Source organism: Canis lupus, chromosome 13 (genome assembly GCF_003254725.2).
Source record: "Canis lupus dingo isolate Sandy chromosome 13, ASM325472v2, whole genome shotgun sequence".
Lineage (NCBI taxonomy): Eukaryota > Metazoa > Chordata > Mammalia > Carnivora > Canidae > Canis > Canis lupus.
In genome coordinates, this window is record NC_064255.1 from 59,452,404 (window position 1) to 59,573,328 (window position 120,925).

A 120,925-nucleotide genomic window follows, 5' to 3' on the forward strand; every position below is an offset into this window, starting at 1 on the left:
AGCCAGCTGCTGAAAAGTGGTAGGGTAGCAGAGCACAAAATCAGAACTTTTTGAAGTCTGCTCTGGTGAGGGATCTCCTGGCCTGAGAGCTGCTCAGGTGGTGAAGCAGGGGCGGAATCCTAGGTGGGGTCATAGGCTCCTTGGGGGTCACAGGAAGACTGGGGGTGCCCTAGTGTGAAGGAGTTCCGGGGCATAGGTGTGGGGGAAACTGGGCACAATCAGCAAGTCCAGGAGCGGGCCGGCAGCTCAGGGTGGCCATAAACCACGAACCCTGCACAGAATGCATGCCCAATCTCCAAGCAGGGGCCCAACAAGTAGCAGAACCAGTGAGATGCCCTTCCCTCCCCCAGGAGGAGTAGCATGTATGGGAGCGCCATGGGAGTCTGCGTGGTTTGGAGACTCAAAACAGGGGTCATGTGCCTGAGATAGAAACAGTCACAGTCTGGGTGAACACGGAGTGTGGACGGGGACCAGGGAGACAGGAGTGAGTGTATGCTTTTCCCTGAGGGCGCACTGAACAGTGGGCTCATGAGCTCTTGGCTCCAGGGCTGGAGACTGGGAGGCCACCATTTGCAAGTCCATCCCCTGAAGCTGTGCAGAGAGCCTTCAGGGAACAAAAGCCACCTAGAGCAATCCTGAGCACATGACTTAGCCTGGCCCCCTGGCAAGGGTTCTGGGCCAAAGACACCTGAGAATCAGTGCAACGAGCCCCTCCCCCCAGAAGTTCAGCAGGAACATCCAGCCGAGATCAAGTCTACCAAACACTGAGACCTGCAAAACGCAGGCACTAGGGGAATACAGCATATAGAATGCATGGTTGTATTTTTATCTCCCCCCTACTATTATTTAGTCTTTCAATTTTATTTTTCCTCTATTTTTCTCAACCAATTTGTTATTTTATCAACTTTTTAAAAATCTTTTTTTAATTTTCATTTTTACGGTTAGTTCCATTCTACCCTTTCATTGTATTTAATTTTATCCTGTATATATATATATATATATATATGTATATATATATACACACACATATATACGTATACATATATATCCTTTGTGTGTTTGTGTGTGTGTGTATATATATATATATATATATATATATATATATACAGGATTTTTTTTCCTTTCTTTAAAATTTTGGGATGCACTTTCTTCTAATAGACAGAAATACACCCAGACTCTAGTGTATGGCTGTATTCTCTTCACCTGTCTGATCATATTCACTCTTCTTGTTTTGTTTCGTTATTCTTTTATTTTATTTTTCCTGTTTTGTTAAAGTCTTCCTTAAGTTTCATTTTTACACTTACATGTTCAAGGGATTAACTTTATTTTTCATTCCCTTGCAATTTTGAGATACAAAACCCAACCAAAATATAGTTAGGATACCCTGCATTGCTCCTTTCTGTTCACCTTTCTGTTTATTCCTTCCCTTTCTTTGTCTTTTAATTTTTATTGTTACATTCTATCCTTTCATTGTATTTAATTCTTTTCGTGATATGTTTTCCTTTCCTTAGAAGTCTGGGATCTAGTTTTCTAACAAATGGACCAATATACACAGAGGATCTAGTGCTTTTTTCTATTCTGTTCACCTCTGTGATTATTTTCTCTCTCTCTCTCTCTCTCTCTCTCTCTCTCTCGGTTCAGGGTCTCTTCTGATTTGTTTTGTGTCTATTTCTCTGAGGTTGTTCTTGCCATTTTAGTATTTTAACCCTCATGTATCTATTCTTCTCTGGGTAGAACAAGAACATGGAAAAACTCACCTCAAAAAAGAGGACAAGAGGGGCACCTGGGTGGCTCAGTTGGTTTAGCATCTGCTTTTGGCCCAGGTCATGATCCCAGAGTCCAAGGATCGAGACCTGTGTCAGGCTCCCTGCTCAGTAGAGAGCCTGCTTCAACTTCTCCCCACTGCTCATGCTCTCTGTCACTATCTCTGTCTCTCTCTCTTTCTCTCTCTCTCTCTCAAGTAAATACATAAAATCTCTTTAAAAAAAAAAAGGAAGAGGAAGAAAAAAGAGAATAAGAAGCAGCACTGACTGTCAGGCCCTAATCAATATGAACATAAGTAAGATATTGGACCTAAAGTTCAGAATGATGTTTATAAAGATACTAGTGGGGCTTGCAAAAGCATGCAAGACACTACAGAACCCCTTTCTGGAGAAATAAAAGAACTGAGATCCAATCAAGTCGAAATTAAAAAGGCTATTAATGAGATGCAATAAAAAATGGAGTCTTCAACTGCTAGGATAAATGAGGCAGAAGAGAGAAATACTGATCTAGGAGATAAAATGATGGAGAATAGAGTCCCTGAGGAAAAGAGAGATAAACAAGTACTGGATCAGCAGGGGAGAGTTCGAGAGATAAGTGATGCCACAAAGCAAAACAGTATTAGAAACACTGGAATCCCAGAAGAGCCGGAAAGAGAGAGGGGCAAAAGGTATATTGGAGAAAATTATAGCAGAGAACCTCCCTAATGTGGAGAAAGAATGAGGTATCTAAGTTCAAGAGTCATAGAGAATCCCCTCAAAATCAATAAAAATAGGTCAACAGCCTGACCTATAATAGAGAAACTTACAAATCTCAGAGACCAAGAGAAAACCCTGAAAGCAGCTCAGGACAAGAGGTCTGTAACCTGCAAGGGTAGAAACATTAGACTGGCAACAGACCTATGCACAGAGACCTGTGAGGCCAGAAAGAACTGGCATGATATATTCAAGGTGTGAGATGAGAAAAATATGCAGCAGTTAAGATCTCGATCAAAATAAAAGGAGAGAGAAAAAGTTTCCAGAAACTAAAAGCTTTTGTGATCACCAAACTTGCCCTACAAGAAGTATTTTAAAAGATCCTTTAAGCAAAGAACAAGCCCCAAAGTCACGTAGGCCAAAAGGGAACAGAAACCATATACAGAAACAGTAACGTTACAAGTAACACTATGGCACTAATTTCATATCTTTCAACAGTTGCCCTGAATGTGAAGGGACTAAATGCCCCAATCAAAAGAAACAGGTATCAGACTGGACAAAAGAGCAAGCCTCATTGATATGCTGTCAACAAGAGCCTCATTTTAGACCTAAAAGTACCTCCGGATTGAAAATGAGGGGGTGGAGAACTATTTATCATGCTAATGGACATCAAAAGAAAAACGAGGTAGCAATCTTTATAGCTGACAAATTAGATTTTAAACCAAAGATGTTAATAGGAGATGAGAAAGGACAGTAATATCCTAATTTTTTATACCACATCACGATTAAAAAGTCTATGCAATAAGATCTAACAACTGTAATATTGATATCCCTAACACGGCAGCAGCCAGTTGCACAAGCCAATTAATAGCAAAGTTAAGGAAACACAACACCTATAATCACAATAATAGTAGAGGACTTTAACACCCCCCTCACTGCAACAGACAGATGGATCATCTAAGCAGAAGACCAACAAGGAAACAAGGGCTTTAAATGACACGTTGGACCAGATAGACTTAACAGATCTATTTAGAACATTTCATCCTAAAGGAACAGAATACATTCTTCTCAAGTGCACATGAAACATTCTCCAAAATAGATCACATAAAGGGTCACAAATGAGGTCTCAACCAGTACCAAAAGATTGGGATCATTCCCTGGATATTTTCACAAAACAATGCTTTGAAACTGGACCTCAGTCACAAGAGGAAACTTGAACTCAAATACGTGAAGGCTAAAGAGCATCCTACTAAAATAACGATTGGGCCAATCAGGAAATTAGAGATTAAAAAAAACTCCGTGGAAATAAACGCAAAAGAAAACACAACTGTTCAAAGCCTGTGAGATGTGGCAAAGGGCGGCTCTTAGAGGGAAGTATAGAGCAATACAAGCCTTTCTCAAGAAACTAGAAGTTTCAAATACACAACCGAATCTTACCCTGAAAAGGGAAATAACACAAATCAAACCTAAACCCAGCAGAAGAAGAATAACAAAGATTAGAGCAGAAATCAATGTACTAGAAACCTAAGAACAGTAGAACAGATCAACAAAACCAAGCTGGTACTTCGAATGAACTAATCAGATCAATAAACCCCTGGCCAGACTTATCCAAAAGAAAAGAGAATGGACCCATATGAAAAAAAAAAAAAAATCAAGAATGAAAGCGGAGGGATCACAACCAACACCAAAGAAACACACACAATTATAACAGCATATTATGAGGAACTATATGCCAACAAATTGGGCAATCTGAAAGAAATGGATGCATCCCTCGAGAAGTATAAACGACCAAAACTGAAAAAGGAAGAAATAGAAAAACTGAAGAGCCATAACCACAAAGGAAATAAAAAACCCCCCAACAATCAAGAGTCCAGGGCCAGATGGCTTCCCAGAGGAATTCTACCAAACATTTAAAGAAAAATTAATATCTATTCTTCTGAAGCTATTTCCAAAAATAGAAATGGAAGGAAAACTTCTAAACTCTTTCTATGAGGGATCCCAAAACCAGACAAAGACCACACTAAAAAGGAGAATTCTAGAACAATATCCTGATGGAACATGGATGCCAAAAATCTCACCAAGATACTAGGATCCAATAGTACATTAAAAGGATTATTCCCCACGACCAAGTGCGATTTATTCCTCGCCTACAGGGATGGCTCAACATCTGCAAATCAATCAAAGTGATACACCACATTAATAAAAGAAAGAACAAGAATCATATGATCCTCTCAATAGATGCAGAAAAAGCATTTGACAAAGTACAGTCTTCCTTCTGATTACACTGTTCACAGTGTAGGGATAGAGGGAACAGACCTCAGTATTATAAAAGCCATGCATAAAACCCAAAGGCAACCATCATTCTCCATGGGGAAGAACCGAGAGCTTTTTCCCTAAGGTCAGGAACACGGCAGGGATGCCCGCTATCACCACTGCTGTTCAACATAGTACTAGAAGTCCTAGCCTCAGCAATCAGACAACAAAAAGAAATATAAGGCATCTAAATCAGCAAGGAAAATGTCAAAGTTTCAGTCTTTGCAGACAACATGATACTGTATGTGGAAAGCCCAAAAGACCTCACCCCAACATTGCTAGAACTCATACAGGAATTGGGCAAAGTGGCAGGATATAATACCAATGCACAGAAATCAGTTGCATTTTTAGACACTAACAATGAGACAGCAAAAAAGAGGAAAAGAGGATTTAAGGAGTCAATCCCATTTGTAATTGCGCTAGAAATCATGAGATGCCTCGGAATAAACCTAGCCAAAGAGGCAAAAGACCTGTACTCAGAGGACTAGAGAACTCCCATGAAAGAAACTGAGGAAGACAGAGAAATGGAAAAAGGTTCCACGCTCATAGGCTGGAAGAACAAATATTGTTAAAATGTCTATGCTACCTAGAGTAATCTATACATTCCATGCAGTCCCTATCAAAATACCATCCACTTTTTTCACAGAGCTGGGACCAATAATCCTAAAATTTGGACGGAACCAGCAAAGACCCCAAATAGCCAAACGACTATTGAAAAGGAAAACCAAAGCTGGGGCCATCACAATTTCAGACTTTAAGCTCTGTTACAGAGCTGTAATCATCAAGACAATATGGTGATCAGACACAGAGATCAAAAGAACAGAATAGAGAACCCAGAAATGGACCCTTGACTCTATGGTTAACTAATCTTTGACAGAGCAGGAAAGGATATCCAATGGTAACAATCTCTTCAACAAGTGGTTTTGAGAATATTGGACAGCCACATGCAAAAGAATGAAACTGGGCCATTTTCTTACACCACACACACAAATAGAAAGACCTAAATGCGAGACAGGAAACCATCAAAATCCTGGAGGAAAAATGCATGCAGAAATCTCTTTGACCATGGCTGCAGCTCTGGCCAGAGCCCGCTCTCCAAGGGCAAGGGAAACAAAGGCAAAAATGAACTATTGGGACTTCATCAAGATAGAAACAAACAAACAAAACTTTTGCACAGCAAAGGACTCCGTGGACAAAACCCAAAAGACAGCCTACAGGATGGGACAAGATATTTGCAAATGTCTTATCAGATAAAGGGCTAGTATCCAAAATCTATAAAGAATGTATCAAACTCAAGGCCCAAAGAATAAAGAATCCAATCAAGAAATGGGCAGAAGACAGGAACAGACATTTCTCCAAAGAAGACATACAAATGGCCAACGGACACATGACAAATGCTCCACATCACCAGCCATCAGGGAGATTCACGTCAAAATCACAATGAGATACCACTTCACACGGGTCAGAAGTCCTAATTAAAAGTCAAGAAACAACACATGTTGGCGAGGATGCAGAAGAAGGAGAACCCTCCTCTTGTGGTGGGAATGCAAGCCAGTGCAGCCACTCTCGAAAACGGTTGGAGGTTCCTCAAAAAGGTGAAAATAGAGCCACTCTATGACCCAGCAATTGCAATACTGGGTATTTACCCAAAAGTTACAAATGTAGTGAATAAAGGGACACTTGTACTCGGATATTTATAGCAGTGATGGCCACAATAGCCAAACTATAGAAAGAGCTGAGACGTTCACCAAGATGGATGGAATAAGATGTGGTGTATATATACAATGGACTATACCACTCAGCCATCAGAAAAATGCAATCTTGTCATTTGCAATGATGTGGATAGAACTAGAGGATATTATACTAAGTGAAATATGTCCATTAGAGAAAGGTAATTATCTTATGACCTCACTCATATGTGTTATTTAAGAAACAAAACAGAGGAACATAGGAGAAGAGCGGAAAAAAAATTATTAAACAAGACAAAATCAGAGAGGGAGAAAAGCCATGAGACTTTTCATCATAGGAAACAAACTGCAGGTCACTGGAGGGGAAGTGGGTGGGGGAATGGGGTGCCTGGGTGATGGACATTGAGGAGGGCATGTGGTATAATGAGCACTGGGTATTGTGTGAGACTGATGAATCACAGACTTCTTCCTCTGAAACCAATAATACATTAGATGTTAATTAATTGGACTTAGATAAAATTAACATCAAAAACAAAAGTTCTTGGGCAGCCCGGGTGTTGAGCGGTTTAGTGCCGCCTAGCCCAGGGCGTGATCCTGGAGACCTGGGATCAAGTCCCACATCTGGTTCCCTTCATGGAGCCTGTTTCTCCCTCTGCCTGTGTCTCTGCCTCTCTCTGTCCCCTCTCTGTGTCTCTCATGAATAAATAAAATCTTAAAAAAAAAAAACAAAAGTCCTCAACAAAATGCAAGGAAGCCAAGCCAAATGCAAGGTGTATGCAAAAGAAATCATACACCAAGGAAAACTGGGATTTATCCCAGGAATGCAAAAGGTGCTTTAACAGTTCAAAACCAATTATTACTACACCCTATACCAAGAGATTGAAAAACAAAGACCGCATGATTATCTCAATAAACGCAGAAAATCATTACAAAGTCCAATACCCTTGTGATAAAAATACTCAGTAAACTACTAATAGAAATGAACCTCCTCAAATGGATAAAAGGCATCTGCAAAAACCCCACTGCTGACAGCATACTTTATGGTTAAGACTAAATGCTTTCTTTGTAAGACAACAAAGGAGAATAGGACATCGATTAGGACATGCACCCTCAACGCGTCTCTTCAACAGTTGTACTGAAGGTTCAAACCAAATGACTAGCCAAGAAAATAAGATAAAGAAGTCCACGTTGGAAAGGAAGACATCGCACTATTTCAATGGAGAGGTGACAGGATCCTATGTAGAGAAAAACCCTGGGAATTCACTAGAAAATATACAATACACAAGTGCAATAAACAATCCAGAATGAAATAAAGAAAACAATCCCCACTATAGCACCATCAAAAGAACAAAATGCCTCATCAATTTCACAAGGAAAGGGTAAAGTCTGTACTGGGGAAACTACAAAACATTGCAGGAAGATACTTTAAAATTTCTAAAAGGAAGACACCTCATATTCATGGATCTAAACAACATTGTTGTAATAGTAATTCTCCACAAATTGATACACAGTCCAACACCATCTCCTTCGCTATCACAATCCCAGCGGACCCTTTTACAATGGATTGACAAGCCAGTCTCAAATTTGTATAGATATTTCAAGGGACCTAAAAGTAGTCCAACAACCTTTATATAACTTTGAATAAAAATGGAGGAATTACACTGATTGATTTTAAAAATAACTACACTGCACCGGGTGTTGTCTGTAAGTGATGAGTCACTACGTCCTACACGTGAAACTAATATTACACTGTATGTTGACTAACTGGAATTTAAATAAAAAGCCGGAAGAGGAAAACTAATGATAAATTACAGTAACACAGGCACAGAGATAAGCATATGGAGCCACAGAATAGATTTCAGAACCCAGGAATATTCTCACACACTGATGGCTGATTCATTTTTTTTAAATTTTTTATTTATTTATGATAGTCACAGAGAGAGAGAGAGAGAGAGAGAGAGAGAGAGAGGCAGAGACACAGGCAGAGGGAGAAGCAGGCTCCATGCACCGGGAGCCCGATGTGGGATGCGATCCCGGGTCTCCAGGATCGCGCCCTGGGCCAAAGGCAGGCGCCAAACCACTGTGCCACCCAGGGATCCCTGATGCATTTTTGACAAGGAAATGAACACTCTTTTTAATCTCTCAAGCCATATGCAAAAACTACTCAAAATGGACCAAACATCTAAATGAAGAAGGAAGGCACAAGTAATGACAACAGGGAACAGCAATTTGAAAAGAAGCAAAACGTCTGTGAAACGGGTTTCAGTTTTGCTGCTGCTCCAGCTGAGCTGTTCCTTCAGCTCCGGGAGTCGTCCCGGAAAGGTGCTGCTGTGGCCACGGAATACAGCCACGGGATCAGTATAAAGGCCTTCCTGGATGAACTTGTCCAGAGGGGTCGTGAAGTGACTGTGCTGACATCTCAGCTTCCATTCTTCTTGGTCCCGACAAACAACCTGCTAGTAAGTTGGAGACATACCCTACATCTTTGGCGACAAAGGATACTGAGGTTACTATGACGCAACTGGCCAATAGATGGACACGTGATCTCCCCAAACATACATTTTGGCCCCCTTTTGCACTAATGCCAGAAACCCTTTGGAAATGTGCTGGTTGTCTTGATAAACTGTACAGATGCGTCTTTAAACGAGAACCTCATGACAAAACGACAAGGATCAGAGTTCAAGGTCATTCCTGCCGACGCTGTCGGACCCTGCGTGAGCTGTGGCTGAGCTCCTGAGAATACCTCTAGTGTACAGGCTCCGGTTCTCTGCAGGCCACGCGTTTGAGAAACACCGTGGAGGACTTCCTCTCCCTCCCTCCTAGTAGCTCTTATTCGGTCAGAATTAACTGATCAAATGACATTCATGGAGAGAGTGAAAATACGTGCTCTACGTGCTTTATTTTGACTTTTGTTTCCAAACATTTAATGAGAGGAGTTGGGATCAACCTAAGACAGTGAAGTCTTAGGGAAGTCATGGTTTTTATTCTTTTTCTATTTAAATATTTTACTTATTTATTTGAGAGAGAGAGAGAGAGAGAGAGAGCACGCCCAAGCATGGGGAGCAGCAGGCCAAGGGAGAGGGAGAAGCAGGCTCCCTGCTGAGCAAGGAGCCCGATGCTGGACTCAATCCCAGGAGCCTGGGATTATGACCTGAGCCAAAGGCAGACGCTTAACCCATTGAGCCACCCAGGCTCTCCTCAGTCATGTCTTTAATTGGTAGCATGAAATCTTAATTCTCCTAGTGCCTAGGAAGGTGACTTTGTACAACCTCAACGGAAATTGTCTTTTATAAGTCAAATGATGGAATGAAAATATGAAGTGATCTCTCAAGCTCACAAATACTATGGAATGCTTAAATTATAAGGTCAGGTAGAATCCTGTGGTCCGTTGCTAATACAAAACGCTCCCAAGAAGTATAACCTACAAATGGAAACTAATGTGAATCTAATATCATTAGGGTGGAATTATACTTTTTAAAACGATTGTATGTATGTATGTGTGTATTTAAGCAGGGGGTGGGCAGAGACACAATGAGGAAGAGAGAATCCCAATCAGACTTCCTGCTGAGGGTAGGATCCTACTGGGGGGAATGACCTCACAACACTGAGATCATGACCTGTGCTGAAATTGGGACTGGAACACTTAAATGACTGAACCACCCAGGCACCCCTGGGTAGAATTTTACTTTTGAAGAAGTCTCTGGACACCATACAGTCCACAAGGTCAACATTTGAAAACTTTTTCTTTATTCTATTTTTTTAAAAAGCTTTTAGAGAAGCTATAGAACAATGAGAAAGAATGAGAAAGCATACTCTTTGTATTGGAAGGATTAACCATTATTTTCCAGAGAGAAAATAAGAAATAATGAATTTAAAACAGAGAGACCAAAAGGAAACGAAACGAAACCAAAAAGGTAAGTGTAGTTTTGATAAGATATCCAGGAAATTTTGGCTCCTTTCTATTTCTTTCTCTTCTTTCTTTGTTTCTTCTTTCCCTCTTTTGGTAGGAGAGTGCGTTGAGCAATGAGGAATTATTCTAGCATACAAAGTAGTAAATATTCTTAAATTGGCAAGGATCCGGGACTACAAGCCAGAATAATTACAAAACAATTCCAGTAGAACACGGCTTTGCCAAGAGCTTTATATAGTCTGAATTGAGCTACTCAGGAGGGTGACCACATCTCTGCTAAGCCCTGCTGTACCTCTGCCACTGTGGTGCAAGTGCTACCCTGGGCACTCACTGTGGGGATGACCAGGGCCCCTCCCCTCACTGCCACTAATGCATAGCACATTCTAATGAGACACCAATTACATAATATGATTTCAGGGCAAAAGATGTCATACTTAAGGAAGACAAAAATATGGTCATTGAAGTAAGTTACTATATATTTCTGGAGTATCAGTAGGAATCCAGAGCTACTTTATGCAAATTCCAAAAGTAGAACCAGATTCATGTACGACAGCACATCTTAACCTCTAATCCTTAAAGAGCGTTTTAAGAGGAGAGCTTGGGAAATGCTGACAAAGTTTAAGGTTAGGTATAGATGATGAAGCTAAGAGAAAAAGGATATAACGTCATCTCAATCACAATATGATTTTTTTTGGTGCTCACAGTCAAAGAGATAAAATACCAATGACTAAAGAAAAGCAACTTTTCAGAAAACCTGCCTAGACTAAACACAAGTAGTTTAATAGGACTATAATAATAAAGAAGTAAAGGTGAGTTCATATCCTGCTGTGTGGCCTCCTTTCAGGAATCTATGTTAGTCATGATAACATTATAAAGAATCCAGGTATAATCCAACACATCTAAGAGCATTTCCTCCTTGACACTGCATACTGGCTCTCCTTTGTTTCTTGCTTGTACATACAAACACACACATCCACATAGAAACGCACACTCATTTGTACAAATATACTGATAAAGGAAATCAATCTCATATCAATTGTATACTCCAAAGGAAAGAGGGATTAGATCTATTATAAATAACACTGATGAAAAGGGGATGGAGGCTCCTGAAAAGGTATAAATAGAATTACCATTTGGTCCAGCAATAAGACTTATAGGTCCATATCAAAAAAGAATTGAAATTAGGACACCCATCTTCCTGACATCGCTATTCACAAGAGCCACAAGGTAGAAACAACCCAAGTGTCCGTTGATGAAGAGATCAGTCGATGAAATGCCGTATATGCACACAATGGAATAATACTCAGAAGAAAATTTTAACATGTGCCATCATGAATGAACCTTAAGACATTATGCTGAGTGAAATGGGCCATTTACAAAAAGACAAATACTGTATGATACCAGTTCTAGAGGAATCTAGACTGGTCAGATTCATAGAAATATTATTTTTGGCGGTGTAATACTTCCTTTTTAAAATTTTTTTGTATATTTTTTATTGTAGTTCAGTTTGCCAACATATTCTATAACACCCAGTACTCATCCTGTCAAGTGTCTCCCTCACCTACTTTCACCCAGTCACCCCCCACCCACCACCCCTTCCACTTCCCCTTGATCATTTCCCAGAATTTGGAGTCTCTCATGTTCTGTCACCATCTCTGATTTTTCCCACTCATTTTATCTCTTTTCTCCTTTAATCCCTTTCACTATTTTTATATTCCCCAAATGAATGAAACCATATAATGATTGTCCTTCTCTGATTGACTTACTTTACTCAGCATAATAACCTCCATTTCCATCCTTGTTGAAATAAATCATGGGTATTTATCATTTCTAATGGCTGAGGAATATTCCATTGTATATATAGACTATGTCTTCTTTATCCATTCATCTTTTGGAGGACAGCAAGGCTCCATGGTTTGGCTATTGTGGCCATTGCTGCTATAAACATCGGGGTGCAGGTGTCCGGGCATTTCACTGCATCTTTATCTTTGGGGTAAATCCCCAGCAGGGCAATTGCTGGGTCGTAGGGCAGGTCTATTTTTAACTCTTTGAGGAACCTCCACACAGTTTTCCAGAGTGGCTGCACCAGTTCACATTCCTACCAACAGTGCAAGAGGGTTCCCCTTCTCCACATCTTCTCCAACATTTGTTGTTTCCTGTCTTGTTAATTTTCCCCATTCTCACTGGTGTGAGGTAGTATCTCATTGTGGTTTTGATTTGTGTTTCCCTGATGGCAAGTGATGCAGAGCATTTTCTAATGTGCTTGTTGGCCATGTCTATGGCTTCTTTGGTGAAATTTCTGTTCATGTCTTCTGGCCATTTCATTATTGGGTTGTACATTTCTTGGATGTTGAGTTTGATAAGTTCTTTGTAGATCTTGGATACTAGCCCTTTGTCTGGTATGTCATTTGCAAATGTCTTTTCACATTTTGTAGGTTGTCTTTTAGTTTTGTTGATTGTTTCTGTTGCTGTGCAGAAGCTTTTTATCCTTATTAAGTCCCTATAGTTCATTTTGTTTGTTGCTTTTGTTTCCCTTGCCTTCGTAGAGGTATCTTGCAAGAAGTTGCTGTGGCCAAGTTCAAAGAGTGTATTGCCTGTGTTCTCCTCCAGGATTTTGATGGATTCTTGTCTCACATTTAGATATTTCATCCATTTTGAGTTTATCTTTGTGTGTGGTGTAAGAGAATTGTCTAGTTTCATTCTTCTGCACGTGGCTGTCCAATTTTCCCAGCACCATGTATTGAAGAGACTGTCCTTTTTCCAGTGGATAGTCTTTCCTGCTTTGTCGAATAGTAGTTGACAATAGAGTTGAGGGCCCATTTCTGGATTCTCTATTCTGTTCCATTGATATATGTCTGTTTTTGTGCCAGTACCACACTGTCTTGAGGATCACAGCTTGAAAACCGGCATTGTGATACCCCTGGCTCCGGTTTTCTTTCTCAATATTCCCCTGGCTATTCAGGGTCTTTTCTGATTCCACACAAATTTAAGATTTTTTTGTTCCAACTCTGAAAAAAGTCCATGGTATTTTGATAGGGATTGCATTAAATGTGTAAATTTCCCTGGGTAGCATAGACATTTTCACAATATTAATTCTTCAAATCTATAAGCATTGAATATTTTTCCATTTCTTTGTGTCTTCCTCAATTTCTTTCATAAGTGTTCTGTAGTTTTTCAGGTACAGATCCTTTATCTTTTTGGATAGGCTTATTTCTATGTATCCTAAGCTTTTGGATGCAATTGTAAATGGGATTGATTCCTTAATTTCTCTTTCTTCAATCAGTGTATAGAAATGCCACTAATTTCTGGGCATTTATTTTGTATCTTGCCACACTACCAAATTGCTATATGAGTTCTCGCAATCTTGGGGTGGAGTCTTTTGGGTTTTTTATGTGCAGTATCATGTCATCTGCGAAGAGGGAGAGTATGGCTTCTTCTTGCCAATTTGAATGCCTTTGATGTCTTTTTGTTGTCTGATTGCTGAGGCTAGGATTTCAGTACTATGTTGAATAGCAGTGGTGAGAGTGGACATCCCCGTCTTGTTCCTGATATTAGGGGAAAGGCTTCCAGTGTTTCCCTATTCAGAATGATATTTGCTGTGGGCTTTTTGTAGATGGCTTTTAAGATGCTGAGGAATGTTCCCTCTATCCCTACATTCTGAAGACTTTTGATCAGGAATGGATGCTGTATTTTGTCAAATGCTTTCTCTGCATCTATTGAGAGGATCATATGGTTCTTGTTTTTTTTTTTTTTCCTCATTGATATGGTCTATCATGTTGATTGTTTTATGAATGTTCAACCAGCCTTGCATCCTGGGGATAAATCCTACTTGGTCATGGTGAATAATCTTCTTAATGTATTGTTGGATCCTATTGGCTAGTATCTTGGTGAGAATTTTTGCATCTATGTTCATCAGGAATATTGGTCTATAATTCTCCTTTTTGGTGGGGTCTTTGGTTTTGGAATTAAGGTAATGCTGTCCTCATAAAACAAGTTTGGAAGTATTCCATCCCTTTCCATCTTTCCAGAACTTTAGTAGAATAGGTATTGTTTCTTATTTAAACGTTTGATAGTATTCCTCTGAGAAGCCATCTGGCCCTGGACTTTTGTGTCTTGGGAGGTTTTTGATGACTGCTTCAATTTCCTTCTTGGTTATCAGCCTCTTCAGGTTTTTATTTCTTCCTATTACAGTTTAAGTAGTTTGTGGTTTTTCAGAAATGTGTCTATTTCTTCTAGATCACTTAATTTATTGGCGTATAGCTACTCATCATATGTTTTGTATTTCCTTGGTATTTGTTGTGATTTCTCCTAATTCATTCATGATTTTATTAATTTGAGTCTTTTCTCTTTTGTTTTTAATAAGGTTGGCTAAGGGTTTATCTATCTTATTAATTTTTTTTATAATAAATTTATTTTTTCTTGGTGTTCATTGGTGTTCAATTTGCCAACATACAGAATAATACCCAGTGCTCATCCCGTCAAGTGCCCTCCTCAGTGCCCATCACCCATTCACCCCCACCCCCCGCCCTCCTCCTCTTCCACCACCCCTAGTTCGTTTCCCAGAGTTAGGAGTCTTTATGTTCTGTCTCCCTTTCTCATATTAATTCTTACAAAACCAACTCCTGGTTTTGTTGATCTGTTCTACAGTTCTTCTGGTCTCTATTTTATTGAGTTCTTCTTGAATCTTTATTAACTCTCTTCTGCTGGGTGTAGGTTTTATTTGCTGTTCTTTCTCCAGTTCCTTTAGGTGTGATGGTAGTTTGTGTGTTTGAGTTTTTTTCCCAACTTTTTAAGGAATGCTTGTATTGCATGTATTTACCTATTAGGACTGCTTTTGCTCTATCCCGGAGATTTTGAATGGTTGTATCTTCATTTTCATTAGTTTCCATGAATCTTTTTAATTCTTCTTTAATTTCCTGGTTGACCCATTCATCTTTTAGCAGGATATTCTTTAACCTGCACGTGTGTGAGTTTCTTCCAAATTTCTTTTTGTGATTGAGTTCAAGTTTCAAAGCATTGTGGTCTGAAAATATGCAGGGGCGATCCCAATCTTTTGGTATCGGTTGAGACTTGATTTGTGACCCAACATGTGGTCTATTCTGGAGAAAATTCCATGTGCACTTGAGAAGAATGTGTATTCAGTTGCGTTCAGATGCAAAGCTTTGTAAATATCTGTAAAATTCATCTGGCCCAGTATATCATTTAAAGCCCTTGTTTCTTTGGAGATGTTGTGTTAGAATATCTGTCATTTGCAGAAAGCAATGTGTTGAAGTCTCCCAATATTAGTGTATTATTATCTAAGTATGTCTTTACTTTGGTTATTAATTGATTGATATACTTTGCAGCTCCTACATTAGCGGCATAAATATTCATGATTGTTAGATCCTCTTGTTGGATAGATCCTTTACATGTGATATAGTATCCCTCTTTCTCTCTTACTACAGTCTTTGGAATAAACTTTCACTTATCTGATATGAGGATTGCTACCCCAGCTTTCTTTTGAGGACCATTTGAATGGTAAATGGTAAATGGTTCTCCAACCTTTCATTTTTAGGCTGCAGGTGTCCTTAGGTCTAAAATGAGTCTCTTATAGACAGCAAGATGGGTCTTGCTTTTTTATCCAGTCTGACACCCTGTGTCTTCTGATGGAATCATTTAGCCATTCACGTTCACAGTTACTATTGAAAGATATGAATTTAGTGTCATCATAATACCTATTCAGTGCCTGTTTTTGTGGGTTATTTCTTTGGGCTTCCTCTTTCTTTTACTGAGTCCCCATTAATATTTCTTGCAGAGCCAGTTTGGTGTCATATTCTTTCAGTTTCTGCCTATCTTGGAAGCTCTTTATCTCTCCTTCTATTCTGAATGAGAGCCTTGCTGGATAAAGTATTCTTGGCTGCAGGTTCTTCTCATTTAGGACCCTAACTATATCCTGCCAGCCCTTTCTGGCCTGCCAGGTCTCTGTGGAGAGGTCTGCTGTTAATCTAATAGTTCTCCCCATATAAGTTAGGGATCTCTTGTCTCTTGCTGCTTTAAGGATTTTATCTTTATCTTTGGAATTTGCAAGTTTCACTATTAAATGTCGAGGTGTTGAACGGTTTTTATTGATATTAGGGGGGGACCTCTCTATCTCTGGGATCTGATTGCCTGTTTCCCTACCGAATTAGGGAAGTTCTCAGCTATGATTTGTTCAAATATGCTTTATGTCCCTCTGTCCCTCTCGGCACTTTCTGGAATCCCAATTATATGTAGATTTTTCCTTCTGAGGTTATCATTTATTTCCCTTAACTTTTTTCATGGTCTTTTAATTGTCAGCTTCTCCCTTGCCATCAATTTGTCTTCTATGTCATTCACTCATTCTTCTACCTCATTAACCCTTGTCGTTAGGACCTCCAGTTTGGATTGCATCTCATTTAATTTGTTGTTAATTTTGGCCTTATTAGATCTAAATTCTGCAGTCATGAATCTCTTGATTCCTTTATGTTTTTTTTTTTTTCCAGAGCTACCAGTAGTTTTATAATTGTGCTTCTGAATTGCTTTCTGACATCGAATTATAATCCAAATTCTGTAACTCTGTGGCAGATAGTACTGTTTCTGATTCTTCCTTTTGTGGTGGGTTTTTCTTTTTAGTCATTTTGCTTATTGCAGAGTGGTGGTATGAGCGGGGTGCGTTAAGAATATCAACCACGATGTAAGTAAATTTCATCCTAGATGATTCTGCCGAGGTCAGAGACCAGAAATTGAAAACAAAGATCAGAACAAAATAAGAACAGGAGCACTAAAGTGAAAAACAAATTTTAAAACAAAGTAGTAAAAAATAAAAGACCAAGTAATCCCAAAGAAGAAGAGAAAAAAAAAAAAGAAAGAAGAAAAAAAATTAGAAGAAAAAAAGGAGGGTCTGGGAGATGGTGGTGGTGACAAAGTTATATTGGAAGGAGAATGTAGTCTACATGAGGGGTTCTAGAAGGTAATCCTCTTTTTTCTGAGTGTATTAAGTCTGTATATTTGAAGATGGTCAGTCCCAAATTTATATAAACCAGAAATACTTGTAGAAGACCCCAACATTGACTGCCAAAACATAAATGAGATAAAAGAGGGGGGCAGAATGGGAATGAGGAATGTCACAGAATGAACCAGCACGGTTTACCCCCTGGTTCTGGGTGCATGCTGGTCATGTTTTAGAAGGTATTAACTTCTGTCATTATAGAACAAAATGAGGCAGAGAAAACAAAAATCACAAAACAAAACAAAAAAAATATCTTGCATATCTCCCAAAATTAAGTTGAGTGTGTTAAAGGGAATCTAGAAATGGAAAATATGTCCAGGGCCTGTAATTGTAGAAATATGAATATCAAAAAGGCAGAATCTTTAAAATGAAGAAGTGGTAAACTATTGTAGTTAAGGTGGGAAAAAAGAAAAAAAAAACATTGGAAATTTACAGTCTGATTTAAAAACGAGTTGTACGGAAAAAGGAAGAAAAAATATAAAAGAGGGGGTACTCTCTGGTTCTATATACTGTAAATCCCTCGACTTCCCCTGGCGCTTCCCAGTGCTGCTCAGTGCAGAACTTGCTCTTGCCCTGTCCTCCAGCTGGTCTTCTGGGGCAGGTGCTGCTGTGCTGGTTCTCAGGTGTGTGCACCTGGGGGGGCTGCCCCCCCACCCCCCGCCAAGTGCACGGCCCAGTGGGAGCTGTTCACCCCGTGAGGCCCCTGTTCCCTGGCGCCCACCACCCCCCCAGGCTCAGGGTGACCCCAGGAGGGACATCACCACTGGCGGTGGCCAGGTCCCCAGCCCTGGAGTCAGCTCCCCAGGAACCACCGCAGTCTCCCGGTCCGCAGGGGCCTGGGTGCTCCCGGGGCGGGGGGCGCTGCCCTGCACAGCTGGGGGCCCCGGGGCAGGAGCCTCCTCGCTGTCCTGGGCCCTCCCCGCCTCTGCCTGTCCCAGGGGGAGCAGGAGCCCGGCCGTGTCCCCGGCGCCCTGGGTCGGGGCCTGCGCTGCTGGTATCATGCTCCCCGGGCCGCGGCTCCCGAAGGCAGCAGGTGCAGCCCCCCCCCCCAGCCCCGCCCGACCCCGGCTTCTCCCCGAGGCCCCTCCATCCCCCCCGAGCCCCGGCTTCTCCCCGAGGCCCCCCCAGCCCCCGCCCTCTCCCACTCGGCCGCGGGGTGCAGCCTCTCCCCGGGCCCCCTCCTCCGTGAGTGACCCTGGGAGCCTGGAGGCCCCGCGGCCCCTCCCGGTCCTGCCCGAGGTCCCTGCGAGCGCTTCTCCGCGGAGGAATCGGGGGGTCGGTGAGGTTCCCGCTGCTCCGGGCGGGGCTCTCCGTCCTGGGGGCTCTCCCTGGGCCTCAGCCCGGCTCCCCGCGGGGCCTCCCCCACTGGTTCTTTTTTGCTTTATTTTTTTCTGCCTTCCTACCTTGTTAGAAGTGAAAACCCTTCTCTCTGTAGTGTTCCAGCTGTTCTCTCTGTAAATCTCAGGTCGAATTTGTATGTTTTCAGGGTAGTTTGAAAGTTATCTAGGTGAGTTCTTGGGGCCAGGTGAGGTGAGGACCCCTACTCCTCCACTATCTTGCCCTGCCCCCCCAGAATTTTTCTCTTTGAGATAAAAAGATATATTCTGTAACTAATGCTATAAGAATAAAATATCTAAGTTTTCTTTCTTTTTTAAAAGAAATTGAGTACATTTTGGGCGCCTAAGTGGCTCAGTCAGTTAAGGGCCTGATTTCAGCTTAGGTAGTCATGATCTCAGGTCCTGGGATGGACCCCCAAGTTGGGTTCCTTTCTCAGCAGGGAGTATGCTTGTCCCTCTGCTCCTCCCTCTGCTCTTGCTTCACTCTCTCAAATAAATAAATACAACCTTAAAAAAATTAAAATAAAAGAATGGAGTCATACCAAAAGGATATAGGAACCAATATATAAAAAAGTTTCCAAAATCTGGGACGCTTTGAACAATAAATTAAATAATGATAATAATTGAGTAAAATATATAAAATAAAATAAATGTATATCTTATACTGATAAAGTAAATAAATAATAAACAATCAGTTTCTTGAATTCCAATAAAAAACAGAAAGAAAAAAAACAAAAAGAATGAAAAAATTTTAATTCACTAGGTTTTCAATATTAACATTTTTACATAAATAATAAAATGTTCAAAAGTAGGAATCCTTATTCAGATGTTGTCAATTATCCTGCTAGTGTTCTTTTTTCTTTCTGATACACGATCTAGGTTCCCTTCTTGAATTATCTTGCCTAGTGTCCTCACTCTTTTCAAGTTGTGACAGTTGCCACAGTCTTTCCTTAACTCTTATTTAAGAAGAGTATTGTCTGGTTGCTATTTTTAGACACTCCTTTAATTTGGGTTTTTCTGATATTTTCTCATACTAAAGTGAGGTTATACATCTTTGGTAAGAATGCTATAGAAGCAATCTTGTGCCCTTCACTGTGTGGCACATCAGGAGGCACATAATATGGATAGATTAATCTTAGTGACAATAATTCTGATCACTTAGTTAAGATGGTGTCTGCCAGGAGCCTCCTTATGTAATTAATAAATATTTTCTAAGAAGATGCCATGAGACTATGCAAATCACAGTAACCATATGTTTATGCATATTTTTGCGACCTTTTACCGTAAAATTCCAATTAACAACTGCAGAAGAATAACAAAAGTGGTAAATCACTATTAGGCAAACACCACACTAATAATCCCTGCAGGGTATACAGAAGTCTTTATAATTCATTTGTAATTTTCATAAATCTAAAATGATTATTAAAAACTTAAAAGAAACTGGGGGATTTGGTTGAAAGAACTTTAATATAGGAATTAGTCATGCAGGCCAGTTGTAGGAAAAGGGGCCAGCTTTAAACAGCAGAAAGGGAGTTGAGAGAGGAGACACCAAGTTGGTCAAACCCAACAACTAGATTTGGTTATCTGAGTTTATTCTCCATGTTTCTTGACCAGTCTATCATATTTTCTATTCCACGTTTTTTATTCAGAACTTAATTATATATCATGTCTTTGATTTCTCTTCTGGGTTACTGTTTATTTCAATAGCTGTGTCTACTCCTTTGATTTCATTCGTTGAATTTATAATTTCTAGAAATTCTCTTTGGCTCTTTAGCAAATTATCACAATTATTCTTTTTCATCTCTTGTTCCTTGCTAATGTTTTCAGTTTCTGCGTTCATACTCAAACATATTGAACAACATAATTTTATATATTTCATTTAAATAATAATGTTTAAAATTACTGTGTTAATATTTGGGGTTTCTGTTGGTTTTGCTGGTTTGCAGTCATGAGATGTTGTTTCCTTATACACAAATTCTAATTGTGCAGGGTTGATTGGCGATTTGACCCTAGATTTATCTTTGCATCTTTTAAACAATTCTGCTTTGGATCTTCTCTTTAACACAACAGAAAAACTCTCAAGGGATTTGAAATTTCAATATGTCCCTGTCAAATATTTTGATATAATTTTGTAATTGAATATAACATTGATAAAACCATGTCATACTTCTTGGAACAGAGATACATTAGTATTCTCTGTTACTTCCAAGTGATACTCTTCAACCTGTAAATACCACTCTTAAAGACTTAGCTAAAGCATTATATCATCATTCTCTTCTTCCACTAAGCAACCTCCTTTATGGGCTTGCCCTCCCTAATTCCTTCTAACCATCTAAGATCCATCTCCCTCCTGTGTGTAGAATAAGTATTGGTTGAACTGACATTTTTGCAGCAACCTGTGAAGTCATTTTGAACTGGAAATGATTTTTCTTGTTTATGCCCTGTGCATAGTACAGAATCTGGTATACACGGTGTGCTAAAAATTGCTTTGGGAGAGTATGAAGTATTAAAGGATTTGTAAAGGAATTCAAATTGGGTTAAATATAGATGGACAATCATCATATAGTTTCATCATATGGTTTCATCATATGGGGAACTGAGTGGGAAAAATTAGAGAGGGAGACAAACCATGAGAGACCCCTAACTCTGGGAAACAAAGGGTTAAGGAAGGGGAGGTGGGTGGGGGGATGGAGCACTGAGGAGGGTACTTGATGGGATGAGCACTGGGTATTATACTATATGTTGGCAAACTGAATTTAAATTTAAAAAATGTACAAAAAAAGAAAATATAGATGGACAACTGAACATAACATGTATATTTCTAAATATTACCCCTCCGTTGAGATTTTGGTGTTTACGTCAAGTCAATATTTCCACAGACATGTCCAGTTATTAACTCACACACACTACAGGTCACAAATCTTTCCACAGACACTATTCATTTAGTGCCTCATGGTTTTGCCTGTCATTATCATACTCTGGTTGCTCAAACTATAAACTGAGAACTTCTTTGTTTTTTAATTACCAACCATTTCTCACTTCTCCTGAACTATAAGGCATCATTCTATGCTTTCCTTTCATGAACCAAAATTATATTCTCCCTGGTATTCACATCAGATTTTGTTTTCCTAATATTTACTTTTAGCCCCTTACACATGTATTTTTTCTATAACATTCAAATCCTATTTATTTATTTATTTATTTATTTAATTTTAATAATTTTACTTTATTGATTCATGACAGATATATAAAGAGAGGCAGAGACACAGGCAGAGGGAGAAGTAAGCTTTCCATGGGGACCCAATGTGAGACCCGATCCTGGAACCCTGGGATTATGACCTGAGTTAAAGGCAGACACTCAACCACTGAGCCACCCAGGCATCCCTCAAATCCTATTTATAAGCTAGAATAGTTTCATTATAGGACACCTATGATCATGTTCTGAATCTCAGTTGCAAATCTGAGTAGACTTCTTTAATGGAAATTAAAATGGAACCCAAAGTACAAGATCCAAGGCTCTCCAAAGTGTCCTGTCTTAAATAGTATTTTCCTTGTGTGCACTGTCCTATGTTGGCTTTCACTCTAAACATACTGAACTGATAACTCTACACATAAATGGTCATGATTCCCATATCAGCATTCTTTTTTTCCTTTTCTTCAATTCACCTTCAGAACCCTCCTTCTGTCACGTTTGCTTCTGGGCTCAGGTGAAATGCACCCTCCATCTTGCAGCTTTGTGTGATTTTTTTTCACATTAGAGTGACAGCATCTTCTGAGGCCCTGAAATGCTGTACTTTAATCTACTATTTAGCACATTCCTCTTGTGACTATGTGATGTATGCATCTTACTCATATACTAGCATGTAACCAATTTTATGTCAAGGCTTACATTTTTGTTTCCCAAATTATCAATCATCATGTTCCATAAGATGTACTATATTATCTACTAGACTTGCTTAAATGGATTATTCTTTTATATTTAAAAATTGTCAATTAAAATATATCATTTTTTGTTTTAATATATTTAAAATGAACTCCTAAAATACTGCAGCCATTTCCTCTAACATATTTAAATATTTCATATCTCCTTTTAGACAAATACTCTATAAGACTGTGCCTCGTCAACAACGACAAAGTGCTGTCACATAGTGTCATTTCTTAACTCTAGAAATTAATTTTTAACTTGATCTGTATCTAAATTGCCTCTTCACTCTGTGCCCAGCAAACATTTAACTTCTGTAGAGCAGTGTGTAAGGAACCTACTGTCATGATGTCTACAAAATGGATTTCAGCAATTGTGCTGCTGCAGCTCTGCTACACTGGCTGTGGATTCTGTGGGAAGGTCCTGGTGTGGCCCTGTGACATGAGCCCTTGGCTCAATATAAAGATTATTCTGGAGAAACTCACAGAAAGGGGCCATGAGGTGACTGTGTTGGTGTCTCCACAGAGTTTCATCATTGACTACAACAAGCCTTCCACACTGAAATTTGAGGTGATCCCCATGCCACACGACAGAGAGGCTGCTGAAAAGTCGCTAGATCATTTTTTAGACATAGCTACTAATGTTATGCCAACATTGTCACACTGGCAGTCAGCATTAAAACTGGACGAATTCTTATTTCAAGATGATGGAAATTTCAAACTGTGTGAGACTGTAGTTTACAACCAGTCAATCATGAAGAAACTCCGGGAAGCTAACTACAATGTAATGGTCATAGACCCTGCATTACCCTGTGGAGAGCTGATTGCTGAACTACTGGGGGTCCCTTTTGTGTATACGGTAAGGTTCTCTATTGGTGACACTGTGGAAAAATACTGTGGGAAGCTTCCAGCTCCACTTTCCTATGTTCCTGTTACCATGGCGGCACTAACAGACAGAATGACTTTTCTGCAAAGGGTAAAAAATTTAATGTACTCCATTTTCTTTAAGTTCTGGATCCACCAACATGACAATCCATTTTGGGACCAGTTTTACAGTGAAGTATTAGGTAAGTGATTGCTTTTCATTCTAAAGTAGTTGTGTAAAGAAACTTAGGTGGTTTAAAAAAAGTCTAGGAAAATGAAGAGTATATTTTTAAAAGTTTCAATTCCACATAAACCTTTATAAATGATAGCAATGAACTGTTATCCACAATCAATTGGGAGGACGAGGCAAGAAATATCTTGGAATGGTTACCCTGTCTTTACAGTCATCTAACCAGTTTGTAAGGTACCGTGATACTTAATAGATTGTTATCCAAACAAAATATAAAACACTAATAAATGTCAGTCTAACGGAAGGTATAATTTTTTTATCAGATATAGGATATCGCAAATGAGTCTTGTATACTGAGTTTTCATAATGGAAGAGATTTGACATTTTATTGGTTAAAGAAGTGTAATATTTGTTGTAAAAGTAAGATAATCCTTTTGCCTGACTGTGGCAACAAACTGAAGCCTGAACTGTATTAACAACGGATTAACTTTGGCATATATAATTTCCTTTGTCTGAATTTTGACCCACAAATTTTGAGACTCATTAATTATTACATTTAAAATGTATATTATTCTCTCCTGTTGGGCCAGAGTCTTTGCCATTCATATCTCTCTCTTTTTTTTTTTTTTTTTTTTAAACACGGAATGAAACTTCATTAGTCTTACGTGAACTGTTTCATCATAGCTGGTCATACTGAAAAGTTTTCTAGAAGCTTTATACTCCTTAAGGGAGTACTACACAGAAACTAGAAAAATTAAATGGAAAACTAAAAAAGTTAATAGCTTGAGTTGTTGAAAGATAGCCCTTTTTAAGTTACTAATGACACATATTCTATTTTATCTGATTGCTTTTTCTAATAAGGAATGGTTTTGCTTTGCAATTTTCATATGTTTGGCTCTCATTTGATTCCATCAACTGAGGTTGGCTTCCACTCCCAACTATTTTTGAGAATCTTGGTGTTGCCAAGTCTGGTTTCTCTGGGATATTGGATTAAGGCCCACTCTTAGGACCTCATTCTAATATAATTACTTCTTTAAGGTATCTAATTCAAAAATATGATCAGATTTCAACATGAATGTTAGAGGAACACAAGTCAGTCTGGAACACTGACTTTCCAATAGATACCTTGTTTCACAAACAATATATTCAAAGGAATAAATTTTAAAACTCCTTAGCTTTATACATGATTTAAGTTTATACTGTGCTGATTTCACTGCAAATAATTTGAGAACCAGGAAGCACAACGTGGGTGTAGGTAGTGTGTTGGGTTCTATGGATTTAAAGTAAAGAAGACAGGATTTTGGTCTCAATTCTATTCTCATAAATAAATGCAAGATATAGAAAAATAAATATGTTCTGTTAATAAGAGAAACTTTTCCAGGGCTATCGATGAATTTTTAGTCCATTTGTCATATTATGCATAAAGAGGGGAAAGTTATAGGATTCTCTGTATAAATATTATGGAATAGATGTAATCCTTAGGAACTATGGCAAATGTTTAACTCTGTCATCTTTAGTAGGCTTGTTTGTTTGTTGTATGTACTTTTGTTGATTTTCAATCCTGCATTCTCTCATATTCTTTATCAGGAAATCCTGAATATACCATGACCAAAGCTTCCTTGTCAATCTCATAATAAAAATAACTAATAAAATGGCTGAAAAATTTAAACAGAACAAAAATATATATAATGAATAATAATTGGCTTCATATTTCTCTACATAAGCACTCTTAACTATTCTGGTCTTTACATCAAGATATTATCTGTGCTTCATTAAACATAAATATTTATTAAATACATCTTTTCTTTCTTCTTTGTCATTAGGAGGGATGACTAAATATTCATTTTTGCCTTTCTTTTCACCGAATCTAGATTTGATATCTTTCTGCAGAATATTTTAAAATTTACATTATTCTTTACATTCACTTATAGTATTAGTTTTAATGGATGTAAAAATCATTGAACTAGTCTAGTCATGATAGCTACTTGGGTTGTTCCAACTCTGGAAAAAAAAAGTTGTTACAAAAAAAGTTGTCCTAAATTTATTGCACTTATATCCTTGCCACGATGTTCTCTAAAATTGCTGAATCATTTAGCCCTTATCCTGAGATCTTTTTTGAGGTTGATAAAAATTATTCCATTTTCCTCAAGCCTGTTTATCTTAGTACCTGGAAGAACATTTTAGGGAATTTAAGCCTTTTTTCTATAATATGTGTACAAATATATTTTAAGCCCAATCAATTGATGTGGAAATTTTCAACTAATTTATGCAGATATAAAAATATTTTATATCTATTTCAAAATATTATGCATCTACTTTCAGATTTTAGAAAATATCATACCAACAAAAAATATGTAAAATGTAAGTGTACCATTGAAAGAAATAATAAACTTTAGTTTACTCTATAAGTAAGTTAGGAAATAGATTGTTGTCAGTATCTTAGAAACATGTTTTTTATAGTGGAAACTATAAACCTGACTCTGGTGAACATTTTGAAAATTTAACATCTGCTATCTATATGTGATTCTTTCAAAACTTTATTGTTTAGTTTTTTGAATAGTGTACAAATACAGTTTGCCATTTATGCTCAATATTCTTTGGTGATGGAATCATGTATTTTCTCTCTTTTTTAAAAAGCTCTCTATATAGTGTTTTATTGTGTAACTACACCATGCCAATCTATGAATGGACATCTGGCTGTGTAAAGTGTTTTATATAATGCTGCTGTTATGAACATTCTTGTATTTGTCACCTGTTGTATAAAAGCAATAGTATAAATAAGGTATAAGCTATATACATTTTCCCCTACCAGATAATCTCAGAGCTTCCTAAAAAATTTATACTTCAACAAAGATTATACTTTAACTGTTAACAGGGCATTTTAGTCACCACTGCTCCATGTCTATTTTCTTTGAGTTTATTTATCTGACTGACCTACAACTAATATTTTAGGGAATTTAAGCCTTTTTTTCTATAGTGTGTCTTGCAAATATGTTTTAAGCCCATTAGTTGACTTGGGGATTTTCAACTAATCTACCCAGACATAAAAATATATCTCTCTCCACACCTCTTCAACACAATACTGAAGGTTCTATCTAAGGAAATAAGACCAGAAAAGGAAATAATACAGTGGCCAGAGATAGACCCAACCAAGGTAGTCCAGTGATATTTGACAAGGAAACAAATGTGGTACAATGGATAGTCTTTTAAGAAATGATGCTGGAGGCAATTGGACATCCACATGCAAAAAAAAGAACATAAGTACAGGACTTACTCCCTTCACAAAATTTAACTAAAAATAAATCATAGATCTAAATGTAAAATGCAAAACTATAAAACTCCTGGAAGATAACCTAGAAAAAAACCTAGATGATCTTGGACATGGCAATGAGCATTTGTACACAACACCAAAGGCACAAAATAGAAATAATGAATATGTCAGACTTCATTAAAATTAAAAACTTCTGCTCTGTAAAAGACAATTTCAAGAGAATGAAACAATAAGACACTGATCGGGAGAACATACCTGATAAAGAATGTTATCTAAAATATTTTATAGGAGCCCCTGCGTGGCTCAGTTGGTTAAGCATCCAACTCTTGATTACAACTCAGGTCATGATCTCAGGGTTGTGAGCTTGAGCCCTGAGTCTGGCTCCACACTGGGCATGGAGATTGAGCTTCCTTAAGATTCCCTTTCTCCCTCTCTCTCTGATCCCTCTCAAAATATTTATGTATATATTAAACTCTTAGAAAGCCATAAGGAGACATACAACACAATTAAAAATGAAGCGAAGCAGAAACCTCAACAAAGAAGATACACAGTTGGCAAACAAATATGTAAAAAGATGCTCCATATCATGTGTCATGAGGTGAATGCAAATTAAAATAATGATACAGCACTACACATCTGTTAGAGTGGCCAAAATGCAGAATAGTGACAAATACCAAAATCTGGCCAGTTGTGGAACAGGAATTCTCATTTATTGCTAGTGGGAATGCAAAATGCTATAGCCACTTTGGAAGACATTTTGATGGTTTCTTACAAAACTGAGCATACTCTTACCATACTATCATACTCCTTGGCATGTACCCAAATAAGCTGAAAACTTTTGTCTGTACAAAAACGAGGCATGGATATTTATAGCAGCTTTATTCATATTTGCCCAAACATGGAAGCAACCAAGCTGTTCTCCAGTAGGTGAATGGAGAAACAGGTAGATCTAGATAATTAAATGTTATTCAATACTAAAAAGAAATGAGCTATCACACCAGAAAAAGACACTGAGAATCCTAAAATGCATATTACTAGGTCAAAGAATGCCACCTTAAAGGATAAATATTGTAGAAGTCCAACTATATGACATCGTGGGAAAGGCAAAACTAAGGAGACAATAAACCATCAGTGTTTTCTAGGAGTGAGAGGGGGTGGGGGAAGAGGGATGAAAAGGGAGAACACAAGGACTTTTAGGGCAAGTGAAAATACTCTGTTACCAGAATGATGGATAGTCAGATAGATATCATCCTACCTGTGTCCAGTCTCATAGAACGAACAATACCAGGAGTGTACTATAATGTAAACTACTGACTTTAGATAATTAGAATGTGCCAGTGTAAGTTCATTAAGTAATGAACTTATACCCGATGTACCACGATGTTTGCGGATATTAATAATGGAGAGTCTATGCATGTGTGAAGGCGAGAGCATGCGAAATATATCCGCCTTGGGGCACCTGGGTGGCCCAATGGTTGAGCCTCTGCCTTTGGCTCAGGTCATGATTGCAGGGTCCTGGGACTGAGGCCCACATCAGACTCCCTGCAGGGAGCTTGCTTCTCCCTCTGCCTGTGTCTCTGCCTTTCTCTCTGGGTTTCTCATGATATATATATATCTCCACCTTTCTCTCAATTCTACTGTGATCCAGAAACTGGTCTAAATAAGTAAAGTATTACTTTTTTAAACAGTGATCCAGAAATAATGTTTTTTTCCTCACTTGTTTTCAAAGAGAAATTAATAATCTTAGCCTAGAAAAGCTGTCTCTAGGTATCAACCCAGCTAATATGACTTCTCTCTGAGAGACTGGTAACTGTCCACTGAAATTCTCTTCTATTTATCTTGCTTATAGTAAGACATTTTGCTATGAATTCAGACTCTTTGAAATTAAAAGCCACCTTAGTAGACTCATCATGTAGGTTTATAACACTCTATTCAAACATTAGCAGTATTTACATAGTAACTCCAATTTAACAGCTCATTTATGTAATTCTGCACTCTGTTCCTAACTCAGTGTGTGTGAATCATTTAATTATAGGAAGAATTTGGTGGTTAATTTTAATTCTATATTTTTGTTTTACAATTCCTCAATATAACATTCAGAATGTGTTATGAAATTATGTGCCAATATTTGCATGCTTTTGTTTAATTTTATTCTTTTTACTTTTGTTTGATTCTGTATTTGTAACTGTGCACCACTGCTTCAAATAAAGAATTCTAGCAAATATTTAAGTTAGGTACTTCTCAAAATGTGGCCTATAAGTTATATGCAATAATTTCACCTAAGGAGGTGATAATCAAGACATGACATCATACATTGAACAAGACCTCTAATGTACAGAAATATTTTGACGTGGAACCTGTGAAGTGGTGTGTTTATCCAATCTCTGGTGTTTTCAAGTTGAATGTCCTTGAGAAATTCTTCTTCATTATCAAATTAAGACATTTGACTATATAACATCAGACATAAATTCAAACACCACAAAGCAATGACTAAAAAGAGGCTCTCCTGTCTGTGTTATATATGATCACCAATTTTGGTTATGATCTTTTAGAAAGGAAATTCTCATATGAATTTTTATTTGTTTAAATGGAAAACATGGGTTTTTCTTGGTTTCCACATATGGCTGATTTTGTAACTTGCAAATAATCATTCTTCCCCTTTACAATCTTCTAAAATTAATACTCAATATCTTCCTTTCAAAAAACATCTTTTAAAGGTAACACCGAAATAACTGTGTGATGTTGATGATATGTACATGTATATTTCACATTCCGAAGGGGGTTATATTGGGTACGAATTGTTCAGAAAATTCCTACTAATGAAATATTGGCAAATCAATTGTGGTGGACAGTGATGGGATTTGATTCAGGAAGGTAAAGTAAACAAATACTGGTGGGATTCTTTATCATTATGAGTGAACCAGAGACTATAACTGGCTGGGAGGTAGAGAAACAATCTGAATTGGAAGTTAAAAAAACATTGAGAGGGAATTTGTGTTGATACAATGGGGCTAATCTATCACCTGCCATTTAACTGGAGAGAAGCAAGAAGTATTAAATTTATCATGGAGTTGTGGTTAAATTTTTTATTGAATTTGTTTTTGTGAAAGTACACTTGCACATTACTTTCCCTACCTAAATATCCTCTGACCCACCCTCCTTCTCATTTCTCATCCTTCTCTTTCTTACTTCCTCTTTATTCCCTCCCTCTCTCCCTCTCTTCTCTACCTTCCTTCCTCCCTCTCTTCATCTCTATCCCTCTTTCTTTTCCTTTCTTCCTTCCTTTTCTTTCTCTTTCCCTCCTTATCATTTTAATTTTCCCTTCCTTTTAACATCTCAATGTGATAAATAATCTAGGAGACATAGACTTATCTTTTTCCTTATTAGCCTGTCAGTAAATTAGTGTAGATTGTATTCCAACAAATATATATACTGGTAACCTTTACTCGACTTTTTTTTTTTCTCCAGGAAGACCCACTACATTATGTGAGATTATGGGGAAAGCAGAAATTTGGTTAATCCGAACATATTGGGATTTTGAATTTCCTCGCCCATACTTACCTAATTTTGAGTTTGTAGGAGGGTTGCACTGTAAACCTGCCAAGCCATTACCTAAGGTAGGTCTATTACATTGGAGGATTTCTTTCGTATCTTATGATATATAATGCTGAGTTTTCTTTAAAGTATACTTCCTTGATAACAGACATATGCTGTTTTTTTGTTCCTAATCTATTTTGCAAAACATAAAGGTCTCTTATGATTGATATTACCTTTTTAGACTTCACGTTGATATTTTGGCTGAAGAAAGAAATAATTCAAGCGGCAAGTTAAAATAGCAGTGTGTCTACAGTTTGGGTACTGAATTGATGTAACAGTAAACTAAAGCTTTGGAAATACCCCAAAAGTTTGCGATAGTCTTCCTAACTTTCTAACTATGATGGAGTTATGAATTGGGACTGTTAATAACTGGCTGAATGATAATGATTTCATGAGAACCCTCAGGTAGATCCCAGAGTTTTGTCAGTAAGAAGAAAGTGTTGACAGAAGACATGGACACAGGTAGCACTTCTTGAAGAAAAGTGATCTCTACCAAGATAAAAAAAGAATTCATGGAAAAAAAATTTTTTTTGCGATGACAATGATGAATTCAGTTTTGGACCAATTCACTTTAAAGACTCAAAAGAATTTTCAGGTGGATATTTCTAGTAACCATTTGGATCATACAAGGTCTAGGTTTTAGCAGAGAGCATTCGAAACAGATTAGGAGTCATTGAAATAAAGAAGTCATAGAACTAAAAGACAGAAACACTGAATTCATTCTTTGTTTTTAATGTTATTTATTCATGAGAAACCCACAGAGAGAGGCAGAGACATAGGCAGAGGGAGAAGCAGGCTCCCTACAGGGAACCTGATGCGGGACTCAATCCCAGGGCCCCGTGATCACGATATGAGCCAAAGGTAAATGCTTAACCAATGAGCCACACAGGTGCCCCCAAACTGAATTTATTCTTTAGGACCATGTTGTCAGGTTTTTCTGAAACGAAAAGGAAAATTGTATACCACAATCCAAAGTTATCAACAAATAAATGTGGACAGTCAAAAATGTTGGAAGAAGACAATATGAGAAGTAATAGAGAATAATAGATAAACATAATAAAAATATTGTATTTAACTATCTTTATCAATAACTACCTTTATCAAGGGATTGAAGAGGTAGAGACTCATTTGCTTAGGATGTAGGTGAGTGAACTTAACCTCTGTAGAAGATTGAGGTTGAATAGTGTTCTCAGGAGGTTCTTGATTTCTATTTTGGGTAAGATATACATTTAGGTTTAAATTTTATTTTAGGATTCTGAATATGCTTTTATTACCAGTCAAGTTATGGCTGCACGTAAGCTCTATTAAGTGTTATTATAGCAGATAATAAAAAACCAATATCAAAGAAAAGTATGGAAAGAGACAAAACATATTCCTTGGCTCACAAGACAATACCTCATGCCACACTATTATATTCATCATGCCATCTTTACTTTTCATATGCACAATTTTACAAAACAACTCAGACACGTTTTACAACGGGGGGTGGATTATTCCATTCCAAACTCAATTGCTAATACAAACATTTGGGCAATATGAACACCAACATAGCTTATATCTCTGATGAAAAAGTTGTGCCAGGGATTGCATACACAGGAAGAAAGCAATGAAAGCCAGCCAAATCAAGAATCCAAATCTAACTGCTATATATATATATATATTTTGTGTGTGTGTGTTTGTGTATATATATATATTCAATCACTGTTTCAGGGAGGCAAATCAAAATGGCAAAATGCCAACTCCTGGGACTTCAGAGATATTCTCCCAATATTATCTAAGCTAAAATAGCAGTCCACTTTCATGTATAACATCATCCTTTCCCTAGTAATTTTAACAGCCTTGAATTGAGAAATGCATTGAGAAATAAATAAATATAATTGAGAAATTCAATAAATATATTGAGAAATATCACACCGAAGCCAATAATACTAACACAGGGAAAGCACGACAGATCTATACATGTTGATAATCACATGTATCACAAATCAAAAGACCTCAAAGAGACTTTGCAGTACCCAACTTGCATAACTCTAAGTAGTGACCAGAGGGTTTTATTTGTATAGGAGTTTATATTAACCAATGTGCTAAGGTTCAAATTAAGGGTGTATCAGCTATTTGTGAGAAGGTAGAGAAGCACTGTCTCATAAATGTTATCCTCATTTAAAACAACAACAACAACAGTTTTTTAACTTTTAAACTGTATTACTATATTGTCAATTCTAAAAAAAATCATTTTTACTCCAATTCATCAAAGAATAAACATGAGAAAATTATCCTGAAGTCCTAATAGAGAGTTAGATTGACTTATTAACAATTTAACGCAGGTAAACTGACATGCACGTTTTAAAAGTCTAGTTAGGACCCTTTTGCAGGCTTCTTACATGGAATATTTTTGAGTTTTCAAATATCTCTGCTGGTTCATAAAATTAAGCCTTGAGCATAAGAGTTCCATGAGCCATGGGAAGAGATGTCTCTTATTGCCTATTCACTTTGTATAATGGTTCAGTTTCTGATAGTTTTCAGAAACCTATTTCCTCTTAAAGATGCTAGATTGTTCTCTGTGGCAGAGAGTAGAACCAGTCTAACATCTCGGATACTTCTCTTGATATCTATTTTAGAAGTATAAGTGAAATCTTCCCCTGTGATCCTGCACATTTATAATAAAGATAATTTTATCACTGTAGGGAATGGAGGAATTTGTCCGAAGTTCAGGTGAAGATGGTGTTGTGGTGTTTTCTCTGGGGTCAATGGTCAAAAATCTCACAGATGAAAAGGCCAATCTCATTGCCTCGGCTCTTGCCCAGATTCCACAGAAGGTTAGTACAACTTTGGGGCCTGGTGGATAGCCACTCTGCCAATTGGATAGAAAGTGTAATGAATAGGACTCTTTCTAGATCAACTCTGAAACACTGAGCATAACTGGTACCACCTTCAAGTAAAAATTTCTTAAAACATTAAATAGTATATTGGGGCACATTTAATTATTTTCTTAGTAAGTCTCTGCATTACTATGGAAATACATCTTTTCATACAATCATTTATTTTCAGTGAAGTGGAGATGACAATGTTAAGATCCCAAAAATCTTTTACTATTTGATATCTTATGACCTGCACTGACTATTCCCCAAAGTCTCAAGTGTGTTAGCTCCAGGTCCAGGAAATGAGTGATGGTGTACATTAGAATAGACAGGAATTATGCTCAAGGATATACTTTATATTTTGAGGTTTTACTGAGACTATATCAATATCTAGTTGGTTTAAAAGTAGAAGCCTAATCTTTCTAATTTGAAATTTCTACAGTTAAAAACAGTTAAAAATCCTAATATTATTATTGAACAATATATATTTACTGATTTATTATATTCAATTAACTTGAAGTTTGTTGTCATTATAGTTCTAGATTTCTACTTTTTATAGATTCCTCTTCGTGACATACCCTAGGACTTTTTATGTTTGTATATTAGTTAAAATATATAAACCTCCATAATGGTAAGCATTACTAATTAGGGCTGTTAAGTCTTTGCTATTTATTTCTGCACTTTTTGCCACCCAAGGATGTGGAGAAAAATGCACTCTTTTGCATGGCTGGCAGGAATGGAAACTGGTGCAGTCACTCTGGAAAACAGTATAGAGGTTCCTCAAAAAGTTAAAAATAGAACTATACTATGATCCAATAATCATGCTACCGGGTATTTACCAAAAGAATGCCAAAAGACTAATTCAAAGGGGTACATACCTAGGTGTTTATAGCAGCTTTACAATAGCCAAGTTATGGAAGCAACCCAAGTGTCCATGGACAGATGAATGGCTAAAGAAGACATGGTGTTATGTAAGTGATGAATCACTCAATAATACTCCTGTAACCAACATTACACTGCCTGTTAACTAACTAAATGTAAATAAAAATTGAAAAAAAAAGATGTGCTATACATATACAATGGAATATTTTTTTCAGCCATACAAGAGAATGAAATCTTGCCGTTTGTAAAGACATGAGAGTTGCCAGAGAATATAATGCTAGGCAAAATAAGTCAAAGAAAGACAAATATCATATGATTTCACTTGTATGTGGAATTTAAGAAACAAAACCAATGAACATGGGGCAAAAGAGTGAGAGAGACAGACAGACAGAGAAACCAAGAAACAAACTCTTATAGAGAACAAACTGATGGCTACCAGAGGAGAGGTGGATGGGGGGATGGGTTAAATAGGTGGTGGGGATTAAGGCATGCACTTATCATGATGACTACTGGATGAGGTACTGAATTGTTGAATAAACTAAAAACTTAAAAAAAAAAGAGTTCACCATCTATTAATATTTAATCTGAACTTAGTTTTACAGAGCTTGTTACTCTGCAACAAGTATGTAAGAAAAGGATAACATCTTAACAAGATACTTCATTAAATAGTGAAAGAAAGCAAACCTCCAGCTCTTCCTCCCTCAAACACTACAGAAGGGGAGAGAGGGAGATGGAGAGGGAGAGGGAGAGAGAAGAAGGAAGAAGAAGAAGAAGAAGAAGAAGAAGAAGAAGAAGAAGAAGAAGAAGAAGAAGAAGAAGAAGAAGAAAGAAGAAGAAGAAGAAGGAGAAAAGGAAGGAAGGAAGGAAGGAAGGAAGGAAGGAAGGAAGGAAGGAAGGAAGGAAGGAAGGAAGGAAGAGGGATGGAAGGAAGAAGAGAGGGAAGCAGGGAAGAAGCATACACTCATTCAACAAGCATACAATAAACACTTAAAGCTAAGTATATTTTTGGAAAACATTATGTTTGAAACATGAGAGTTAAGATGTCCTTATGACATTAATAAATTACCAGTTTTCATGTTCATTTCAATGCTATTTAAAAACCCCCATGCTCTGATTAAACTAGTCTTTTTATTTTTTTAATATCTCTTCACTTATAATGTCACACCTCAAAACTTTTAAGTGAGAAATGCAAAAATGATGAAACTATACTTAATAAACTATTAGTACAAGCCCCTTTGACAGGGTTAATGTAAACAGTCCTCCTATATCTCTGTGTTTGCAAACGACCCCTTATGTCCACTTCTCTCACTATCACATAAAGTAGTGGTGGGCTACCTAACTTACAAATAATTCTACAGCCCTAAGATGCCTTCACTGTGCGTTTTTACTTGCAAAATTAAAGCACTGTCTTTGACAGGTTTTATGGAGATACAAAGGAAACAAACCAGCCACGTTGGGAACCAATACTCGGCTCTATGACTGGATACCCCAGAATGATCTTCTTGGTAAGACTGAGGGGAAGAAAACCTGTACAGTTGGATAATGGGCAAGTAAAGTGGCTATTTAGCAGCAAATACATTCAATGAATATTTAATAGATAAAATGTCACGTTTTAGGCTAAAATCAAAAACACACAAAACGAAAAATGTTGCTGAAGATGTGAAGAAAAAGGACCTCTCTTGCACTGCTGGTGGGAATGCAAACTGGTGCAGCCACTCTGGAACACAGTATGGAGGTTCCTCAAAAAGTAAAAAATAGGACTACCCCATGATCCAGTGATCACACTACTGGAGGTTTACCCAAAGAATACAAAAGAACAAATTCAAAGAGATACATGCACCCCTATATTTATAGCAGCATTATTTACAATAGCCAAGATATGAAAGCAGCTTAAGTGCCCATCGATTGCTGAATGGATAAAGAAGAAGTGGTATGTGAATACAATGGACTATTGTTCAGTTTTAAAAAGAATGAAACCTTGCCATATGCAAGGATATGGATAGAGTGGGGAGTATAGTGCTAAGAGAAATAATTAAGTCAGAGAAAGGTAGATACCATATGATACCATATGATTTCATTCACATGAGGAATTTAAGAAACAATAACAACAGAAGAAGAAATGAGCAAAGGAAAAGTAAAAAAGAGAGGGAGACAAACCAAGAAATAGACTCTTAACTATAGGGAACAAACTGCTGGTCCCCAGAGGGGAATTGATTGGACGGGGCAAGGATAAATAGGTGATGAGGACTAGGGAGTGCACTTGTTGTGATGGGTACTGGGTGGTGTATGGAGGTGTTGAATCACTATATTGTACACCCCAAACTAATACAACATTGTATGTTAACTACACTGGAATCTAAAACAAAATAAGAAAGAAGAAAAAGAAAGAAAGAAAGAAAGAAGAAAGAAAGAAAGAAAGAAAGAAAGAAAGAAAGAAAGAAAGAAAGAAAGAAAAAGAAAATCAAATGTCACATTTTACTTGCCGTCTTAAAGCAGAAATAATTCGAGAATTGGCAATTCATTTTAGAGAGTCGGTGCTTTCTTCGATTCACAAAAGAGCATCTTCAGCTGAGACTCCCATCACTCTTCAAGTTTCAGTCTTAGTTCAGGTATTTCCTCCTCAGTAAAGTCTTTGCAGACAATGCAGAGGGAACTACTGCCTCCTTTCTTGGGATCATAGTTTTCTGAGATAGGCATAGCCCAGGCGCTCTTGGCTTTTGTAGAAAACTGCTGCTCTCTTCATTGAGTTACCCCTGTAGTCTTTTCCCTCTCTCTCCAATTCTGTTAACCCATGACAATGAAATCCTCATCCACTTCTCACCCAATTCCAAACTAGGTCATCCCAAAACAAAAGCTTTTATCACTCACGGTGGAACCAATGGGATCTATGAAGCTATTTATCACGGGGTTCCTATGGTGGGAGTGCCTTTGTTTGCTGATCAGCCTGACAACATCGCTCACATGAAGGCCAAAGGAGCAGCTGTGGAGGTGAACATCAACACAATGACCAGTGCAGATCTGCTCCATGCCCTGAGAACAGTCATTAATGAACCTTCGTAAGTACGACTGCTTTAAAGGCCTACCGTGGATTAGGCTACCCATCACACCTGGACACATTCAGCGTTTCATGCCTTGTAACTGATTTACTTTTAAATGACAACCATAACATGACCAATATCAAAACCACTTTATTTTTTCATTTTCTTTTTTTTTAATGTTTTTAAATATTTTTAAGGGTTAAAAAATGTTTAAAGTTTGTAATTCCTAGTAGGAAAACATTATCTGAATGAACGCCCTAATGGCAAACCACTGTAGAGTGTTTCAGCTGTATGTGGGCAGAGGGGTAGGGATTCCCTTCACAGCAGCCCAGCTTTCTTCTTGAGGCAGAGATACGCTGGTTTGTATTACTGCGACATCCATTAGGTGATCAAAGTTGCTTTTCCTTCAACAAGGGCTTTATTTGTCAGAAGGGCATTATGCTTGACCTCCAAATTTGGCTGACAATTTACTGATGAGATTCATAACCTTTGGGTTGCTCTGATATTTTGACATATTTGCTGGGTTCTGGGCTACATCCTGGAAGGCCACCATAACTTCTGGATCCTGCATGGCTGCAAGAACCTCTGGGTCACTAAGAATTTCATTGAGCCCAGGCATTCCTGCCATTCCAGGCATCCCCCCTGCCATTCCAGGCATTCTTCCAGGAAAATTACTAGGCATTCCCTACCCGCCCGCCCGTCCCTGGAAAGCCACCTGGGAAAGAGCCATACTGAGCTCCTGATTGTCATCTGGCTTCTTCCTCCCTCTGGGCTCTCTCATATTCTTCCCGAGTCTTCTTAACCTTTTCTATTCTCTTTGATCTCTTGCTCTTCACGTTTTCGTTCATACTGCCTCCGATGTTCAGCAATTTTCTGGGCCCTCGGTTGAACGTCTTTCAGCATTGCACTAACATCTTCATCATAATCCAGTTTACAAGTAAGGTCAAGATCATGTGCTGCTTCTTCCCAATGACCCAGAAGTCTGTGTGCTTTCCCTTGCCACTTGTAAGGCTGAGCTGAATCAGGATTTATTTCAATAGCTCTGTCACAGTCTCAAATGGCAGCATTTGGCTTCTGTAATTTGATGAGGACACTGGCTCTCTTGGCATACAAAATGGCTAAACGAGGATTCGGTTTGATGGCATCTGTGAACAAGTCAATGACTTTCTGTAGTTCACCATCATTTTGGGCATAAATGGCAGCCACTTTTTTTTTTTTTTGGCAGCCACTTTTTTATCATTTGCCTGATCCATCATTTTGTTGGTTACCTCTACATTTTCATCTCCCGTTCCTTGAGGGGCGTCAGTATCTGGTTCAATTACACCTTCACTGTCAATTTCTAGATCACTTTCCTCATCTGATGGTTCGTCTGTCTTTATGTTTCCCTTTGCCTTCTTACTATTTGTTTTTTTCCTCCTTGGTATTGTCTTCTGATTTGGTTTTATGAGTAGCAGGTGGTATTTCACCCCCATGCACTCCACCCACTCCCGCAGGAAGCGCATTTCCTCGGTGTGCAGAACGCTCGGATCCTGCTAACGCATTTTGACGAAGGCACGAAGCTTGCTCACTTTGCGGGGGTCCGTGGTCCAGGGGCGCTGGCAGGCGGCAGGCGCTGCTGAGGTTACAGCCCCATTCCAGGCGTGGGTACTAGCTCAGCATGACTGTGTGGATGGGGCTATTTTTTCATTTTCTAAACAATGAAGTGATTTGCTGAAAATGGGGAAAAAAAGACTAATGCTTCAAATATTTTATTAATTTTTTTTCAGAATGAATAATGATCATGTGAGTTCTCAGAAATTTTTTGAATATGCTTGTTTGTATAGACAAACATACATATGCTTATTTAAATATTATGAGCATTCACTAAGTACCAAATTGGAAATGATAATTCACTCTATCATTCAAAAATGACCATCATTAACACTGACTATACCATTGATCAGTATATGCATATACACAGGGAAGAGAGATACTGAGTAGGTATTAATTTTATAAATATTGGTATTAGTATGCATGGATTTTTAAACAAAATTGTGAATTTCATCTGATTTAGCAATTGGTATTTTCAATTGATGTCATTATCTTCATCTCTTTCAGTTAATCAATCTGATTAATTGAAAATTGAAAGGAGTCCATAAATTATATTGAACTTTAGTTATATATCATTATATGCTATTTTTTCTCTGAATTGTCTCACCAAACTAAAGAATTAATATATGAATACAATTTTAAGTCTTTATTTTTATGGATTTTTTATTTTTGCAAACGTTGAATTCTAGCTATAGAAATAAATCTCATCTCAAAGAGATATGTATTACTTAAAATTTTAATTTGTGAATATTTATGCCCCTTATTTTACTTAAATTAAGTCTTTTTGCAGTATTTTAAGGGAATACACTATTTACCATTAAGTAGAGATTCATTACTCCAAAATGTTTCAGATTCATTCGTAACTGAATATATTACATGAAATTTTCATTCAATGAAGACTCATGGATATTAAATTTCCAGATCAGCCTAGAAAAAAATCATTTTTTAAAAAAAATTCAGACCTAATTAATGATGTATTGTTATATATTATTTTCTATATTTTCCCTAGGTTATATTATGTTCTTTCAATACTGTTAATGTAGAACAAAAATTAAAATTTTTCTTCTCAGAGTTTTTTTTGTTACTTATAGAATGTTTGGTAGTTCCATTTTTTCTCTATTTCAGAGATGTCAAATTTCAGTGGTCTCTATGTTAAAATATCTTGGTTTGTTTTCCTTCTCTATTAGTTTCTAAGTATCCTAATCATTTTTTACCTTTCTTAAGTCACTGAGATTTCCTCAATCTCTAAATTAGTAAATTTACTTTTTTGCCACTAGAAAATACTTTTTCTAATTTCTTTATTAATCCTTGAAGGAGGTATTTTTAACAATTTATTTCAACAGCTCATCTATACGCTTTATCACCACTTTTTGTTTTATAACCTGATTTTCATAACACTTGCATTCTTATTTTACTTCAATGCTCCTCTTTTTTGAACTGTGTATTATGCCTAATTACATTCTAAGCCCATCATTTTTATGGTTCCCCCCCAACATTATATAAGTTGTTATCAAGGCATTATCTTTATCTAATACTCTCAGTATTTGCTCTGAATTTGTATAAGTGCTTTATGTGTACACTTGTTTCCAGATTATCTCAGACTCAATTATTTTTTTTTCAGAGACAAAACTCAAGAGATTGTTACAACATTCCATTTGTATTACTCAAATCTGAAATTCATATTTCAGAGGAGAAAGTCAACTCAAACGCAATTTTGTTGGAACTAATCTACATAAAAGCATCTACTCAAAGTCCTAGTTGCAAGGTTTTTAGACAAAGGAGTTGACGTACTGATCCCCAAAAGGGAAGACACTCAATGTTTGCCTTGAATCCAACTTGAAAAATCAATGCTAGTTGTCCAGTTCCCCCTCTCACACACATTCCAATCAAGTGACTTTTATTAAGATGCACATTTAAGTCATAATTTTCAAAATATTACAAAAAATGGATATTACATCCATTTGGGAGATGGACCCAGGGTTAGGAGCTTCAGCAAGGCCATGATCTTCTGTTTCTCATAAATGATGATCTTGATGTCTAATGCATTAGACTATTACTGGGTTGTTAACTGATGCTAATTTGGTTCATTTTACTAAATATCAGAGTAAGTCCTGCAATTTTTTAGAAGTCTACCTTATTTCATACAAAACTTAAGTTCATAGAATTAAATTTTTTGATGATTTGAAAAGTATTGATGCAAAAGGCAGAAACAAAGTACTCTTAGAATTTTCCAAGAAAATACCTGAAGTTATTTATATTAAAATATCTTAACATTAACCCTAAACTTAGTTGTAACTCTGAAATTATCTAGGAACAAAAGAGTTTCATGTGGAGTGTATATATGGATGTATTTGCATCCCTTGTCTTCATGCTTAGAGGAATTAAGGAATACAAAAGATTACAATTAAATGCATAAACCATAGTGATTTTAATTGTTTATAGTATCTTGATAACAGTAATATAACATTAGTGTACAATAAAATGTTTAATGGTAATTTTAAATATGAGAATAAGCCTTTCTTTTCACATTTATAGGAAAGCATACTTTTTAAAAAGATTATTTATTTATTAATTCATGAGAAAAACAGAGAGAAAGAGAGAGAGAGAGAGAGAGGCAGAGACACAGGCAGAAGGAGAAGCAGGTTCCATGCAGGAAGCCCAATGTGGGACTTGGTCACACCCTGGGCCAAAGGCAGGCTCTAAACCACTGAGCCACCCAGAAGTCCCAGCATACTTTATTTTTATTTGAATTCACAAGTACAAGTTTATCTATCTAGCATATGTGGATTTCTGGTTTTAAATCTCTATCTATATCTCTCTATCTCTCAGTGGAGAAAATGTTGAACAAAAGTATGATTTGGGAAGAGAGTACCCACTGTAGTTTACCTAAAATGTTTTAGGATGAACCATGTGAAATTACTTCTCTAACCTTACTAACATTTCAACCCGATTGGAGAATATTCTTTCTCACCGCACACAAAAATGAACATAAGTGAATTATCCTCTCCTACTGCATCTAGCATACCGTGTTCACTGGTGAATAATAACCACATTTCTCCTTCTCCAATCCCAATAATATGTAAATCACACTAGGACATCTCTTCCCAAGTCATTTATCTTCTACCATCTTCACATCATCTGGTCGAAACTTTTATCTCTAACACAAAACCCAAAGGAAATATACTAATTCTGGCTCATCAACCAAGAAATGGTTGGTGATGATATTACTTGCCTTTCAAATACATACTTCTATCGATTTTTGTTTGAGAGATTAGAGTTGTCAACTCCATATAACTATTGCTACTGTCATGCCACATGATTAGGGGGGTTTAATTCTAGCAAGATATTTCTATTCATCTAAAAAACTCAAAGTCCATGTCCTTGCCATTTCCAAAATTATCCCAGTATCTTTACCAACCTTGATATTGTCAATAGAGACACTGTCCTTTGCATCATAGAGACACAACTGTGTGCACTGGAGGAATTATCACAGTGCCAGGGTCTTAGACACTGCAGAAATTGTTTATGAATGTTGATTATCAGCTTGTCTATAATCATGATTATATATAGCCAGATATTAGAGACCATGCTTGTGAACCTACTTATGGGAGTTTCCCCACTATATTGGGTTACTCCCAGTCTTGGTTTTGGAACAACCCTGGAAACTATACTTTACGCAATCTCAAAATTCCTCCTTGGAGAAATTAGGACATACATTTGCAATAAACTTAGTCCATTTTTTTGTGTTTGCATTTCATCACATTCTGTTAAGAATATATTTCATCTACATATTCCCTTCCTGACTCTTAAGATGCTATGCAACCAACAAAGTTTATGTCTCAGCAAGAATGAATTTTTTTCTCCGTGTATCTATGGCCTTTGGCTTACATAACCTATAACGTGTATCACATGTTACCTGTAATGAAAACAGAAACGCTCTAATTTCTATATTTTTGCCTGCCAGTTATAAAGAGAATGCTACAAGATTATCGAGGATTCACCATGATCAACCTGTAAAGCCCCTGGACCGAGCAGTCTTCTGGATTGAGTTTGTCATGCGCCACAAAGGAGCCAAGCACCTGCGGCCAGCCTCCCATGACCTCACCTGGTTCCAGTACCACTCCTTGGATGTGATTGGATTCCTGCTGGCCTGTGTGGCGACTGCTATATTCTTGGTCACAAAATGTTGTTTGTTTTGTTGTCGAAAATTTAATAAAGCAGGAAAGAAGAAAAAGAGGGAGTAGATCTTTCTAAGCTGGGAAGAGGCCTTAATGGGCAATCCCGTTCAGTCTAACCACCGTGACCTTAATGAAAACACAGTATCTCCATCTCATTTTCAAAATTCCCGTTCTTCTGCTCTAGCCTAGAGGTAAAGCCTAAAATTCAACATGATCATTAACTAGTGAACATGCCCCAGTATTCCTTTGTCTTTTCCCAGGTGCCTTTACCCTTTCCTCTCATTTTCCTGGCACAAGGACACTAATAATTTTATGTATCTTTTTAGTCAAAATATCGTTATTTTTCATTATTCTTTTTCATAAAGATAAGGCCTTCTACTTGCCCAAATTTGCTGTGGTCAGAGACTAAATTGATAAGTACCCCAACAGTGCATCATACTAGGGAAGGTCTGCAAATTCCTATTTCATACATAGATAATCATGGCCTTTGTTTCTGCCTATAATCAACAAGTACTCCTGTGTACCTGTTTTTGAAACAAGGGTATGGGGACTGCCCTCAAACAAAAGAGATTAATTGTGTCATTATTTTTCCTCAGGGACAGAGAATGTCAACAGTATTAAAGGTGAATAGATCATCTATAGAGGAAATTATTAAGAAATATGGAAAAAAATAGTACTTTTATGAGATGTTTAATTAACAGTACAAGTAATAACATTAAAGTTAAATGTCAATTTATTATATTGTAAAATCACTAATGCCCATAGTCTGTAATCGGTCTTCATAATCCAAGATTTAGTTCCCTAGCAAAAACAAATATTTCCTTGGAATGTAAGACCATCATATTATTTTTCAGTCTGTATATCTTGCAAATTTAAATGTATCAATTAAATATTATGCCAAGGATGTAAGATATTAGCAGACCTGCTTGACTAAGAGTATGTTTTAGTAAATACTTATGACACAAAACACTAATTAAAATTCATATTTGAATCAGCTTTGCATTAATTTAACAAATAAAGGCTGTACTTTCTTTACTTATACACTTAATGACGTATTCTAATTAAAGTAAAACTTTATTATTGAAATTAAAAATTTCAATAGTTGATGTATAATTGAGGTGATAAATTACAGCCCTTGACTTACTGAAATTTTTGAAATTCATATTTACTTCAATATGGCATATTGAAAATTACTTCCAATTTAAAAATAAATGCATGATATGTGGTATATAGGAATATGTGTTTCTTTTGAATATGTACATTCCTGAAAATGCAAATAAATTCTTAAATCTTTTTGTGAAGGCTAAAGATGTATTTCTTAAATGCTTGTATTTTTAAAGGTGATTCATGTTGATGTGTTTTGACTTTTACAATTTAATTATGTCCTGAGAGGAGCTCTTTATGTTTGCTCCATGCAGTTTATTCCTATTGGAATATAGCAAGTGGCTTAAGATCCAAGAGAGATGGGGTAGCCATTCGTGGTGTTGAGCACCACCCAATTCAGGCACCCATTTGGTTTCTGAGAGTGGCCACCCACAACATAGAGATTTGTTTCTTCTCAATAGCCACTGTTCACCTGCTTTCTCCTCTCCTGCTGACTACCTGCTGATTTCTTCCTTTGCCTAAATAACATCTGAAGACAGTGGGCAAAAATTTCTGGGTGATACCAACTGCATTAGTTGGCCTAACTGCAGCATATTTTTTGATAATAAACAAATAAAGAAACAAAAATAACACATACATACAAACAGTTGTAAAACTGCTCAGATGAGGAAACACTCATCCCTAATGAGCAGATACCAATTCCCATTAGGTTAGAGCACAGATACACAGTTCTTACATTTTAAGACCTTGGAGAAATTCAGGAAGCTGCAGCTAATACTTTTACTTATTTTGTTCATAAACCTTCCATGTTCGCCTTACCCTCAGGGAGCATCTCCTCTGGTTAGGGTTCTTTACCTGATAGGATGATCCAAAACTTCATCCACTCCAAATAAATGTCAGTAGCCTAATTAATCTTTGGTATTTTGAATTCATGATCACAGCCAAGAGAGTAACGCTTTCTTTGAACAAATTCTGAAGCAGAGGAGCTCAAAATAATAGAGCTTAAAGTAATTCACAGTTAATAATCTATAAAATCCTGGCCATATCTCCGGGTAGAATCTTTCTCCTTGAGAAATGCAACCTCCAAACTGCCTGACCCCAAGAGGTAATAATGAAAAACAAAACCGTCTAGGGCAATAGTGAGGCATACTTATTAGGGGACTCATTCTCCCTTTCAACCCCTTGAGATCTGAACCCATGTTTTCAAACGAAAATACAGAAGGCATATATATGAGGTTATGCTTTGACGCATACACTGCTTTCTTTAAGACAGCCTCTAAAATATATAGGATATTGTCTCCTAGCTAAAACCCTGAAAAACTCTCATTAGTTAAGGAAGAATTTGGTAAAACTCAGCAAATTCTGTGAATATTAGACTGTTGAATTTCCTTAGTTGAAATATATTTCCTGGTTATACATGATGTTGACGTCAACATCAAGATTTTCACTTAAGGTCCACGTGCATTATTGGTTATCTGGCAGAAATACTACAGGGAAGGGGAAGAGGAAATCTGTTATTTGGAAATTATAATGAATTATCTGAAGGAAAAATGGTGCATCCCCGAGGATGGAAGGTGACCAATGCAATTTTTCTATTTTGTGGCTAGCTAGAACTCTTGAGAGTTTACCATATTGGGAAGGAGGAGGGCGAGATCTCTACTATTAACAAACTGAACATTTAACAGTTGGAGAAGCCAAATGAGCCTTGGTGAGGTGAAGTCCATGCTGTGCATCACATGAATTTTCCACCACGGTCTCCACTGCTCCTTGGTGCATGAGCCTTAAGATCAAATTCTGAGAGTCTGGAAAAAGACACCGACATTCACAGGGCTGATCATCCAAACCATCTTATCATTTTTAAAAGATTTTATTTATTTGAGAGAGAGAGAGATAGAGAGACAGAGACAGAGAGAGCACAAGCATGGGGAGGGACAGAGGCAGAGGGAGAGGGAGAAGCAGGCTCCCTGCTCAGGAAGGCTTGAACACACAAGTCTCATGCTCTACTGACTGAGCCCTCAGGGGGCTCCATCCCAGACCCCAAGCCAGGAGCTGAGCTGAAGGCAGATGCTTAACCGGCTGAACCACTCGAGCATTCCCAAACCACCTTACTATTGAGATAGTTGTCTGTAGAACACGACTTCTGGAGGGAATTTCCTCAGAATGGGAATATCTTCATAATCCATGCAAACACCAAGAGGTTTATTCACATACTTCTACCTGAAACCTTCTTACCTTTAATCTTCCCTCTGGTTAGTCCCAAGTCCTTGACAACCCAGTCAATCCATTAGTCTTTGCCTATGAATCTATAGGTCTGTAAAGAAGATCACCATTTTCCCCACAAAAATGGAGTGACCTGGATCTATGCTTTATATTCTACCCATTGGGAAGATTTTGCTCCACCACTGCATTTCAGAGACACCCTTGAGTGGGGCTGTAACAATGGCTACTTCTCACTGCTTAAGAATATCGTGTGTACTCATACATAAATTGGGATATATGACAATGTTTTCTCTATTTTCAGTTGTGAAGGCCCTTGTGAATCTGAAGGGGAGGATTCACAGATTTATATCCAAACATTGGTAGGTTCCATGGGCGTCTAAGCTACCCACAGAGACAATTTGCTGGATTTTCTGGTCCTGCTCTGAACTGTTCTCATATATACCTATTTAACTGTAGAATGTTGCTGCTAATGTTCAGTCGTATTTTGGTTGTTACCACAACATAGGCCATCACAAGTAGCATAGTCACTTGGTGCCCATGGTCAGTCTCACCCAGAGCTCAGTAACAAGCCAGGGACTGTTGTTTCTATGGAGAAGAGATACTGTGAAAATAGGTCATAGTTTTGCTTCAAAAATCCTAGGATTCTCTTTTTGGAGTTTGTCAGAAATGACAAATAGCAACTTAACATTGCTATTTGCTATAGGCATGGCAGATACCCTTGGAATTTCTTTTTTTTTTTTTCTTTTCTTTTCTTTCTTTTTTTTTTTTTTTGTAGTGGTTAAAAAACAACACATGAGATCTACCCCTCTTATCAAAATTTTAATTACTTTTTTAAAAGATTTTACTTATTTATTTGACATAAAGAGAGAGCACAGGCAGGGAGAGCAGCAGAGGGAGAGGGAGAGACAGGGAGCCCGACTTGGGGCTTGATCTCAGGATGCTGGGATCATGACACAAGCCAAAGACAGACACCTAAATGACTGAGCCACCCAGGCGCCCCCACAAAATTTTAACTATACCGTCAGTGTTGGTACAACAGATCTCTAGAACTTGTATATCTTCCGTAATTGAAATGTTACACTTCTTGAACAGCAGCCCCCATTGACCTATCCGTCCAGCTTCTGGCATCTACTGCTCCACCTTCTGTTTCAATGAGTTGGATTACTTTAGACACTTCATATAAATCAGATTTAATCACTCAGTTTCCATGCAGATACCAGAGTCACCTAAAAGGTTTCAAATAGGGACATTTTGATTAAAAAAATACTTAGCAAATACCTGGACAGTATGAAGGGAACTAAAAGAAAAGATGAGGCTCCCAGACTAACAACAGTACAGGTCATTACTAACCCATTGGGCTAAGATATAAAGGAAAACAGTAACGTTCTCAAGACTAGTGAGAATAGGAACTGCGGAAGAAGAAACGTAGGCAAGAGATGTAGTAATGGAAGCTCCAAGCAGTTGCCTAAAACTAGGTCCCAAGCCAGGAAGGTAACAGCAAAATATATTTGGTCTCATCTACTACTAACTGAATTCAACCAGAAGCTACGTGGCAGAGGAATTCACATAATAGAGTGCACCGAGGTGAGCCTCCTGAAACCCAAAACTAGAAAAGAAAGTTAAGGAGAATAGATCTGGGAAGATAAATGGAGAACAACAAGAGCATTGAGGGCCACCCTTGAGAACGGATCAGAGAAATAGAAGCTATAAAGTGAGAATAAGAAAGACTAAGTATTAGTAGTAAAACTGGGGATTTTATTGTTAGGGAACCCAGGAGAGGATGGTGTTTCAAGAAGGAGAAAAGAACATCCGTGAAATTATTTAAGCACTGTCATTGATACGTGATGCAAACCCAAGGAATCTTCTACAACACACTAACTTCTAGTATGCACGTGAGTTATCACTGAGGAGACCGATCTAATCAATTCTACAGATTCAACTGTTTACCTGAAAATCTAAACTTATTTAGTTGAATAATTACTAGAATTAATAGCAGCTAAATAAAATGAGCAGATACTAAAGATTTTATGAGTTTGAACTTACTGAATATAAATCTTTTGCCAGTACTTTGTGAGGTGGTTTATATACATTTCTCTAGTACCTAAAACAACTCCCTGATGCAGACATGTCTATTTTAATAGAAAGAGTAAGAAAATCATATGCACTTAAGGTTATTTTGGGGGGACATATAAGATCATAAGATAAGTGAAAACAAATGTTTGTACATAATAGTATACATGTAATTATATCTGTATAAGTGTAATTACATTTGTATAATTTATATGTGCTAATTAATAATGACTAGAAATATGAAACTTACTGTTTATTTTGTTCAGTCACTCAATAAATATCTTTACAGAAAATATGGAGGAATTTTGGAGAGTCATTGTGTTCTTACAGAGGATATGATAGTTAATAAGTTAAAAGCTGTAGTTTTCTGTGAAAAATGAGTGATTATCCAGACAAAGGAATTACAAAATGATATTGAGGACATTATGTCTTTCTGCATCTGTCTACCGTAAACACGGCTATTCTTATTCATTTACCAACAACAGAAATTTGGATATGTGTCCTTTAAGAGCTTCTACTAAATATTAAGTTCTCATAGGGAAAAGTTCAGTGACAGGAATGTCTTCAGGGAAGAGAAAGAATTAAGGGAGACTCCAGGGTTTCCACCTTGTGAGTGTATTTGAACAGAGTCAGCTTTTACAGAAATAGGAAACAACTGGAGGAGCAACTTCTTTGAGATTAATATACTGTGTTCTCTTTTGAATTTATTTGCTTCAAGGAGCCAAAGTGACATTTAGGTGGAGGTTTTGAGAAGTCATTTGGAAAACACAAGGTCTCAACCTCAGAAAATAGCAAGAGAAACAAACTGAGGGTCAACACATAAAGGAGACTTTATAGAAATGAGAGACCTAAACATCATTTGGTTCTTTGTGAGTATGATGGTAGGTTTTTTTTTTTTTAAGTAAAAAGAAAGTTGTACAACACATTGTGAGTTTTCAAAAAAAGAAATGTGGAATGTTAGGGATTTTGGAAAGAAACCGTTTTGAGAAAGAAAAGATGGTTATGTTAAATAAGGTAACAATATTGTAGTTAGCTAATACTAGGGACCATGAGAGGGGCCATCTTTTGCTTGGGTTGTAGCATCTGAGTAAAATCTCTTTGAGAAACTTGCAAGGTAAAATAGTGTTCCTGCGGGGGGCTCTTGATTTCTGCTAATGGCAATACGTGTATTGATGCTTGAAATTTTATTTCAAGATTCTGAATATCCTCTTCTTACTCCCAGTGAAGTTATCGTTGCAATCCAACCTCGATTGTGAGTTGCTGTTGCAGGAGTAATGAATCAATGTTTATTAGACTTAAAAAATGAGATATGACATCATGGGTCTCTCTAATCTACCATTCCATGTTTTTTTTCTACTTCCATTTTTCACACATCAATACACACAGATGTTCAGAAGCATGTACATATAACATAGAATGGTTCACAATTCTTCACAGTCATCTCAGTGATGGAAGAGGAGAAAAATTATACTCTTCACCTCTTCCAAATTCATCTATTAATATAAAAGCTTGTGCAGTTTGAGTACCCATCATAACGGAAAACTTTCACTTAGTAGGGGTAGAAATTGTTTATTGAATGTGTTAAAGAAAAGGATTTACATTGATGTACATTAATTATTAACATAGAGGGACAGATAAATGAGTACATGAAAGATTACCCACTACATATCTTGAAACATCATTTATCTAATCACATTTCCATAGAGTTTTCTTATTAAGTCAGTCACTGTAGGAAAAAAATTTCAAATAGATCATATTGATCCTAGACCAGCTGTGAGTTTTGTGTATGATATCACACTCCTTCCATTTTGTACAAAACCATACATCTTTGCTCTAACACATTTTTTTCTAGTCACACATTTAATCAGTATGTATAACTTTCTTTTTGTAAGATTTTATTTATTTTTTCATAAGAGTCACAGAGTGAAAGGCAGAGACATAGGCAGAGGGAGAAATGGCTCCTCATGGGGAACCCGATGCAGGACTCAAACCCTGTACCCTTGGATCATGACCTGAGCCAGAGGCAGGTGCTCAACCACTGAGCCACCCAGGTGACCCAGCAAATATAAATTTCAATGTGTTTCTAACATCTCTTATTATCAGTCTATGTTTCAGGCTGTTGTGATCCCATGTTTAAATTATTAATCCACATTTTTAATCAATTCTCTTCTTTTAAAATCCTATCTTTGGATGCCAGTATATGTTTAGCTGCCAGAACTGTTGGCTAAACGAAAAATTTGACCTTGTGATTGACTCCCCTTATAACCCGAGTAAATATTGGACAGCCAGGTGCAGAAGAATGAAACTAGACCATTCTCTTACACCATACACAAAGATAAACTCAAAATGTCTGAAAGATATAAATGTGAGACAAGAATCCATCAAAATCCTATGGGAGAACTCAGGCAACACCCTTTTTTGAACTTGGCCACAGTAACTTCTTGAAAGATACATCTATGAAGGCAACTGAAGCAAAAGCAAAAATGAACTATTGGGACTTAGGATAAAAAGTTTCTGCACAGCAATAGAAACAGTCAATAAATCTAAATGACAACCTACAGAATGGGGGGAGATATTTGCAAATGATATATCACATAAAGGGTATCTGAGATCTATAAAGAACTTATCAAACCCCACACGTAAGAAACAATCCAATCATGAAATGGGCAAAAGACACGGACAGAAATTTCACAAACACATGGCCAAAAAGCACATGAGAAAATGCTCCCTATCACTTGCCATGAGAGAAATACAAATCAAAACCACAATGAGAAACCACCTCACACCAGTGAGAATGGCAAAAATTAACAAGAGAAGAAACAAAAAATGTTGGTGAGGATGTGGAGAACGGGAAACCCTCTTGCACTTTTGATGGAAATCTGGCTCTGGACTTTTGTGTCTTGGGAGGTTTTTGATGACTGCTTCAATTATCTCGCTGATTATTGGCCTGTTCAGGTTTTCTATTTCTTCCTGTTCCAGTGTTGGTAATTTGTGGTTCTCCAGAAAAGCATCTGTTTCTTCTAGATTGCCTAATTTGTTTGTTGGCTTATAGCTGCTCATAATATATTTTTAAAATTGTTTGTATTTTCTTGGTATTGGTTGTGATTTCTCCTAATTTACTCATGATTTTATTAATCTGAGTCTTTTCTCTTTTCATTTTAATAAGACTGGCCTTGCATCAATCAATTAATAACCAACTCCTGGTTTTGTTGATCTGTTCTACAGTTCTGGTCTCTATTTCATTGTGTTCTGCTCGAATCTTTATTAACTCTCTTCTTCTGCTTGGTGTAGGTTTTATTTGCTGTTCTTTCTCCAGTTCCATTAGGTGTGAGGTTAGCTTGTGTTTTTGAGGGTTTTTTTTTCCAATTTTTTGAGGGATGCTTGTATTGCGATGTATTTCCCTCTTAGGACTATCGCAAAGAGCTATCCCTTTTAGCTTTTGCTCTATCCCAAAGATTTTGAATGGTTATATATTTATTTTTATTAGTGTCCATGAATCTTTTTTAATTCTTCTCTAATTTCCTGGTTGATGCTTTCATCTTTTAGTAAGATGCTCTTTAACCTCCATGTGTTTGAGTTTCTTCCAAGTTTCTTCTTGTGATTGAGTTCTAGTTTCAAAGCATTGTGGTCTGAAAATATGCAGGGGACAATCCCTATCTTTTAGTATCAGTTGAGACCTGATTTGTGATCCTGTATATGGTCTATTCTGGAGAAAGTTCCATGTGCACTTGAGAAGAATGTGTCTTCAGTTGTGTTTGGATGTAAAATTCTGTAAATATCTGTGAAATTCATCTGGTCCAGTGTATAATTTAAAGCTCTTGTTTCCTTGGTGATGTTGTGTTTATAATATTTGTCATTTGCAGAAAGTGCTGTGTTGAAGTCTCCTACTATTAGTATATTATTATCTAAGTATGTCTTTCATTATTAATTGATTGATAGACTTGGCAGCTCCCACATTAGGGGCATAAATATTCATGATTGCTAGGTCCTCTTGTTGGATAGACCCTTTAAGCATGATATAGTGTCCTTCTTCATTTCTTACTACACTCTTTGGGATTAAGTTTAATTGATCTGATAGGAGAATTGCTACCCCAGCTTTCTTTTGAGGACCATTTGAATGGTAAATGGTTCTCCAACCTTTCATTTTCAGGCTGGGTGTGTCCTTAGGCCTTAAAAGAGTCTCTTATAGGCAGCAAATAGATGGGTATTGCTTTTTTATCCAGTCTGAAAACTTGCATCTTTGGATGGGATCATTAAGCCCATTCACGTTCAGAGTTACTAACAAGAGATACGAATTTAGTGTAATCATAATACCTATTCAGTCCATTTTTGTAGATTATTTCTTTCAGCTTCCTCTTTCTTTTACAGAGTCCCCCTTAATATTTCTTGCAGAGCTGGTTTGGTGGTCACATATTCTTACAATTTCTGCCTATCTTGGAAGCTCTTTATCTCTCCTTCTATTCTGAATGAGAGCCTTGCTGGATAAAGTATTCTTGGCTGCATGTTCTTCTCATTTAGGACCCTGAATGTATCCTGCGAGCCCTTTCTCATCTGCCAGGTCTCCGTGGAAAGGTCTGCTGTTAATCTGATATTTCTCCCCATATGAGTTAGGGATCTCTTGTCTCTCTCTGCTTTAAGGATTTTCTCTTTATCTTTGGAACTTTCAAGTTTCACTATTAAATGTTGGGGTGTTGAACAGTTTTTATCGATTTTAGGGGGGGATCTCTCTATCTCCTGGATCTGAATGCCTTTATCCCTCCCCAGATTAGGGAAGTTCTCAGCTATGATTTGTTCAAATGTACTTTCTGGCCCTCTTTCCCTCTCAGCATCTTCTGGAACCCGAATTATATGTATATTGTTCCTTTTCTGTCTATCATGTATTTCCCTTAGGCTTTCCTCATGGTCTCTCAATGGTTTTTCTTTTTCTTTTTTTTTTTCCCCTTCAGCTTCTTTCCTTACCTGCAACGTGTCTTCTATGTCGCTCACTCTTTCTTCTACCACATTAACCCTCGTCGTTAGGACCTCCAGTTTGGATTGCATCTCATTTAATTTAGTGTTAATTTCGGCCTGAGTTGATCTAAGTTCTGCAGTAACCATGTCTCTAGAGTCCTTTACACTTTTTTCCAGAGCCACCAGTAGCCTTTTAATTGTGCTTCTGAATTGGCTTTCTGACATTGAATTGTAATCCAAATTCTCTAACTCCCTGGCAGAGAGTAATGTTTCTGATTCTTTCTTTTGTGGTGAGTTCTTCCTTCTTGTCATTTTGTTCAGTGCAGAGTAGCTGTATGAGCGGGCTGAGTCAAGAATATCAACCACAACCTAAGTAAATTTCACCCTAGATGACTCTGAGAAGGTCAGAGACCAGAAAATGAAAATGAAGATCACAACAAAATGAAACAAATGGACTACTAAAGTGAAAAACAAATTTTAAAACAAAGTAGTAAAAAATAAAAGACCAAAATCTGAAATAAGAATAAAAGAAGAAAAAAACCCAAAATTACGTGTTTGTAAAGAGTCCCCCTATGTCCTTCAGTGTTTACATCTTTATACTCTTCTCTCAATTGTCATGTAAATTAGGGTGGATGCATAACTTATAAATAACTCTACAACCTTAAAATGTCATTATCCTGTGGTTTTAATGTGAAATATATGCATTGCCTTCACAGCTTTTATGGAGATACAAAGAAAAGAAACCGGCCACATTAGGAACAAATACCTGGCTCCATGATTGGATACCTTAGAAGTTGGGGGATGGACAAGACGAAAAATTGCTTAACAGTTAATAAATTCAACTAATATTTAACAATTGTTAAGTGCCTCTCATTTTTTAAAAGATTATATGTATTTACTTAAGAGACAGAAAGCACTAGTGGCGGGGGGGGGGGCAGAGGGAGAGGGAGAAGCAGACCCCCCGCTGAGCAGGGAGCAGACTGTGGGGCTAGATCCCAAGACCCTGAGATCATGATTTGAGCCAAAGGCAAATGCTTGAATGACTGAGCCACCCCGAAACGCAAATGTTTCTCATTTTACCACAATTTCAAATGATGAAATTAAATATTTGGTCATTAAATTTATGGATTCATACTTGCTATGATTCAGAAAAAATTCGGGCACACAGAATGAATTCATGCTTCCTTTTCCTGGGATAACAATTTTCTGCAGTAGCAATGTACTAAGAGAAAACACTGCCTCTTTCAGTAACTTATTCCATAGGTCCTCCCCTTTGGTCTTTCTCTGAAATTCTGTTAGCCTATTCTAATGAAATATTCACCCACTTCTCATTCTACCCTCAAACTTAATCATCCAAAACCAAAGCTTTTCTCACTAATGGTGGAATAAATGAAATCTATGAAGCTATTTATCATAGGGTCCCTATTGTGGGACTTCCCATGTTTGCTGATCAGCACAATCACATCATTCATATGGACATCAAAGGAGTAGCTGTGGAGGTGAACATGAATGAGCGACAAATGCAGATCTTCTCAGTGCTTTGAAAACAGTCATTAATGATCCTTCATAAGCACTGCTGCTTTCTGAAGGATTATTATTGGTTGTGTTATGCACCATATGAGAAAATGTTAGACATCATGCTTAAGAACCTTTTAACTGATCTTCTCCCACAATTATCTTGGGTCATTCACTAACTTGGAAATCTCCTAGAAGTGATATGATAGTTCATACAGTATCAAACTTCCTTCTTGGAAAAAAATAAGCTTAAATTAATAACAAGTATATTCTGATTTTTTTCTGTCTATGTTTCTTTGTCTATGTTATGGTTAAATCCATAATCTGTTAGAAATATATCTCTTTTTCAATTTCCCCACTATACTTGTTAAAATCCTAGGCAAAGAGTGGAGTTCATATAACAACAATTTCTATGGACCTAAGATCATTAATTTTTAGAACACATACCACATAACTAATTTTAACAAAGTTTCATTCTTTTATTTGCCTTCCAGTTATAAAAAGAATGTTATGTGGTTATCAAGGAGTCAACATGATCAACCTGTGAAGCCCCTGAACCGAGCAGTCTTCTGGAATGATTTGTCAAGTGCCACAAAAGAGCCAAACACCTCCAGCCAGCCTCCATGACCTCACCTGGTTCCAGTACCATTCTTTGTATGTGATTTGGTTCCTTCTGACCTGTGTAGCAACAGCTATATTCTTGGTCACAAAATGTTTTCTTTTCAAAAATTTGGTAAAACCGGAAAAGGAGGGATTAGATCCTTCCAAGTTTGGCAAAAGCCTGAGTGGACACAACTGTTAGTTCTGGCGATAAGGAGCTTAATGAGACAACAGAACTCCCTTCTTGTTTTCAAATATCCCTTTCCTGTACTTTAGCCTAAAGAAAAGCTTGGATTTCAGCATGACCGCTGACTAGCGAGCAAGTCTCATTCTTCCTTTGTCGTTTCCCAAGTATCTTTTTCTTTTAATATTATATTTATTTATTTGAGAGAGAGGCATAAACAGAGAGAGGGGACGAGGGAGAAGGAGAGGCAGACTCCTTGCAGAATGAGGAGCCTGACTGAGGGCTCATTTTTAGGAACCTGAGACCATGACTTGAGACAAAGTCAAATGTTTAACCAAATGTTTAACCAAAGTCAAATGTTTAACCAAATCTTTTCTCAACTGTCTTTACACACTTCCTCTTTGCTCACTTTCTGACACGGGTACATTAATAACTCCAAAAGTTCTACTCAGAGTATCAGTATTTTCATTTTATGACCTTTAGTGATATGCTGACTCACAATATGATGATTGCTGGAGAGAAGGAATCCACTGTATGGAGTGATTTATTCTAATTACCAAAGAGAAGTTTAGTTGCTGTTACACAACGGAGGTAAATAGGACTACATCTGGAACCCAGGGGATTCTCTGGAATGTCTCTTTCACTTCCATGCCAAATTGTAAATGGGATAGGAGAGCTAACAGCAACCAAAGAAGGCAGGCTGACTAAAGACTCAGACCTTCCTGAAATAAACATTTGGGTCACTCCACTAGGTAAAGAACCCAGAGTGGTTTCTGGTTGAAGACAAGGGAAGTATGAGGTGGGTGCTAAAGAGGGAAGTCATAGATATCAACTATGGCATCATGACCAATTTACAGAAATGAAGACTAGTAGCTTTGATAGTTTCTCTTTGCTTCTCACATGCACGCGTTATTCATATATACTAAGCATTATCCTCCTTCTCTCATTTTATGCCATATATAAGTTCTAAGATGTTAACTCACAATATATAAACTTTGGATAACAGAGCATTTGCTGGGACTGGGACTGAATATGGAGAGTAGAGTGATTTTTAAATTTTTATTTAGGGGAAATTATATCTACACAAAGTCAAATAGTTATATACATTTGAATGTAAATCTTAAGTGAACAGAAGCCAGGGCACAGAATAAGTACAACAGGACTGAAGTAAGAATATTATTTTGTGCTGAATAAGTCTAGTTCTTATGCAACCATTACCTCTAATGATTAATTATCTTAGTCACTCATCTTGGTTTCATGATCAGATGGCCCATCATGTGAGAAGTTCTATGACTTGGGGCAAAATACTTTTTATTACCTATAACGTATGGATCACTTAGGGTTGTTTTTGGTTCTTTTTGGAAAAGTCTACATGCATCAATCTCTTGTTTCTCTGTCCCCTCCCTTTCGTTTTTTTTGTTTTAATCTAAAATGCTCCCTAAGCTTCTTTGTGACTCTGGACTATTAGTTTTAGTCTTTAATCTCACAGAACCACCAACCCACTGACCCATTTCACTCATCATCCCGATTTCTACTTTGTTTGCCATTTGATACCCTGTTCTCCTTCACATTACCTTGCTTGCCTTTGCTATGGAATCTCTTCGAAAAGCTTATTTTCTATGACCTATGATACTTGATTAATTTTAGCAGACTTCTATCCGGCTTTCATCTTGGCCTATGCTTCAAGTCACTGGCACTGGTATCTTCATATAATTTATATACAGCCAGAGTCGATGTTTTTATTATAACTATTTTTATATCCTCTGTAATCTTAAGCTAACTTTGCATATCTTCTTAGCCTTTGAGAGTAATTGTTACGTTTGTGCTAAAGATAGTTAAGTTCCATTCAAAAAGGATATTTTTCTGAGATTTCTAGAGTTTTTACAATCATGTCCCTCCAAAAGATGCTTTACATATATTGGTAAATGTCAATGGAGGAACATCTTTCTTAGCAAAGATAAATTTGGGTTGGTGAGTGATATATTCTAGCAATGGAAGGTGTGTGTTAAAGATGCCACCCTGCTCAAGGAAAACTAACCTTTTTGATCTTCTATAACACAAGGTAGCTTGATGCTTGGTAAAGTCTTTTCATGCAATGTGTGGAATATTGAAGTCAGGTTTCCTCTCTTCCCTTTTATTTAATGCAATATGCAAGCCATTAGGTGCAGAAGCCACACTGCTCTGTTTTAATCCCATCTCTATCACATTCTCTCCATGAAATCGAGGGTAAGTTACCTGAACTTTCTGTACTTCAGTTTCCACATTTGTAAAATGAAAAGAATAATAGTAACTGTTAGTTACTATAGTAGAAAGTATAATATAGTAGCATAATATAGTAGTATTATAGTAGTAATATAGTAGTAACTATAATAGTAACTACAATAGTAGACAAAAATTCTTGTGTGTGTCTTTCATGAGTTAAAATTATAAAGGACTTAAAAGATTTCCTGGGAGAGAATAAATTCTCAAGAATTTTTAGGTTTACCTCCCAGATGATGTTTAATCCAGTAAGAAGGAAGGAATAATGCTAAATCCTCCCCAGAGACAACTCATCCACAGGTAGACAATGTCCCTTCCTCGTGGAGATAGCAGATGATTAGATCAGTCATAATAGTGATAGAATAACTGAAAAATTGAATCCAGAGGACAGATATCAGAGACCCTGATTCTGAAAGTTGAATCTACACGCTTATAGAAATGTTTCATAGGAAAGGCAAGTAAACTTAAACTTCACACAAAGTAGTCATACTGCTTACACATAAAGTTTATTATTTTTTTTTATTAAAAACAGGTTTAGGTTTCTAAAAGTACATTTTTCCTGTGACTGACTTTTACTTGATTTCATAAATATATTTAATAAAGCTTCTTGCCGTAGTATATTAAAAATGGCTATGTCTTCTCTGCAACTCCTGTTATCAAGGGGTGCAGGCTATTTCTCCAACTTTGAATTGGCCTTGCTTCTTGACCTTCTTACCAATAGAAGTGTCAGAGTGACATAGTGCAAATTCAAACCCTAGACCTAGCACTTCCATGTGAGCTTGTGTGGATTTCTGTACCACTGGAAGAGGCCCAGGCTTGCTCATGGGAGAGGCATAGGAAGTGATCATCAAAGTGTCCTGCTAACCCAGCAAACCCAAGCCATGTGAGTGACGCTTTCCTGGACCATTTGTCCTTAGCCAAGCTGATAGCTAACTGCATCATAACGAGTGAGCCCAGGAAAGCCCCCAAGAGGAAATATTTCCCTGAGCCCAGCCCAAATTGCTGGTCCACAGGATCACGAGCAAATGCTTCTTGCTGGTTTAACCCTAAGTTGTGAGATGGTGGGTTATATAGCAGGAAATATCACAGACATTAGGATTTATAAAAAACACAGTGCACATGTTGCTTTTTAAATAAACAAGTTCTAAGAATTTAAATATTGTGGATCAATGAGTAACTGAGGGAGGTATAAAGTATTAGAAGATACTTTGCACAAGTGGTCTACAATGGTTAAATTTCATTTTTCTAACTTTTAAAGCTTTATATTTATTTTGTTTTTATATTCAATTTTAAAATTTCAAAATAAAAATTTTTAAATATTTTAATTTTTATTCTTTTTAAATTATTTTCTAATATATGTTTATTTTAATATATAACACATTTTATTTATATATATGACTATATATTATATACATAACATATAAATAAACAACATATATAACATGTTATATATAACATGTAGCATGCATGTCACATACATGTCACATTGCATACATTTTATATGTTACATATAATATTATATAATATTGTATACATAACATCTATTTATTGATAATAGAGGGAATAAAATGGAATAAACATTACTAAAAGGGTTATTTAAAATGGAGCGAGGAATGTCCGGGTGGCTCAGCAATTGAGCATCTGCCTTCAGCTCAGGGCGTGATCTCCAGGTCCCAGATCGAGTCCCACATCCGGCTCCCTGCAGGAAGCCTGCTTCTCCCTCTGCCTGTGTCTCTGCCTCTCTCTCTGTGTCTCTCATGAATAAGTAAATAAAACCTTTAAAAATAAATAAATATAATAAAATGGAGCCAGAAGGACATGGAAGAAGTTGGGCTCATGCACATCTTCTATCTCTAATTCTCAGAATGTTGCAGAACTCAGCTGAAAGCCAACATATCTGCTTCATGTTAGAACAGATCTAAGTGGACTTTCTGCCAGCAACCAATCGCATATAGATTACACTGTAACCGTACCTATACCAGCAGATTTCATTCAGATTCAATTTGATTTCATTCAATTTCAATCTGATTTCAATCAGATTTCATTCAAAACAACCTATTCTCCTTCCTGTTTTAAAACCCTAATCTCCTTTCTCTCTCCAAAACACACTATCAACTTTAATCAACTGTATGTTTCCCAGATTGCAATTCCTAAGATCCCAAATAAATGCACACATTTTCTTTTGTGGCTTGTAATCTTGCTGTTCACTGCTTGATACCGTTAAAAGGAAGACAGTGATTTGTAGGTCTTCTCAGGAGTTAAAGAAGTCCTAGCATATTACATTGCTGTCAGAGATGGAACGCTGAACCATGAGATACCATGTTGATGTCCACCGGAGAACATCCATCACAGCAGAGATTCTAAACAATAAAAAAGGCAAAATGAGTCTGAAATGTGGCTGTAGTTGGAAAGCACAAGAGATCTTAGAGTTCACCTCATTCATTTACCCTGTCTTAGTTATCATATCTTTGTGATATCTATAGTCCATATGAAAATAGTTGTTAAAAATGTCCCAGTTTTCTAGTTTTTTATAGCAGATTGTTAGTCTGGCCCCAGTTATGGCATCAGAGCCAGAAAAGGAAGTCAATATCTTCTTAAGCAGTTCAGATGACTTGGGATAGTCTTCAAATAGACAAAATGGCCAACACTCAGGCCAGGATGTGCCCAATAACACTGTGAGAGTAATATTGATAATGGATGGATTCATTGACTAAAGATCAAAGGTTTTAGCTCTTCTATGGTGCATAACATCCATAATTTCAGAAAAATGTTTTATTTAGGGGATTTTTAAAATCACATACTAGTGTTATTTTGAAATCGTAAATATTTTCCAGCTTTACTAAAATAGAATTACATATAACATTGTGTTAATTTGAGATGATTTATAGACTTTAAAATTTTTATTTAAATTCAATTATTTGGCATATGATGCATTAGTGGCTTCAGAGGTAGAGATCAGTGGTTCATCAGTCTTATATAGCACCCAATGCTCATTATATCATGTGCCTTCCTTAGTGTTCATCACCGAATTACCCCTTGCCCTCACCTCCATCCTCTTCAGTGACCCTCAGTTTGTTTCCTATGATTTAGAGTCTCTTACGGTTTTTCTCCCTCTCTGGTTTTGTCTTGTTGTATTTTTTCCTCTCTTCCCTATGATCCTTTGTTTTGTTTCTTAAATTCCACATATGAATGAGTTCATATGATAATTGTCTTTCTCTGATTGACTTATTTCACATACTATAATATCCTCTAGTACCATCCACATCATTGCAAATGGTAAGACATCTTTGATGACTGCATAATATTCCATTCTGTATATATATACACACACATATATATATATATATGTATATATATATACCACATCTTCTTTATCTATTCATCAGTTGATGGACATCTGGGCTCTTTCCATAGTTTGGCTATTGTGGACATTGCTGCTATAAACATTTGGGTGCAGGTACACCATTATATTCTTTGGGGGTAAACACCCAGTAATGCAATTGCTGGGTCATAGGGTAGCTCTATTTTCAACTTTTTGAGGGATCTCTATCCTATTTTCCAGAGTGGCTGCACCAGCACGCATTCCCACCAACAGCAGAAGAGGGTTCTCCTTTCTCTGCATCCTTGCCAACATCTGTCCTTTCCTTACTTGTTAATTTTAGCCTTTCTGACTGGTGTGAGGTGGTATCTTATCACGGTTTTGATTTATATTTCCCTGATGTCAAGTGCTGTTGAGTATCTTCTCATGTGTCTGTTGGCCATTTGTATGTCTTCTTTGGAAAAATGTCTGTTCATGTTTTCTGCCCATTTCTTGACTGGATTATTTGTTCTTTGGGTGTTGAGATTGATAGGTTTTTTTTTTTATTAATCTTAGTTATTAGTCTTTTATCTGATGTGTCATGTAAATATCTTCTCCTATACTGTAGGCTGCCTTTTGGTTTTTTTGACTATTTTGTTTGCTGTGCAGAAGCTTTTTAACTTGATGAAGTCCCAATAGTTCATTTTTGCCCTTGTTTCCTTTGCTTTTGGAGACATGTCTAGCAAGAAGTTACTGTGGCCAAAGTCAAAGAGGTTGCTGCCTGTATTATTCTCTAGGATTTTGATTGTTTCCTGTCTCATGTTAGGTCTCCCAACCATTTTTGAATCTATTTTTATGTATGGTGTGAGGAAATGGTTCTCATTCTTCTGCATGTGGTTGTCCAATTTTCCCAACACCATTTGTTGCAGAAACAGTCTTTTTTTCTACTGAATATTCTTTCCTGCTTTGATAAAGATTAGTTGACCATGGAATTGAGGGTCCATTTCTGGGTTCTGTATTCTATTATATTGATCTATTACCACTGTTGTTCAACATAGTACTAGAAGTCATAGCCTCAGCAATCAGACAACAAAAAGAAATAAAAGGCATCCAAAATGGCAAAGAAGAAGTCAAACTCTCACTCTACAAACGACATGATACTCTATATGGAAAACCCAAAAGACTCCACCCCAAAATTGCTAGAACTCATACAAGAATTAAGTAAAAAGGCAAGATATAAAATCAATGCACAGAAATCAGCTACATTTCTATATCTAACAATAAGATAGAAGAAAAAGAAATTAAGGAGTCAATCACATTTACAATTGCACTGAAAACCATAAAATACCTGGGAACAAACTTAAGCAAAGAAACAAATGATCTGTACTCAGAAAACTCAGAATGATCTGTACTCAGAACACTCATAAGTGTTCTTATAAAAGAAGTTGAGGAAAACACAAGAAATGGAAAAATACTACATGCTTATGAATTGGAAGAAAAATATTGGTAAAATGTCTATGCTACTTAGAGTAATCTATACATGTATTGCAATCCCTATCAAAATACCATCAACTTATCTCTCATAGTAGGAACAAATAATCCTAAAACTTGTATGGAACCAGAAAAGACCCTGAATAGCCAAAGAATTGTTGTAAAAGAAAACCAAAAACTGGTGGCATCACAATTCCAGACTTCAACCTCTAGTACAAAGCTGTAATCATTGAGACAGTATAATACTGTTATACTTTTATATTGCAAATGATTACCATCTTAGCATTAGTTAACACTTCTCTCACATCACATGATTACCATTTCTTTTTTGTGGTGATAAAATATAAAATTTATTTACTTAGCAACTTTCAAGTATAATGCAGCATTATTAATAATAACCACTATGCTGCACATTAGATCCCAGAACTTATTCATCTTATAACTCAAAGTTTGTACCCTTTGACCATCATCTTCCTATTTCTTCCAGTCCTCAATCTCTGGAAATCATCATTTCATTCTCTGTGTCTATAAGATCACCTTTTTAGATACCACATATATGTGACATACAAAGTATTTGTCTTAGAAGGGAGTGAAGATGACAGAGGAGTAGGAGGACTCTGAACTTTTCCCACCCCTTGAACACAGCTAGATAGTTATCAGACACTTCTGAACACTCACAAAGTCAATCAAAGGTCCGAAAGAACAAAAACTAGAAGACTACAAGTAGAACCTTTTGGAAGGTAGGAGATGTGCAAGTTCACTTAGGGAGACATAGCTGTGGGTGTCTGGTGGGGATGGAGCATGATTACGGAGGCTACTGCAAAGTATTAGTAGTGGTGGAGCACAAAATCTGAACTTCTAAGTTCACTACCATGGGGGACATTTGCTTTTTTTTTTTTCTTTTTTCTTTTTTGTTTGTTTTTGTTTTCTTTCTTCTTTTCTGGAAAAAAAATGATGAGATGGAGGAATTCACCCCAAAAGAAAGAATTCATGGCCAGCGATATAATCAATATAGATATAAGTAAGATGTCTTAATCAGAATTTAAAACAACAATTATAAGGATACTAGCTGGGCTTGAAAAAAAAAAGCATAGAAGAGACTACAGAATGCCTACTACAGAGATAAAAGAACTAAAATCTAGTCAGTTTGAAATGTTGAACGATATAACTGACATGCAAACATAAAGGCAATCCATAAAAATGAGGATGGATGAAGCAGAGGATATCACCAGTGATATAGAAGATAAAAATGTGGAAAATAATGAAGCTGAAAAAAAGAGGGAAAGAAAGATAATGAACTATAAAGACAGACTTAGAGAACTAAGTGACTTAGTAAAATATAAGATTCATATCATAGGAATCCCAGAAGATGAAAAGAGAGAGAGGTAAAGGCACAGAAGTTTTATTCAAACAAATTATAGCTGAAAATGCCCCTCATCTGGAGAAGGACACAGACATCAAAATCCAAAAAGCGCAGAGAACTCCCATTAAATTCAACAAAAGCCAGCCATCACCAAGCCATATAATAGTCAAATTCACAAAATATACAGAAAAGGAAAGAATCCTGGAAGTAACAATTGAAAAAAGGTCTTTAACCTACAACAGAAGATAGATGAGGTTAGCAATGGATCTGTCCACAAAAATCTGGCAGGCCAGAAAGGAGTGGAAGGATACATTCAACATGCTAAATTGGAAAAATATGCAGCCAAGAATTCTTTATCCAGCAAGGTTGTCATTCAAACTAAAGGGAGAAATAGTGTTTCCTAGGCAAACAAAAACTAAAGGAGTTTGGAACCGCTAAACCAGTCCTGCAAGAAATTTTAAGGGATTCTAGAGAAAAACAGACCAAAAGCAACAAAGATTAGAAAGGACCAGAGAACATCACAAGAAACACCAACTCTAAAGGTAACACATTGGCACTAGATTTATATCTCTCAATAATCACTCTGAATGTGAATGGACTAAATGTGACAATCAAAAGACATAGAGAATCAGAATGAATAAGTAAAAACAAGATCCAGGAATGCCTGAGCATCTGCCTTTGGCTCAAGGTGTGATCCCAGGGTCTGGGATTGAGTCCTGCAGCAGGCTCCTTGTGTGTGTGTGGAGGTGGGGGTGGGGGGGGGTCTGCTTCTCCCTCTGCCTATGTCTCTGCCTCTCTGTCTGTATTTCTTGTGAATAAATATATAAAATCTTTTTAAAAAACTGAAAAAAAAAAATCAAGATCCAGAGGCACGTGGTGGCTAAGTCTGTTCATTGTCTGACTCTTGATTTTGGCTCAGGTCATGATCTCGAGGTACTGAGATTGAGCCCTGTGTCAGGAGGCAGTCTGATTGAGAAGTCTCTGTCCCCGCTCTCCCTCTGCTCCTCCACTCCGCTCTCTCTCTCTTTCTCTCTCTCTCTCTCTCTCTCAAATGAATAAATAAGTCTTAAAAAAAAAAGACTCATCTATATGCTGCCTACAAGAAACTCATTTTGGACCCAAAGACCACTGCAGATTGAAAGTGAGAGAGGATGGAGAACCATCTATCATGCTAAAGGCCACCAAAAGAAAACTGGAGTAGCCATACTTATATCAGGCTAACTTGATTTTCTTTAAGATTTATTTATTTATTTAGAGGAAGATGAGAGAGTAGGGGAGAGGGGCAGAGGGAGAAAGAGAGAATCTCAAGTAGACACCCTGTTGAGCATGGAGTCCAACATGAAGCTTGATCTCACAACCTTTGAGATTATGTCTGAGCCAAAATGAAGAGTCAGACAATGAATCGACTGAGCCACCCAGGTGCCTCTTAGACAGTTGAGATTTTAAAACAAAGACTGTAACAAGAGATAAAGATGGGAATTATATCATAATTAAGGGGTCTATCCATCAAGAAGATCTAAAAATTGTAAATATTTATGCCCCCAACTTGGGAGCACTCAATTATATGAATCAATTAATAGCAAACATAAAGAAACTCATTCACAATAATACAATAATAGTAAGGGACTTTAACACCCCCACTTAGCAGATCAACAAGGAAACAATGGCTTTGAATAACACATTGGGCCAGATGGACCTAACAGACATATTCAGAACATTTCATCCTAAAGCAACAGAGTACACATTCATCTTGAGTGCACATGGAACATTCTCCAGAGCAGACCACATACTGGGCCACAGATTAGGCCTCAACAAGCACAAAAAGACTGAGATCATACCAACCATATTTTCAGACCACAATAACATGACAATTGAAGTCAGCCACAAGAAAAAATTTGGAAAGACCACAAATATATGGAGGTTAAAGAAAATCCTACTAAAGAATGAATGGGTCAACCAGGAAATTAATGAATAAAAAAAAAATGCATGGAAGCAAATGAAAATGAAAAGATGCCAGTCCAAAACCTTTGTTAAGCAACAAAAGCAGTCCTAAAGGGAGGTATATTGCAATACAGGCCTACCTCAAGAAGCAAGAAAAGTCTCAGATACCAAACTAACTTTACACCTAAAGGAGCTTAAAAAAGAAGGTAAATAAAGCCTAAAGCCAACAGAAGGGAAATAATAAAGATTAGAGCAAAAATAAATGATAAAGAAATTTTAAAAACCAAGCCAGTAGAACAGATCAATGAAAATAAGAGCTGATTCTTTGAAAGAATTAATAAAAGTAATAAACCCCTAGCCAGACAAAAGAAGAAAGGAGAAAGGACCCAAATAAATAAAATCACAATTAAAGAGGAGACATCTTAACCAACATCATGGAAATACAAGCAATGCATAAGAGAATATTATGAAAAATTATAGGCCAACAAATTGGGCAACCTGAAAGAAATGGAAAACTTCCTAGAAACATACAAACTACCAAAGGTGAAACAAGAAGAAATAGAATATTTGAACAGATCCATAACCAGCAAACAAGTTGAATCAGTAACCAAAACTCTCCCAACAAGCAAGACTCCGGGGCCAGATGGCTTCCCAGGGAATTCTACCAGAAATTTAAAGAAGCGTTAATATCTATCCCTTTCAAACTGTTCCAAAAAACAAAAATGGAAGAAAAACTTCCAAACTCATTTTATAAGGCTAGCATTACTGATTCCAAACCAAAGATTCCACTAAAAAAGAAACTTACAGACTAACATCTCTGATGAATATGAATGCAAAAATTCTTAACAAGATAATAGAAAATCAAATCTAACAGTACAATCAAAGAATTATTCAACACAATCAGGTGGAATATATTCCTGGGCTGCAGAGGTGGTTCAGTATTTGCAAATCAATCAATGTGATACACCACATTAATAAAAGAAAGGATAAACACCATATGATCTTTTCAATAGATCTAGAAAAAGCATCTGCCAAAATACAGCACCTATTCTTGATAAAAACCCTCAACAAAGTAGGGACAGATGGAACATACTTCAATATCATAATGACCATATATGACCCATAGCTAATATAATCCTCAATAGGGAAAAACAGAGCTTTTCCTCTACCATCACATAGACACATAGATCAATGGAACAGAATAGAAACCCAAGAAATGGACCCAAACTATACAGTCAAATAATCTTCAAGAAAGCAGGAAAGAATATTCAATGAAAAACGACAGTCTCTTCAACAAATGATTTTGGGAATATTGGACAGCCACATGCAGAAGAATGAAACTGGACCATTTCCTTACATCATACACAAAAATAGACTAAAAATGGATGAAAGACCTAAATGTGAAATAGGAAACAATCAAAATGTGAGGGGAGCACACAGGCAGCAACCTCTTCCATCTTGGCCATAGCAACTTCTTGCTAGACACGTCTCCAAAGACAAGGGAAACAAAGGCAAAAATGAACTATTGTGACTTCATCAAGATAAAAAGCTTCTATACAGTTAGGGAAACAATTAAAAACTAAAAAGGAATCTACAAAATGGGAGAAGATATTTGCAAGTGACATATTTGATAAAGAGATAATATCCAAAATTTATAAAGAACTTATCAAACTCAACACTCTCACTCAAGAAACAATCCAGTTAAGAAATGGGCAAAAGACATGAAATTTTTCCAAAGAAGTCGTCCATTTGGCTAACCAAATACATGAAAAGATGCTAAATATTACTTGCCATCAGGGAAATACACATCAAAACCATGGTGAAATGCCACCTTACATCAGTCGGAATGGCTAAAATTAACACAAAAAAACAACAGGTGTTGGCAAGGATGCAGAAAAAGGGAAACACTCTTGCACTGTTTGTGGGAGAATGAGAACAAGTGCAGCCACTCCGGAAAACAGTATGGAGTTTCCTCAAAAGGTTAAAAATAGAACTGTCCTACAATCCAGCAATTACACTATAGATATTTACACAAAGGATACAAAAATACAGATTTGAATGGGTACATGTATCTCAATGTTTATAGGAGCATTATCAACAAGAGCCAAACTATGGAAAGAGCCCAAATGTCTATCTGATGAATGGAGAAAGAAGAAGGGGATATATATATATATAGGAATATTACTCAGCCACCAAAAAGAATGCAATTTTGACATTTGCAATGACGTGGATGGAGTTAAAGTGTTATTATGCTAAACGAAGTGAAGTCAGAGAAAGACAAATACCATATGATAGAAAATCAAATCTAACAGTACAATCAAAGAATTATTCAGCACAATCAGGTGCAATATATTCCTGGGCTGCAGAGGTGGCTCAGTATTTGCAAATCAATCAAAGTGATATGATTCATAAATACCATATGAATCATAAGATATTTGTGAATTCATAAATGATTCATATGGAATTTATGGAATTTATGAATTCATAAATTCATATGTAGAATTTAAGAAAACGAATATATAGGATGGGAGAAATGGAGAAAGGAAAATAAATCACAAGAGACTCTTAACTATAGAGAACAAACTAAGGGTTGATGGAGGGAGGTGGATGGAGGATGAGCTAGATGTGTGAAGGGCACTATTAAGGAGGGCACTTGTTAGGGTGAGCAGGGGGTGTTGTATGCAAGTGATGAATCACTGTATTCTACTCCTGCAATCAATACCACGCAGTATGCTAACTAAATAGAATTTAAATAAAAATTTGAAAAGAAAATCAAAAGCTCAAGAAAGTTGTTATGGATGGAAGAAGAAAGTAGAGTAACTTTTTTGTTTTATTTTTATTTATTTATGATAGTCACACACACAGAGAGAGAGAGGGAGGCAGAGACACAGGCAGAGGGAGAAGCAGGCTCCATGCACTGGGAGCCTGATGTGGGATTCGATCCCGGGTCTCCAGGATTGCGCCCTGGGCCAAAGGCAGGAGCCAAACTGCTGCACCACCCAGGGATCCCGAAAGTAGAGTAACTTAAGATTAGAATACTAGTCAGAATTTTCGAGGCCATTTCAGAGAATATAGATCTTTAACATAAAAAAAGAGAAAGTTACCAAAATATTTTACTCAAGACTGACGTTATCTAAAATAGACTTTCTGAAAATCAGGAACATTTCCTTGTAGAAAGTGGGTTACAGGAGTGCAAAAGTGAAAGTAGGGGTATTAGAAGGCTACTGCAGTAAATCAATATTGGATGTGAAAATGGCTAGGATTAAAGTGATAGCAAAGACTGACAAAGAATAAATCAATATATAGCTTGGGAATAGAATTTATAGGCATGATGATCAGTTGAATAATTGCTTAATCTTATATTTTATATATTATTAGTCAAGTATTTTTATAGTGTTGAAAATGATAATGTTATTTTGATATATTTCCTATAGATTAATTACTTGGATAAATCAACTTTTTAATCAAAAAGATTGTAGATGAAGTCATTGTCCTAAATATCATTGGATCCATTTCTACATTGGATAGTGGTTTCCAGGTGTGGGGATCCAAGTTATCTTCTTCATGACTTTTTCTACCCTGTCTCTTTTCAACATAACATAAATCAGATCTAGAATCAGAACTTGAATTTGTATCTGCAATAAAAGCAAAAAAAAATATTCTTTTTCTCTTAAAGTTAGACATGATTTAGCAGAAAGTGCACTGAATTTAGCTTTAGAATATCTGGATTTAAAGCTTCTCCCTGACCTAATGCCTCTTGCACATGTTTCTCTGCTTCTGGAAGTAGGTGGTAACCTCTTTCCTTCCCGGAATTCCTAGCAGAGTTGTCAGTGAGAGAAATACTAGACAGACTATTCTGTTTAAATGAACATCAAATAAAACCAAAGAAAAGATTATCAAAAAGTCCCCTCTTAATTGAATATGCATTGCAGAGTGATGGATTTTCTTAACATCATTTAGAAGTTATTCCTGGTTTTTGTTTAAGCCTTTGTATTTTCTTAACTTCTAAAAGAAGTTTTAAAACTCTCAGAGTATTTTCATCCTAACTCATTTTGTTGAATTATTGATTTTTTTTTTACTGAAGCAGTTGCATTTGATTTTAACCAATAAACAAACTGTGTACTTCAAAGTTCAGCTCAGCCTACCATAAATTGATAGTATCAAGGAAGAGATCTGTGGAATTATGAACTTCATGAACTTGGTTTAAGCCCAGGTCTAGTCAGAGCAAGAGTTGATCATGAGGACTGTAAAAGGCTTCTGTGTTCTTTTTGTGCTGCCATCTGTGTTTCTTCGACTCAGGAACACCTGGGAAAATACTTGTGTGGCCCGTGGATTTTAGTCACTGGATTGGTTTAAAAGTTATTCTGAATCAACTCCAGCTTCATGGACATGAGATAACTATCCTGATACCTTCACCAAGTTATCTATTTGATCATACCAAGATCCCCTTTAATGTGGAGATCCTTCAACTTCCAGTAACTAAAGAAACTATCATGGAAGAGCTCGATACCTTTCTCCACATGGTTTCTTTTGAACTGCCAAAACTTTCATGGTGGGACAGGCAAGCAAAACTGAGAGAAATGAGCCACAGTTTTTTAAGGATGGGCAAAAGAGTGTGCAACGGTGCTATCACAAATAAGGAGTTACTCAGCAGGCTACAGGCAGCTAAGTTTGATATCTGTGTTGCTGATCCCTTAAGTTTTTGTGGGGAGTTGTTGGCTGAGCTCCTCAATATTCCATTGATATATTCTTTTCGTTTTTCTTATGGGAATGTCATTGAGAGATTGTGTGCTCAATTTCCCATCCCTTCTTCGTATCTCAGGACTGACAGACAGTACGACTTTTGTACAGACTGGAGAATTGGTTGTCTTACATGATAAGTGATATTTTATTTTTATATTTTCTATATGGGACGAGTATTACAGCAAGATTTTAGGTAAGAGAAATTTGCATGTAATAAGGATTCTTATTTCATATGTAAAATATAAGTATTTATCTGATCGTATAAAAACTTTAAAAAGGTATTTTTAAGTGAAGACCCAAGCTTCTGTGGTTAAGTCATTTTATGTGAAAAAAGCCCCTCCTTTTTTGTTTTGTTTTTGATGATTGAGTACTTACAAATTATCAAAAGAAAAGAATATTCTTTATATTTACACATAAATCTTGATTGCTGCTACTAATTTTTTTGGAGTATCTAGAAAACCAAGTGTGCTTGATCTGATGGTGTACTTAATTTCCATAATCCTGGACTATTTCTCTCTTGTTTAGTTCTGCTTTTATATATCCTATTTTCTTTCTAACTTATATTTTCTTGGGCTTCTCTTTGCATTCAGTCTAGGCTATGTTGTTAGTTGCAGGGTTTAACTTGTGATGAGCACAAAACTAGAAGATAAATATATCTTGGTTTCTTCTGCTCTTGCCTCCCAAAAGGTAAAATATGCAAGATTTTTCTCTAAAGGATCATGGTTCCAGATTTTTAAATCCCACTGTTTTGTTTTTGTTGTTCTATTCAAAATTGTGGTAGAAATCAACTATTGAGCTCTGTCTGCCCCTGAGCACACTGTTTATCTCTTATTTCAGCAATTTCTTGTACTCCTTATCTCTACATTCCCATACTATAGATTAATTCAATGGTATAATTCTTTTTCCCAAAGATGGAGAATTTTTGTTGTTATTGTTTGTCTTGTTCTACATTGCAAAAAACTATAAAATTACAAAATATCTTCATTATTATTTTATGCTTGCCTCGTATGCTGATTTAGAAGTCTATATATTTTGGATTTCTTACATCCTTGTCTTTCTCTTTAAAGTATATTTTAAAAGCAAAATCATTCTTCTCACTAGCTTTGTTCCTGGGCATTACTACTGGCATCTTAACAATAACAAAATAATCACTACCCTCCCTATGAAGTCTTTTTTGTGCGTGTGACCCTGAAGATTTATAACATTAGTACCTTAAACTTAAATTTTAACATGGCCAAATATTGCCCTAGAATAACATTTTCTTGTGAGGTGAAACATTTTCATATTATACATAAATATAATGTATAAAATAAATAATGTATAAAATAAATAATGTATAAAATAATATAATGTATAAAATAATATAATGTATAAAATAAAGTGAAGTGGAACATAAGTAGTTCCACTTCACTTTTATATGGTAGTTGTAGGTTTCTGTAACTAGGAGAAATGGGATCTTAATAATAAGAGTAATTCCCATTCAGTATTCATCTACAAGTGTAAAATTATTTGGTAAATATATAAAGTTAACATTTCCTTTAAAACAATGCCATGTGGTCATTGAGATCAAATGAATCCTATGTCATTTCTATAAAAATAACTGTCTTAAAAATATAACTTATAACTCTTACACATTCATTAAATGAACCATGATATATATATTCAATATATACATAATATATATATATATATTATATATATTCAAATCAGTGAAGAAAAAAAGAGTTAAGACGGCAAGTGTGGTTCAGAAATATTTTGAGGAACTACTTATAAACCATTGGGGAAAAAATGAAAGTTGGGGTACTACTACTAAGATTAGACACAAAACCGGTTAATGTCCCATAAGGCAATAAAATCAATATTTGGGGGATATTTTCTATCAGACAGAAATATGCAAGATAACATTTAACCTTACTATATTTGAACTCAAAAGTAAATGGTAAATCAGTAATAAATAACAAAGTAAAATATAGGCACATTCTTCTCAAGATTTAAAAAATTCTTCAATCATTCACTGTTTAACAATGTCCTAGGGTGACATCAAAAGGGCATGTTGTGGTCTTTTCTGATTTCCAAATTGAGACAATATTTTCTAAAAATTTCTTTATCCAAATCAATTACTTTTTTTTATTTCCCTTGTACTATATGGTCTTCACTTAATTAAGTTGCATTAAGCACTCTAAATTACTATCTAAGGAGTGGAGATTCAATGGCAAAAAGATATTATCTTGTTATGAAAATCAGTGAATCAACCACTATGACCCAGCAATGCTACTCTTGGCTGCGTATCCAAGATAAATGAAAACATATGCCTACACAAATATATACACGAATGCTCATAGTAGCATTATTCATAGTAGCCAAAAATGAAAACAACCAAATGATCATCAACTGATGAATGGATAAAGAAAATTAAGTATATCCATATAAAGAAATCTTAATTAGCAATAAAAAATAATGAAGAACTGATATATGCTAAACATGGATGAACCTTGAAAACATTAGGCTAGGTGAAAGAAGGAAGTACAAAAGATCAGAGACTGTGTGATTTATTTATATGAAATGGAGTAAGATTATTGTGGAACAGGCAAATAAAAACAGAAAGTAGATTAATGGCAATCAGAGCCTGGGAAGAAGGGGAAATAGAGAATGACTACGAATAGATATGGGATTTTTTTTAGAGGGGGTAATGAAAACATTCTAAAATTAAATAGTGGTGATGGTTGTACAACTTTATGAATATACTAAGAGCTATTGAATTATGTATTTTAAAAGGAAGAATTGTATGGTATTTAAATGATATCTCAATAAAACTGTTACAAAAAGGATGGGGAAGTGAAGCATCATGCAAAGAGAATAAGATTACATCAAAGGCTGACACCAATAAGGCACTCAAATGAGATATGTACTGAGTATGAAACTGGATTATTAATACCATTATCATCACCAGAATAAATCCATGAATTACTGAGATTTGTTTGTGATCTCTTATACAGACATATTGTCCTGGTCAGATCAAAATTCCCTCATATTTTCTGTTCAAAATTTTAGCATACTTAAAATAACAAATAGAATATTTGAAAAGCCATATGGTGGGAAACTATATAGTTACAATTTCCTCATATCAGCAATACTAAATATGTATTTCAAAAGGACACCAAACCTTTGGGTACATTTCCTTAGACCAAAATAATTGGGTTGAAATCAGAAACAAAGCTCTAGTTCCTAAATTAGGAAAATTATTTAACTCAGAATCACTAATCTGTTTTTATTTTGTTAATGTTCAGTTGATTGCCACATCAGTCCAAAGGACTCCTTTTGTACTGTTTGTCAACTAAATATGTCAGAATAGCTAGTATTTTGCTATCAAAGAGGACAAAGTCTTGTAAAATAGCAACTTTAATTTTGTACAGCAAAGGAGATAATCATATTCAAAAATTTAGTACAAGATTTCCATTACTAGTGGGATGTGATTAGTTGTGACAGCACACTCAAAAACACTAGAAAATGATGGAAAAGTTACAAAAGTAATTTTTAAAAAAATATCAAAAGGCTTTTGGAGCAATAAGAATGAGATAAATTATAATTCCAGAAGAGAAAGAGACACTACTACAATGAGCCAAGGGTCACTGCTTGCTTCTTTATTCTTTGCTAAGAGTATTTGCCCCTTCTGAGCATGAAGTAGGGCTCAGGCCTACCTCAAGAAGACAGACTCTCTTGGCAAAGAGAAAGCAGCAGGCTTTTGGTCTTGTTGTAGACTTAAATCCTTGTTTGGTTATTCATAATCTCACTATTAGGTACTCTTGGTGGGGGGAAAGGCAAATTGATTTTGTATGGTTTACATAGACTAAATATTGGTTCTTTATTTTTCTTAGAAAATCAGATGGTCAAACATTACGCATTTAACCTATCAGTTTGTTTTCCTTCTATTGTCCTACATTTTTATTCAGGAAAACCACCACACTGTGTGAGATTATGGGGAAAGCTAAAATGTGGTTGATACGAACTTACTGGGATTTTGAATTTCCTCACCCTTATTTACCTAATTTTGAATTTGTTGGAGGACTGCACTGCAAGCCTGCAAAGCCCCTACCTAAGGTAATGAAGTGTGTTTATTTATGCTTAAGTTTTACCTCCTGGGAATTATTTCTATCTTATTATTTATAGTATTTGATCCCTAAACTGAAAACACAGACACAGCAATTAATGGACATTATTTTCTTAGACTACTAATTACACTATCAAAGGTGTCTTAGGACATTTTCATGGCGACTATTAGTGACATTGCCACATATTTGATAAGAATGAGATTCCTAGACCCTGAGTTTAGTGGAACCACAAAGCACTCTCTGCACAATGAGTCTGAGCTAAAGTGGCATATATCCCTTCCAATCCCAACATTTAATTATCAGATCCAGTTACTTCAAGTTCTCTTTTCCATTGTCCAATCAATGGGCTGTGTTCCAGATAGTAGTCGATATATCAACCTGAGTTCTAAATTAAGAATATATGTGCCATCTACATCTCAATAGATGAACATACAGAATGAGAAAGGAAGAAACTGTTGTTTTAAGCCACTGAGATTTTGGAGTTGCATGTTATTTAGCATAACCTAGTTTTAGAAATGTATATTAGTGGAGAAATTGTAATACTTGATAGTATATCAAATAGAAATATCCCACCCCAAAAAAACCTGGTGGAAGTTCGGCAATGATGAACTGTTTGGTTTGAACAGAGAAGGGGAAGTTACACTGAAAAGATGATCGGGAGATAGTTTATAAAAAAAACAAATGGGCAATCCAAAGTATTCTTTATTTCAAATTTAAGATCAGTGAAGGATCAATGTATAATATTTAAACAGTAATGTGATACAGCTTACCTTTTCATAAATACTGGTATTTGAATTGTTTGGTACGGAGCATGATTTAACACTGGAAAATGAGCCAAGATACAGTTGCAATAGTTCTTGTAAGGGATGGTAGAGATCCAAAATACAATATGATAGTAATTTTTGAGTAGAAACAGAGAGATTTTTAAAATACTTATAAAGAAAGTCAGTAAGATTTGGAGATTGGCTGGAGTTGGAGACTAAGGGAAAGAGTACAAGAATGAATCCTTGGCTTTTTGTTTCTTCATATGTGTCTTTATTTGTTTCTTACTGGCAATTTAGTAGAGCATATTGGCATTTACTAAGGTGAAGAACTAAAGGGGAGCAGTTGTGAGGGAAAATGATGTGTTCATATTTGGGCATGCTAATTTTGAGATACCAATGCAATGCTAGGTAAGCAGCTATTGAACATAACGTCTTAATCTCAGGGGACCAGCCTATGCAGTGTTTTGTGTTTCTATTTTTAATTGATAGATTATTTTTATAACCATTTACATTCACAAAAAAAAATTGAACAGAAAGTATGGAGAGTTCCTACCCCTCTCCTGCCAGCATGGCATATATGTTACAATCGATGAACCATACACACACCAGTATCAACCAGTTTCCATGGCTTAAAGTTAACTCTTTGTGTTATACATTCTATAGGTTTTGATAAATGTATAATGTCATGCATTCACCTTCAGAGTACAATACAAACAGTTTCACTGACTTAAAATCTCCTGTGCTCCATTTATTCATCCTTCCCTGTCCCTAAATCTCTGGAGATTGATTTTTTTACTGCTAGTAAAAAATAGTTTTACCTTTTCCATAGCAGTGGTTTTAACTTAAGGATGTCATAGAATAAAAAGACATGATTTTGTATTGGCTGCTTATTGTGAACATTGTTACCCAGAGAAAAAAACAGAAGTTGGGCAGAGGACAAAACTGAACCAGGTGTCTCCATGAACAGAGGTTGTTCCTAAAAGCTTGACAGTTGACATTAGGAAGCATGGGTCATTATGAGTAAAAATTGAAAACATAAAGATGAGGATACTTTTTTAAAGCATAAAAAAGGAAATGGTTGGAAATGCAGTCAGAAGAGAGGAGAATACAGATCAAGGCTCTCTCTGGACCCTGACTGATATAGATGTAGAATGAATAGAGTATATGTAAAGGATTATATAGCAAAACCCAATTTTTAGGTAAGACCAGAAAGTATATGGAATACTCATGAAGAGACTGAGAATTATTTGGGAGTTTTACTTTATCTTGTTATATGAATACATCAATATTGTGACAATTTAAATAATGCTGGAAATGCATTCTATGTTATTGTAAGCTATTGCTCCCAGAAATTAAGCACTTAAATGATTTGAGCCTTCTTCATGTTACTTCATACTTTTTGATAAAAGATCAGCACACTGTAAAGATTCAATTCTAAAGGCAAAGAACTCAACTGTTGTGATAGTGTGACATTTACTTTTAGGTGTATTTGCTTTTAGGTACGACCATATTTGGAACCATCTTATTGCCTTATTATTGATCTAATAACACATATACATATGTATAGACATAATCTATGTTTGTATATATTTATGTACTTATTTATTTTACCAACAATGTGTTTCTTTCCATGAAATTTTATTTCCCCATCTCCTCCCACCAAAGCACAGTAGGACCCTACAAAAGTGTATAAACATTAACTTGAAAATAACACAAAAATGTGGTTATTATTGTACCTTAATTTGCTTTTTATTATTAGAAATATTACTGAAAATCTCAAAATAATCTAATACCAAAATTAAACACATGAACTATTCAAACTATGTTATGAAAATTTTTGCTATATTAAAGAATTGACATTTAAATAAGTGGAATTTTAGCAAAACAAATTGCCCTCTACTATGTGGGTGAGCCTTATCCAATTGGTTGAAGGCTTGAATAGACTCTATTGTAATACTATTATATTATATTAATATATAGCACAACATAAAGATTCATTTCCCTTTTTTGTCTCAATAGTAAATAAATGATTACACCACTCCTACCTAATAATCCACTCAGTGTGATTCTTTTTTTCTCATTAGGTTGTCTCACTAACTTGTGATATCTTTATCACATAGTAGGCTTTTGTATGCTCATGATTCTCTTTCAAATTTTACCATTTCGTTCTGTTTTTCATTTCATCTATTAGGAAGTCAGTAGCAATCATATTTTTTTTGCATTCATTTTGTATTACATGTTTTTTTCTAATTGAAGTAGTCCCAAGTATTTCCTTTTCTTTTTCAAAGTTCATTAATTATTTATGAAAGGTATTCCTCTATCTACATTTTTAAGTATTTGCCAATTTTCTCAAGAAAATCATGAGAAAAATAATTGAAAATTAATTTAAACAGATTGATAGAAAATATAAAATAAAGAAATTGGTAACTTTACATATTAAGTCAATCCACTTTTAAATTTTATGTGTCAACCTGCCTGGGCCAGGTACCCAGATAGTTAGCCAAACATTATCCTGGATGTTTCTGCAAGGGTATTTTTGAGTGAAATTAATATTTACATAGGTGGGTTTTGAGTAAAACAGATTGCTTTCCATTATGTTGGTGAGACTCCTACATTAATTAAAGGCTAGAATAAAACAAAAGACTGACCTTTCTAAGCAAAAGAGAATCCTGCTAGCAGACAGCTTTCAACCTTGAACTACAAAACTGGTTCTTTTCTGGGTCTTCAGACTAGCCTACTTTGCAGATTTTGGACTTACCAGCCTCTGTAATCATGTGAGTCAATTCTTTAAAATAAATCTCTTCCCTGTCTTCCCCTTTCAATTGTCACACTTTTTTTTTTTTTCTTTTTTCTTGTCTTACCTGATTGGCTTAGTTTAGTTACTTCTAAATATCAGACAAAAGATTTCTTTTGACTTCAACATAATTAAATATGCTATTTTATTTTGAACGCAAAACCATATTTCCATAATATTACTATCACCCCTAGAGTATTATTACAGGCATTTCTGTATTACTTATCTGGTAAGTTATATGACTACCTTATTCCTTAATGTGGTTTTGGAAGCTTATATAAAGTACAAATGTAACAAAAGAAAATTTAAATTTAGAAAACAGGAAAAAAAATCTCCTTAGCAAATCATTATTCTGACTGTGATTCAGCATAAAAGTTCATGATAATCTTCTTAGCATCCAAGGCTAAATATAAAGTGAAGCACCGGAAAACTTTAACTTAAGCAGTAATCAAATGGTCTTTTGTAGAGGGTGTGTTAGAGGCAGTAGAGAGTACTAAGTATGGTAGTAGGCTTTACAATCAACAAGCTTAACTTAGAAATTTGACCTTGTCATCTACAGCTGTGTAGCCTTAGACAAATTACTTAACCTCTCTGAGACAGCTTTCTCATGCGCAAATGTGCATATTTCTTAATATCACCATATATCTAAGTTAAATCATGCATGTAAAGAACTCAGCACATGGGCTAGAGATAACATGCAGTCAATGATTTTTAAACACAGACACACCCACACATACCTCAAAAGTGTTTAAAACATGTTGCAAGGGAACCTCCAAACTAAATCATTTTTATTTGCTTAATAACCAGTGATTTCAGTCATATTTCATACTCTAAAATGGTTAATATATGAAAAGACAGAACTGTTCTAATAATTCAAACACACTGAGAAAGGTATGTAGCTATCTAATTCTTATAACTCTAAATTTTCATATTACAAAGACTCTTTTCTTTACAGGAGTTAGAAGAATTTGTCCAAAGCTCTGGAAAAGATGGAGTTGTGGTATTTACTCTCGGGTCATTGATCAAAAACCTCACAGAAGAAAAGGCTAATATAATTGCATCAGCTCTTGCCCAGATTCCACAGAAGGTCAGATAATCGTATGTCTTTTTAAGGGGCAGTCAGTTTAAAATCCATGAAGTTCTCCTTAAAAATGTGCTTAACAAATGTAAGAAAAGTAATTAATATCAATTTAACTGAACTTTGAGGAAAAGGTATTAAATGTTAGAAAGGGTGGCTAAAAACATTTGATTATTATCTGGCTTTAAGCCTGGCGTTACTATCAAAAACATATATTACCATATTATTTTTTTGAATAATGAGCTAAAAAGGGGTGCCTAGGCCACTCAGTCAGTTAAGCATCTTACTCTTAATTTCTGCTCAGGTCATGATCTCAGGTTTGTGAGATCAAGTCCCTAGTCGGGCTCACACACTGGGCATGGTTGCCTGCTTAAGATTGTCTCTCCCTCTCCCTCTAAAAAAATAAAAATAAAAAATTTCATTCTATGATGTTCCCAACAAAATGACTTTAAAAGGGATCCCTGGGTGGCGCAGCGGTTTGGCGCCTGCCTTTGGCCCAGGGCGCGATCTTGGAGACCCGGGATCGAATCCCACGTCGGGCTCCCTGCATGGAGCCTGCTCTTGCTCTGCCTGTGTCTCTGCCTCTCTCTCTCTCTCTCTCTGTGACTCCATGAATAAATAAATAAAATCTTAAAAAAAAAATGAATACCATTCTATATTATAACTTAGCAATGTGCTTAAACTACCAGGGATCTTTTTATTTTCTACCTTTAGTTAAAATAGACAATTACATGTACTTTTAAGTTTCAAAAAATCATGACAAGGCCTGTATTCATAACTAAATTTCTTGGAAAATTGTTCGTAAAACTAAATTTCTTTGAAAATTGTTTATTTAATCTAAAAACACTTCATAAAAATACTGAATTTTCAATTATATTTAAATATGATGTTTAGGGGTGACATCAGGGTAAAGTAAGGAAGCACCAAGGATCTGCCTCCCATCTAAATAACAACTGTACAAGCAGAAATTGTCTGAATTAACTGTATTAGATTTCTGGAATCTAGTGAAGCACTTGCAATTTGCAGGAGAAAGATTGACTTGTAAATTGTAGTTATATTGGTCAATTGCAGTTAATTTTAGCATTGCAAGAGCTTCAAATTCTGCACCACCCAGCCTCATGGCAGCTAACATGACCTGTATTACTGTATGATTTGATGCAGCCAAGGTGGGCAAAATGTTTCTTATCCTCCAAACATTAGGATTTTGCAATAATTAGCAATAATTTGCTAATTATTATCTTTGAATAGTTGAGACAACAATTATCTCAACCCATTAGCTGAAACAGCACTACTTTTTCCTCTTCCTCCTTTTCTTCATTTGGGAGCCATATGTTAAAGAATGAGGCCATTCAAAAACAACCTTATATACAATAGAATTTAAAAAGCAATATGCATGCCCAGGGAAAGATACAGGCTCAAAAAAAAAAAAAAAAAAAAAAAAAAGACCTAAGAAAATCTAAAATATTCACTTCAGTCTTATTCCTAGGAAAGAAACACCTTTAAAAATTAAAACAAACAAATCTCAAATCCCAAAGAGGGAATCTGATTTCCAGAGTTATTTTATTGATTAGAAAGTCAAATGTCCAGCTCTCAACAACAACAAAAAAGTCACAAGGCATATGAAGATACATAAAAGTGTGGCCCATTCAGTGGACCAAAATGTATTGAAAGAATCCATTCCTGAGGAAGCCTTGATGAAGACTTTAAAACACTTGTCCTAAGGATGCTCAAATAATTAAAGGAAGACACTAATTAAGAGAAGAAAATGGTGTAGGAACAAAATGAGAATATCAATAAAGAGAAATAAGTTGTGAGAATAAACCAAAAAGAAATTCTGTAGCTAAAAATTACAATACCTGAAATAAAAAATTTACCTTAGGGGTTCAAAATCAAATACAAGCTGGCAGAAGAATCAGCAAAATTGATGAAAAAATTTTTGAAATTATTAAGTCAGAGGCACTCAAAGAAAAAAAAGAAGAAAAGTGAATAAAGCCTAAAGGACTTGTGGGATAATATCGAGTGGATGAACATACACATTGTGGGAATCCCTGAAAAAGAGATATGGGCAAAAAGAATATTTGAAGAAATAATGGCTTAAAATGTCACAAATTTAATAAAAGACACAAATCTACAAATCTAAAAACCTTAATGAACTTAAAGTAGAATAAACTCAAAGAGATCACACCAAGACATATAATCAAGCTGCTGAAAGCCAAAGACAATGAGAGAATCTTGAATTCAGCAGAGAGAAGCAACTCATCACATAAAAGGTGAACAGCCAACTTGTCATCAGAAATCTTGGAGAACAAAAGGCAGTGGGTTAATTTATTCAAAGGGCTGAAAGAAAAATTTGCCAACTCAGAATGTCTTATCAGGCAACATTTCCTTCAAATATGAGGTTAGAAATTAAGATATAATCAGGTAAACAAAAGCAAGGGAGATCATTACCACTAGACCTCCCCTACAAGAAATGAAAAGTCTTGAGGTGCCTTGGCTCAGGTTGTGATCCCGGGGTCCTGAGATCGAGTCCCAAATCAGGCTCCCTGCAGGGACCTGCTTCTCCCTCTGCCTATGTCTCTGCCTCTCTCTCTCTGTGTCTCTCATGAATAAATGAAATCTTTAGAGGAAAGAAAAAGAAATTAAAAGTCTTTCTGGTGGGAATGAAAGACAGTAACACAAAAACATGAGAAAATAAAGATGTGCAGCAAAGATAAAAACACAGGCAATTATAAAAGCTAGCATTGTAATTCCACTTATTCTATTTTTCTCAAGGCTTTAAAAAATCCAGAAATAGCAATTATTAATCTGTTATTAGAAACATAATTTATAAATAATAATTTGTGATATTAGTAACAGAAAGTGGGGGATAGAGCTATAAAGGAACAGAGTTTTTGTATACTATGGTATTTTACAACCAATAGGTCAAAAAACAAATCATAAAAATAATTAGAGAATACTTTAAAAATGGATGAAGACAAAACACATCAAAACTTATGAGATACAATTAAAGCAGGGCTAAGAAAGAAGTTTATAGCCCACGTTATAGTTTACATGCCTACATTGAAAAAGAAGAAATATCTAAAATCAAAACCTAATTTTACACCTTAAAGCACTAGAAAATGAAGGCAAACTAAACCTAAAGTTGCCAGAAGGAAAGAAATAATGAAGATTAGAGCAGAAATAAAACAACTAAAAATAAAGTAAATCAATGAAACCAAAAGTTGTTTTTTTGAAAAGATCAACAAATTTCTCAAACTTTTAGCTAGACTGGCAAAGAGGGGAAAAAAAAAGAGAAGATGCAAATAATTAAAATCAGAAATGAACCTGGGGGGTTTATTAACGACTTTGCAGAAATAAAAAGGATTATAAGAGGACATTAGAAACAATTGTATGCCAGCAAGTTAGACAACATAGGAGAAATGGATAAATTTCTTCAAAAAACACAATTTACTTTAACTGAAAAAGAAGAGAATATTTCAACAAACGTATACCTAATTAAGATATTTAATTAGTAATCAAAAAACTCTTAATGACAAAAAGTCTTGGACAGGTAGCTTCTCTGGTAAATACTACCAAACAGGGCACCTGGGTGGCTCAGTGGTTAAGCACCTGCCTTCAGCTCTGGTTGTAATCCTGGGGTCCTGGGATTGAGTCCTGCATTAGGCTCCCTACAGGGAGCCTGCTTCTCCTCTGCTTATGTCTCTGCCTCTCTCTCTCTCTCTGTGTCTCTCATGAATAAATAAATAAAATCTTTAAAAAATAAAAAAAAACACTACCAAACAAGGAAGAACTAAATAAACAAATGCTTTTCTAATTCTTCCCCCAAAAAAAGAAGAGGAAGGAACACTTCCTAAATTATTCTGAGGCCAGATTTACCCTAATACAAAAGCCAGACAAAGACATTACAAGAAAAAAAATTACAGACCAATATAGATGTAAAAATACTCAACTAAATATTTGCAAATTAAATCCACAAGAATACTGAAAGGTATTTCACCATGATAAAATTATTTTTATCCTAGAAATGCAAGAGTAGTTTAACATAAGGAAATCAATCAATGAAATACATCATATAAATACTTATTAAGGAAAAAAAGACACACATTATCGTTTCAACTTACAAAAAAATGGAATTTGACAAAATCCAACATTCTTTCATGATAAAAAAAAAATCTCATGAAAATAAGAATAGAGGGGAAATTCCATAATATGATAAAGAGTACATTTGGAAAACCCATAGCTAACATCATCATACTCAGTGGTGGAAACTGAAAGTTATCCCCCTAAGATCAAGAACAACACAAGGATTCCTGCTTTCACTGCTGCTATTTAGCATTGTACCGGAAGTTATAACTGGGTATTATACAAGAAAAATAAGTTAAAAAGCATCCAAATTTGAATGAAAGATGTAAACAATGCCCATTTGCAGGTAACATCTTCCTATACATAGAAAATTTCTAAGAATCCACAAAAAGCTACTAGAGCTAATAACCAAATTTAACAAAGATGCAGACTCGATACACAAAAATCACTTGTGTTTATATACACATCAATGAATAGTCTGAACATAAAATTAAGAAAACAATTCCATTTATAGGAGCAACTAAACAAATCAAATATTTAAGAATCAATCTGACCAAGGATTTTAAATATTTGTATGCCTAAAACAACAAAACATCATTTCTTCAATAAACTAGAAAACTCCTAAATAAATGTAAAGTTTTACCATGTGTCTGGATAAAAGAAGTACCAGGGTTAAATTGTCAACATAATCCAAAGCAACCTACAGATTCAATATTATCCCTACCAAAATTCTAACAGTCTTTTTTTGTACAAAGGAAAATCCAATCCTCAATTTCATATGGAACTGTAAGGGCCAAAGGTAGACAAAACAATCATAAAATAAAGTTAGAAGAGTCACACTTCTCAGTTTTGAGATTTACTATAAAGCTACAGTAAATTAAACAGTGTAGTGCTGGCAGAAGAACAGACATACAAACCAATGTAATAGAAGACAGGATATAAGTTAACCTCATATGTATGATCAATTGATCTTCAACAAAAGTTTGAGACCAATAGAAAAAGGACAGTCTCTTTGACAAAATAGTGCTGGTAAAATCTTGATATTTACATACAAAAGAATGAAGTTAAACCTTTACCTTACACTATATCATATATAAAAATTGACTCAAAATGGATCAGAAACTTAAATTATAGAAATAAAACTATAAAACTTGTAACAGAAAATATTGGAGGAAAACTTCATCATATTGGATTTGACTGTGATTTCACAAATAATGGCACCAGAGGCACAGGCAACAGATAAAATAATAAAATGGACTTCATCAAATTAAGAACTTTTGTGCATCAAAAGGTAGTATCAAGAAAATAAAACACAACATACAGATTGGGAGAAAATCTTGTAAATCGTGTATCTGATAAGGGATTAATGCCCACAATATATAAAGAACTCCTGTAATTCAACAGCAAAAACCCAACTCAAAAATGGAAAAGGCCTTGAATAGACATTTCTTTGAAGAAAGTATACAATGAGAGAGATACATGAAAAGATGCTCAACATCATTAATCATTAAGGAAATGCAAATCAAAAGCACAATAAAATAGCACTTCAAATCCATAAATCCATTAGCATAGCTGTTATTTAAAAAAAATGGGGAAAAAGTGTTGATGAGAATCTGGAGAAATTGGAACTCTTGTGTATTGCTAGTAGGAGTGCAAAATAATATGGTGGCTATGAAAAATAGTTCTGTGGTTTCTCAAAAAGTTAAACATCAAACTGTCGTATGACCCAGTATTTATAATCCTGACTACGTATCCAAAAGAATTGAAATCTGGGACTCAGAAAGACGTTTGTACATCAATTCTCATAGCAATAGTATTTTCAATAGCCAAATAAGTGGATAAACAAAATGTAGTATATACATATAATGGGATATTATTCAACATTAAAAAGGAAGGAAATTCTGGTATGTTACAACAGGAATGAACCTTAAGGACATAATGCTAAATGAGATAAGACAGCCAGAAAAGACAAATACTGTATGGTTTCACTTATATGAGGTACCAGAGCAGTCAAATTCATAGAGTCAGAAAGTAGGATAGATGTTAACAGGGGCTGCCACACGGGAGGAATAGGGAGTTATTGTTTAATGATATAGAGTTATGTTGAGAATGACGGACAGACATATTTGGGTTACTCGTAATAGTAAAGGTTATTCGATACTATGAACATACTTAATGTCACTAAATTGTATACTTACAATACATTAAAATGCTAAGTATCATTATATATTTTTTACTATAATAAAAAAGACAATGCTTACCTCTATAATACTGCCAAGTTTATAACAAAAGTTACAAACACTTACAAATTCCTTAAGTGACTATGCCATTCTTCCTCTTTGCCTCTGAAAACTGTTTTTAAAAATTCCCTTGACGGGAAGGCCTAGTAACATCAATATGTAATTATTTTACTGTCTTTTTTTTTGTTTGTTTCTTCAACTACTAAGTAATAATTGTCCTGACTATAATAGCCTATCTGTTAGGATTGTTGCAAGCATTTGAAAACACAGTTATAGTTTCAATGGTTTAAATACTCATTATGTAATTACTTAAGGCCTTAGTTTGCTCATCTGTTACATGGAGGCATTAAACTAGATTAATTCTAAGGAAGTGTCTCATTCTGAAAGGATGTGATTCTGAAAATCTTCTAATAGAGTAAATGCATTCATCTTAACAGGTTCTGTGGAAATACACAGGAAAGAAACCAGACACATTAGGACCCAATACCCAGCTATATGAATGGATTCCCCAGAATGATCTTCTTGGTAAGACCAAAGAGAAGCAAAACTAAACAGATCTGAATGAGAAATACTCTGAATGATTATTTGATAACAAATAAATCCAACAAATTTGTATTAAGAACAAGCAAAAAATAATCCTTAAGATCTTCACATTTCTCCTGGAGCCTATTAAAAAATTCTTCATGGGGGATCCCTGGGTGGCGCAGCGGTTTGGCGCCTGCCTTTGGCCCAGGGCGCGATCCTGGAGACCCGGGATCGAATCCCACGTCAGGCTCCCGGTGCATGGAGCCTGCTTCTCCCTCCTCCTGTGTCTCTGCCTCTTTCTCTCTCTCTATGTCTATCATAAATAAATAAATCTTAAAAGAAAAAAAAAATTCTTCATGATACTTGTTAAAGATTGTGAGGCACACCTTATTCAAGACCATTATGATAAACATAGATACTAGTACATGGACTTTTGCAGTGAAGCAGAGATATTGGACTCAACTCTGAATACAAGAAGAAAGAGTGGAGATTTTATCACCAAGGAGCAGAGTAGGTGGTCACTGTATAGAAAAACACTAAGAGGAAACATTAGGGCAAGGGGGCCTCTGACTAAACCAACCTAAGCAGGTTCTTGCTGAAGAAAGACCAGGGTAATCAGATACCACCTGGGGGATGGTGAAGGATGAGGAAAGCAATCAGACATAAAGGGTGATTAGATACAATCCTAGGAGAGTCTAGCTAAACTGACTAAGGAGGATTCTTGCTAAAATTGGACAATGCAGAAACCAACACAGTAGCCCCCAAATCAGGGCCTTGTCAAGAATAGAAGGAGTGAGTCTTTTCCAAGCTCTAAATTACAATCTAAATATGGAATTTATAATTCTCCCATTTAAGACACAATCTCTGCTTCCTCAGAATCAGAGTCAACATGCCTTTAGATCAGGCTCTCATTAACTCTTGCATAAAATACTGCAGCAGCCTACTGGTTCTCTGTATCCATTTTCTTCCACCTCTCTTCTCTCTTCCCTGTTGGAAAAGAAAAATCTGATAATCCTATTTACCATCTCTAATATTATAAATGGCTCTATAGTATTATAAAATCAGATACAAAATCCCATTTTATTAAACAGAGTGCTTCATGAACTCGCCCTAATCTATCTTTCTAGCCTATTATGTCAACATTCTCCCAGTGAAACCCTATACATCCCACCACACTTTTCCTTATCCATGCAAGTGTTTCTTTTCTAAAATCCCTCCATTTTTTGTTAATCAATTTCTCACCCCAACAACTTGCCCACCTGCCAACTACTCACCATACTTTAAAGTCCGCACAGACCTTCTCAGAGGTTTATGAAATGACTGTATTGCTAGAATAAATAATTGCCATTTAGCCTGGAATAACTAGTCACTGCCTTCTTTAGAGCTTACAGAAATTTATATATAGCCTCATGGCACAGAATTGTGTAGAAGACACTGCCTAATTGAATCAATGGTTTATAGGTGTCAAGATTTTCTGTTTCTGAAATTCTCACAACATTGAATAATGGTATGTTTTTTTCCTCTTAGGTCATCCCAAGACCAAAGCTTTTATCACTCACTGTGGAACTAATGGGATCTACGAAGCTATTTACCATGGAATCCCTATGGTGGGAATTCCCATATTTGGTGATCAGCCTGGTAATATTGCTCGTATAAAGGCCAAAGGGACAGCTGTTGAAGTAGACTTGCATACCATGACGAGTTCTAATCTTCTTAATGCTTTGAAGGAAGTTATTAACAACCCTTCGTGAGTATAGAATATACTTTTCTGAGAAGCATATAGTGGTTGTAAAAGGAGTAAATTGTTTCATTCCATTTTTAAACTGACACTTTTAAGTAATCAGCACATTAGTAATATCAAATACAATATAGTTGTTTTATAGTTCTCAAATTCTATGTAGGCATTTTGATTCATCTACTGTTAATAGGTAATAGATTACAACCTCAAAGAAATACTAAATTTATTTAAAGAAAATAAGTTATTGTTGAAAAGACACAACTCTTTATTTTTAATTAATAATAATTATTGTTTATTCCTTTAAAATTGCAGATATTACCATTATAAAGAATTAAGGCAACACAACAAAAAATAGAGAAATAAAAATAAAAACTCTCCTCATGCAGCTATTACTTCAGTTATTTCCTTTGGCTAATTTATAAATAGGGAAGAAAAATAATTCTACAAAAGTTAGATCATGTTACTATTTAATAAAAAATCCTATATTGGTATATATATTTTTTAAGATTTTATTTATTTATTCGTGAGAGACACAGATTGAGAGAGGCAGAGACACAGGCAGAGAAGCAGGCTCCATGCAGGGAGCCTGATGTGGGACTCTATCCTGGATCTCCAAGATCAGGCCCTGGGCTGAAAGCAGCGCCAAACTGCTGAGCACCCCAACCACCCCCCCGCCACCACCACCACCCCGGGGTTGCCCGGTATATTTTAATTTAAAACAAGAGAAAGAAAATACAGTAAAATTGAGAGATCCAAATTGCAACATGAAAGACCCCAGGGTCCTGGTTCCCCAGCAAAGATCAACAGTTAGACAGCTATCTGTAAGTGAAAACAGCTCCAGAAGAGCTCTGGAGTCCACTTAAAACTTAGCAACATAGTGGAACAACAATAACAAAAAACTGAGGATAGTGGCCCAGAAAGGAAAGGAAGACAGCTTCATTTTGCTTGTATGATCCCACGAAAGCTTCAGATCAAAAGGGGGGGGGGGGGCGGCGGGGTGTCCCTTATTGTAGACCTGCCCCTCAATACTGCTTCCTAGAACTACCTTGTTCCCTTCGCCATGCTTAGCAAATGAGATCAAACTGTAGATTCACAGATTCTGTGTAGATTCACAACCTACATATTCTACATTCTTATTTCTAAACTTTTTGAATGCTATTTACAGTTAGCAAGTCTCTTCTCCCTTACCTCCAATTATTAAACTGGAAACATCTAACAAATTCTAGCCAATAAGGTCAACATATCTAGAAACACCTCAAGAGGAAACAAACTGTCATGGGCATTCTGTACTTAGTGATTTCACTTGTGACTATTTATTATATAATCATGTAATATGCTTTTAATAATATGTAATATAATTTTAGGCATATATTCTTAATAAATTTTTAAATTGCTATCTATGTATTCAATATTTAGCTATAAAGAGAATGCTATGAAATTATCAAGAATTCACCATGATCAGCCTATAAAGCCCTTGGACCGAGCAGTCTTCTGGATCGAGTATGTCATGCGCCACCAAGGAGCCAAGCACCTGCGGCCAGCCTCCCATGACCTCACCTGGTTCCAGTACCACTCCTTGGATGTGATTGGATTTCTGCTGGCTTGTGTGGCAACTACTATATTCCTGGTCACAAAGTGTCTGTTTTGTTGCTGGAAATTTGGAAAGACAGGAAAGAAGAACAAGAGAGAATAGTTTTCTTTAATAATTTAGATGGAGAACTTGACAAGGCCCATCTGAATTAACCCAGCTAGTGATGTGAAGAGATTCCTCTCCTGCACTTCCAAGTTCTTATCCATTCCTCAGCCTATGAAGTCAAAGATCAAAGAATCAACCAAGGTGTTTGCCATATGATTTAGAATTAAGTTTAAAATACTTTATCCTTTAAAAAGAGAAGATAAACATATGGAAGTTTCTACTATCACAAAATCCTAGTGCTTTGTTATATTCATTTGTTTCAGCTCAACAAATTAGGATAATGTTTAAGGACTTAGGAACACAATTCTATTTTACGTACCAATCATATAGAATATTTTCTACATATTTAACATGATTTGGGGTCCAGTATGTTATAACTACACATCTTCTCTAAAGGAAGTAGACAAAGGGGGGAATCCCTGGGTGGCTCAGCAGTTTAGCACCTGCCTTTGGTCCAGGGCATGATTCTGGAGTCCTGGGATCCAGTTCCCATATCAGGCTCCCTGCATGAACCTGCTTCTCCCTCTGCCTATCTCTCTGCCTCTCGCTCTCTCTGTGTCTCTCATGAATAAATAAATAAATCTTTAAAAAAATGGAACTAGACAAAGTAGAAAAGAGCTTGCTATATAGCTAGAGCTTCCTGTCTAATTAGGAAAATCAGGAGATTCAAATTTTCTACTTTGCTGGGAATCATATGACACATCTGACTTTGTCTACCTTAGAATACAAAACATTATTTTTTTGTCTTTGATTTGAAGGTTGCCCTTGATTTAAAAATTCATAACAATAGAACTAGGTTTATATTGTAATACTTCATGACTTTAGAAAACTAGTTAATTTTGATAAATTAAAATCATTGATGGCATTGCAGAACAAAAGTAAACAATTATAATTTAATATCTGCCCTTTTGAAGTAATTTTAACATTTAAAAAAATCTTTCCTACAGTAATTTTACTTATAATATCCATATTTGAAAGGAGACAAAAATACAACTCTTTTAACTGCACTGCAGATAATTTGGAGGGAACGTGCATTTCTCAGAATGTTATTTGCTGTGGGGATGATTTATCCATCAAATGCAGTGCATTTTCCCACTTCTTTCTTTTCCTTACCCCATCACTTCTATTGTTCCTCTCATGGATTGTTCTGTGACCACTATACAAAGCACAAGTACTCAGGCTTCTTGTTAACTAGCAATAGCCAGAAATCTGCAGGAAGCATGAAGATATTCATTGAATTTTAATAAAAAAGACTTACTTCTCCCTTTCTACTATCTAAAAGTACTATCTTCCAGTACACTTGCCAATTTTTTACCCTCTAGGTCAAACAAATATTTATTCTAATTGGCATTATGTACTAAGCAAGTTCAATAAACGATTTACCACAGTTTGATATTTATAATCCAAGTTTAATAGACCCAAAATTATAGCTCCATGTTAAGACATTACAAGTCATTTGAAGGATTATCTGCTCTTTACAGATAAGAGCAAGGCAAACTATTCTTAGGTGGGAAATCAGCTATAAAGAAATATAGAAGAAAAAAGGTATTTTTTAATTTTGTGAAGTTTTGAAATAATTTTAATGCTTTAAAGTATGGAGTTTAAAAATATAAACACTAATGCTGTTTAAGATCTAATTAATGTAATCAAAGCAATTTAATTTACCGTAGTGCTGAATTATTTAATCTGGCAATAAGATAATGTTCTTTCCTATAACAATCTTTAAAATCATAGTTTAAAGATATCCTTTCACTTTTTCAATATTATAAAATAATACAATATGAAGGAGTTAAAGTACACTAAAGACTTGCATACCTTGTTAGCAACATCTGAGCTATTCAAAAGAACTACCCTGACAATTAAAGAAATATATTCTATATTGTATAAATGAAAACCTCCCTTAAAAACAAATATTTACCTATTTAAATAATCTATACAGCATTATATATATTCTGATAAAAATTGTAGATATGCAAAGGCTAACTAAAACTTTTGAAACCTATTATATTTTTTCCAGTTTAAGATTTAATTAGAATACATTTTTCAGGAGTTTAATGACCTCTGGCTTTTCTAGTCAGTTAAAATACATATTTTAAAATACTTTATTTTAAAGTTATTTGCAATTCATATGTGACTATATTATGAAAACCTGCACAAGTTCTCTAGATCATAACTTAACGGAAAATACTAATAGGTAGATGTAATTATTTTGCCTATATGCACATGTGCATATATGTGAACACAAAACATGTTCTATGTGTTGTGAATAAAAAGTGATTCATATTGTTGTATTTTGATTTTTAAACTTCTTGTTTTTTCTTTTTTAAAGATTTTATTTGGGCAGCCCGGGTGGCTCAGCGGTTTAGCGCTGCCATTAGCCCAGGGCCTGATCCTGGAGACCCGGGATCTAGTCCCACGTTGGGCTCCCTGCATGGGGCCTGCTTCTCCCTCTGCTCTGTGTCTCTGCCAATCTCTTTTTTTCTCTCTCTCTCTCTCTCTGTATGTGTCTCATGAATAAATAAATAAAATCTTTTTAAAAAATAAATAAATAAAATAAAGACTTTATTTTATTTAAGATTTTATTTATTTATTCATGAGAGACACGGAGAGAGATAGGCAGACACACAGGCAGAGGGAGATGCAGGCTCCATATAGGGAGCCCGATGTGGGACTCAATCCTGGCACTCCGGGATCACACCCTGGGCCAAAGGCAGGCACTCAACCACTGAGCCACCCCGGCATCCCTTAAAGGTTTTATTTATTTGAGAGAGAGAGGGAGAGAACAAAAGGGGGGAAGGGGAGAGAGAGGAAAAAGCAGACTCCCCATTGAGCAAAGATTCCCCACAAGGGGCTTGATCCTAGGACCCCAGGATCATGACTTGAGCCAAAGGCAGATGCTTAATGAAGGAAGCCACCCAGACACTCCTTGCTTGCCTTTTTTAATGAGGAATTTCTTTCTGTTATGTTCTCTATATTTTAGCAAAAGTAATGATTCACCTGCAGGCTCAGATCTACCAAACTTCCTAAATTAATGGGAACACTATTAGTGATTTTTTTTTTGTATTGTGATATTTTAAACAGTTATACAGGTGGGACTAAAATGTTTCCCCTGCCTTATAGAAAAATGTAAGTTCTACAGTGTACATTGAATCACTACCTACCTTCTATCTCTCACTTTTATTTTTCCCCAAGGTTCTTTGCTTCTAAATACCACTTCAGTTTTGCTATTGTTTGATTCTGAATCTAAATTCAGCCAAAGAGGCTGAAATCTTAATCTCTCACTATCAATTCCTCTCAGTTATTTCCCCCAGAGATGGTCTTCTCATCCATTCAGGTGAAATCCCATCACATATTATACCAGCAATCCATACAACACCATGAAATGCAGGCACTTATTTTTCACCCTGAAAGTGATTGTCAGATTATAAAAGTCTTCCAAGAAGGGAAGCACCCCCCACCCCCATGCAGGAGATCCTTTGTCCTGATTAGCATGCCTCATTTTAGTTCCCGTCTCCTTTCCAAAAACTCCTAGACATAGATCTCATCATGTGGGTAATGGTAGGGGGAGAGAGCCCTAAAATTCATGGAGACTCCAGAATTAGCCAGATCTTTCTTTTTTTGTTGATACAAAACTGCTATCTCATCAATAACTATTTAGGAACTGAAGGAGTATTCAATTTCCAGGTGTCATGATGGTATCATGTTACTTGTATGAGAGGCAGAAGAAACCACTTCTGTTAGCATTACTCCTACATCACCACATATTTGCTATTAGTGGCCAGCTTCCATCCAGATCTTTACAAAACCGAATACTATGCCACCAGACAATCCTACAGTTAGAAATGTGAGCTCATCATTACTTTTATATGCTTACAAAGCAGATGATGAGGATGCTATTTCCTTATTAGTTGCTACTCTTAGAGTTTCAAAAAGTCATAAACTGAGTACATTATCTGTTAGAGCAATGGCCCCACCACTGAATCATCCCTATCCCAGGATTATGAATGTAGATTTGATCATCCATATAATAGCTTTCTATAGATGCTGTTCATTTTTTTCCTTCTCACTGTAATATATAATGCAATCTTTTTTTAAGTTTTTATTTAAATTCTAGTTAGTTAACATACAGTGTAATATTAGTTTCATTATACAATATGGTGATTCAACACTTGCATGAAAAACAGTGTTCATCATAATAAGTGCACTCCTTAATCCCCTTCACCAATTTAATCCATTGCTCAGTCACCTCCCCTCTGGTAACCATCAGTTGGTTCTCTATAGTTAAGAGTCTGTTTCTTGGTTTGCCACCCTTTGTCTTTGCTCATTTGTTTTCTTTCTTAAATTTTACATATGAATGAAATCATACGGCATTTGTCTTTGGCTGATTTATTTCACTCAGCATAATGCTAACTCCACCTATGTCATTGCAAATCGCAAGATCTCATTCTTTTATTCTTCTTTATGGCTGAATAAGATTCCATTATATATACATATACATATATATACACACACACATATATCAATTATATATTATAGTATAGTATATCAATATATGTATACATATACATAATATATCAATTATTTTTTATTCATTCATCAGCTGATGAACACGTGGGGTGGATGTATCCCTTTGAATTAGTATTTTTCTTTCTCTGGGCAAATACCTAGTAGTGCAATTGCTGGATCATAGGGTAGCTCTATTTTTAACTTTTTGAGGAATTTCCATATTGTTTCCCAGAGCACCTGCACCAGCTGGCACTCCCCCAACAGTGCAAGAGAGTTCCCCTTTCTTCACATCCTCACCAGCATCTGTTGTTCCTCGTGTTGTTGATTTGAGCCATTCTGACAGGTGTGAGGTGATATCTAATTGTAGTTTGGATTCATATTTCCCTGATGATGAATGATGTTGAGCATCTTTTCATGTTTCTGTTAGCTATCTGTATGTTTTCTTTCAGAAAATGTCAATTTGTGTCTTCTGTCCAGCTTTATTTGTTTTATTCATTTGGGAGGTGTTGACTTTTAGATATTTTTATATTTTGGTTACTAACCCCTCATCAGATACGTATTTTGCAAATATCTTCTCCCATTCCACAAGGTGCCTTTTATTTTGTTGTCTGTTTCCTTCATTGTGCAGAAGCTTTTGATTTTGATTTTTGCTTTTGTTTCCCTTGACTTAGGGGACATATCTAGTAAGACCTTGCTATGATAATGCCAGAAAAATTACTGCCTGTGTTCTCCTCTAGGATTTTTATGGCTTCAGGTTTCACATTAAACCTAAACCACATACATACATATGAATATATATATGTATGTATACATAATTATATATATATATAATTTGTAAATTAAAGAGAATTTATATTTTCTTAAGTTTAGTGTTGAAATGGACACATAATAGTTTGTCAGTCAAAATTTATCAACCATACAAGAGAACTTGTGCACAGTAACTAGGAACTCTGTGACACTAGAGATGTCCCTCCATTTGACATTGATCCATTATATTTACATTCTTAGAGCTTGTGTATTTAAAAAGCAACATTCAGACTGTATTTTTCATAAATCCTAATGTCTGTGTTATTTCCTGCTGTATAACCCACCATCTCACAACTTAGGGTGTAAAACAGCAAGCAACATTTGCTCGTGATACTGTGGACCAACAATTTGGGCTGGGCTCAGAGTTTCCTCTCTGGGGCTTGCCTGGGCTCACTCGTTATGATGCAGTTAGCTATCAGCTTGCCTAAGGACAAATGGTCCAGGAAAGCGTCACTCACATGGCTTAGGTTTGCTGAGTTAGCAGGACACTTTGATTATCACTTCCTGTGGCCTCTCCCCATGGGCAAGCCTGGGCCTTTTCCAGTGATACAGAAATTCACACGAGCTCACATGGGAGTGCTAGGTCGAGGTTTAGAAGTCACACTATGTCACTTTTGACACCTCTATTGGTAAGAAGGTCAAGAAGTAAGGTCAACTCAAAGTTGGAGAAATAGCCTGCACCTCTTGATAGCAGGAGTTGCAGAGAACGCATAGCCATTTTTAATATACTACGGCAAGAAACTTTATTAAGTATATTTATGAAATCAAGTGAAGGTCAGTAACAGGAAAATGTATTTTCCAAACCAGTTTCTAATAAAAAAATAGACTTTATGTGTAAGCAGTATGACTACCTTGTGTAAACTTTAAGTTTACTTGCCTTCCCTATGAAACATTTCTTTTTTTTTTCTTAAAGATTTTATTTATTTATTCATGAGAGATAGAGAGAGGCAGAGACACAGGCAAAGGGAGAAGCAGGCTCCAAGCAGGGAGCCCGACATAGGACTCGATCCTGGGTCTCCAGGATCACATCCTGGGCAGAAGGCAGTGCTAAACCTCTGAGCCAGTGGGGCTGTCCCCCTATGAAATATTACTATGAGTGTGTCGCTAAGGTTCCTTTCAGCTTTCAGAATCAGGGTCTCTGATATCTGTCCTCTGGATTCAATTTTTCAGTTATTCTATCAGTATTATGACTGATCTACTCATCTGCTATCTCCACGAGGAAGAGACATTGTCTACCTGTGGGTGTTGTCTCTGGGGAGGATTTAGCATTATTCCTTCCTTCTTACTGGATTAAACATCATCTGGGAGGTAAACCTAAAAATTCTTGAGAATTTATTCTCTCCCAGGAAATCTTTTAAGTCCTTTATAATTTTAACTCATGAAAGACACACACAAGAATTTTTGTTTACTATTGTAGTTACTATTATAGTTACTACTATATTACTACTATAATACTACTTTATTATGCTACTATATTATACTTTCTACTATAGTAACTAACAGTTGCTATTATTCTTTTCATTTTACAAATGTGGAAACTGAAGTACAAAAAGTTCAGGTAACTTACCCTCGATTTCATGGAGAGAATGTGATAGAGATGGGATTAAAACAGAGCAGTGTGGCTTCTGCACCTAATGGCTTGCATATTGCATTAAATAAAAGGGAAGAGAGGAAACCTGACTTCAATATTCCACACATTGCATGAAAAGACTTTACCAAGCATCAAGCTACCTTGTGTTATAGAAGATCAAAAAGGTTAGTTTTCCTTGAGCAGGGTGGCATCTTTAGCACACACCTTCCATTGCTAGAATATATCACTCACCAACCCAAATTTATCTTTGCTAAGAAAGATGTTCCTCCATTGACATTTACCAATATATGTAAAGCATCTTTTGGAGGGACATGATTGTAAAAACTCTAGAAATCTCAGAAAAATATCCTTTTTGAATGGAACTTAACTATCTTTAGCACAAACGTAACAATTACTCTCAAAGGCTAAGAAGATATGCAAAGTTAGCTTAAGATTACAGAGGATATAAAAATAGTTATAATAAAAACATCGACTCTGGCTGTATGTAAATTATATGAAGATACCAGTGCCAGTGACTTGAAGCATAGGCCACGATGAAAGCCTGATAGAAGTCTGCTAAAATTAATCAAGTATCATAGGTCATAGAAAATAAGCTCTTCGAAGAGATTCCATAGCAAAGGCAAGCAAGGTAATGTGAAGGAGAACAGGGCATCAAATGGCAAACAAAGTAGAAAGCGGGATGATGAGTGAAATGGGTCAGTGGGTTGGTGGTTCTGTGAGATTAAAGACTAAAACTAATAGTCCAGAGTCACAAAGAAGCTTAGGGAGCATTTTAGATTAAAACAAAACAAACAAACAAACAAACACACAAAACGAGAGGGAGGGGACAGAGAAACAAGAGATTGATGCATGTAGACTTTTCCAAAAAGAACCAAAAACAACCCTAAGTGATCCATACATTATAGGTAATAAAAAGTATTTTGCCCCAAGTCATAGAACTTGTCACATGATGGGCCATCTGATCATGAAACCAAGATGAGTGACTAAGATAATTAATCATTAGAGGTAATGGTTGCATAAGAACTAGACTTATTCAGCACAAAATAATATTCTTACTTCAGTCCTGTTGTACTTATTCTGTGCCCTGGCTTCTGTTCACTTAAGATTTACATTCAAATGTATATAACTATTTGACTTTGTGTAGATATAATTTCCCCTAAATAAAAATTTAAAAATCACTCTACTCTCCATATTCAGTCCCAGTCCCAGCAAATGCTCTGTTATCCAAAGTTTATATATTGTGAGTTAACATCTTAGAACTTATATATGGCATAAAAAGAGAGAAGGAGGATAATGCTTAGTATATATGAATAACGCGTGCATGTGAGAAGCAAAGAGAAACTATCAAAGCTACTAGTCTTCATTTCTGTAAATTGGTCATGATGCCATAGTTGATATCTATGACTTCCCTCTTTAGCACCCACCTCATACTTCCCTTGTCTTCAACCAGAAACTACTCTGGGTTCTTTACCTAGTGGAGTGACCCAAATGTTTATTTCAGGAAGGTCTGAGTCTTTAGTCAGCCTGCCTTCTTTGGTTGCTGTTAGCTCTCCTATCCCATTTACAATTTGGCATGGAAGCGAAAGAGACATTCCAGAGAATCCCCTGGGTTCCAGATGTAGTCCTATTTACCTCCGTTGTGTAACAGCAACTAAACTTCTCTTTGGTAATTAGAATAAATCACTCCATACAGTGGATTCCTTCTCTCCAGCAATCACCATATTGTGAGTCAGCATATCACTAAAGGTTATAAAATGAAAATACTGATACTCTGAGTAGAACTTTTGGAGTTATTAATGTACCCGTGTCAGAAAGCAAGCAAAGAGGAAGTGTGTAAAGACAGTTGAGAAAAGATTTGGTTAAACATTTGACTTTGGTTAAACATTTGGTTAAACATTTGACTTTGTCTCAAGTCATGGTCTCAGGTTCCTAAAAATGAGCCCTCAGTCAGGCTCCTCATTCTGCAAGGAATCTGCTTCTCCTTCTCCCTCGTCCCCTCTCTCTGTTTATGCCTCTCTCTCAAATAAATAAATATAATATTAAAAGAAAAAGATACTTGGGAAACGACAAAGGAAGAATGAGACTTGCTTGCTAGTCAGTGGTCATGCTGAAATCCAAGCTTTTCTTTAGGCTAAAGTACAGGAATGAGATACTTGAAAACAAGAAGGGAATTTTTTCTGAATCATAGCAAGTATGAATCCATAAAATTAATGACCAAATATTTAATTTCCTCATTTGAAATTGTGGTAAAATGAGAAACATTGGGTTTCGGGGTGGCTCAGTCATTCAAGCATTTGCCTTTGGCTCAAATCATGATCTCAGGGTCCTGAGATCTAGCCCCACAGTCTGCTCCCTGCTCAGCTGGGGGTCTGCTTCTCCCTCTCCCTCTGCCCCCCCCCCCCGCCACTAGTGCTTTCTGTCTCTTAAATAAATACATATAATCTTTTAAAAAATGAGAGGCACTTAACAATTGTTAAATATTAGTTGAATTTATTAACTGTTAAGCAATTTTTCGTCTTGTCCATTCCCCAACTTCTAAGGTATCCAATCATGGAGCCAGGTATTTGTTCCTAATGTGGCCGGTTTCTTTTCTTTGTATCTCCATAAAAGCTGTGAAGGCAATGCATATATTTCACAATTAAAACTGCAGGATAATGACATTTTAAGGTTGTAGAGTTATTTATAAGTTATCCACCTTATTTTACATGACAATTGAGAGAAGAGTATAAAGATGTAAACACTGAAGGACATAGGGGGACTGTTTACAAACACGTTTTTTAAAGAGCTTCCACTTGTCATCTGTTAAGTATACATTTTGTCTGCTATCACTTAAATTTATTTATTTATTTTTGAAATTGAAGTATAGTTGACACACAATGTTACATTAGTTTTAGATACATGACATCATGATTTGACAAGTTTATACCTTATGCTATGCTCGCCGTATCTGTCAGATTGGTTATCTTTTCTCGCTCTTTTCCTTCTGAGCTCTTTTTACTTATTTTTTCTTTTTCTTTTTTTAAAAGATTGTATTTATTTATTCATGAGAAACACAGAAATAGAGAGGCAGAGACACAGGCAGAGGGAGAAGCAGGCTTCCCACAGGGACCCCTATGTGGGACTCGATCCCAGGACTCTGAGATCACATCCTGAGCCACCCAGGCATCCCTTCCTTTTTATTTTAGATAAGAATGATGCTGATATTCCACTGTTCAATCAAGTATCTTGTTTATAATTAGCATTTCAATTGCCTTTTAATTTTAGGAAGCTCTAATTAATTAGAAACACTAAATGAATGTAGGCTTCTGCTTTTTATGGTCAACTGCAATGGATCAAATCTTAATATATAACCAAAGATGTGGAAGATATTTTTAATACAGCAGTGAAGCACAAAATCAGAACTTTTAGAAGTCTGCTCCAGTGAGGGATATCTCGACCTGAAAGGTACTCAGGCAGCAAAGCGGAGACAGAATCCTAGGTGGGACAGTGTGGTCTCAGGGTCCTTGAGGTCACAAGCAGACTGGGGGTGCCTGAGTGTGGCAGCATTGCCAGGCATCAGAGTAGGGAATCTGGTTGCCATCAGGGAGCCCAGGATCAGGCTCTCAGCTTGGTGTTGCCATAAGCTGTGAACCATGTCAGGATCAGGAGACCACTCCCAGAGCAGAGGCCCAGCAAGCAGTAGGACCTTGGCAAGACCCCCTTCCATCCCCCAGTAGGAGTGGTGCAGGTGTGTGCCAGAGGAGTCTGCAAAGATTGGAGCCTTGAAGTAGGCTTGTCTGCCTGATATAAAAATGCTTGGTCACAGGCTGGGTGAACAGAGAGTGTGGATGAAAACCAAGGAGGCAAGAGTCTCTTTCTGTGAAGGCACTCTGAGGGGTAGGGAGCATGAACTTTCAGCTCCTGGGCTAGAGATCAAAGCACTGCCATTTTCACCTCTGCCCCAGCTCCAGAGCTGCTTACACTGAGCTGAGGCCTCTGACAAGGGCAGTGTAGCTCCTCCCAGGGCAAAGACACCTGAGAATCAGCGTAACAGGCCCCTCCCCCAAAAGACCAACAGGAACTTCTGGCTAATATCAAGTTTACTGATCACATAGAACAGCAAAACTCTAGCGTTAGGGGAAAATATATAGAATTTGCATTTTTTTCTTCATGACTCTTTAGTCTTTCAATTTAATTTTTTTTTCTTTTTCAACTAATTTCTTACTTTATCATCTTTTAAAAAATCTTCTTAATTTTCATTTTTACATTTATATTTAATATATATTTTTCATTTTTGGCTTCCTTTCATTGTATTCAATTTTATTTTTGTATATATATGTTTTTCTTTTCTATTTTGGGATCTAGTTTCTTCTAACAAAGAGACAAATACATCCAGGATCTAGTGTATTGCTCTGTTCTGTTCACCTGTTTGATTATATTCTTTCCTTTTTTTTTTTTTTCTGGTTTCTACTCTCTTCTGATCTGTACTCTTTTTCTTGGATCATTCGTGCTATTTTTGTATTTTGTTCTCTTGTTCACCTATTCTCTGAGCAGAATGACAAGACAGAAGAACTCACATCAAAAAAGAGAATAAGAAGCAGTGCTCACTGCCAGGAACTTAATCAATATGAATATAAGTAAAATGTCAGAACTAGAATTCAGAATAATGATTATAAAGATACTAGCTGAGCTTCAAAAAAGCATAGAAGACACTAGAGAATCCCTTTCTGGAAAAATAAAAGAACTAAAATCTAATCAGCTTGAAATAAAAAAAGGCTATTAATGACATGCACTAAAAAATGGAGGCTCTGATTGCTAGGATGAATGAGGTAGAAGACAGAATCAGTGATACAGAAGACAAAATGATGAAGAATAAAGAAACTGAGAAAAAGATAAACAATTACTGGATGATAATGGAAGAATTTGAGAGATGAGTGATACCATAAAGTGAAACAATATTAGAATAACTGGGGTCCCAGAGGAAGAAGAAAGGAGGGACAGAGGCATATTTGGGCAAATTATAGCTGAAAACATTCATAATCTGGGAAAGAAAACAAGCATTCAAGTCCAGGAGGTATAGAGAACCTCTGTCAAAATCCATAAGAATAGGTCAATACCTTGACATATAATACACAAGCTTATGAATTTCAGAGACAAAGAGAAAATCCTTAAAGCAGCTCAGGACAAGAAGTCCTTAAGCTACAAGGGTAAAAACATAAGACTGGAAGCATACCAATCCACAAATACCTGGCAGACCAGAAGTTACTGGGGGCTAAATGAGAAAAATATGCAGCCAATAACACTATATCCATCTAGGACCTCATTTAAAATAGAAGAGATAAAAAGCTTCCAGAACAAATAGAACTAAAAGAATTTGTGACCACTAAACCAGCCCTGCAAGAAATATTAAAAGGGATCCTTTAAGCAAAGAGAGAGCTCAAAGGAACATATACCAGGAAGGAACAGAGACAATATATAGAAACAGTGACTTTACAGAAAATACAATGGCACTAAATTCATATCTTTCAATAGTTATTCTGAACATAAAGGGCTAAATGCTCCAATAAAAACACATAGGCATCAGGTTGGTTAAAAAAACTAAGATCCATTGACATGCTCTCTACAAGAAACTCATCTTAAATCCAAAGACACCTATAGATTGAAATTCACGGAGTGGAGAACAATTTATCATGCTAATGAACATAAAAAGAAAGCTGGGATAGCAATCCTTAGAGGACACAAATTAGACTTTAAATGAAAGACTGTGGGGCAGGGCAAGATGGCAGAGGAGTGGGGTCCTCACCTCACCTGGCCCCATGAACTCACCTGGATAACTTTCAAACCATCCTGAACACCTACAAATCCGACCTGAGATTTACAGAGAGAACAGCTGGAACACTACAGAGAGTGTTCTCTTGCGCTTCTGACAAGGTAGGAAGGTGGAAAAAAAAACAAAAAAGAACCAGTGGGGGAGGCCCCGCGGGGAGCCGGGCTGAGGCCCCGGGAGAGCCCCCGGGACAGGGGAGCCCCGCCCGGAGCAGCGGGAACCTCACCGACCCCCGATTCCTCCGCGGAGAAGGAGAAGCGCTCGCAGGGACCTCGGGCAGGACCGGGAGGGGCCGCGGGGCCTCCAGGCTCCCAGGGTCACTCACGGAGGAGGGGGCCGGGGAGAGGCTGCACCCCGCGGCCGAGCTGGGAGAGGGCGGGGCTGGGGGGCCTCGGGGAGAAGCCGGGGGTCGGGCGGAGACTGGGGGGGGCTCGGGGAGAAGCCGGGGGTCGGGGGGGATGGGGGGGCCTCGGGGAGAAGCCGGGGGTCGGGGGGGCTGGGGGGCCTCGGGAGAAGCCGGGGGTCGGGGGGGGCTCGGGGGGGCCTCGGGGAGAAGCCGGGGGTCGGGGGGGGATGGGGGGCCTCGGGGAGAAGCCAGGGGTCGGGGGGGGGCTCGGGGGGGCCTCGGGGAGAAGCCGGGAGTCGGGCGGGGGCTGGGGGGGCCTCGGGGAGAAACCGGGGGTCAGGGGGGGATGGGGGGCCTCGGGGAGAAGCCGGGGGTCGGGGGGGGGCTCGGGGGGGCCTCGGGGAGAAGCCGGGAGTCGGGCGGGGGATGGGGAGCCTCGGGGAGAAGCCGGGAGTCGGGCGGGGGCTGGGGGGGCCTCGGGGAGAAGCCGGGGGTCGGGGGGGGGATGGGGGGCCCTCGGGGAGAAGCCGGGGGTCGGGGGGGTGGATGGGGGGCCCTCGGGGAGAAGCCGGGAGTCGGGCGGGGGCTGGGGGGGCCTCGGGGAGAAGCCGGGGGTCGGGCGGGGGCTGGGGGGGCCTCGGGGAGAAGCCGGGGGTCGGGCGGGGGCTGGGGGGGCCTCGGGGAGAAGCCGGGGGTCGGGGGGGATGGGGGGGCCTCGGGGAGAAGCCGGGAGTCGGGCGGGGGCTGGGGGGGCCTCGGGGAGAAGCCGGGGGTCGGGGGGGATGGGGGGGCCTCGGGGAGAAGCCGGGGGTCGGGCGGGGGCTGGGGGGGCCTCGGGGAGAAGCCGGGGGTCGGGGGGGATGGGGGGGCCTCGGGGAGAAGCCGGGGGTCGGGCGGGGGCTGGGGGGGCCTCGGGGAGAAGCCGGGGGTCGGGGGGGTGGATGGGGGGCCCTCGGGGAGAAGCCGGGGGTCGGGCTGGGGCTCGGGGGGCCTCGGGGAGAAGCCGGGGGTCGGGCGGGGGCTGGGGGGGCCTCGGGGAGAAGCCGGGGGTCGGGCGGGGGCTGGGGGGGCCTCGGGGAGAAGCCGGGGGTCGGGGGGGGGGGATGGGGGGGCCTCGGGGAGAAGCCGGGGGTCGGGGGGGGGATGGGGGGGCCTCGGGGAGAAGCCGGGGTCGGGCGGGGGCTGGGGGGGCCTCGGGGAGAAGCCGGGGGTCGGGCGGGGGCTGGGGGGGCCTCGGGGAGAAGCCGGGGGTCGGGCGGGGGGGATGGGGGGCCTCGGGGAGAAGCCGGGGTTCGGGCGGGGGCTGGGGGGGCCTCGGGGAGAAACCGGGGGTCGGGGGGGGATGGGGGGCCTCGGGGAGAAGCCGGGGGTCGGGGGGGGGCTCGGGGGGGCCTCGGGGAGAAGCCGGGAGTCGGGCGGGGGCTGGGGGGGCCTCGGGGAGAAGCCGGGGGTCGGGCGGGGGCTGTGGGGGGCCTCGGGGAGAAGCCGGGGGTCGGGCGGGCGCTGGGGGGGCCTCGGGGAGAAGCCGGGTCGGGCGGGGGCTCGGGGCTGGGGTGGTGGGGGCTGCACCTGCTGCCTTCGGTGCAGCCCCCCCCCATTGGCGTGGGCCCTGATCCCAGGGCGCCGGGACACGGCCGGGCTCCTGCTCCCCCCGGGACAGGCGGAGGCGGGGAGGGCCCAGGACAGCGAGGACGCTCCTGCCCCGGGGCCCCCAGCTGTGCAGGGCAGCGCCCCCCGCCCTGGGAGCTCCCAGGACCCTGCCGACCAGGAGACTGCGGTGGTTCCTGGGGAGCTGACTCCAGGGCTGGGGACCTGGCCGCCGCCAGTGGTGGTGTCCCTCCTGGGGTCACCCTGTGCCTGGGACGGAGCAGGGGCGCCAGGGAACAGGGGCCTCACGGGGTTAACACCTGTTTACCCTGGGTGGCTCAGCGGTTTGGTGCCTGCCTTGGCCTGGGGCGTGATACCGGAGTTCCAGGATTGAGTCCCACATCTGGCTCTCTGCATGCAGCCTGCTTCTCCCTCTGCCTGTGTCTGCCTCTCTTTCTCTGTCTCTGTCTCTCACAAATTATAAATAAAATATTTAAAAAAAAGAGAGAGAGAGAAACAGTTCCCACGGAGCTTGGCACCCAGTGGGGGTAAGCAACTCCCCCAGGTGCACACACCTGAGAACCAGCACAGTGGCCCCTCCCCCAGAAAGACCTGCTGGAAGGACAGGGGAAGAGCAAGTTCTGGGCCGAGCAGCCCTGGAATGCTCCAGGGGAAGTCGAGGATATAGAACCAGAGGGTACCCCTCCTTTATATTTTTTCTTCCTTTTCCCAGTACGACTCATTTTTATATCAAACTTTAAATTTCAAAATTTTTTCTATTCTGCCTCATTTTGTTCTACAATGGTGGAAGTTAATACTTCTAAAACATGACCAGCATGCACCCAGAACCAAGTGGTATGGCATGCTGGTTCATTCTGTGAGATTCCTCATTCCCATTCTGCCCCCCTCTTTTATCTCATTTATGCCTTGGTGGTCAATGGTAGGGCCTTCTATAAGTATTTCCAGTTTATATAAATTTGAGACTGAGCATCTTCTATGCTATTAAGTCCCAAACTTAATATACTCAGAAACAAGAGGATTACCCTCTAGAACCCCTCAGGTAGACTACAATCTCCCTCCACTACAACTTCTTCACTCCACCATCACCTAGTAACCCCGCCTTTTTTTTTTCTCCTTTTTTTTCCCCCCTCTTCTTCTTTGGGATTCTTGGTCTTTTATTTTTTACTACTTTGTTTTAACATTTGTTTTTCACTTTAGTGGTCCTTTTGTTTTATTTCATTCTGATCTTTGTTTTCAATTTCTGGTCTCTGACCTCAGCAGAATCATCTAGGGTGAAATTTACTTATATTGTGTTGATATTCTTGACTGAGCCTGCTCATACAGCACTCTGCACAGAGCAAAATGACTAGAAAGAAGAACTCACCACAAAAGAAACAATCAGAAACAGTACTCTCTGCCACAGAGTTACAGAATTTGGATTACAATTTGATGTCAGACAGCCATTCAGAAGCACAATTATAAAACTACTAGTGGCTCTGGAAAAAATCAAAGGGATTCAAGAGATTTCATGACTGCAGAATTTAGATCTAATCAGGCTGACATTAAAAATCAACTAAATGAGATGCAATCCAAACTGGAGGTCCTAATGATGAGGGTTAATGAGGTGGAAGAAAGAATGAGTGACATAGAGGACAAGTTGATGGCAAAGAAGGAAGCTGAGGAAAAAAAAAAAAGAAAAACAATTAAAAGACCATGAGTAAAGGTTAAAGGAAATAAGTGATAGTCATAGAAGGAAAAATGAATGTTTGATTGGGGTTCCAGAGGGCGGAGGGACAGAGGACCAGAAAGCATATTTGAACAAATCATAGCTGAGAACTTCCCTAATTTGGTAGGGAAACAGGCATCCATATCCAGGAGATAGAGAGGACCCCCCCCCCCAATATAAATAAAAACCATTCAACACCTCGACATTTAATAGTGAAACTTGAAAATTCCAAAGATAAAGAGAAAATCCTTAAAGCAGAAAGACAAGAGATCCCTAACTTACATGGGGAGAAATATTAGATTAACAGCAGACCTCTCCACAGAGACCTGGCAGCCCAGAAAGGGCTGGCAGGATATATTCAGGGCCCTAAATGAGAAGAACCTACAGCCAAGAATAAATTATCCAGCAAGGCTCTCATTCAGAATAGATGGAGAGATAAAGAGCTTCCAAGATAGGCAGAAACTGAAAGAATATGTGACCACCAAACCGGCTCTGCAAGAAATACTAATGGGGACTCTGTAAAAGAAAGAGGAAGCCCAAAGAAATAATCCACAAAAACAGGGACTGAATAGGTATTATGATGACACTAAATTCATATCTTTCAATGGTAACTCTCAACGTGAATAGGCTTAATGACCCCATCAAAAGACCCAGGGTTTCAGACTGGATAAAAAAGCAAGGCCCATCTATTTGCTGTCTACAACAGACTCATTTTAGACCTAAGGACACCTACAGCTGAAAATGAAAGGTTGGAGAAGCATTTACCATTCAAATGGTCTTCAAAAGAAAGCTGGGATAGCAATCCTCATATCAGATAAATGAAAGTTTATTCCCAAGACTGTAGTAAGAGATGAAGAGGGACACTATATCATACTTTAATGGGTCTATCCAACAAGATCTAACAGTCATGAATATTTATGCCCCTACTGTGGAAGCTGCCAAGTATGTCAATCAATTAATAACCAAAGTAAAGACATACTTAGATAACAATATACAAATGGTAGGAGACTTCAACACAACACTTTATGCAAATGACATATATTTTAAGCACAACATCTCCAAAGAAACAAGGGCTTTAAATGATACACTGGACCAGATGGATTTCACAGATATATACAGAAGTTTGCCCTCGAAAGCAACTGAATACACATTCTTCTCAAATGCACATGGACTTTCTCCAGAATAGACCACATACCGCGTCACAAATCAGATCTTAACTGATACCAAAAGGTTGGAATTGTCCCCTGCATATTTTTAGACCACAATGCTTTGAAACTTGAACTCAATCACAAGGAGAAATTTGGAAGAAACCCAAACACGTGGAGGTTAAAGACCATCCTGTTAAAAGATGAATGAGTCAACCAGGAAATTAAAGAAGAATTAAAAATATTCATGGAAACTAATGAAAATGAAGATGCAACCATTCAAAATCTTTGGGATACAGCAAAAGCAGTCCTGAGAGGGAAACACATTGCAATACAAGCATCTCTCAAAAAATCGGAAAAAGACTCAAATACACAAGCTAACATCACACCTAAAGGAACTGGAGAAAGAACAGCAAATAAAACCTAAAATCATCAGAAGAGAGTTAAGAAAGATTCAAGAAGAACTCAATAAAATAGAGACCAGGAGAACTGAGAACAGATCAACAAAACCAGAAGTTGGTTCTTTGAAAGAATTAGTAAGATAGATAAACCCCTAGCCAGCCTTCTTAAAAAGAGAAAAGACTCAAGTTAATAAAATCATGAGTGAAAAAGGAGAGATCACCACCAATGCTAAGGAAATACAAACGATTTTAAAAAAATATTATGAGCAGCTATATGCCAATACATAGGCAATCCAGAAGAAATGGTCACATTTCTGGAAAACCACAAACTACTGAAACTGGACAGGAAGACATAGAAAACCTGAACAAGAAAATAACCAGGAAGGAAATTGAAGCAGTCATCAGAAACCTCCCAAGACACCAAAGCCCAGGACCAGATGGCTTCCCAGGGGAATTCTATCAAATGTTTAAAGAAGAAAAAATACCTATTCTAAAGCTGTTCCGAAAGATGGAAAGCGATGGAATACTTCCAAACTCATTTTATGAAGTCAGCATCACCTTAATTCCAAAAGCAGACAAAGACCCCATCAAAAAGGAGAATTATAGACCAATATCCCTGAAGAACATGGATGCAAAAATTCTCAATAGGATAGTAGCCAATAGGATCCAGCAGTATATTAAGAATATTATTCACCATGGTCAAGTGAGATTTATCCACAGGATGCAAGGCTGGTTCAACACTCGTAAAGCAATCAATGTGATAGATCATATCAACAATAGAAAAAACAAGAACCATATGATCCCCTCACTAGAGGCAGAGAAAACAATGACAAAATACAGCATCCATTCCTGATCAAAACTCTTCAGAGTGTAGGGATAGAGGGAACATTCCTCAGTATCTGAAAAGCAATCTATGAAAAGCCCACAGCAAATATCATTCCCAATGGGGAAAAACTGAGAGCCTTTCTTCTAAGATCAGGAACACAACAGAGATGTCCACTCTCACCACTCCTATTCAACATAGTGCTAGAAGTCCTAGACTCAGCAATCAGACAACAAAAAGAAATAAAAAGCATTCAAATTGGCAAAGAAGAAGTCAAACTCTCCCTCTTTGCAGATGACATGATACTGTATGCAGAAAACCCAAAAAACTCCACCCCAAGGTTGCTAGAACTCATACAGCAATTTGGTAATGTGGCAGGATAAAAAATCCATGCCCAGAAATCAGTGACATTTCTATACACCAACAATGATACTGAAGAAAGAGAAATTAAGCAGTCAATCCCATTTACAATTGCACCCAAAAGCACAAGATACCTAGGAATAAACCTAACCAAAGAGGTAAAGGATTGATACCCTAAAAGAGCTGCAAAACACTTCTGAAAGAAATTGAGGAAGACACAAAGAGATGGAAAAATATTCCATGCTCATGGATTGGAAAATCTATATGCTGAAAATGTCAATGCTATAGGCAATTACACATTCAATAAAATCCCTATCAAAATACCATGGACTTTCTTCAGAGAGTTGGAACAAATAATCCTAAGATTTGTATGGAATCAGAAAAGACCCTGAATAGCCAGGGGAATATTGAAGAAGAAAACCAAAGCCAGTGGCATCATAATGAGGGAATTCAAGCTGCATTACAAAGCTGTGATCATCAGACAGTTTGGTCCTGGCACAAAAACAGACACATAAATCAATGGAACAGAATAGAGAATCCAGAAATGGGCCCTCAGCTCTATGGTCAACTAATATTTGACAAAGCAGGAAAGACTATCCACTGGAAAGAGGACAGTCTCTTCAATAAATGGTGCTGGGAAAATTGGACAGCCACGTGCAGAAGAATGAAACTAGACCATTCTCATACCATATACAAAGATAAACTCAAAATGGATGAAAGATCTAAATGTGAGACAAGATTCCACCAAAATCCTAGAGGAGAACACAGGCAACACCCTTTTTGAACTTGGCCACAGCAACTTCTTGCAAGATACATCTATGAAGGCAAGGGAAACAAATGCAAAAATGAACTATTGGGACTTTTTTTTTATGATAGTCACAGAGAGAGAGAGACAGAGAGGCAGAGACACAGGCAGAGGGAGAAGCAAGCTCCATGCACCGGGAGCCCAATGTGGGATTTGATCCCGGGTCTCCAGGATCGCGCCCCGGGCCAAAGGCAGGCACCAAACTGCTGCGCCACCCAGGGATCCCGAACTATTGGGACTTAATCAGGATAAAAAGCTTCTGCACAGTAACAGGCACAGTCAACAAAACTAAAAGGCAACCTACAGAATGGGAGAAGATATTTGCAAATGACCTATCAGATAAAGGGCTAGTATCCAAGATCTGTAAAGAACTTATTAAACTCAACAGCAAAGAAACCCAATCATGAAATGGGAAAAAGACATGAACAGAATTTTCACAGAGGAAGACATAGACATGGCCAACAAGCACATGAGAAAATGCTCTGCATCATTTGCCATCAGGGAAATACAAATCAAAACCACAGTGAGATACCACCTCACACCAGTAAGAATGGGGAAAATTAACAAGACAGGAAACAACAAATGTTGGAGAGGATGTGGAGAAAGGGGAACCCTCTTGCACTGTTGGTAGGAATGTGAACTGGTGCAGCCACTCTGGAAAACTGTGTGGAGGTCCTTAAAGAGTTAAACATAAAAGTACCCTATGACCCAGCAATTGCATTGCTGGGGATTTACCCCAAAGATACAGATGCAGTGAAACGCCCGGACACCTGCACCCCAATGGTTATAGCAGAAATGTCCACAATAGCCAATCTGTGAAAGGAGCCTTGATGTCCATTGACAGATGAATGGATAAAGAAGCTGTGGTAGGGATCCCTGGGTAGTGCAGCAGTTTGGCGCCTGCCTTTGGCCCAGGGCGCGATCCTGGAGACCCGGGATCGAATCCCACGTCAGGCTCCCGGTGCATGGAGCCTGCTTCTCTGCCTGTGTCTCAGCCTCTCTCTCTCTCTCTCTGTGTGACTATCATAAAATAAAAATAAGAAACAAATAAAAAAATTGTTTAAAAAAAAAGAAGCTGTGGTATATGTATACAACTGAATATTACTCAGCCATTAGAAAGGATGAATACCCACCATTTGCTGTGATGTGGATAGAACTGGAGGGTATTATGCTTAGTGAGGTAATTCAATTGGAGAAGGACAAACATTATTATATGGTTTCATTCATTCAGGGAATATAAAAAATAGTGAAAGGGTTAAAGGGGAAAGTAGAGAAAATGAGTGGGAAATATCAGAGAGGGTGACAGAACATGAGAGACTCCTAACTCTGGGAACTGAACAAGGGGTAGTGGAAAAGGAGGTAGATGGGGGAATGGGGTGACTGGGTGACAGGCACTTGGGTAGCACTTGATGAGATGAACACTGGGTGTTATAGTATATGTTGGCAAATTGAACTCCAATAAAAAAATATACAAAATAAAAAACCAAACCAAAGACTGTAATAGGAAATGAAGAAGGACACTATATCATAATCGAAGGGTCTATTCAATAAGAAGATCTAACAATTGTAAACAACTATGCCCCAAATATGGGAGTATAAAAACGAATTAATAACAAAATTAACGAAACACATTGATAATAATGCAGTAATATTGGGCATCCACTCACAGCAATGGACAGATCATCTAAGCAGAATATTAACAAGTAAACAAGGGCTCTGAATGACATGCTGGACCAGATGGACTTCACAGATATATTCAGAGCCTTCTATCTTAAAGCAACAGAATACACATTATTCTCAAATGCATATGGAACATTCTCCAGAATAGATCACATACTGGATCACAAATGAGGCCTCAACAAGTACCAAAAGATTGGGATTATTCCCTGCCTATTTTCAGAACATAGTGCTTTAAAACTTGAGCTCAATCATATGACGTATTTTGCAAGTAACACAAAAACATGGAGGTTAAAGAGCATCCTACTAAAGAATCAATGAGTCAACCAGAAAATTAAAGAATAATTTTAAAAATTTATGGAAACAAATGAAAATGACAACACAGTTGTGTTCAAAATCTTTGGAATGCAGCAAAATCATTCATAAGAGGGAAGTATATAGCAATACAAGCCTTTCTCAAGAAACAAGAAAAGTCTCAAATACACAACATAAATGTATTCCTAAAGGATCTGGAGAAAGAACAGGAAATAAAATCTAAACCCAGCAAGAGAACTATAAGGATTAAAACAGTAATAAATGACATAGAAATAAAAAAGAACAGTAAGACAGATCAACAAAACTAAGCTGGTTCTTTGAAAGAGTTAATCAGATCAATAAACCCCTAATCAGACTTATCAAAAAGAAAATAGAAAGGACCCAACATAAATAAAATCGTGAATGAAAGAGAAGATATCACAACCAACAATAAGGGAATACAAGCAATTATAAGAACATATCATGAGCAACTATATGCCAATAAATTAGGCAATCCAGAATAAGTGGAACCATTCCTAGAGAGTATAAACTACCAAAACTTAAAAAGGAAGAAATAGAAAACCTAAACAGACCCATAACCAGCAAGGAAATTGAAGCTGTATTCAAAAATCTCCCAACCAACAAGAGTTCAGGGTGGATGACCTTCCAGGGTAATTCTATGACATATTTAAAAAATTAATACCTATTCTTCTGAAGCTATTTCAAAAAATAGAAATGGAAGGATAACTTCTAACTCTTTCTATGAGGTCAGCATTACTTTGATCCCCAAACCAGACAAAGACCCCACCAAAAAGAATTATAGAACAATATCCCTGATGAACGTGAATGCCATAATTCTCACCAAGATACTAACCAATAGGATCCACCAGGACATTAAAAGGATTATTCACCACAACCAAGTGGGATTTATTCCCAGGCTAAAAGAGCGGTTCAACATTTGCCAATCAATATGATACAATACATTAATAAAAGAAAGGACAAGAATTATTCAATCCTCTCAATAGATGCAGAAAAAGCATTTGACAAAGTACAGCATCCCTTCTTGATTAAACTTTTCACAGTGTAGGGATACAGGGAACAGACCTCAATATTATAAAAGCCACATATGAAAAGCCCAAAGTGAATATCAATCTCAGTGGGGGAAAATCTGAGAACTCCATATTCCTCCGAAGGTCAGGAACATGACAGGGATGTCTATTCTCACCACTGTTGTTGGATATAGGTCTATAAATCCTAGTCTCAGCAATCAGACAACAAAAAGAAATATGAGACATCCAAATTAGCAAGGAAATGTCAAAGTTTCAATCTTTGCAAATAACATGATATTTTATGTGGAAAACCCAGAAGACTTCACCCCCAAATTGCTAGAACTCATACATGGATTCAGCAAAGTGACAGAATATAAAATTAAGGAATTAATCCCATTTACAATCGCACCCAAGCATAAGATACCTAGGAATAACCCTAACCAAAGAGGCAAAGGATCTGCACTCTGAAACTATAGAACACTCATGAAAAAAATTGAGGAGACAAGGAAATGGAAAGACATTCCATACTCAAGGATGGGAAGAACAATATCATTAAAAATGTCTATGCTACCTAGAGCAATCTATATATTCAATGCAATCCCTATCAAAATACCATCAACATTTTTTCACAGGCTTAGAAGAAATAATCCTAAAATTGGTATGGAACCAGAAAAGACCCCAAATAGCCAGACGACTGTTGAAAAAGAAAACTAAAAGTGGTGGCATCACAATTCCAGTCTTCAAGCTCTATTACAAAGCTGTGATCATCAAGACAGTATGGTACTGGCAGAATAACAGACACATCGATCAATGGAACAGAAAAGAGAACCCAGAAATGGATCTTCAACTCTACAGTCAACTAATCTGTGACAAAGCAGGACAGAATATCCAATGGGAAAGGCAGTCTTTTCAACAAAAGGTTTCAGGAATATTGAACAGCCACATGCAGAAGAATGAAACTAGACCATTTCCTTTCACCATACACAAAAATAGACTCAAAATGGATGAGATTCCTAAAGTGTGAGACAAGAATCCACAAAAATCCTGGAGGAGAACACAGACAGCAACCTCTTCAACCTTAGCTGAAGCAACTTCTTCCCAGACATGTCTCTAAAGGCAAGGGAAACAAAAGCAAAAAAGAACTATTGGGACTTCATCAAGATAAAAAGCTTCTGCAAAGCAAAGGAAACAGTCAACAAAACCAAAAGACAACCGAGAGAATAGGAGAAGAAATTTGCAAATGTCTTATGAGACAAAGGGCTCGTATCCACGATCTATAAAGAATTTATCAAACTCAACATTCAAAGAACAAATAATCTGGTTAAGAAATGGGCAGAAGACATGAACAGATATTTCTCCAAAGAAGACCTACACATGGCAAACAGTCACATGAAAAAATGCTTCACATCACTCATCATCAGGGAAATACAAGTCAAAACCACAATAAGATACCAGTCCACACCAATCAGAATGGCTAAAGTGAATATGTAAGGAAACAACAAATGTTGGGAATCATATGGAAAAAGGAGAACCCTTTTACACTGCTGGTGGGAATTCAGGCCAATACAGCCACTCTGGAAAACAAGATGGAAGTTCCTCAAGAAGTTAAAAATAGAGCTACCCTATGACCCAGAAATTGCACTACTAGGTATTTATCCCAAGGATACAAATACAGTGATCTTAAGTGGCACCTGTACTCCAATGTTTATAGCAGCAATGTCCATAATAGCCAAACTGTGGAGATGTTCATCGACAGATAAATGGATAAAGAATAGGTGTGTGTGTGTGTGTGTATACATATATATATATATGCACATACACATACAATGGAATATTATTCAGCATCAAGAAAAATGAAATCTTGCCATTTACAGCAACATGGATGTAACTGGAGGGTATTATGCTAAGCGAAATAAGCCAATCAAAGAAAGACAACTATCATATGATTTCATTTTTATGTAGAATTTAGGAAACAAAATAGAGGAACATGGTGGAACAGGAGCGAAATATAAAACAAGATGAAATCAGAGGAGACACACCAAGAGAGACTCTTAACCATAGGAAACAAACTGAGGGTTACTGGAGGGGAGTGGGGTGGGGGGATGAGGTAAGTGCGTGAGAGGCATTAATGAGGGCACATGATGTAATGAGCATTGCATCTCATAATCAATGGATGAATCACTGAACTCTACCTCTAAAACTAATAATACACTATATGTTAATTAATTGGAGTTAAATAAAATTACGAGTGTTGAACCAGCCTTGTGTTCCAGGAATAAGTCCTACTTGGTCATGGTGAATAATTTTCGTAATGTATTGTTAGATCCTATTGGCCAGGATCTTGTTGAGAATTTTTGCATCCATGTTCATCAGGGATATTGGTCTGTAATTCTCCTTTTTGGTGAGGTCTTTGTCTGGTTTTGGAATTAAGGTGATGCTGGCCTCATAGAACGAATTTGGAAGTACTCCATCTCTTTCTATCTTTCCAAACAGCTTTAGGAGAATAGGTATGGTTTCTTCTTTAAACGTTTGATAGAATTCCCCTGGGAAGCCATCTGGCCCTGGACTCTTGTGTCTTGGGAGGTTTTTGATGACTGCTTCAATTTCCTCCCTGGTTATTGGCCTGTTCAGGTTTTCTATTTCTTCCAGTTCCAGTTTTGGTAGTTTGTAGCATTCCAGAAATGCGTCCATTTCTTCTAGATTGCCTAATTTATTGCTGTAGAGCTGTTCATAATATGTTTTCAAAATCGTTTGTATTTCCTTGGTGTTGGTAGTGATCTCTCCTTTCTCATTCATGACTTTATTAATTTGAGTCTTCTCTCTCTTCTTTTTAATAAGGCTGGCTAATGGTTTATCTATCTTATTAATTCTTTCAAAGAACCAACTCCTGGTTTTATTGATCTGTTCCACAGTTCTTCTGGTCTCGATTTCGTTGAGTTCTGCTAGAATCTTTATTAACTCTCTTCTTCTGCTGGGTGTAGGATCTTATTTGCTGTTTTTTCTCTAGCTCCTTTAGGAGTAAGGTTAGCTTTTGTATTTGAGTTCTTTCCAGTTTTTGGATGAATGCTTGTATTGCGATGTATTTCCCCCTCAGGACTGCTTTTGCTGTATCCCAAAGATTTTGAACGATTGTATCTTCATTCTCATGGAGTTAAATAAAATTAAATTTAAAAAAGAAAATAAACCAAAAGTTTAACCACAGCTCCAAACTATAAATAATTTGCCACTCACTTTTTTCTTCAACTGAGTGGTAGATAATAGATTAGCTCTGTAATATCTATACCAAGTCAGCTCTCAATGGTTTCTAGTTTCCTAGTCAGGGATTTGTGCATGCCCATCTGCATGTTATAATTTGAGGATCATTCATGTTGTAAGATCCCATCAGTATCAGTCTACTTTATCCTTCTGAATTATATCTCATCAATTCAGTTGATGGGCCACTATTTTATTAGTAAGAACTTCCTGAGTAATTCAAATTCATGATGACCCTCTTTTTAGAATGTGAGGTTTACAGGTACATGCTATGATTATCACACATTTACTGCTGCCTTTAGCTGATGTGTTTTGAAGGGAACATATTTTGGGTATTACTTTCAGGATTTTTATGCAGAAGAATGACTAATTGCAAATAACTAAGTCAATCATTTCTATTTACCAAAACAAACAAAAAACAGAAAAACCCACAATCAAACAAAAAACATGTAACTAAGAGAAAGAGACTAAGATGAGAATACTGCCTACTTCAGGATTCTAATCACAGTTGGTGGTGACTCAACAGCCAAGGGAGAAAAGCCTCATTTTAAAGTCATCCCTTTTTAATGTTTGAAATAATTTCCAAGGTCTACAGTCCAATGTCTACAACTTGATAATAATATAAGCTTTGCCCAAGGACACTTGGTGACTGCCAGAAATTAGATTAGAACTCCATCTCTTAGCTTCTGGGTTAATATGTTTTTGCCCTTTAGATACCTACTTCCCTGTGACTCAAATCCTGCCTTAACTATGAACCCCTCAGTAATTGTTTTCTATTAATCATTCTCTTGTTTCACTTAATTCCCCACCCCACTCCCACCAGGTGAGTTAGTTTATATGACCTTGGACTTCATTTTAGAAAGATAGTACTCATAGCAATTAGGAAAATTCTATATTCAGAATAGTGGTTTACAATAACTAGTAGAGAATGAGAGGAAAGAATGAAAGTGAATTTAAGTATGAAAAAGCCTGAAAATGATTTTGTAACTCTCATTCAAAATGTTAAACATAAAGAAATACAGACATAAAACAATAAAATAAAATTGACCAATATCCCTTTTCTCTTAGTTATATTATTCACATACAACTGAGTTATAATCATGATAGATAAGTCTATAAAATATGTATAATTAAATTTTTGCCAAATTTTAGCTACCAATTAGGTATCATTGTCAAATGAATTTACTATTTTAAGCTACCCAGTGAGCCAAGTAAGATACTTTGTAATATTAAAGAATTCTTGGGGACTTGTCTAAAGCATGGCCAGACTGCATTTTTGCTTAATGGATGATGCTCTTTTCTCCTCGACTTCTTTGATAATACTTCTGTCCTCTTGCTATCAACTTCAGTCCTTCCAGAGGTCTTCCCTCATAATCCTATTTTACCAAAGTGTGACAGTGACCTATAGAACTTATAGTTCTATCTCTTTCTCTCTGAAGGTAGACTGGAGGCCAAGACTTGTATTTTTTACCTAAATCTATATAGTAATGTGTAGTGATTATTAAATTAATTAATTATAACAAATCAGTGCACTTAAATTCAAATCATGTCCAAATCTAAGAATTTTTGAGGTGAGTTCCTTTGAAACTAGATATTCAGTGAATTATATAATATATTCTATCTAATGTGAACCTTTGTTTGTTAGTTCATATCTGTGCATACTACTCACAGATAGTTTAAGTGGAAGCCTGTCTGAGTTAAATGATTCAGATCATACTGAATCATTTAGGAATATTGCAAAAAAAAAAGCCATTTTTATCAGAAAAGGCAAGAAAATAAAAGAGAGAATAAATGTATATCAGGTAAGTAAAAAAAATCTCTCTTTTACTGCTAAGAAACAATTTTTTAGTTTTCTAATCACTTTTTTTAGATTTTTTATTCTTTGTGGAACTATCTCCAAGAAATATAAAGCATTCTAGGAAAATTTTCAATGACCAGTCACAATGAAACTTTCCAAATAGGATTTTCATCTTAAATTTATGAGAGAGACAAAAATGGTGAGGACTCTGTTTCAATAGGAATGATATAAGATTGAGTATAATTATCCCCAATTATCAATAATTTTTGGAGCAGATTCAGGCAAATTAAATCTCTTTGTTATTCTTGTTGTTAATGTTAACATATTTCAGTTTATTACTGGTGTCAGTAAGTAGGTTATCTTACTCTTTGAATAAATACTATTTTTACCAAGAATATCAACAATTTCTTCCAATATGAAAACTTCTGCTACTGGACTTATATGTCATATCTAAATATGACAAACAATCCATCTTTCAGAGGATTAATTATTTTGCGTATGTGTTGTATTGTTTTGGGTATGAATTTAACAAGTATGAAGGTATCCTATGGGAAATGACTGCATAACTGTAAAGAGTAACCATGGCAAGAGATTTCTTGTCTCCATTCTCACTTAGTTTTTGATAACCAGTTCATTGCTATCACTTGCAGAGTTAAAATAGAAGACAGGGGTTTTCTAATGTATTCCTTTATTAATCTAGATTTCAGTTACATCTTTCTAATTTCTTCTGATAAGTTTAAAGTGAAAACAAAGTCTTTTAGCTAATGTTTCACTATAAAACAGTTCACCAAAATGAATATCATTAATCCTGGATCCAGAAGTAAAAGAAAACAGAAAGCATTGTATTTTTCATTCTTTCCAGAAGGGTCATTCTGTCTGTTAGTCCCGTTGTGTGAACAGATACATAGGAAGACAGAGCTAGAAGTTTCCCACAATATTTTTCCTTCATGCTTCCTACAGAGGCTCTTAAAGTGATCACAAAAGAAGCCGCAAGCAGTTCAGCCATCAGGTCTCCACAGGGCACCAGAGGATCTATAAGCATTGCTTTGTAGTCATTTTCCTGAAGTGTGACTGTAGATTATACTCTCATGAAGGACTTTTATTTTTTCAGTCATTTCAACAAAGAAATCTCTGTTTTATTGTTGACTGCCAGGATGTTTACTTTGGTAAGCCTTTAAGAACTAGGTCTATAAATTTTTATTTGAATTCTCAAATAATGTTTTGTTATCTGGTGAATGGCTTACCTTGAAGTTCAGGAGGGAAGGCTTCTTGTAGTCAACAAGGTGAGTATATGAAGGAGTCAACACTGTTATCTCATGGCCTCTCTCTGTGAGTTTGTTCAGAATTATCTTTACATTAAGCCAGTGTCTCGTGTCACATGACTACCACCAGAATCTTCCTGCAGAATTCATAATCAGAGCAGAAGAGCTGCAGCAGCAGAATTGTCATGGCCCACTTCTCAATTATCATGACAGCAGCACCCTTGCACGTTGTTCCGTAGAGGTCACAGTGTGTTGCTGCTGAAAGGAGAGATAAAATGGCAGTTTAGATATAGAACAAGTTAAAAATTAATTTTAAAGGGAAAAGTTTATTCATTGCATGCAAGTTTTATGTTCATTGAGAGAATAAAACAGGCAAAAATATCTGGGAAAAATTATTCCAAACTTCTAGAACTTAAAATACATGAAATAAAGATACATTTATTCTTTGGATTGGTAATGAGAGAAATGACATCCTAAAATTAATATTTCATACGCAGAACTACACACACACTCTGACACCCATTCCACCCTATGATCAAAGGTGCCAGGTAGTTTAAGTAAACATATTCCACATCTTTTTCCCAATGTGGAATAAAGACTGATTTGCTTAATTACATTTGGATATTTCAGGGAACATTTGATAAGAACGAAATATAAATATTTCAGGGTGTTAAGAATTCCAGAGGAAGAACACAATTATTCCTATAAGAAACTGTTAGAAACAACTTTACTGAGGCAGATAACACATGGGGTGAGATGAAGCTCTGGTAGGCTGTAGACAGAGTGTGGCAAAAAGGCAGAGTTCACAGTAAATAGAAAGATGGGAGCCATTCATGGATATTGAGATGGATATTGGGAAATTATTCCAGTGGATGTGGGTCTCAGATAAAGCTGTGGGCAGTGGGTTATAGAAGAAAGTTGTGTTGAAATAGGAGACATTAAGTTAGTCTCGAGTCATATACAATGAGTTTAGATTTTAATTTATATGCAAAAATTATTTGCTCAGGTTTTTTTTTTTTTTTTTTTTTTTTTTTTTTTTTTTTTTTTAAAGATTTTATTTATTTATTCATGATAGTCACACAGAGAGAGAGACAGAGAGGCAGAGACATAGGCAGAGGGAGAAGCAGGCTCCATGCAGGGAGCCCGACGTGGGATTCGATCCCGGGTCTCCAGGATCGCGCCCCGGGCCAAAGGCAGGCGCCAAACCGCTGCGCCACCCAGGGATCCCTGCTCAGGTTTTAAGGGGAGTCAGTCACAAGATCAAATTTTTCCTTTAGCAAACACTTCTGGCAGCTAAACATAAATTGGCATGTAAAGATAAGATTTTAAAAGAAGGGAAATGATTAAAAATGTGGATTAATAACTTAAACATGGGATCACAATAGCCTGAAACATAGACTGATAATAAGAGATGTTAGAAACACAGTTGAAATTTATATTTGCTGGGACACCTGGGTGGCTCAGTGGTTGAGCACCCGCCTCTGGCTCAGGTCATGATCCCAGGGTCCTGGTTTGAGTCCTGCATCGGGTTCCCCATGAGGAGCCACTTCTCCCTCTGCCTATGTCTCTGCCTTTCTCTCTGTGACTCTTATGAAAAAAATAAATAAAATTTTAAAAAAAAGAAACTTGTACTTACTGACTAGATCTGTGACTAGAAAAAAAGTACTAGAGCAAAGATGTATGGTTTTGTAAAAATGGAAGAAGTGTGATTTCTGCCTAAATAACCAAAAGGCTGAAATGTCACTATGTAAAATATCATACGCAAACTCACAGCAGGTCTAGGATCAATATGATCTATTTCAGATTTTTTTTTCCTACAGTGATTG

The 120,925-nt window shown here is 37.1% G+C and overlaps 2 protein-coding genes and 1 pseudogene across 7 annotated transcripts; 2 read left to right on the forward strand and 1 right to left on the reverse strand.

Annotated features, from left to right (window-relative positions):
• The first annotated feature begins 9,033 nt into the window (after positions 1 to 9,033).
• On the forward strand, positions 9,034 to 44,407 carry LOC112652196 (UDP-glucuronosyltransferase 2A3-like). 6 transcript variants are annotated; one of them, XM_049093020.1, is made up of 8 exons: positions 9,034 to 9,822; positions 10,306 to 10,371; positions 22,805 to 23,698; positions 30,425 to 30,573; positions 33,238 to 33,369; positions 35,711 to 35,798; positions 37,130 to 37,349; positions 42,886 to 44,407. In XM_049093020.1, the coding sequence occupies exons 3-8, from the start codon at positions 22,978 to 22,980 to the stop codon at positions 43,163 to 43,165; spliced, it is 1,590 nt and encodes a 529-aa protein (XP_048948977.1). In that variant the 5' UTR covers positions 9,034 to 9,822; positions 10,306 to 10,371; positions 22,805 to 22,977; the 3' UTR covers positions 43,166 to 44,407. The 6 variants fall into 6 exon arrangements, with proteins under 6 accessions (XP_048948977.1, XP_048948978.1, XP_025291457.1 ...); XM_049093021.1 differs by having other exon boundaries at positions 9,499 to 9,822; positions 23,158 to 23,698; XM_025435671.3 differs by lacking the exon at positions 9,034 to 9,822 and having other exon boundaries at positions 9,868 to 10,371; positions 22,805 to 23,490; positions 23,641 to 23,698.
• LOC112652144 (hsc70-interacting protein-like) lies at positions 37,758 to 41,944 on the reverse strand (annotated as a pseudogene).
• A 25,924-nt stretch (positions 44,408 to 70,331) lies between the features above and the next one.
• LOC112652197 (UDP-glucuronosyltransferase 2C1-like) lies at positions 70,332 to 90,002 on the forward strand. The gene is given in 8 exon segments (XM_025435673.3): positions 70,332 to 70,370; positions 70,372 to 70,910; positions 70,912 to 71,043; positions 74,788 to 74,935; positions 79,460 to 79,591; positions 86,343 to 86,430; positions 87,958 to 88,177; positions 89,585 to 90,002. Coding segments are annotated over 8 exon segments (1,575 nt in total). The 3' UTR covers positions 89,862 to 90,002.
• Positions 90,003 to 120,925: the final 30,923 nt, after the last annotated feature.

Excerpts from the sequence above, each read along its gene's own strand:
- LOC112652196 (XM_049093020.1), top strand. The coding sequence starts at position 22,978 with ATGATGTCTACAAAATGGATTTCAGCAATTGTGCTGCTGCAGCTCTGC. Across the intron at positions 35,799-37,129 it reads ACCCCAGAATGATCTTCTTG|GTCATCCCAAAACAAAAGCT; the intron begins GTAAGACTGAGG and ends ATTCCAAACTAG. Across the intron at positions 37,350-42,885 it reads ACAGTCATTAATGAACCTTC|TTATAAAGAGAATGCTACAA; the intron begins GTAAGTACGACT and ends TTTGCCTGCCAG.